Source organism: Dendrobium catenatum, unplaced genomic scaffold, assembly GCF_001605985.2.
Source record: "Dendrobium catenatum unplaced genomic scaffold, ASM160598v2 fragScaff_scaffold_1209, whole genome shotgun sequence".
Taxonomy (NCBI): Eukaryota; Viridiplantae; Streptophyta; class Magnoliopsida; order Asparagales; family Orchidaceae; genus Dendrobium; species Dendrobium catenatum.
Window position 1 is genome coordinate 766,737 of NW_021319671.1, and position 144,179 is coordinate 910,915.

A 144,179-nucleotide genomic window follows, 5' to 3' on the forward strand; every position below is an offset into this window, starting at 1 on the left:
ACCAAGATTTTTAAGTGAAAAACCCTTGAAAAGGGGGAAAAACCACGGGGCCTAGCCCAGTTTGAATGAATCCACTAGTATTGCAGTTGATTACAAATGAGGCTCTTCCTTGGAAGAAGGTCTTAGCTTGATGTACATCTTACATAGTATATTACATGATGTGAATACAAAGAGTCACTATTTGACGTGTTCGTTTGGTCGGAAGGACCGTTCGTCAGTGGACAACGTAAGTCAGAAGGATTGTAGTCGGCGGGCGATAGAGGTCAGAAGGACCATAGTCGACGGGTGCCGAAAGACATTGAAGGTATTAATGATGTCGGAATTCAATGATCTTGGGCTTGTTGGATTTGTCTCATCAAGTCGCTCGATTCAACTATAAGCATGCATGTTTGGAAAAGGTTTGGTAACTCAAATTGTGGTTCAAACTTTCCAACAACGCATCGGGTCTTTGATTTGGACCCATTTGAGCTCGGATCGAGTTGCATTTGGTGTCATTGGGTTTGTATTTCCGAGACGCTTAGTTCGACTATAAGTTTACTGAAATCGGAGTTCAGATGATCTCGAATTTAATTTTTGAAGTTTGCAACTAAATTTGTGCCCCGAGATTCGTGCCCGATCAAGATAATTTTTTTTGATGATATATCAAATTTATTTAAATATATATTGTCCAAGGTTGATCTAAAGAGATGTGCAACAAATTAGAGTTTACATGACTTCGCTATTTTTAATATATATATATATATATATATATTCTTCATTTTTAGGATTCGAATGGAACGATATTTTTACTACTTAAATCATTTTTTACTTTTTAGGACAAAAATTAAATAAAAAAATAATTTTTTTATACTAAAAAGTAAAAATTTACTTTAAGAAACAGCAAAGAAAGTTATCCAAAATTATGCCTTAATATGCTTTGAACAATAAATTAATTGAAAAAAGGGTAGGCTTCAACTTCTTTATCTAACTTTAGCTAAACGAGGAATCGAGGATTAATCCTAACATTAAAAATAAAATCAAAGATTAAAAAATATAACATATCGATATTTTTGAAATATAAAATTTTTAACTAAAAATTTACATTAGAAATTAATAAAAAAATTATCAACATATATATAGGCCGACAGTTTACAAATGAAGCCATATTTTTCAAATATAAAAGCATGAGCATCTCTTATTACCTTGAAAATATAAAAAAGAAAATATCTATTTTCATCAATTATTCGAGTATGTGCAAAAAACAATTTGAAATTAATATCAAATTTTAGGCCGACAGTTAGGCTCTGAAATCGTAATGATAGTTTAAAATTAATAGTGTTAAGCGTTTTCCTTTAAAACGCTTTTTTTTTCACGTTTTTAAAAGAAAATGCTAATTTTTTTGCGTTTCCAGGATTTTATGTAATAATAATAACCTTTTATGTATAATTAAATTTAATAATGTTGAAATTTAAAATTTTGAAAAAAAAGTATCATATTTTTAATTAAGTTTGATATATCTAAAAATTTTAATTAATCATGGAACAATTTAATTTTAATGCATTAGTAAACTTTGGGTCGACCTGAATACATAATTATATTCATTTAAATTAATAATGCAAAAATTAAGTTTAAATTATTATAATTCATCATTATTAAATATAATTAATATAAGAGAATGTTAAATTACTTTAATTTAAATTTAATAGGTAATTATTATTACACAATATTTTTATTACTTAATTATATTTAATCATTTATACAATAAGCATATCATTAAAATTTGAATATACTTTTCTTTAATCAATTATTAATTCAATTTATTAAATATTTAACATAACTAATAATACAATATAAACAAACTTAATTACAAATAAACGTTATTTTATAATAAATTATTAATTTATTTTATTAAATTTTTTTAATGTCCTAATTTAAAATTTTCTATTAAAAAGATGATTTTCAACTTCAAAGTATATTAACATTGTTTGAGTAAAAAAATCATTGGTCTTAGATCATTTGTTCATTCACTTATAGTCTTGAAGTTTTCAAATATATTTCACGCTATTGATTTGGGCGAATTTAGGCTTGGATTGGATCAATTTTGATGTCATTAGGTTCGCCTCATCTAGACGCTCAATTTGACTATAAATTTGATATAGGTGGAGATTAAATGATCCCAATTTTAATTATAAAAAATTGAAATTCAAATATGCCTCAAGATTTGTGCCTTATCAAGCTGATTTTGATGACGATTCAACATTGATGTAAATTGTGAATTGTTGTGGCATACAAATTAAAAAATTGAACTAATTTAAGTAGATGTTTCTAGAAAAATGAAAAGAAATGAATCAAAACATTATGATCAAATTTGATTAGAAAAAATTAAAAATATATAATATAATATTTAAATTATTGCAATTCATTACTTAAATTAGAATTAATTAATATATTTGTAGAAAATTGTGTAATAGAATAATTCAATATTAAAATGTTTATATATAATAAGCAAATTATTATCACAACTAAATTAATAAATTCAAATTTTTAGTAACAGTCTTATAAAATATATTTATATTGTAAAGACATGACACTCATCCTCAATAGGGATGTCAAAAAAGATTGATGAGTCAGATTCAGGTCGAATCCAAAATTGAAACGACATGAATCTAGTTAATTTGAATCAAACTAGTTAGCAACCTGAATGATCCAGATCATACCCGTTAACTCGTTTTGATTTTAAAAAAATTATAATTATTTATTTTTTGTTTTTTTAAATCAAAAGTAAATATTATTAGACAAAGGTCCAATAAAGCACACGGCCAAAGCACCAAAACAGGCCAATGAAAATAAAAGTACAACCATAGGATTACAATTCTCGAAAGGGCCGAAATTTTAAAAACAAGTAAGTAAGACGGACTCAGTCCACCACCTGGTTGCCATGCATGAGCTATATATCCAAGGAGGAAAAAAAAGGAAACATCCAAAATCAAAATTTTGCAAAACTGAAACCTCTGCCAAGGTTGCGCACCAAGCCCAAGCTATCTAAGGCGCGCACAGGAAACTTGATTCATCATTGTCTAGACCCCAATGTTGTGCCGCACTTAATGTAAATCCAAAATAACCAACAAAGTCAAAGCCTGGCAAAGACCCAAAGGAATTTTTTTTTTTTTTGCCTTACGATTTCTAGACTTATCTTTCTTTTTAAGAAAGCCATCATATGCAATTAGAAGAGCACTCATAGCTAACTCATTAGTCTCCTTCCCACCGTCTGAATAAAAACCCTCATTAAGATCTAGCCAATCACATTGCTCCAAAGCATTATCACCTGCAAGAGCCAACATGCCAGTACTAGAAACAAAAACTACAAGAACATCAACCAAATGTCCCCTAACACCATCAGCCTCCACCCCAATGCTCACAGCTTCGAAAAACCCAAGCCATCTGAAGAAGGATCACCCCCTGACCCATGACCTGCAAGAAATTCATCCCAGAATCAACAAGCAGAGGAATAACACCCTCATTAATGTCTCCAATCGAATCAGGAGTGCCACTAGGACAAACTACCATATTAGTTAAGCAATTGTAAGGTTCATCAACCTCACCAACATTAGGACCAGGCGCCACATTCTCGTCACCCTTCAAAGGAGAAATCAAAACCAACACAACATTAAAATCCAACTTAAGCTCTAAATCATTGGCCTCAATAGACACAACAATATCGAACTCCACACCTAATTCATTCACACCAGAGTCCTCACAAACAAGACCAATAGGGGCCACAACCACAAGATCAGACGAAACATCCGCAAGGCCAAGAAGCACACGAATGACTTCCCACCCTCACGCAGCACACTATTAACTTTAATAGTATGCAGAGTCATAGTAGAATAAGAATCAATGTGAGGATCCAAAATCAGACAATCAATATTTGAATGACCCAAAGAATAGCAATGCGTACAATAATCAGAGAAATCTTCCAAAATCATAGACTGTACGTAACCTATATTATCTGGGCCAATCCAAATTTTATTAGAAATTTATTTGGTCACATCCAGTTCGCTAAAACACAAGCAATGGAAGGACGCGAACCAGAAGAAGTCGCGTTATCAATCTTAAAGGGTTTACCAAAAAAGGAGCCAAGCCATGAAGAATACGCGGAGCGAAAAGGTGATGCCGAAAATTAGGAAAAGAGATCCAAATAAGGATGACAGACGATTCAACCTCAATGTTCAAGGAAGGAGTCCATTTAACCAATTTCATATTGCAATTACTCATGAAATAAGACCGATAAGCAAAAATCCTACATTAATCCATGTTGTTAAAGAGTTTAATCAAAACATTCAGTTGGTTCAGAACAGTAACAAAACAATCACCATTAAGTTTGAGGTTGAAGAAGAAATTCCTAATAGTATCAAGAGATGGCCTCCGGCCAAGGAATTTACCAACAAGGGTGAATTCAAAAGGAACAACAAGAGAAAGAATTTCCGCTTCTGAAATCCACCAGTGGAAAGAAACTTTAAGGTCCAGAAAAGAGACAAAAGAAGGAGACGCGCCACATAAGTTATCTTTAAAAAAAGAGAGGAGGATCCATTCAAAAAATCAGGATCTCTAAATCGGGGAGGCGCCATAAATCTGAACAGATAACAAACAACAAAGAATTTAAAAAAAAAAAAAACAAAAAAGCAAAAAAACAAAAAGAGAAGAAGGAACTTCCCTGAAGCATGCGAGGTGCACAGCCAGATGAAAGTGAGGACGCAGCAAAACAACACATCTAGGTTGAGAAAGAGCTGCAAGAGGCGACTAGGGCGAAGCCCTAATACGCCCCAGAGACAACGGAAGAGAAACCATGGGGGACTTTTGCTAAATGTATAACTTTCATATAATTTATTAATTATAAAAGTTGATATATTTTATCTTAGGTTAAAAACGGGTTTACAAATTAATTTAATTCCAACTCTTTTACTAAATAGGTTGAAAATTCAATAAAATCTGACTCATTTTTTATTTACGCCACCTAAATTTACAATCATAGAAACAAAAATCAGACCACATGAAAAAATTATTCTGTGCGGAAACGGAACTCGTCCGGATGCTTAAATCCGCGGCTCGATATCTCTTGATACTGAGTGTCAGTACCACTTGATCGCTGACATGACTCATTTTAATTGATATCCCAATATAGTGGATCCACATAAAATAATCTCTCGACCGCATGGCCGGCTAGCGTGCGAGGTGAGGAGATAGCTTTTTCTTTCCCGAAAATATCTAGGGAGCAGCGGTGGCACCCAAGGAGATATTGTCTGTCCTGCCACGTGTCTTCCGTTCGCACTGTCACGTGTTAAAGTGTTGCCATGCGGGATCCGCTTCGGCCCCAATTTTCCTTCATCACTCTGTCTTCTGTTCTCTTCGTATCGATTTCTCTCATTACACCGGAAATTAAGCTGCTGGAAATTCTGGATTTTGGAGGTTCTGTGCTCGTCTTCGCTTTATTTCCCCTCATTTTTTTACTCTATATAGGTATTTTTGTGGGTTAATCCGCTTAGCTTTGTGTCTTTCAGTATCGATTTTGGGAGCTGAGGTGGAGATTTTGTAGATATTTTGGGATTAATGGAGGGCCGAGACTTGAAGCAGCCGGATCGATCTTCCCTGGGGAAGAGCTGTGATAACAGAAACCCTAGATCGGTAATCGGTGTTTTCTTCTATACTATGCTTTGTTTTTTTTCTGGAATTTCGCAAATGTGAGATCTTACTGTTTGCTAGTGCTTTTATGTGTCTAAAATTTGATTCAGTTGGAAAATATGGTTAAATGTTTGGTTAATTTTTTACGGGATGGTGTTTTTGTGAGAACAAGGGTTTGGTTGTGTGACGATTTGATGGTGAGTCGAACACAGATGGCCTTCATGAAGTTTTATTGTTTTATTCATCTCATTTTTGTAAAAATGTATGCCCTTGGCTTGGAAGTATTGTTCTTCCCACAGTAGTGATGGCAGTAGATTCATTATTAATCTCATTATCATAAGCCGTTTCTTCATTTTGACAACTTTGCTTTAATTCTTCCAATATCCATTAAAAATTGTATAATTGTTCAGCCAGTATATCTAAATTTCATGCTTTGGTGTCACCTGATCCTCTGATGTAATTGGTTGATCATTATTAATTATACTAACACTTAAATTGTATGCCAAATTAGTGAATTTTTTGTTTAGTAGATATTTACAAAGGTAATAGGAAAAGCCAAAGAAGGGCTTTCCTAAAGCTACAAGACCTTCTTAATAACTCGATGGTATTAATGCTTATAGTTTGGCTACTGACATCCATTCTCAATCTGTTAATGGCAGTATGCACACAGACTCAGTTTTCTTACCTAATTTCAAGTGCAAACAATTGGGTTCATTTGCTTGTTGAACATTTTTGCAAGCACTTGCGGAAGTAAAATGGTACTATATCTTTTAAGATGATATAGAACTATAGAAGTTTCAATATTTTCTGGAATTCTGAATTTGTTTATTGAACTGTATTTTTTGGTTTGTTTATAGGAATTCGACTTTGAACTTTGAGATTCATGGTAGAACTTATAGTAATCAGCAATGCAGCTTATGTTGTTAACTAATAAATCTGAAAACCTCCAGTAGTTGAGACAGATATGATTATTAAAAATAAAAGAATGATAATCCTGTATTGACAACTAGAAGCTCAAGTTTATGAACTAATTATGTTGACATTATACTTTGAGAAAAAAAAAATAATCGGATAATAGTGACCGATAATCGGCAGTAATTGAAATATACAATTTGAAAGAAAAGAATAATAAGCATTCTTATACCGTAGGATAGTTCAAGCAATAAGGAAATTGCATGCAGCTTATATTTGAGAAAATTGTCTGCAGTATTAGATTAATACGGTCCCCTCGAAATAAAGTTAAAATGGGTAAGGGCTAGGAAATTATATTAGAGGTAGCTATTGTAAAGAAAGTAATATTTCTTATTGTATCAGCTTTCCTCCAAGAGTTGGGATACTTTTTCCTTGTTATTTGAAGGTTTGTGCGTCTTACACTATTGATATCTTGATAATATATGCTTTGTATGCTAAGGACAAAATGCATTCATTAAAGTAAACTAGCATCATAATCACAAACATTCATACTAGAACAAGTGTTTATATTGATTTTTGATTTGTCGTTCAATATACTTGGCGGTTTGCATAATTTCGCTGAAGTATATGAGATTTGTTTGTGGCTACATAGCAAAAGCTAATTCATCTGAGGTGTGAGAAGAAGGCATGGGGAGACCATACATTAACTTAAATGGGGCGAGGTTACTAAAATCTTATAATGTAGTCATCTGCTTCTCTCATCCAAATGCATTTGAATTGAAGTTTGACCGGCATTGTAAATCTGAACATTAGTTTCTGCTTGTGCTCATGTTTAAATACTTTGTCTCAATGGGTAAATGCAATGCAACCATTTTACAAAAAAAAAAAAATATATGATTTTTTTTTTAACTTCATAAATGTAATTTTAGACCACCAAACAGATGAACTTTTTTTTTTTTTTGGAAACCCACAGAAAGGCCTACGCGTTAATTAAAAAGAGGGATTACATGGTCCTTAAGGGGAACCTTCAGCTCACTAATGCTTAGAAGAGCTACAACAAAAATCAAAATAAAACCTACGAGCCGATGGTCCCACTATTATGATATACAAAATGACCTAGTAACAATCTAGGGTTGCTAGAAGGCAACACCCAAAAAAGGAAGCCAAAAAGGTCGGAGATCAACGCCCTCTTCCTACAAAAAATTGAAATAACATCCATGAAATCCTTGTTCCACTGAACCTTCATCTTAAGATAACTGCAAACGGCAATCCATAATATCAAAAGAAAAAAGAACACATGAATATTGTAATAAGATAACATATGAAACCAGTTCAAGCCCCAATTGAAAATGATCAAGATGGTCTTAGTAAAAAAAGTGAAAAAAAAAACCTTCTTACTCCCTTTCAAAGCAACTATATTAGAGAAAAAGAAGCAATAACAGTTGCAGTAGTTTTGATAGTAATCGGGCAGACTGTGCATGGAGAGAATCACCTTCCAATCATTTAACGTATAGACAACCACGATACAAAGGCAACACCATCTAAGCAACCACTTAAGAATGTAATGTTGCTAGGTTGATAGGCCGGTGCATCCTAAATCGGCCCAAGAACCCCCTTTGATTGCCGCCCACGTGTGAGGCCCGCTTGGAACAATTGAGGAAGGAGAATTGGGTTGCTAGGGAGAGAGGAAATTTTTGAATGGGAGAGATTTGAATTAGGTTTGAATTAGGAAACTAATTGTATTAAGAAGGGGATTTGTCTAGGGTTAGTTTTCATGCTTGTTTTGGTTTTCTATTGGATTTTCTTTGGCGCCTTGGGCTCTAGGTACTTTTTCTAGAGATTGGGAGAGAACGACCCTCCTCTCGAATTGAGGATTAATTGTATCTTGTTTGGTATTTGTTTTGGCTTATTTCTATTCTTGCAATCTACTGTTTTTGGTTGTTTTCGCCCAGATTTTGTAATTATCTTGCTGTTTTCACCAATTAGTGATAGGTTTGCTTGCGAACTCAAGTATTTCCCTTAGGGTTACTTGAGAACTCAAGTATTTCCTATCACAGGTCCAACATACCTGACACATGTAAACCCAACCAAGATAAGACTCCAAGAACAAAAACATAGCTCTGGAAAAAATGAAGTCACTGCAGTTTATCCACCCAGTTAAAAATCGTGTATATTACTGAATGTTCCAACCAGACAAAGTAGCACAAAGCATAATGAGACGGTCCAGATTAATACTCAAAACAATAACCATAATAACAAAAACCATTCCAACAGTAATAATTGGCTGAATGTTAAAAAGATCCTGCTTAGAGTGAACCACAGCAGCAATCATATAAACCCAGTTAGAACTGAAAAACCTAAAATTGACAAAGAAACAACAACAAAAACAAAAGCATCACTTATCTACTTCTGACATACGGAAAACCCAAACGATCAAGCCGAGATATGCCAACAATATTGATAGGGAGATTAGAACCCATAAACTCCCTAAAATCCAGCAGATTGCAATCAAAATTCGCTAAAAAATCAACAGCAGAGTTGGCTTCTCTATAGATGTGAGTGATAGAATAATTAATACCCGCAAGGCATTGTTTAATAGCTCTTATGGTATAAAAATAACATGGTTTAACATTAATTTTACCAATAATGTAATGCATGACCACCATAGCATCCACTTCAATCCAAAGATTAACAATCCCTAAAGAGGAACATAATTGCACACCATAACTTAAAGCATGAAGCTCCGCCAAAATGGCATTACTTGCAATCGACGGGCCAGCAAAAGCAACAAGAACTTGGCCATTATGATCACGAATCAACCCACCATAGCCGGCTTTACCCAATTTTAAAGACCCATCCACATTAAGTTTGAAGAACCCATTATGAGGCTTAATCCATTTAATAATAGTATCTTTACGAAAACTAGCAGTGTACATGAAATTGTTACCAAAAATCTAAGAAAGAGTATGACAATCAGTAAAAGAAGTATTATTAATCTAAGTTTGCCTAATATAATTGTTTAATCTTATCTTTAACCTTGATGATAATGCTATTAACATTCATATGTATGTTCTTATGTTTCGACTCATTCCTACTCTTCCAAAGAAACCAACAAATAATAACAGGTAAAAGTTACGGATATGGTTCTTCCGAAAAGTAAGCCAATCTTTAAAAATATTTTTAATATTGTTATATTCTTTACAAATAAGGGTATTAAAGACACTTTCAAAATAAATCAAAACTTTCAGAGCAATGGACCCATTAGCAAACACGTGATTTAAAGTTTCCAAGTGATAACAATACTAGCATTTAGAAACAATGCAAAAACCCTTCTTGCTAAGAATAGTATCAACAGGTATATAATTATTGAATATTCTCCAAATGAGAATAGAGAAAGAGATGGGAATACCTTTCTGTCAAACAGTAGACAAAATATGGATTTTAGGTTTAACATCCCTAATAGCATGCCAAACCTCCTTGAAAGAGAAACTACCATCAATGGATTTGTTAAAAAGAATACAATCACTCTTATCAAGTTGGAGGGGGATTTTCAAAATAAGAGAGATGATGGAATCGGGTACCTGATCCGCAAGGCAATGAACATTAATAAAATAAAAAACTTTAGAAGTACTAATAGAGTGAGTATTAAGTAAATTATCAATGGAAGCGGAACCTAACCAATTGTCTTGCCAACAGAAAATGTCTCCTAAACTCAAACCCCATTGAATGAAGCTTTCAGCATCCCATTTGATGGAACTCATTCTCTTCCAATTAAAGGAATTGCCCTTTTTGAAGTAGCAGCTAAGAGGATGCTTGCCCATACAATATTTTTAAATTCATAACTGGACCCATAAGCTAATATTGGATCTAAAATTGAACCACATCTTATAAGAGGAAGCACGAGCCATATCACTCAAGTTCTTAAGACCAAGTTTACCTTCCTCTTGGACGCCAGAACAATTATCCCAAGAAGCCCAAATAATAGCAGACTTACCCTCTTTACTGCCCCAAAGGAATTTGTTGAAAATTCTTTCCATCCTACTACAAATAGTCATAGTAGGATATAAAGTATGAAAAAGATAGATAAAAATATAACTCAAAACACTTTTGATAAGCACAAGTCTACCATCAAAAGAAAGAAAATTAAAAGCCCAGGTAGTCAATTTTTTCTGAATATTGAAAAAGATGTCCCAAAATAAATGAGACATCTTCTTACCCTTGACAAGCGGAGTCCCCAAGTATTTAAGGGGCAGATGCTTGTGTACGAGATCATAGACACGTTGGATAGCATTGATTCTTTGATGAGAAATAGACTTTTGCTTAGTTTATACTAAATTTGAGGCAGGATTTAAATGCCTAAGCAATGTTAGAAAATAACCTTGCACAATTTAGTTTAGAGAGCTTTATTAATTAAAATACTTGTAGTGATTTAACGATAAAATAAAACAAGAAAGAGATGATAATAACTTAGGTCAAGCCACACGATTAGAGGTTAGGATCACAAAGTAATCAATGATTTAAAACATAACATACATGAAAGATTTCCAACAAGAAATCCCTATGCTAACAATGAGATTATTCGCTATGAAGAGTCCTTCACTCACTTTCTAGATTACTAGGCTCATCGGAGATGCTTAACACGACATTAATAAATCAATTAAAACTACAAGTTGGGGTCAGAGTTAAATAGGAAAAGATTTAGGGGAACGATTCACCTTGCTTAGGATTTGGAGACAATCTGCCATTGGATGTAAGAAAGTTGCTCGTCAATGTGAAGACGATCCTCTCCATGTAGTCTTCTACAGTTTGATCAATTTCAAGGTTGAGGTTCTTGGGGATAAAATTTCAGATTTGAGTGAGAGAGGATTAGGGTTTGAAATTTGAATTCCAAGTAAGGGAAAAGAGGGAAAATTACTCCTTAATGAGAGACTATTGATGTAGGACTAAGATGCTTTTAATGGATGCAATAAGAATTTGCACGATTCCATGATAAGAGAAAGTATGATTAAAGTTATTAGCAATTTAAAACGATAAAATAAAATGAGAAAGGGGTGCCTATGCTTCGGCTAAGCCACTTGCCACATGCTAGATTTATCAAAATAACGTAGAATATCAATAAAATGCAAATCAAGTAGCTTCAAACAAAATCCTTACGCTAACAATGAGATTAGAAGCATAGAGATCAAACTCAAGTCCTATGATTACTAGGCTTGGCAGAAATAGATGAATAAGACCTTCATGAATCAATCATATCACAAGAACAAGTTAGACAATAAAAATACGAGAGAAAGAAGAGTGGTAAACCCTTATCACGGTTGGGTTGCAAGCCTCCACTAAATGGTGCCAAATTGTTCTTCTATGGCCTCGACAAGGGTGTCCAGAATGCGCTCTACGTACTCTTCGATGATGTTGTCGATGTTCGGATTGACGTCGAAGAAGGTAAAGTGAAGGATGCTAACAAACCCTTTGTTCGTCGTAGGCGAGACTATAAGCAAGATCTGGATCGGCCATGCATGGTCTTTGAAGGTTGAGATGTTGAAGACGATCGTCGATGCTCCCCTTGAAGACTCTTGAGAGGGAGGAGATAATCTTGAGAAGTTAAGAGGGGAAAGGGCTGGGAGCTGACCGGCTAATGATGAGAGCAAGGGTAAGAGATTTGGTTCAGGTTTTGGGAGAGGTGGTGGAGGGAATTATGATTGAAACACATCCTAATTATCCTCTTGATTGAGAATAATTAAAGGAAGAGAGAGGAGAGTTGGGGGGGGGGGCGTGCATGAAGGGTCGGAGGGGATTGATTTATTTCCAATGAAGAACCTCTCCAATTGGAAATAAATTAAGGAGATGGGGCTAGGGAAGGGGTCGACCAAAGGGGATAGAGGGGAAAGAGTTGAATTATTTCCAAAGAGTAAGGATGGGGATTTAGGAAATAAATTTCCCAAATCCTACTATAGGGCCGGCGGCTGTGGGGGAATTAATTGGTTTAATGGAGGGGAATTAATGTTTCTTAATTTAGGTTTAGGAATTAGGAAAGGTTTTAATTAAATCCAATCTTAACTTGAAATTCAAATAGGTTTAATTTAGAAACTTTCCTAAAATAGATTTCCTAAGTTAGGAAAGAAATATTCAAATTCAAATCAAATTGAAATTTGAAATTAAGCTTTTCCAAATTAAGGGGGATCATTTATGGAAGGTGCTCAAGGTAGGGATTTGAATTATGGAGGGAGAGCAAGGGGAATAGGGCCGGCAGGTGGTGGGGGATTTGTGTGGGATTACGGTGGGTGAAAGGGGAAGGAGGGGTCGGTGAGGGTGGAGGGCCAGTGCTTCTAGGTTTTTGATGGAGCTTGGACCGTGGGTGGGGGAGGGGGAGATAGGGCCGGTGGTGGTGGTGGGCGGAAAAAGAGAAAGAGATAGAAATTAAGGCCACGGACCCGACTCTTTTAGGTTGATGGGTGATACACAATTCTCCCTCTCCTAGGGATCTCACTCCGATCTCTCTCAATTTCTTAGAAGAACTCAAAACACGTGGAAAATTTTATCATTCAATCATTAACATGAAAAGAGAACTATGGGTCTATATATAACCTCATATAAAGACTCGAGAAAATAAAAGATGACAACGCCCCCTGGGCTTACATACGACCTCCCTTAAGTAAGGGATAAGAATGGAAAAACTAATAAAGAAAATACAACATTACATAATAATAAAGAAAATAAATAATACAACTCAGAAATACATCGACTCAATCGTGGCCGTAGATCGACGGTCACGTCTCTGATAGACTTTCCACGCTCTGATGTCCCCATCAACTATATTGATGTCCCTAAAAGGAGAGTTAATGTGGGAGAGAGAGAGAGAGGGGAGAAGGAAGGGGCGGCGACATGAGCATGTGGGATCGGGCTTAGGGAAAGGAATTAAAGCTTGCTTTAATTGGGATCTTAAATTAGGAAGAGTTAATTAAAATCAAATCCAATTAAAAATTTAATTAGAACTAATTTAATTAACTTTCCTAAAATAGGAATTCTTAATTATGAAACAAATTCAAATTCAAAGCTATTTGAATTTTGAATTCAAATTTGTTAACAAATTAAGCAGGCTAAAATAGGAAGAACTTTGAATGCAAGATGGAATTAGTGGAGCCAATAGAAGAAGGAGGGTTTTTCCTTTGAGGCCGGCGGCTTGTGTAGTAGGGAAGGGGGTGTAGGGCCGGCGGTTAGGGGTGGAGGGGAGTGGTGGCTATCGGTTTGAAGGAGGAGGGAGAGGGTAGACCGGTCGGCCTTGTGGGGGTGGTGTTGGTTTGGCCGAGGAGGGGGAGTGGGAGGGGATGCCGGCGGTTGGGGAAGGGAAGGAGCGGTAGGCCGGCTGTTTGTAGGGGAGAATAGAAACAAGGGAGGGGAAGGCGAAGATCGACCACGAACCCGAACGCTTCCTGCGGTTAGTGAGTATTACGATGACCTCGCATAGAGACTTCAATTTTCAAGAGCTCACAAACTCTCCCAAAAACACACGAGCAAAAATTTTCATGTAATATTATTCATTAGCCTCCAAGAAGGAGGTGGTCTTTAATCAGTCTCATTACAATGAAAGAAAATAAAAGACCAACTTGCCCTAGGGCTTACATATGACTAGGCCCTCAAATGAGGGTATAAATGGAAAATGAAATAATAACTCATAACACAAAATAAACTAAGACAATGAAAATAAAAAATAAAGCGGTGCAATCGTGGTCGTAGATCGACGACCACGCCTATAGTAGACCCTCCAAGGTCGGATGTCCTCATCAATATATCCTTAAGTTTTGTAGATCATAAAGGACATATTTAATCAACCGTCAAAATAAAAGGCAAATAATATAGAAAATTGGCCATTCATTATTTTTATTATGACCTGTGAATGTGAATTGCAAAAAGTAGAAATCCTCGTTCCACCTATAGAAAGGTTTTGAGAAGTGATGTCGCATTTTTCTTTAGTAAGTAAAACAATCTAGATAAAGGTGTCAGTCAACCCATTTCTCATCGGTTGAGTGAAACTGAAATGTTTTGATATACCTTGGTCAAGTATAATATCTCATTAAATTGACATGCTATAAGATTATAAAATCTGTTTAAGCTGTGAAATTGAAAGGTAAAGGGGTTAGACAGAGAATTTTCAGCCATGGCGTTAGATCAGTCAGGAGTTTAGCCCAAATTGCATTTCATTATTTAACATTTGGGGCTTACAGATGCAAATACACATTTTTTTCTCAGTTAAAGCATTCAAAATCAAAGTATAAAAATACTCATTTTTACCTGTTCGATGGAAGTTGCATTTTTTTATAATCCTCACTCCTCCTCTGTGTAGTCTTAGTGCTAAGACATGTGGAAGAACATCCACATTGCTTTTATGCTGCTAAAAATTCGCACATAATTCGTGATCTAATAACAAGTTTATGTACTTTTCCAAGTTCAGCACTGTTTTTTAGAATAAATAGTCAAGGTAAAAGTGTTACTCACGTGAAACACAAATGTTATAACTATTGCTCTATTCTTTTTTAAAAATCAACCTTTTTTCATAAAAAAAATTCCTTTAGGTGGGAGAAAATTAATGAGGATGGAAATTTTAAGGATATATCTATCTTGCCTGAATCTTCTAATGTTGAGTGGCCTAATATTTGACTAAATATTCTTCGAACATTTCAGAACCCAAATCCAACTTCGTTGGGCTAATCATCAACAGAGGTTTAGTTGCAGGGGAAGAATTGCAACTCCAATATCTTGAGCTACATGTTTATTCTTGATGAAGGAGAAAAAATAATAATAATAAGAGCACCTTATGAACCATTGAGCATGACAAAAGTTGGTTAATGGCAGAAGGTTTTTCTTAAAATTATGGATTGCCTATTAGGAAATGTTTGCCCCAATAGTTAAATAAATAAATACTGTTCGGGTCCTCCCCTCGGTGAAAAAGTTGGATTGACAGTTTGAACAACTTAATTTAAAAAATGCTTTTATACTTGGTAGTTTAGAGGAAGAATTTTATATGGAATTACCATCGGGTTTTGATGAGGCTAGAGTGCATGGAAAAGCTTATGAACTTATGAAATCTTTTTATGGGCTCAAACAAACTCCGCGTGCCAGATTTGGTAAAATTCCCAAAGGCGGCTCATCGTCATTGGTACCAACAAGCTCCAGTCGGTCATATCATATTCTGTAACATATAGGGCGTAACATTACCATCTTTATAGCCTATGCTGATAATGAAATTAAATAGAGAAGGATTAAACAAACACTTGATTTAAAATTTGAGATAAAAAAATCTAAGAGCTTTGAGATATTTTCTTGATGTGAAAGTAGCAAAAAACAAAAGCTGTCTTTCAGGTTCTGAGAGGAATTATGTTCTAAATCTTCTAAAACAGATTAGGATTTTAGGTGTAAACCTGTGCATACTCCCATATATCCCAATTTGAAGTTTGGACAATTGATGAAAAATACACCTATTTGTAAAGGTCAATAATAAAAACCAATTGGAAACTCTTCTATCTTTCCACACTAGACTTGCTATTACATAGTTAGTAGTAATGTAGTATAGGCCAATACATGCATTCTCCTTATAAAGAATACATGGAAGCTAAATCTCAAATTTGAGGTACCTCAAAGGAACTTCATGGCAAAGTCTATTTTTTAAGAAGTGCGAAGAAAGAGTAGTTGAGGCTTGCACAAATGCAAGATAGACCAGTTTGGTAAATGACAGAAGGTCAAGAAACAAATATTGCACCATTGTTTAAGAATCTGGGGTGACTTGGATAACCAAGAACAGAGAGTTTCACAATAAGTATATGTTCTTGAATGAAATTTGTACCGTTTTTGTCTGTTCTCTTCTCCTACCTGCATTGCCTTGCATGTTCTATCTCATTTCTGGTTTTATTTTCATTTTAATTCATGCATTTTATTTTAGTTTCCTGACAGCTACCCTTACCTTTTGCTAGGGTGTTGTTGATTCTCTGTCCAGTGAATGGACAGATGAGAAGCACAAATTGTATCTTAGTTCCATAGAAGCAACATTTGTCGATCAGTTATATGGTAGAGAACACCTTTCAAGTAATTTTATGGGTTGGTTGTCAAGAACACAAAAGAAGACAAATTCATCACAATTAAATCCCAATAAACAGTCTGGTCAGGTATTTTATATTAACTTACAGATTGGTCATGTGTAATTTTGTGAAACCTGTGGAACATCTCAGCCTAAGAAATTATTTGGTTCAGTTTAAGGTTCTGCGTGAAGGCTGCTGGGAAGATTTTAACTTTGATCGGGCAAAGGACAGAGCTGTTGTTGAGATTGAATCTCGCCAGCTTTTGGCAAACCCCTGGGTTCAGCACTTCAAACCACCTTCTGCTGGCAAATACCCACAGACATCAGTTGACATTGACAATAATGAATTTTCAAGTCGATCAATCTACTTAAATTGTCCCATGGACATGAAAAGAACCAGTGCAAAGCAGCTTCCAGTTTGCTATCCTCTAATTATTCATGAAGATTCTGTCAGTAGCAGAGCAGGTATTTCTTAGCTTTTAGCTAGAAATAACTGCTTCCTTTCCTATCGATAATATATACATACCTCCTAAATAATTTATTTCCCCATCTATCAAAGACTTTTGTTGACTACAGCATAGTGGGTGGAGCTTCTTCAATACTAGCAGGTTATAAAATGGGTATGAAATGATATGATTTAGTTATATTTCTCATGAAAAGGTGCATGCAAAGAGGTCTTGAAATTATGATTCAATTTGTTAGAAAATCAGATTTCCTATATTAAATTAATTATTAAGAAACATATAATTCTTATTCGATTTTAGTCCATATTAAATAGCTAATATATAATTTTAGCCAATATTAAATAGCTGGAATCTAGTGAATTAAGCTCATAAATTACTCAAATTGATATGAAATAATTTTGTAGATATCTTTTTAGGAGATTATAGGAACCCATAAAGACCATTTAGGTTATGGTCCCCAATACACCAAGTCACACCCATAAATTCTCTTCCCCATCTCGAAGAGAGATGATGATCCCTTAGAATAACAAACCACCACATTGTGTTCATGTTCACTCTTTCTTGGTTGATTGTCATAGCATTTCCACAATAACCAGCAATCATTCTCAATGGAGCTGGTTACATTACTTGAATCCATAAGCCTTAATTATCTAGCAAGATGTAGACCTTATGATGTTTGGTTTTTGTCATGTGATGTTTGCTCTAGAATTATTTTTAGTTTTTGGCATGACTTAAAATTTATAACATTTCTCTCTTATGATAAAATTTATGATAATGGGTGAGAGAAGCGGTGGCCGATTAGTTTGGGAAAATGATTTGAAGTTAAGAACCTGCACTCAAGTCTTCATGTAACGGTACTGATGTGAAACATACATGCGATGGAGTTACTTTAGGAAATTATAGAGAGCTTCCGGGCTACATAAGCGACTAAATGCCCATAAGGGCAAAAGCGGAAAAACATCAAAATAAAATACGCTACTACATAAAATGACAAAGTACAAGTCATGCTCGTGGTCGTCGATCTCCGGCGTCGAAAATGCTGACGATGTCCTCATCAGGTACTCATGATTTAAGTGCTATATACAATTACTGCAAAGAATCATCTAATTATGTTAGTTGCTCGCTATGCAATATTTATAAAGCTTTATTACTGAATATTAGTGAAAATTTGATAAATTCCATTACAAATTTGATGGGCTGAGCCCTATGGGCCCGACTAATGGGGATGGTGGGCAAGGAGAGAGAGAGGGGGGGGGGGTATTTAAGGAAAGAGGGTTGATTTGATTGAGAGGGAATTAGGATGGTTTATTAGTGAAAAATGGTTGATTTGAATTCAAATTTGGGAGAGAATTATGAGAGCTTATTTAGGCCAATTATGTTGTTTTATTTTCATTATGTGATTTGTGTGTTTGCTGTAATTTTTCTTTGGAGTTGTTCCTAGCAGCACGGCGCCTAGGGTTTGTGGAGAACCGATCTACCTCTCGAATAGTAGATAAACTTGTATCTTAGTTTGTGTGCCTAAATAAAAAAAATTAACCCATAATCTCTTTCTTTCTCGCTGATTTCTGCTGAATTTCTCTTCTTTATTGTTGTTTTTGCTGTGCGGAGATCGGATTCCTGTCAAGTTGGTATTAGAGCACGATTTGGGACCTATATTGTCGAAGAAAGTGGATGCTTTGGAAGAGAAATTAGAAGGAGAAGTTGGCTAAATCAAATATGAAATTGAGGAATAGATGTCATCCATGGAAGGAAGGTTTTCTAACCTAGAGGACATGATGGAGAAAATATTAGAGCTTCTTCATACCCAACCGACATCATTGGAGGCAAGGGCACCATTGACCAGACAAGGAAGTGGGGGAAACCCTAATATACGAACAATGAGGGAGGATCAGGAGGTGGAAATTTTGGGGGAAAAAGAGAAGATGGCCTTTGGAGCCATTTCCAAGGACGGGAGTGGGTGAAGGATATGGTCGGCAAAGAAATTGCTAATGAAACTTGAAGAGCTTTTTTGGGGAGAGGGAAACATGGAAGGATCACAACTGGAGGAGGAAGAAGCTATTGGGGCACTGACGATTCTAGGGTGAGAAAGTTAAAAATGCCAATTTTTGATGGAGAAGATGTTAACGGGTGGATTTATAGGGTGGAGCAATATTTTGCTATAAATGGATTGACATAAGATGAAAATTTCACTACAACCGCTCTGTCTGGAAGAGAAGACTCTGTCCTGGTACCAGTGGAGAGACTTGGGAGATCCAGTCCGATCATAGAGGGAATTCAAAGACTTTCTACTAGTAAGTTTTCAAATTAGTCAGGAAGGAGACTTCTATGAATAGTTCTTTGCTTTGTTATAGGAGGGGACAATGATAGAGTACCGGGAGTTCAAGTACTTCTCGAGCCGGTTGGGAAGGTTTTCAGAGATTGTGCTAGAGGGGAACTTTGAAGGGGCTCAAGCTTGATATTCGAGCAGATGTTCAAGTACTGAGACCACGTGGTTTAAGAGAGGTTATGAAGTTAGCTGAGTTGGTGGAGGATAAGAACTCCTTGGAGATTAACTGTAGCAATAGTTCGGGAGTCTCCTGCTGCACAACCACTATATTTATGGCATCAAAGGTGCAAATGGTGCTTATTTAGAAGGAAGCCTTGAGGGATAGAGGTTAGAGAGTACGACCAGGGGGGGTACTTAAAGATGTTGATTGAGTCAAAATTTAGGAGAAGAGGGCCAAGGGTTTATGCTTTAGGTGTGATGAGAAGTTTGTTATCGGCCACCATTGTAAGAACCAATGGACCATTCATTATAGGTCTTGACAGTTTGCGATGAGGAATAAGATGCTGCAAAGCAGGAAGTAGAGGAGGAAGATGATCACCCTCACTTAGATGTTGTAGAGGCATCCATTAACTCTGCGGTCAGGTTCACCCTAACCACAACATGAAGGTTACAGTTCCTGGACCTCATTATATTTGGTACAACAAAAAAAAAGTAATATATCCTATATGAGTATGGTTAATTTGCATCTTCCATTGTTTGAACTAGATAATTTTTTTGGGTCTTATTTGAGTTAACTTCGTTGATAAATTAAAGCGCTTCAAGTTTTTGCAGAGGTTACCGATCAAAACTTTGTTGACACAGAGTATAATAAACTGGCTGAAGGGCCAAGTAAATCAAGCAGTAAGAAGCGATCGAGGAGATCTGCTCGTTCAAAGATAATTGACCAAGTATTGTGTGCATTTTTCATTTTTATCAAGATTGAGTTCTTATTCAATGAAAAATTAAAAACTTTACCAAGAAATGCTATTCATTTTCAGATAGTCCCTAGTAACTCGGTTGCTTCATCTAGCCTTAGAAGTGGTAATTTCTTGAAAGAGAATGAAGCAGAATGCAGCAGCACCATTAGGGAGCAGAACATTGATGAACCTTCTTATTACAATCATGAGGAGCCTGAAGGTCTAGGCTTTAATAATGGTTGAGCTTTGGAGCAGTTTTTGCACTGTGGAGGGAAAAGTATTCCAGGTGATTGATGTAGTTTCTTTCAGCAGAGAGAGCAGGAAAGATTTAAATCTACTACTGACATGAACTTGGAATAAATTTGTCAATTGTGTTGTATATCAAGTCGATGCAAAGCCTCTCTGCAATGTATTGAACACATTAGCATTATAAATGAGTAGCAATATCTTAGTATGTCAGCATTAAAAACACCAATGAGTTTTTTTTTTTTTACTAAAATTGAAGTGGCATTGTATTGAAGCTTATGTGTTTATAGTTTGTATCATTGATTCATATTAAACTTGCAGCATTAACTAATTGCCGTAGTTTGGTAAGCTACAACTGATGTATATATTTTGTTGATTACATATTGAACTAATTGTGGTTGAGAATTGAAAATTGATGTGATGATATGTTCTTGAGCAGAAAAAAGTTTTGTTAAAAGAATAATTCGGTTCAAGCTTGCAAAAGGGATGTGATGGGTTCTCAAGCTAATGTTTCATTGAATAATCTGTTAATATTCTGATTTGATTATGTAAAGATCAGCCATTGATGTATGAGCCTTTCATGGTTCTGACAAGTTGCATGGTCATATTTGTATATCTACTAATTTTAAAATCTTTCAAGTGCACTTAAGTTTGTTAATAAATGCATGTTTGTCGGTCACAACCCTTTGCCCAAGCAAAATGTAGTTCTTATAGCTCATATAAGGAACATCCTATACATATGCTCATCTTGTTAAGGAGAAATTATACTGTGCGGAGGCTGGACGCAGCTCTATGTTCATAGACGAATCAAATGTAGCATTAGTGATACCGAGCTGCGGTACCGAGCGATATCAAGCTGCGGTACACAACGGAGTGACATAACACATTCTGATTGATTTTTTGGACGTCATTTGCATCCACATAGAATAATTAATCATGGGTAATGATTTATGGAGCTCCATTTTGCTTGGGAAGAGGCTTGTGACTATCAAAATATAGGCTTTTTTAGAGCCATAAAGGGTAAAAATGCATTTTTTTTATAATATGTACGCACACATGTTTACTAGCCGGTGTGCTGCTGGAAAGAAGCATCTGGAAAGCTTGTGCTTGAACTCATTCTACCCTCAAGTTCCTATGTGATGTTTTTAGCATGTAATCAAATATGTGAAAAAAAAAGCCTGGCATCAGATTGTGGCAATTATAAGGTCCTGCAACTGTAATCTACTAGAAATTCTTGCTTCTACAAAAAAATCTTAAGCTTTTGTGCCATACCAAGAAAAATGGAATATTTAATTAAGAAATGATTGCAGCATCCAATGGAAAAAAAAATGCAATCTATGTAATACAATGTTCACCATAAGAATTGTCATTCCAATATCATTCATTCAGCTACAAAGCCGGCCCTTTGGAGCCCATAGCATAAGAATAATTAGTATCCCACCCAAGCACAGCAGCTTACAAACAAAATAATATGTTTATTTTGTTAACAAAGCTATGTTGTTGACTAAACGCTGTACTCTCACAATGAATAAAAAATTGCTTAATCCAGGCCAAAAAAAAAAGGATGTAGAAAACTGAATATTGATTTCATTCTGAGAGAACAATAAAGATTAAAACCTGGTTCTATTACCAAAAATTTCTGACTAAAAGATGAGCCGCTATTAGCTTGAGGTTGCATCAGCAGTTGAAACAGATTTGGCGACGTATATTTGTTTCATCTTGGTGGAAGAGATATTGTCAGAGCCAACACTGATTTTTTCCAGGGATGTATTTATCCGGCGCCATTCACTACTGCCGGAGCTCATCTTCGAGGCAGCGCCTTTCAGTTGATCAGCCTTTCTAATTGGACCAAGGTGTTGAGTAATCACATTCGGAAAACCGGTGGTATTGACCATACCAATTCTACTATCCTCACCATGGATAACAATAGAGTTTGCAGAGCTTTGTATGCCATTTAGGTTCTTTATGCTGTTGCAGGTTTTCTTGAAGGCTGGATAGTCCTTGCATTAGTAGAGCTGGAAGCTGTGGACTCCAACAAACCAAGCTCATCTGGCATATCAGCGGCTGCGGATTGAGGCACATCCGAACTTACATTTGAAACAGACATTCAAAGGAAGGCTTTGAAATTGTTCAGGTGCAGTTGAGAGTCGAATAGAGTGGGGAGATGGATGTGGAATAGGCAGCCAGTGGCCTGAAATTGATGTCTCTGTAGATGACTGAAAATAAGAACTTATGGAGTCAGAGTTATTCAAGAAAATCCACATGTAAGATATAACTTAGGGGCTGATGGAACTGTAGTTATATCTCATTATCATTTAGCAGTTGAGCTACATTAGTTTCTCACAGAAAACATCATGGCTGAGTTGGCAGCATGCAACCTCCCAAGACAATGGTAGGTTACAAAGGCAACAGAAGAACATTAACGGTGCGGTGGTGCAGCATAATACCAATATTGGCCAGACATTAGCTGTCTAAAATCTGTGCAATTAAGGCTTCGTTTGGGACGGCTTTTTTATTGTTTCTTGAAGCAGCATTTTAATACAAAAGTTTAAAGTTTTGTACTCGAAAGCTGCTTTAAGAAGCAATAAAAAAAGCTGTCCCAAACAAAGCCTAAGTGTACTGTGAATATCTATATTTTAGGAATATATTTGTAGATTCATTGGTAGGATCGGATTGCTAAAATCACACAAATCTTACTTGTATCATGCATTTTTCTCAATATTATAATGAGGAAATCCTAGGGGAGAGAGCAATAATGATTATAAACTTTATGCTGACCTTAAATGAAAATTTAGAACTTTTGAGGTTGGTGACTCAGTGATGGTGCGGATTCGTCCGGAACGGTTCCCGCAAGGAACGGTTAAGAAGTTACACGCTAAGAGTGCGGGACCATTCAAAATAATTAAAAAAATCAATGATAATGCTTATGTAGTGGATAGGCCTGCAGAATTCAATATCAATCTCCCTTTTAACATAGAAGATCTAGTAGCATATGAAGGCCCCGATTTTAACCCACCAAATCCACTTCAAAAGCAGTCTTGTGTGACCCCACCTAGTGAGAACTCAAACCTACCTCCACTTCCAAACATTCCAAACATACCTATAGCATAGAAGGTTGACACGATTCTGAGTGATGATATCATTTCCACAAGAGAAGGTGGATGAAGAAGGTATTTGATCAGGTGGAGAGGTAAGCCCGAGCCAGAAGATACTTGGTTGGATTGCAATGAGCTACAACAGATTAACCCTGACGCATTGGAGATTTATGAGAGCACCTGGGATGCTTACTCGACGTAGTCGAGCTTCTTCCCACCCCGGGAGAATGATGGGGACATCAGATCTGGAAAGTATATCAGAGACGTGGCTGACGATCTACGTCCAAGATCGTGCCGATCTATTTTTGATTCATCATATGTATTTATTTTATTTGTTTGCATTATGCATTTGTTTTATTATCATTTCCCGTTTTACCCTTACTTAAGGGTCTTCTCATATGTAAATCATAGGGGTAATGTTGTCTTTTAATTCCCTTTCATTGTATGAGGCTATTTATAAGCCTCTTATGTTTCTTTTCAAATTAATGAATGATAATAAAAATTCCCGCAATCTTGTGTTTGTGTGAGAGCTTGAGAGTTTTGGAGAGAAATCTCTAGGAGAGAGAAACAGATCACCCACCAACCTTGGAAGCATCCGGGTTCATGACTCTTTTCTTCCCTATCTTTTCTTTTCTCCTTCTCATCCCTTCCTATCCATCGGCCCAGGGATTTCCAACCCCTTAACCGCCAGCCACTTCAGTCCACACTCTTCATTCTACCCGTCGGCCACCCTAATCCCCCTCCTCCCCTTTCGGCCGTCCCCACCACCTCTACACCCAACCAACCACCCCTCTCCCAACACCAAATCGGCGGCCCACATCCAAATCCTAGGAGCAGGAGCATGAGTTGGAATAGGCTCAATCTTCTTCTCCTTGGGTGACAATTTTTCTGTCCCCAGTAGTAAAAGGAGTTGCTACCAATTTCCTTTTCCTATCATTCCTTTGTCGAACTTGTCTAGCAATGCCTGTTTGACAGGATGAAGCAAATCCCTCATCCTCAGTTAGCCTAACAACATTCTCTTCTAATCCATCAGCTTCCTGGGCATCCAATTTGTTTGCCTGTGAACATTCCACTTCATGTGATGCAGCAGATGGGGCTGATGGTGTAATAACCTGGTCCTGCCATTCCAATACTCTTTCCTTTGTAATATCCATAGGTATTGGGGCAACAGATGGGGTGACTTGTTTTGTCAGATATAGTTCTTGAAGTAGATTTTCCCGAACTTTTACTCCGATAAGATTTAAAAGAAACAGGAAAGTGATCATCCAAGAACTTCTCTATAACAACATATTTCAATTTACTATCATCTTTAAGGCCAAACACTGCTTGTTCCAAGGCCGCAACACGTCTTTCTAGTAAACTATTCGACACTTCGACCGAGGATAGCTTCTTGACCAGTAAATTGTTCTGGGTAAAAAGTTTGTATATGGCTTGATTGAGGATCTTCAAGTTTGATTCTTCTGTAACAGGAGGACTTGGATCATGACCACTGGTTGATTCTTTCTGTGAGCGGGTCCTACTGCTTGGTGGTTGGCTTGAAATTTCAGTTGGGCTTTGCATCCTTATTGGACTGGCTGGACTAGGTGGAGATGGAGTGGGGGGCCTAGAAGAGATGTTTGGGGTTGTCTGTGGGGTTAGTGCAATTTGGAGATGTTCTTCTGTTGGATAATTCGAAGAACTATCAAATAAAGTCTTTTCATCGTTTGTAATTCCTTGTAAATGTCTGAAAATCTGAACAAAATTTTTATATAGTCATATGAAATATATAATTTAATCATACATTTAAATAAAATCACCTAGTTGTGCTACCTCAGCATCCTCAAGTTCTGCAAACATATTGTTAACATCTTTCTCACTATACATTAAATTTCCGTCCCACCTAGTAAAACGGGGTCAAGATAGGTCATCCTCTACGGCGTGGATCATTGTATGCTCAAGAAACATATATGCAAAATATAAGACCATATAAATCTGTTTAATCATGTTAAAATTAACCTTTACCATTAGTTAAACTGAATAAAAAATACAAATATGTACTCACAATTACAATCATGACAAATCCATTAACGTATCCCAGTGAATAACTTTTGGATTGTTTATTTGCAATTGCATTGAATTCATTCACCAGGAATTCCCTAATGGATTCTGGCCAGTTGTATGTACCAAAAGTTATCAACATTCTCTGCAACGTCCAGGATTGCAGTAGGTATACGGAAGTTGGCCATGGGAAAGAACAGGTTGGATAATAAGTAAATTATTAATTCTTTCACTAATTCTTCTATTGGAGTTGACACATCCATTTTCTTAATGTCATGCCGGATGTCATTTATTGTTTTTCCACTTATTCTAGCACTGCATACCTCAAATTTAATACATCTATTGGGCAAGCCTATGATCAGGGAAACCTCATCAGATGTAAAATGTAACTTTTGTCCATTAATAAAAAAACACTGTCCTTTAATTCCACTTCGATAACAGGATATACACAAGTGGAATATTTTGAGGGATTTGGAGGCAGAATCAGGAGCTGATTTAATTGTAACAAACTGATCTCCGAATTTACTAACTAATTGATTACAAATTTCTCTAAAAGTCGAAGTTCAGCATCTAAAATGAATCTTTGGAAAAAATAAAAAATAACAAATATTTAAAGTTTCTAACGAGTATTAACAACATTAGGTACCGAGCAGTACCGAGTAATAATACAGAGCATTCATACCGATTAATACCGAAACTTGAAAAAAATTTCATACAATATCAATTACATAATATATTATATAATAACGATAAACATTATTTGGAGGATATATATAAGCATATACCGAGTATTAACTTTGAGTACTGAGCAGTACCGAGCAATATTATAGAGCTTTCAATCCGACTCATATTCAACCTTTTCAAAAAAAATCACTCAGAAGTAAATATATATTATAATATATAACAAGGATAAACATTAATTAGAAGAAATATCTAAGCTTATACCGATTATAAACTTTGAGTACCGAGCAGTACTGAGCTATATTATAGAGCTTTGAATCCGATTCATATTGAACCTTCTCAAAAAAATTCACTCAGTTACTAAATATATAATATATTATATAACAACGGTAAACATTATTTGGAAGATATATCTAAGTTTATACCAAGAATAATTTTTAATACCGAGCAGTACCGAGCAATATTACAGAGCTTTCAATTCGATTCATATCCAACCTTTTCAAAAAATTTCACTCAATACTAAATATATAATATATTATATAACAACAATAAACAATATTTGAAAGATATATCTAAGCTTATACCGAGTAATAATTTTCAATACCGAACAGTACCGAGCAATATTACAGAGTTTTCTATCCGATTTATATCCAACATTTTCAAAATATTTCACTCAGTACAAAATATATAATTCATTATATAACAAAGATAAACATTATTTGGAAGATTTATCTAAGCTTATACCGAGTAATAACTTTCAATACTGAGCAATACCAAGCATGTAAACCGAATAATGACTACTGTAGAAAACATATTTTTTTTAAATGCAAAACAATTTATGTATATTTTTCCAACAATATAGACTATTTTAAAAATCTCTTCATGTTCAAACCGAGCTATACCGATAAATAAAAATCAATACCAATCGGTAACAAGAAATACCAATCTGTATCGAGTAGTACCGAGTTGTACCGACTACGAAGCTCTGATTGATTAGAAATGTTTTCACACGAGACATTCAAAGTTTTACAGCAGCCATTACAGTTTGTAAGTAAACCCTAACCCTAAACATTTTATTTCTAATTTTTTTACCATGAATAGTATATGAGAAAAATATTTGTTTCAGAAAAAAATTCTAACCTGAGCATTGTTTCTCTGAAGTTAATCTACCAAAAACTTGCTTCAGAATGACGGAAGATGCTTGTGAATGCGAAGAAAATGAACAGTTGCAGAAAAAACGCTTCGTCTTTGAATATTGTAAAGTGAAGTGAATAGTTGCTATTCTTTATTTGAAAAATTATCATTATTTTCGGGTCGGGTCGTCGGGCCGTCATCATTCAAAATAAGCACGTGCTATAACCACACTCTTAGCTGGGATGGGTCCGCGGTAATGGGGCTGCTACGTGGCGACAGATAACTGGTGTCCGGATGTAGAGCTACATCAGGACACCGGACCCAATAAAAATTTCCTAACCAGTGGGTGAGGAGGGAAGAGAATCCCAACTCAAAGGAAGATCGAAGGACCAGAGTTTTTAACTTGCGTGCTCCAATAAAAAAACAAAACAGTTAAGATCTGGACCGTTCAATTATTGCATTATAACCTTCGGATGAGGCGAACTAAAGCCGCTTGGTTCGCTGATCTCGCTTACCTAATTTATCATGCTATGCATATCTACTGGTGTCAAAATCAAAATTGTTTTTTTAGTCGAGTTTTCTGGAATCAAACTCAAAATTAACTCATTTATAATCCAAATCAAATATGATCAGATTAGATAAACAGAAAAAAAAAATTATACCTAGACCCGAACCACCCCTAACTCTGGTAGACCCAACCTGATCCACTAACCTAGTTGAGCACAACTACAAGGACGAGTAAGAAACTACGTGTGGGCGAGCGAAAGGGCAATCATGACTGTGCGAGCGAGCAAGGGGCTTGCGGTGCGGGCCAGCGGGTAAGGGAGTGTGCAGCAGTGCAGTGGGGGCATAATTTCATTAACTTCATTAAGATTTTTAATATGCTATAGAAATGTAACGTACTTGAAGAGAGTCTATTTAGATGGTTTGATTAAAAGTGGATATTTTTTATAAAATGATCAAAATATCCCTATAAAATTTTATAAATAAATCCAAATTCTATGCATATATGGAGATATTTAATGAATAGAATCCTATTCGAAATTTTTCGAATTAAACGGGTTGGCGGGTTGACCCGGCAACCCACCGGATCAACCCGAACCCGACCCGTTTTTTAAACGGGTCGATTTCTGGAACCCGAACCCGACCCGTTTTGAAATCGGGTCGGGTTCAACCCGGATTTTCCGTGTCGGGTTTTCGTGTCATGTCAAATATTGACACCCCTAGTTAAATCTAATGCATCTACTCTCCTAACCAGGTCATCAGAAGGCTGATGTTTTATATAATCAAACAATCTAAGGCGACTCTCTAATCTTACCAGCCACAGGAGCTACTCCAACCTTTTTACGAATATGCTCATTTGTATCATGTCTCTAAGAGTAAAGCCGCTCATCCACCTGAGCATCCTCGTCTATGCAACATTTAACTTAATATTATGCTTCTCATTTAATGGTCAACAATATGCGTCGCAAAGCATTGCAAATCTAGCTCCATCTTATAGAATTTTCCCTTAAATTTGAGTGGTACTTTTCTATCACACAACAAGCCTGATGCATTCCTCCACTTCATCCATCCAACTTGGATTCTACTAATAATATCCCAATCTATTTCACCATCACTCTGAACAATAGACCCAATATATCTAAAATTTATAGTCTTATTAATGACTTGATCGCTCAAAATCAAAAACCCCCTATTAGATCTATTACTGCTAAAATTCCACTCAATGTATTCGATTTTAAATCTACTCAAACGAAAACCTTAAGACTCTAAGGTTGACCTCCATAATTCAAGTTTACATTCAACTCCCTCTTTAGTCTTATCAATAAGAAGAATGTCGCCAGTAAAAAACATAAACCAGGAAATATCCTCTTGCAAATCTCTACTAAGAACATCCATGACTAAAGTAAAAAAGATATGGGCTTAAGGCTAATCCTTGGTGTAATCCAATTGAAATTGAAAAATACTTGGTCAAACCACCTTGTGTTTGAACACAAGTAATAGCTCCAACATACATATCCCTATTAACTGGAATATAAGCATTATTAATCCCTTTCTTTTTTAGAACTCTCAATAGCACTTTTCTTTGAACTTTATCATATGCTTTCACTAAATCAATAAATATCATATGAAAATATTCTTTTTTCTCTATATACTTCTCCATCAAACGTCTCAATAAATGTATGACTTCCATAGTTGACCTACCCGGCATGAATCCAAATTAATTTTGAGAAACATTAGTATCACGTCGTAACCTATGCTCCATAACTCATTTCATAGTTTTAAAGTGTGACAAATCAACTTAATTACTCTATAATTTAAACAATTGTGCGCATCACCTTTATTCTTAAAGATAGAAATCAAAACACTCATTCTCCACACATCTGAAATCTTTTTATGGTCTTCAAAATAATATTAAAAATTTTAGTAAGCCAAGAAATTCCTTGATCTTCTAAACATTTTCACACCTCTATTGGAATATCATTAGGTCCAACAGTTTTCCTACACTTCATTTTTTTTTAAAGCCTCTCTAACTTAAGTTTTAGTAATACGCCGATAAAAACATAAATCTTTATTTTCATTTAGAGTGTTAAGGTCATTAAAGTCAATCATATTTTCACAATCTTGATTAAAAAGCTTAGCAAAATATCTCATCCACCTATGTTGAATATCTTCTTCTAGAGCCCTAATTTTCATTTGAAATCACAATCTTCTGCCTTCAAGATTTTGCACAACTAAACATTTCCTCCATCTTTCATGGCCGCCCAGTCTTCCTAATGACTACGACAATCACGACGACCATCTCGGTGTCAAACCATCCTTCATCATCGTTGACCAATATCAATTATTATTTTCACCCAACCCTTCAACTGTCACAAGCAACTATCATTTTAAGCTCTATGACACTCTACATCGATTGACACTAACAACATTCATCGCAAACTATCAACTAACGCCAACAACCATTACTGTCCATCTTTTAATGTTCATTGTCGACGAACACTAACATCAATCATCACCCATCAACCAACATCGATGTCCACCTCACTTGTTTTCCAAAATCAGTGTGTTGCCGCGATTGTTTGATGCTAGCATGTGTCATTATTGATCATCTACTCATTGTTAACACCACCACCTTATAGAATTCTGCACCACATTGTAGAAGCTAGAATCAATAACTCCACCTGCTTCAATTGCATAGAAGGACAAATATTTGCAATATGCAACTAGTATGTAGAACCATTTCAACGTATAAGACTAGGTTTGTTTGTCATGTAAATTCATCCGAGATTGCGGTACACTGTTGCCATACACATATGAGATTATTAAGACTTCGTACGGGACAACTTTCTTATTAATTTGTAAAGCTACTTTTCAGTACAAATAAAAAAATAGGAAAAAAAAAAACAACAGTCTAAAGTAGTCCCAAACAAAACCTAAATTCCATATTAAGCTATGGATGAGTAATACATTCTCACAACAACAGTTTCTCTACAACAGCTCCAGCAACTAGTTAGTGACATATATTTTATTATCAAATTTAAATCTGATATATTTGATGATTGTATATTGGTTAAAAGCCCGAGTGTCACTAACACACCCCAAGCAAACTGAAGAGCAGCACAAGAGTAAAGAGAAAAACATCCAACAACCCAAGGCAATCAGGAACCAACAACATAACAAAAAAGCAAGCAAAACGAAGATAATTTCTTTTTCGATTTCCTCCATCTTCATTTACCAACTTTTTTTTCCTTAGCAATTTGAATAACATTAAGTCATAAATTTCCTGAGAATCCACCCCATGCTCATCAACTTCCTCCCCAACCTCCTAGTTAGCTAATGAATCACAATCAGCTAACCAATTCCCTTGAGACGCTTCATTATCCATCGGATTGGAAGCTAATTGAGCTAACAATGGATCATTAGTTACAAGAGAAATGGGCACATCAATGAGAGGCACTTTGGCATTCATATCCATAGGATCAACACAATCTGAAACAACAGCAGTATTATGAACCAGAACAACCCCACCATTAGCAACAACCCCCAACTCAACCAGCACGACCACCCCCAATGTACCAACTACAAGACACTCCACAGGTTCCATGACGACATGAACATGGTTAACTTCAACACCATCACCAGAATCAACAATAGAGGAATCAACATCAACACCATCGTCAACATTAGAACAAGGAAACACGATGGGACTAGCTATAAGGTTAACCACACAAGCATTAACACCCTCTCTATTTTCACAAGCAATAGCCACCGTCAAAGTAGTATTCGACGGAGCACCTTCTTATCATGAGCGACAACATGTTCATTGTCAACAACACCATGACCATTATCTATCAACACAATAAAAGGAATCAAAGTAGGGGTAGCTATATTATTCACAGTTTCCAAAACACCAGTAGTATTCCCATCAGAGCTAACATGATTAAGAGCAGAAGAAACTGGTTTTGACATGCCTAATTGGGGATTTAAAATAAAGCATTCCTTTTTATCATGACCCAAAGCTTTACAGTGATAGCAGAAAGAAGCCAAACCTTCCATCACAATAGATTAAACATACCCCAAGCTATCCAGATTGATCCAACACAATCAGGATAACATTTAGTGATATCCAGCCCAACTAAAACCTGCGTAAACGAAGGGCAAGAGCCCACAATAGTTGCATTGCAATGTGCAGAGGCTAGGGGTACCAACGAGTTGAGTCGAGTTCGAGTCAAGGGGGGAGGGGGGTGTTCGAGTCAAGCTCAAGTGTCAAATACCGAGCTCGAGCTTGACTTGTTCCAACGTAAATGAGTTTGAGCCCCTAGTCAAGCCTTTGGCGCGGTCCGATTCGCGACATTCCAAGTTCCAACAGGCGGTCCTCAAAATTTTTTTTCTTGGTATTTTACGACTGCAGTGAGAGGAAGTGAGTGAGTGTGTGTGTGTGTGTGAGAGAGAGAGATAGGGTATTGATTATTGAGTGTTAGCCTTTATTATCTGTAGACTGTAGCATGTCACATAGAGAGCGAGAGAGCAGCATTGAGTGTTAGCCTTTATTATTCATCCAGCGACTATTAGAGATTTGAGAATCACGCAAGAATTTTTGAAATACGCGTGGGGCGGGCGGGCAGGAATTTCAAATACACGCCAAAATTTTTTAAATACGCTAGAATTTTTTAAAAATATTTAAATTTTAATAATTTCGAACTGGCTCGCGAGCTCGAACTCGTGGCTCGATAAGCTCAGCTCACGAGCTCATAAACGAATCGAGCTCGAGCTGGCTCGCGAGCCGGTTCGGCTCACTTACACTCCTAGCAGAGGTCGACCAAATAACGAACCCAAACCATTTAAAATGCGAGGAGAAAAGAGATGAGGACTCAAATTAGGGAAAGAGACCCAAAGAGGTATAATGGGAGATTCAACCGTTAAATCCAAGTAAGGATATCTCTTAACCAACTTCATGAAGCAATTATTGACAAAATAAGAATGATGTGTAAAAACTCTATAGTAATCCAAATCATTCACAAGCTTAATCGGAACATGTTTTGCATTCAAGAGAGTCACAGAAAATTCACCAACAAGCTTAAGATTAAAGAAAAACTTCCTAATTAATTCCAATGCCGGTCTCTTATTGGGAAATTTTCCAACCAACAAAATTTCAAAAGGAGCTACGAGAGCCAAAATTTCCTCCTCATAAATCCACATTAATGGGCTAATGGCATACGCTGGTAGGTCTAAGTTTTAATAGGCGAGAAGGCCATCGGAGAGACACCGGCCAAGGCATCAATAAATGACCTAGAATTATTTTTACCACAAAGAAAATCAGGATAGCTTAAACGAACCCAAGTAACCATCCGACAAAACTGGAGGAAAATCAAGCAAGAAAAGAGCTCAGCCACGAGAGAATAGGAAAAACAAAAGGAAAAGAGGAAGAAACTTTCCTAACACGAGCTCCGACAAGGAAGAAGGGCGGCTAGGGAAAATCCCTAGTAGAGAGGGCGAGGAGACGTGAGGGAATATGGTCAATTATTTGATTGTTATTGTAAGGATTATAAAAGTTGAATATTTACAAGTTGATAGTTGAAGTTCAATAATGAGGTTAGATGTTAATTTTCAGAATACAATATTTGGATAGCGGAAGTCAAGCGATGGTAGCAGTAATTATTGATGATAATCGTTAATTGTGACCGCAAGAAAATGAGATAAAGTTCTTTAGCCTTCTCAATAGAAAATGATATCATATTTTTAACCCTTTTTTAGAGAACTTTTTAAATAAATTTAACTAGATATCAAAACACATTTATCAAACATTTGAGCACCTTATAATGTCAAATCGAATGATCTTAGGCCCGTTGGATTCTTCTCATCTAGCCATTTGATTTGACTTTAATCACACAAAATATAGGATAGTTTGGTCTTTCAATGACTTTTATGAAATTTTCAATTATATTTAAATGTTTAATTTATGCTCATTTGAAATTGGATAAGAACATTTGAGATACCAATGAATTTATCTCATTAAGACATTCAGTTCAATCATTCCCAGACCTATTCAAAACCTTAGACAATAAAAAAATAATTGGTATTAGGTCAATGCCGTACTAGGTGCAAATCGGGCAGCCAAGGCACTTAATGGGTCTTTGAATACCATGATAATTTCTTGGGACTTCATATTTTTAATGCTATTTAAATAATATCTTGAAACTTCATGTTTTTAATGCTTTTTGAATAATTTTAATACAAGTATAGCTTTTTATAATTCAATATAAATCAATTACATCAAATTTTACTGAGAATATTGAATGCTAAAGACAAAGATGAACTTGGTTCTTACAACTACAAAGCAACAGAATCCATGACTTAATGCTTAAGCTTTCTGAGCTTAGTTAAAGGAAAATCCTTATGCTTGTGCTCAACATTGTGCTTACTGTTGGTCAATATTGACACCAAAACGACATTAATATGATAAACAAAATATTGAACAAAAGAGCAAGGAATTTTCTTGATCAAAGCTCCTAAAAAAATCTCTCTAAATGATAAAAGGTTAAGACCAGGCAGCACCTAATAGCAGCTCCAGAATTTATTGATGAGAAGCCATTTCAAGGAGTATGGATTTAACCCAAATCTGATAACAACTTCTGAAGTGCTTCAGAGGAAAGTGGAATATAGAGGCAATCCTGACCATCAGAGTGTTTCCTGGCCTTCAGCAATCCATGATCTCTAAACTCTGTAAGATGTGAATTGAGTGTAACCTGGCTGCTAACCAGAAAACGTTCGCGACACTTGGTATAAAGAGTGTTACCAGGCATTCCTGAGGAGAGGCAGAATTTGCATAAATCAAGTAATGATAGAACTCTGCATGATCGGAACAATGGATAAAAAGCACTTACCTTCTGCTTTCTCATTAGCCAGCTGATACTCTGCAAGAACTTTAAAGACGCTCTGAGCATTTGGGTTCAAACTTTGCAAGACTATTGTGGCTGTTCGTGCGCATTGGGCTGCGGTGCCAGAAGCAAGTATTAGAGGAAAGAATACACCTTCAGCCTTATAAGGAGCAAAGGTTGGAACATGGTACCAGCACCAGTTGAACTGTGTGTGAACCATCTTCTTGTCCCATACTGTCATGAAACCGCAAATTATTATGGCAAAATGAATAAGTTAAAGAAGCCGGTGGTTTAGGGATGTCAATATTTGACACGACCCAAAAACCCGACTCGAATTCGACCCGAAAATTTCGAGTTAGGGTCATACCGAACCCGAAATGGGTCAGGTTCGGGTTCAACAATTCGACCTGTTTCAAAAATCAGGTCGGGTTCAGGTTGACCCTTTGACCCAAAATTGACCCATTTTGACCCGAAAAATGGAGATTGACCCATTTTTGGACCAAAAAACTAGCAGTTTTTTGTTAGCATCGGGTCATTCAGGCCATGTCGGGTTAACCCGGATCCAAAGCAAGCACAAGTTTACAATCAAATCGCATGTGCAAGCACAAGTTTGAAAAACTATGTCGTGTGTTTTTCATGAATAGAATTCCTTCCATTCCTCAAAATATCAAGTGTTCCCTACAACAACCTAAACATGATTCATTTCAAAAGAAATTAATTAATAACTGAAAGTTTAGTATAGACAGTGTAAATTACTAAATTATACTACAGCAAAGTAGCATCGACAGAACTGCCTTCTAACAATCACAACCCCAATGGAGTTTCCTTGAAAAAGTTTTAATTGGTCAAAAGCAAAAGAACATTGAAAATATATTATGAAGGGATCACATTGCTTTCAGATTAAAATTGCATAATTTTTTGTAGATGTTCTAAGTACCAAATCATGAACCTGCAGGTACTAATGACTTATTGTATTCCTTGATAATAAAGCAATCATTAATACGCTATTATAAATAATGCTACGGTATTAATTAGACTATTCATAATCCCTAGGAGTTGGTTTTAGATGTCATAAACTAAACGGGTTAACTTTACTAAAACTATGTAAAAAAGACAACTTACACAAAGGTGCATTGACATGGTCAATAGAAGCAATGACACGAACATTAGAACAGCATGCCATGCGCGCAAGGTATTGTTGTGATTCTGAATCCCTCAAAGCAGGTCCATCTATATTGTGAATAACAAGGCATACAAATGAATCTTTCACATCCTCAACTTCTTCATTAAGATATGTTAACAGATCATCTATGGAAAGCGTATTAAATTGTTGTTGGGTTCTTTGCTTGTTTCCTGTTGAAACCTTTCGCCTGCATTGTTGCTTATCCTGGAGTAGTTCAGCAATAGTGACCACAACCTGCAAGGGGGAATTCATTTAGGATAAGTAAAAAATAATGACGCATATAAATGAAAACTAAAGAAAATTTCAGCTGCTGCAGGTAGAGGAACTTCTATGAATCATTGTAAGTGAATTAATACATTTAAGGAACAGACTCAGCAAAACTAAATACTCTTTCAAATTAGTAATTGAACAGATTCAAAAACTTCTTTAAAACTCCAGGAATAAACTAAGCCTTTTTTACATCACAAATATTTTATTTCTTTTTTTACAAGTAACTTGCTAAAATTTGTTATCAAGGATAACTCATATGCTATTTAATTAATTTTTTTAATATAACCTGTTTAACTACTTGTTAATACTAATATATTATATATCAACTCATTATAATTCTTAATTATTCAAGTAAATAATTATGATTATTTTTTTAGTTTTTTTCAAATTAATTAATCCGCTATATTAATTTTGTAATCTTTTATTTTTTGAGAAGCGTGAGTTATGACTTAAGAATTCAATGCTTACAAATTTTGTTTATGAACATAAGGCTTGTTTGTTTGGAATGTTTATGTTTGTTTCAAGATTGTTTGCTCAATAATCTCTACTTATTTCTCTACTTTAATGAGCAAGTATGTTGATATTTAACTCTTGTATATGATTGCAAGAAAGTTTGCGTAAAGACCTAAATTTTCATTAAATTAGCAATTAAAAAAAATTATAAGTGGGGAAGATCGTAAAATCATATGATATGATGTATTGGTGTTAATAATAACTTATTAAGAATATCATTTGTTTTATTACAAAAATAAATTAACCAGTGATTAACAACAAACTAAGGTTAGGATGAGAACAAGAGTTATATTGATATGATGTATCCACTAAGTTATGTTAATAGCTCACCCTCATATTTGGTTAAAATTTTGAAGGAAATATTTTGAAAACTTAGGAAGAATTTTATGACATAGTGGCTCTTTCAATGTATTTAATGTTGCACTATAAAAAATATGAACAAGCATTTTTATATTAATCCATGCTAGTAGATGAAATTTAAAATTTATCCAATTGATTGTTCTCATCTAGAAACTTTGAGCCCTCAAGTTGGATCGTAATAATTCAATCATGAATTATTTATTATCTCATTAAAGGGTTGTTTGGTTGCCTGCAAAAAGGGTATAAAGTATTCCAAATATAAGGATTTTGAGAATATTATTGTTTAGTTTGAAGCAAAACAAATGCAGTGTAAAATTTTGATGCATTTGGAATTCACCCTCTAGTTCATTTTGTATATTTAAAATTCCTCATATTTGAGTTAGTTCCAAATCAACGGGAAATTCATTGCATTTCCACCGCCGACCGCTCATTTTCGGCCACCACTACCGCCGTCCACCACCCACTTCCACCCGGCCGCCTGCCGACAACTGTTGCCCGCCGCTGCCACAGTGCTGCCTGCCACCTACCTCTAGCCACACCGCCGCCAATGTCGGCCACCGACCACTACCCATTTTGTACTTTACATTGCATTTATTTGCTTTAAACCAAACAGTAATCTCATGTATTCATTTTACACTCATCCAAAAAACTCTAAAGTATTCTTTTTATAATGCATTCCTTTTTCAGGCAACCAAATGATCCCTAAATTGGTGTTTGTTTAGCTAGTGTAAAATTGTTAGATACTTTCAATTTTATTAAACTATTTGCATATTCAAACCTATAAAATTATTTGTTAATATGACAACCACATGGTAGTTGGTTTAATATTTGCTTTTTCAGAAGCTTGTTCATTGGCTCATTCCATTACTTACTGAATTCATTTAGGCTGGCTCAACCATAAGCAAGCAAGTCAAATACAAACAAAACATACAAAAGCTCAACTAAAGCTCAAGTCAGGTTAGAACTTGTAATAAGACCTAGCCAAATCTAATTCTTGGCGTGCTCGACTTGGATCAACTCAATTACAACACTACTTCTATGATTCGACTCTTAAGCCCAAACATTTCAATTGTAACGAAGAAATTTTCCCCTCTAAAACTTGCTTGAACTTCTTTTCCAATGTGTAATGAGGGAACGGGGGTTCAGCAAAGAAATGTACGACTAAGCAATAATGAAACATTAAAACTAATTATGAAGTGACCAAAGATATTCTAATAACATATTTGCTGCATCAAGGATAAACAATGAGTGTGGTAATTTTTATATTAGTTATGATGATGGTAACAATAAAATTCAAACTGAGGAACCATGATATGTGTGCAAATGATGGTTTAGATTGACCAACCTTCTTCAAAAATATGTGATAAGCAAGAAAATTTGAGAAAATCTTTTAATAAAGATGAGAACTTTTTGCAGCTTAAGTAGATGTAAGATTAATAATTATTAGTTAACCATCATCATCATCATCATCATCATTTGCCTCATCCACAGTATTTGGGGTTAATTATTTATTTTTGGTAAATCAAGTGATGCTATGATATTACTATATAAAAGATCAAGGATAAAGATTTAGAGAAAATTGGTGTGACTAAGGCTTCGTTTGGGACGGCTTTCTTTTTGCTTTCTAAAATAGTTTTCTAATACAAAATTTTTTTTAATTTGAAATTTTTAACTAAAAATCAGTTTTAAAAAGCAGTACGAAAGCTGTTCCATACCAAATCTAAAATGGAGGGGCTACTCAAGAGCATTTGTAATAAGAGAATATAATAGAGATTAAAAGAAAAATTCTATAAAGCAATAATTAAACAGGGTATGAAATCAAGTGTTGGACAATGAAAGAATCATTTATAACCAAGTTGAATATGGCAAAGATGAGTCTATTAAGATCAATGTGGCATAAAATGATAAATTGCCATATAAGAGATATTAAGAAAGCGACAATTATTACAGATAATAAAGTGAAAAATGATAAATGTTTTGGATATAAAATGGAGGCTAGAAGTCTCATCAATAAGGCAATGACATAAACTAAATGAGAAGGAATTAAAAAGAAAAATGGATAAACCAAAAATAACATATTTTAACAGCTCTACAAAGGGAGGAGTAAATTAGATTAACACCTCATGTAGAACTCAATATAAAAGAATGGAGAAGAAAATAATATAAAACAAACTAAACATATTAAAGGTAAGCCTAATAATGATGGTGAATCGGCAGTAGCAACTAATCTAGTATTCCGTAACTAGTATGCTAGATCACGAGTACAACTGATAGAAACATATTCTTTACAAGAACATCTAGTCCTTTTGAATTCAAATAACAGCGTACGAATGAGCAAGAACCATGATACATATGATTGCTACTAACAAAAGTATGAAACAGGATCTATTTATAAATTACTCGTATCTAAAATGCAAGCAAATATTACTGCTGAAATTTGTTTCCTAAAGCAGATCCAAAAGAAATTGCAACCCATATGCATGGATTGCTTTCTAGCAAAATGGAACATTGTTTTTCCTAATTTGCAAACCAATAAAAAATCTTCCTAGTTTGTTATGATCACGGTGTTGGAGTTCAACATGCTGGGAGAGTTGAGGTATACAAAACTAACGAAGCACTAATACAAACATAAACAACGCTCATGAGCATCAGAAGGGTAAGCAAGACAGACGGCCTGAGGCTAAAGTTATTAAATAAATTATATTGGAAGTTATCAATAAAAGATAATGGAATCTGATATTATTTCCATTTAATGGGAAGAATACCGGTTTTATGTTAATTGAGGGTAGATAACCGTTAATGACAATGACATCATAATCAGTCAATGCTGTAGAAGCAAAATCTTCAAGTAAAACTTTCTTCGAACCAAATCCATACATCAGGAGACCAAACCCACACCTGAAACAAGTAAAAGTAAAACAAGGAATACTTAGTTAATTAGCATTTTGAATAATGATAACTAAAATACACCACAGGATTAACCATAAATAGCTTGGTATCACAAGCTTAAACACATCTTGACTAATGTTCATCCTACAAAGCGCTTCAATTGTGAGATTATTTGATGACTAACTAGAGCTTAGGACTAAAATTTAGCTTGAAGATCGCTAAATGAATATTTTTTTTGCTCGTATAGAGCTCAAATCAAAGCAAATGATCCAAAATTAAGTAGTTATTTGATTTGTTGAAAAAAGAATGCAAAGTAAAAGGAATGCAATGTAAAAGAAATATAGTGTAATATGAAATATTTGAAGTTGCATGCATGAGTGTAAAAGAATGACAGGAAAATATTTTTTTTATTTGACTTAAAGTAAAATAAATGAACGCAAATTAAAATAATAGTGGCCAACGGTGATTGGTAGCCAGCGATGACGTCAGTAACGAAGTCAAGCAGCAACGTGATGGACAGCCGATATGATTGGAAGGGAATTAGGAAGTTTCCTAATCAAGGAGTTGTTTAAGAAGGTTCTTAAGCAAAGGAGATTTTGTTTAGGAATGTTTAAATTACAATAGTGAGGGAATTATTTATGGCAAGAGATATAATTTGAATTCAAAATCTAAGAGGGAATTATTTAGGGAAACAACAACAACAACAACATCGAGCCTTTGTCCCACTGTGGGATCGGCTACATGAAGCCTTTTTTGACATTGTGTCCGGTTAAAAGTCAAATTCTCATTTAAATCTAATAAAGAAAGATCATTTCTAATATTTTCTAACCAAGTCCTTTTAGGTCTACCTATACCTTTCTTAAAATAAGTCAAATCTAATACCTCAACTTTCCTAACTGGGTCATTAGAAGGCCTCTGTTTAATGTGACCAAAACATCTAAGGCGACTCTCTCTAATCTTATCTTCCACTGGAGCTACTCCAACCTTTTCACGTATATGCTCATTTTGTATCCTATCTCTAAGGGTCAAGCCACTCATCCACCTAAGCATCCTCATCTCTGCAACACTTAGTATTATGCATCTCTTTTAATGGACAACATTCGGCACCATAAAGCATTGCAGATCTCACCACCATCTTATATAATTTTCTCTTAAGTTTGAGCGGGACTTTTTTATCGCACAATAAGCCCAATGCATTCCTCCAATTCAACCATCCAACTTGAATTCTTCTGATAATATCCCCATCAATTTCACCATCACTCTGAATAATAGATCCAAGATATCTAAAATGTGTACTCTTATTAATAACTTGATCGTCCAAAGTCACAAACCCCTCACTAAGTCTATTGCTACTAAAAATTACACTTCATATATTCAGTTTTAGATCTACTCGAGCGAAAACCTTTAGACTCTAAAGTTGACCTCCATAATTCAAGTTTTCCTTCAACTCCCTCTCTAGTCTTATCAACAAGAAGAATATCATCAGCAAAAAGCATACACCAAGGTACATCCTCTTGCAAATATCTAGTGAGAATATCCAATGACTAAAGCAAAAAGATATGGACTTAAGGCTGATCCATGATGTAATCCAACTGAAATAGGAAAATACTTGGTCAAACCACCATGTGTTTGAACACAAGTAATAGCTCCTGCATACATATCTTTAATGATTTGAATATAACCATTATTAACTCCTTTCTTTTCAAGAACTCTCCATAGCACTTCTCTTTAAACTTTATCATATGCTTTCTCTAAATCAATAAATATCATATGTAAATCCTCCTTATTCTCTCTATATTTCTCCAGCAAACCTCTCAAGAAAAAGGAGGGGGAATTAAGAGGAGATTGTTTAAGAAAATTTCAATTACAATTGGGAACAAATTAGTTAGAGAAATGAATCTAATTTGAATCAAAATTTGGGAGGGAATTATTTAGGGAGAGAGGGCTGATTTGGGAGAAAATTATGAGAGCCTATTTAAGGTTAACAATAGGGTGATTTAAGGATTATGTTTTGGAGTTTGCTGAATTTAGTTTATTCTTAGGTTATTAGGGCTCTAGCCGACAGCTAGGAATTTGAGAGAGTCGGATCTTGCTCTCCAATTCAAGATCTAATTGTATCTTGCATTTCTCTTTATAGTTCTTTCAACAAAAAATTATTTCAGGGCATTCTTCTTCCCAATTTTTTGTGTTTCATCCATAGATTTTTGTGAAAAGTGCATCCACTTCATATCAATTGGTATCAGAGCACTATTTGAGACATAAGGCGGCAAGGAAAGTTGATGCCTTGGATGAACGTCTAAAAGGAAATGTTGGCCAACTCAAATTTGCATTTGAGGACAACGGTGGTTGGTAGCCAGCGATGACGTCAAGTACGAAGTCGAGTAGCAACATGATAGACCTGCCGATATGATTGGGGGGGAATTAGGAAATTTCCTGATCAAGAGGGAGTTGTTTAAGAAGGATCTTAATCAAATGAGAATTATTTAGGAATGTTTAAATTACAATTGTGAGGGAATAATTTAGGGCAAGAGATATAATTTGAATTCAAAATCTGAGAGGAAATTATTTAGGGAAAAGGAGGAATGAAGATGAGATTGTTTAGGAAAGTGTCAATTACAATTGGGAAGGAATTAATTATATAAATAAATCTAATTTGAATTCAAATCTAAGAGAAAATTATTTAAGGAAACGGGGCTGATTTGGGAGAGAATTATGAGAGCATGTTTAAGGCTAATAATAGGATGATTTCAGGATTATGTTTGGAAGTTTGCTGAATTTAATTCATTCTTCGAATATTTGGGCTCTAGCCGACGGCTAGGGATTTGGGAGAGCTGAATCTTCCTCTCCAATTGAAGATCCAATTGTATCTTGCATTTCTCTTTATAGTTTTTTCAATAAAAATTATTTTGGGCGTTCTTCTTCCCAATTCTTCATGCTTCATCCGCTTATTTTTGTGAAAAATGCATCCATTTCATATTACAAAGATGGCCAACGGTTGGCCACAACTAGTGGCAACAACAGTGGTGGTGGTGGTAAGTGGTGGTGATTGGCTAGAGGTGGAGGATGAAAACAATGATGCCAAGTGGCATGTAGCATGCAACATGGGTCAATGGTGCTAAGCAGCAGGCAGCGGCAACGCAACTTGCTTACAGTGAAAAAAGAATTAAGTCAAAATTAGGCGAGTTTATAATACATCAAAAATGAACTAGGGAATGAAAAAGAAATTCGTCGGAATTTCACACTGCATTATTTTTTCATCAAACCAAACACCTAAATTTCATTTTTTAAGACTTGAGGAACCAAAATGGTCTTTTAATATAATTGGAGACCATTTTGGCTTAAGCTCAAGTGCTTAATCATTAAAAGTTTAAAATATTACAAAGTTACATGCTTTTTAGAATCAAGGTGACTAATCAGTAATCACCTTGAGAATCATCAACTATCATTGGTAAAAATAGCCTCGTCCCAATCACTATCATCATCACTATCTTTTCATCACCCTCGTCATCTTCATGTTCGTTTACAAGAGTTTTAAGCCTAAATGAAGGGCTTGCATGCTATATCCAGCCTAGGTACTCAAAGCCAAAAGCATGGCTTACATGCGTGTATCGTCAAAATTTGAAATGCTCTACTAAACACTAATTACAATAAAATTAAATTAATAAATAAAATTAGTATTAATTTTAAACCCTAAATCATATAAATTAAAATAATGCATGATATGGGTGCTATGCACTATGGCCTGTGCATGACCTAAATAGTGCACGCCATTTTGACCCCCATGCCTCAATATGAAAATACATTGGTAGTATGCCACGCCATGCTATGTTATGCGGTATAGCATGTGCTATTTTTCTCTGTTGACATATATGCGAACAAGAAAATTCTCTCTTATTCTCTTCTTCTTCTTTTGACTCCTTAAATTCTAACACTACAAATATCCCTCTACACTTCACAATAAACACAAAACTTCGCAAAAATTTTCAAATAGTTGAGCAAAGATAAAACCCGTTATTCATATATTCCCTCTTTATAATTATACTTTGGCCTGAAATTGACTTTGTCATGATCATAACTTAAAGAAGAATGTTTAAAGGGTGAGGGTGTTCTCAAAGGAATTAAGTGATAAATTTTTATTAAAATATTTGGGCTTAGTTATGCAATAAAGACATTTTTTATGACAAAAAAGATTTCTTACACAAAAAATGTAAGCAACAACAAAATATCAAGTTACATTTTCTTGATGATAAAATGATGAAAGCTTTGATATTTAAGGGATCAAGAAGCGAAACCTTTTTCACCCCATCCCTCGTTGGTCACTACAATAATAGATCACGATATATACTGCTCAGTAGTCACTGCCCCAATTCCTTTGAATCGAAGGAAAAGGGCTTTATTGAGTCTAGCACAACCTAGGGGCTATGCTAGCGAACCAGGCTGGGACTAGCCTCTAACCAAAGTACCTTGGATTGCTCCAAGGGGCACTAGGCCAAGGTTACCCCAATCCTATTCTTCCCTTCCCTTCAGTTTCCGCTCGCAAAAACCACGTCCTAATTGCACAATATCAAATTATCCTATAGAGAACTGTAACAAAAACTAAGAAATGGAACAAACAATTCCAGTAATTTTCACTCCAAAGTCCAAACGGTCAAGGTTGGCAGAGGTCAAAATAACTTCATACATCAAAGAATTCATCATAGCAAGCTTTAAAAACAAACGAAAGAGGTTTTCCATAACAAGAACGCAGACCTCAGCACAAACAGCCACTTGGAATACTGGTCCTTGTAACTCCTCAACAGAGCCTCAATCCCTGCCTCATTTTTTGGTCTTATTTCAGATACTGCTGCTCGCAAAACCTAACAAAGATCACGATGAAAAATCCATGAATCAACATATGAAATCTCAAATAAAAGAATTCCACAAGTCAAAAAGCTGCTAAGTATTAGAATTTTCGATCTTCCGCGCCCCAAGTGAATAAGAGCATCATATGGTGAATAATAACTGAAAAGAATAAAGTATGGTATATATATGGGCTAGGGTTCCAAAACCTGCTCGTCAACGAGATCAATTTCGGAGAGCTTGCGGCCTGATTTTTTACGGCTGGAGCTACCTAGTTCTCTTGCAAGGAAATAGTTCCTGGAAAACCCAAACTCTTCCTCCTCATCGCCTTCCTCATCCATCGCCAGCGACTCAAAGGCATTGAGGTCCATTAAGGGGCTGTTTGGTATGCGGATTTAGGCCGGATTTAAGGCCGGATTTGAACGAAATCCAGCCAAACGACCTAAAATGCCAAATCAAATCTCACGGTAAATGAATGCCGCGGTTGACGGAAAATTCCCTCTTTTCGTGGTAAATCCCGGATTTACGAAATCCTTTGGTTCGGCTATAAAATATTATAAATAATAATTATATAATTAATTAGTATTAATAAAGTTTTGTTATATTTTATTTAAATTTTTCTTGTCGTGCTTTAATTATCCTAATGATGTATGTCAACTCTTTTAACCGGCTTAAATCCTAAATTGAACAGTCAAACAGTCACACAGGATATAATTGGATTTATCATGAATGTTACCAAATAGTTTTCAGGATTTAACCCCCTAGGATTTCGTAAATCCGGATTTGGAGGATTTACGAAATCCTACTTAAATGAAATCATGGATTCTACCAAACAGCCCATTCTACTTCTTCTCCGATCGTGAGGGCATGAAGGAAAAGTTAAAGGGATTGTTTGGATGCAGGATTTAGACTGGATTTGGGGCGTATTTGAGGTTAACGAAACAGACAAAAATCTAAATTTCTAACACCGAATCATATATCCCGTCTCCTCTAATGATCTAGCGAGTATTTAGTACTGCTAATGACTTGTGTAATTAAGATTGAGCCCATACGTAACAAACGCATTAATGCTCCACAATTCTTAAAGGCACATTAGTTATGCACTTTTGCTAATGTGTGCTACAGTTCTGCAATTGAGCATTGGTTGGATCGGCCAGGCAAGGTTTTATGACCAGATAGCGACTTTAAGATTAGCAACAATTTCCCATAGACAGTTTCATCTGAAATTTATTACACCAGATCTAAGGCCCTGACTCATTTCCTTCCTTCAACGGCAGGTCTAGTAAAGCTTTTTTTTTTTTTTAATTTTGGGCTTATCCCTTATATTGAAAGAAAATAAAAAGAAGATTACAAGTAATATAAAAAATAGCCCCATAAAAAAGGAGCAAGCTCAGCTGAGCACAAAAACCTGCTAAAAAATAGGACGAACAACAAAAATCCTCAAAATAAAGAGTCAAATGCACACAAAAAAATGAGCTCCCACAGTCAGAAAAGCCTGGACTCAAGAGATAATACTAGCAAAACATGGAGAAATATAAACCCCACAGTTGCCCAAAGACCTTCCAACGTGAGCCTACGATAGAAGCAGCATCATTGTCCAAGGCTAAGGCATAAACACCAGCAGACAATTTCGTAAATGCACCAAACCAAAATTCATTCTTGAGACAATCCAGATTTAGGCACATCCAAAATTTGAAGCATCTAGAGGGGAACGAGGATCAAAATACACCTTAAGGAACAAGAAGCAGGAACCACATATATAGAATCAAGCCCATTTAGAACAAGTCCAAAATACTAGTGGATAACTTTCACTTGATAACTTTCTCAAAAATAGCTCTTTTGATGCTTATGGAAGTAGTGATGCAGCTATTCATAATATTCTTGAATCTCCTACTACTCCTTTCTTTCCAAATAAAGTAGATAGAACAACACGTAAATAGCAGATATAGATTTTTAATCGGCTATTGAGCACAAAATTCGTCGTCAATCCACTCAAAGAGATGAAGGATCTTAGGTCTAAAAAGAACTCTCTTAGTGCAAGGCATGCGTTCAGCTATAATAGCAAAGGAATAAGAGCATTCAAAACATAGGCCAGTTACGCTTTCAGGGTGCTCATGACACAAGCTGCAAGTTCACAAAACAGTAATGTTTTTTTAAGCAAAGCATATGCAGTTTTCAAACCCCCAACAATAAAAAGCCATGTATAACACGAGTATCTCAATGCATGCTTGGAATGTCAAACCAGATTATACCAAATGCACCTTGACAAATAAGAGTAATACTCATTAACATAATTTTTAAATTAGATGTTGTTCTAGTTCCCCTAAATTAAACAAGAGTTTATGCTTTCTAGAATTGGGATCTCATTAATATCATTGCAAAAAGAAGGGGACATATGATCAGGAAGAGCCCATAACCTTCCCGAAATGAAATTCCTAAGATGAGCACCATAATTTGTGGCATTGAGCAATAAGTGCCCTTCAGATGATTCCTCTAACTTGCAATTATGATACCAGTGGTCCCATTGCACAGAGATGGTGCATGGGGAGTAATCTAAAGAGAATATTAGCCTTAGCAGCAATAGCTATGTTACACACAGCTTCCCAAACATTTGAAGCATAGCATGGGGCGGGACGCCATGGAGAGGTATATATATTAGTAAGCCAAGAAGATAGTGGAGAGTCTGTGTTGTACATCATGAGTATAAATAAACAGTTGAAAGAAAATTGGATAGCATGCAATGAAGGCGGGCCCAAACCCCCATTTGCTTAGGCTTGCACACCGTATCCCATGAAACCATATGAGTTTTTTTACTAGCAATCGAATCCCCAAAAAATAGGAACTTAGAGCAAGCTTTCTTGAAGAATTTAATTATAGTTTTTGGTAAAATAACTTCATATATCCAATAAACAATAGAGTTCAAAATGGTGTATTTCAGAAATTGCAAACGGCCAGCAAAAGATAGAAGACTGGTCTTTGCTTCTACTCTTTTTTTTCAAGTCTTTCTCTTTTTTTTTTCTTTTCGGCGGCTTTGCGGGATTTGGCCGGACTCCTTTTGCACTGAGAACTTGTACACGAGCCATCGTTGCTCGGATTGGAGGCATACAATCTACTACTTTTAATCTATTAAAGGACAATGGAATCCCCAAGTAAGAAATCTTTGGACTGATAATGTGAATTGAAAGCGCTTGACAAATAGCTTCCTAATTAGTCAAGTTCCTAGGCAGCATGACAGAGCTTTTGTCTAAGTTAACATGAAGGTCAGTGGCATTTACAAAAGAATTTAGGATGCTTGTCAATTTGTTACAATTCTCTATAGTAGCTTCACCAAAAACAAGCACATCGGTTGCATATAGAAGGTGTGAGAGAGTGTACCAATCCAAAGAGATCCCTTTGAAGCCTCATTCATCTAATAGAGTAGAGAAGCATCCATGACCAAACAAAAAAGATAAGGTATGAGGGGGCATCCTTTCCTTAAGCTGGTAGAAGAAGAGAAATAGCCCTCGAGAGCACCATTAATCACAATAAAGAAGTTCACATCAGTTATACAAACTTTAATACAACTCACAAAAATATTAGGGAATCCTTTCTAAATTTGTCTAGCAATCAAAAATTCCCTAGGTACAATGTAAAAAGCTTTACGTGTATCCCTTTTGTGAGCTAGGGTAAGAACTTCATTAGTAAGTAAGATGTTGTTTGTAGACATCCTAGACTTAATAAATCCCGGTTAATTATCCTAGGCATGATAGGCTTAATTCTATTGGAAATAACATTGGCTATAATTTTGTAAAGAGTGTTACACATAGCTATAAGCCTAAAATCAGAGAAAGACACGTCATTTTTGTTTTTAGGGATAAGGGCAAGTGTCGTCGCTTTAACACCACTAGGAAGATACCCTTTAGAGAAAAATGATCTCACCGTTTTACAAATCATAGGACTAATAATATTTCATCCATATTTATAATAGTGAAAGTTAAATCCGTCCCAACCCAGAGTTGAGGAGGATGACCCCAAAAAGATCACCTTTCTAATCTCCTCTTACGAGACAAATTGAGTGATGTGAGTGGTGTAGTTAGCAGGAAAAGCAACACCAATGGGAAACAAGCCAACATCCAAGTTGGAAGGAGGAATAGGATTGTATATTGCTTGAAAGTGTTGAATGATAGAATTAATCACATCATTTATGTCAGAGTTGGGAGAGGTGGCAAGCAAGTTCACAGCCGCCTTGATGATACCCTTTTTGCTTCTTATTTTTGCATATTAAAACTTAAGATCTTCCTCACCATGTTTAAGCCATTTAACTTTTGCTCTTTGAATAATCTAGGAAGCAAGAATCCTAGAGAATTCAGATAGTTTGTGATTAATATATTTCATAGATGCATTAAGGATAGGATCATTCAGATCAGCATGAATCTTCCCCATACAATCCATTTGTTGATTGTGTAACTCATCAAAGTGAGACTTGATCATAGAAGAGTGAGGACAGACCACCAACTTAATATCACTATTTAACTGTTTAACTTTATCACTCAAAGGTTCGCTTAAGTTTTTATCTCTCAACGATGGTTTTTTCTGTTTAGGTTTTCCTGCTTCAAAGATTTGGACATGGCATGGTCTAGAGGTGTTTGGTCCCTCCTTGGAAAGTCTTTTGTACTTCAAAAATGATATCCTAAGTTTAAGCCTAAGAGAGAAAACTTCACATCAGTTCCTATTTGGATAAAAATCCACGATCTTCCACTGGCTTGTTGGAATTCAGAGGGGATCTCAATAATTGAGAGTAAGGTAGGGGTGCCCCTTGCCGTCGACACTCTTACAACTTAAAAGACTCGACTTACTTTTGCAAAAGTGGGTGTGCTTGTGGATAGTAAGGCGACTTATTCGGAGGAAATATTGGTCTCTCTTGACAAAGATGTTATCGGATTGAAGGTTCAATACGAATGGAGACCTACTCCATGTGAGCATTGTAAGTCTCTTGTTTATTATACTTATTTATGTCCCTCCAAACCTCAAACATAAGAGTACGGTCACCCACCCACCTCTGCTCCAATGGCTAGTCCACCTAGAGGCAGAAGTTTTAGTCGTAATCCTAGAAGTCGACATCCCTCTATTGTGCATGTTTGAAAAACCAATTCAACCAGTAGCCACACACATGCATCACCCATTAGGAATCTCGCCACATCAGTCACAAACCCTCGCCACCCATCTACCAACCCGCAATAAGCAATTATCACCAATTCCATTGGTCAGCCTTTTCACTATCAACCCCACTCCCCTTCACCTCAGCAACCTCTCATAAATCCATCCTCTGATTTAGTAATTAATTTTCCCCTTGTCAACTTTGGTGCTCATGATACTAAGCACAATATTGTCCCTAACCTCAATTCTCCCACGGTTGGGGATACTTCTTCTTCAACAAGTGCTTCTCAAAGTTAAATTGTGACTTCGCCCCCTGGTGTCTTATCACCAAACAAGTTTGAAGTTCTCCAAACACAGTCAGAGCTAAGTAAACCTCCTGACTCTTCTGTTTGTGATGAATTGGTTACAAAATCCCATAAGGCCCAGGAAATTGTTCAACAAAATTTTAACCTTGTCATGACCAAAAAATCTGTTAGGGGAAAGCATGCCAAAAAGCCCCCACCTCCCTCTGTTTCTTGATGTTATTATCGTCCATTATGACAAGGAATATCAGGGGGTATAATCGGCCTGGTAAAGTCTTGTGTTGCAAATTACTGTCCGAGTTATTTAAAATGTATATGCTTTGTATATTGGAGAATATGATTCATTTTGCCTCTCACCATAATCCCTTTTCAAAATATCTCACTCTCTATTTTTTCAATGAAAATAGCTGTAACAATTTTGGTCAATCTACTTCAGGGCATAATGGGTTAAATGGAATCTCAGTAAGATAAATTCTCTCCCTGTTCACATTACTCAGCTTATTTCAGGCTCTATCAAGGTTGCCTCCTTCCCACCATTCCAACTCACTATTATTTATGCCTCTAATAACTGTGTTGAAAGAAAAGATCTTTAGTCTCATATTACACAGATTGCTCCACCTCAAGATGTTCATTGAATACTTATGGGGGATTTTAACTGCTATCATGTCAAATCTGAAAAATTCGAGGGCACGGCTCTCTCTCAAAGTTCTTTAGTAGATTTTAATACCATGATTTTTTATAATTGTTTAATGGATCTTCAATATGTGGGTTGCACTTATATATGGTTTAATTAGCATCCTGACAATCCGACACACATTAAACTTGATAACCAATTATGGGAGGGTGGAGGATTTTAGCTCAAGGCATGATGAAATAAAAAGAGATTGACACACATATCTTAACATTTATATATGTTTATATATCAATGCATAAGTATTTATGTTTGCTTGTCTTTTTTTTTTTTTGATTTGTCCTACGTTTTCTTTATGACCAGGGCAATGATGTGGCCACTTTTTGCTCACCACCTGGTCGACCGCGGCTTGTTGACAACCTTTGGTGGTACTTCTTTTTGTTATGATTTGTGGTTTTTTGGGTTATGAGATTTAATTTGTCTATTTCATCGGTGTGGATTATTATTTAATTCCTCCTATGGATGGTATTTGCCTAGCTACTAGGTGGTTGCATAAAGCGTCTTTGCCAATGACTGAGCTCGAATTGCTTTTTCCTTCATTATTGATTCATGTATCTCTTTTGCTTTAGCTATGTATTTTTGACTTTGCCCTTTGTAGGACTTATTTGTATCCTTCCCTTTATGAATGATTTTTTTTCCTTTCAAAAGCACAAAAAAAATACATGTATGTAAAGTCAGTGGTTGACAAACATTGTATGTTGATAAAAAACATAAGCTGGCCGACGACATGTAGTCGATGTGGAATATCAAAAGTTAGTGTTTATGTGTGCTAACTTAATGATTCTTTAGATATGAAGGGAGATCATACAATCAAGAAAATAGATGAATTGTTAATGGATTACAATCATTGGCAAGCATCTAGTGACAATGAGCATATGAAATGAGATAATAGTGAGAAACCATCTTGATTTTTATATTAATATGAGAGAAGATTATACAACTTTAAAGTTAATTATTAAATATCAATAGCATACAAATGTTGTATGTTTGTTATTAGCAAGCATTAGATGAATGACTGAAGATAAACTTTAGCAATCAAGTAAAAATAGACACTCACATTGGTCATTCTATTCATATGAGAGTGGTCGTGCATGCGAGAAGTTGGATGTTAAACATTGATGGATCACAAATGTCAAACTTCTTTCGTTGGCAGACATCCAACAATGTTTTATAAAGAATATTAGAAGTTGAGTGATTACAAGCAGTTCGCTTTGTGGTTGTAGTCATCAAATATCAATTTTGGACAAATGTTGATTAACTATCAATGACAAGTATTAACCAATAGGCAACGATGGGAATCAACATCTTTAGACAAATTACAACGAGCGACATGCATATACGATTGACAAGCTGCATCAAGAGAAACAACAATCATTGATGTTAGTCAAAAGTTGACATCATGCATAACAAGATGAATATTGAAAGCGAAGAGAAGAACAAAGATTTGGAATTCTCTATGAATTTCATTTTTTTTTTCTTTCATTGATGAAATTTCACTTTAAATAGGTAGAAACTATTCCTATTTATGAATTTCATGAGAGAATATTTTGGTCAGAGAATTTGATTTAAGTTATTAATAATTAATTAAAGAGTTGATAAAATGAATAAAAGCATAATTAAATTTGAGAGAGTAGTAATAAAAATGCAAATCGATTTGTACTGGCCCCACCCTCATATTCTACAATAAGGCCTACATTTGTTATATTTAAATATATATAATTTGTATTTTTTAATGGAGGAATATTTATGTCGCTGAGGACATAAATTTCTTTAATTACACAATGACTAAGCGTGAATGGCTTTTTCCTTCATTATTGATTCATGTATCTCTTTTGCTTTAGCTATGTATTTTTGACTTTGCCCTTTGTAGGACTTATTTGTATCCTTCCCTTTATGAATGATTTTTTTTCCTTTCAAAAGCACAAAAAAAATACATGTATGTAAAGTCAGTGGTTGACAAACATTGTATGTTGATAAAAAACATAAGCTGGCCGACGACATGTAGTCGATGTGGAATATCAAAAGTTAGTGTTTATGTGTGCTAACTTAATGATTCTTTAGATATGAAGGGAGATCATACAATCAAGAAAATAGATGAATTGTTAATGGATTACAATCATTGGCAAGCATCTAGTGACAATGAGCATATGAAATGAGAGAATAGTGAGAAACCATCTTGATTTTTATATTAATATGAGAGAAGATTATACAACTTTAAAGTTAAGTATTAAATATCAATAGCATACAAATGTTGTATGTTTATTATTAGCAAGCATCAGATGTGACTAAAGATAAACTTTAGCAATCAAGTAAAAATAGACACTCAAATTGGTCATTATATTCATATGAGAGTGGTCGTGCATGCGAGAAGTTGGATGTTAAACATTGATGGATCACAAATGTCAAACTTCGTTCATTGGAAGACATCCAACAATGTTTAATAAAGAATAGTAGAAGTTGAGCGATTACAAGCAATTCGCTTTGTGGTTCTTCTTGCCAGAGAAGAGAACAAGCGATCGAGAAGGTGAGTGTTATATATTAGTTGTTTTTAGTCATCAAATATCAGTTTTGGACAAATGTTGATTAACTATCAAAGCATTAACCAATAAGCAACGATGGGAATCAACATCTTTAGACAAATAACAACGGGCGACATATACGATTGACAAGCTGCATCAAGAGAAACAACAATCATTGATGTTAGTCAAAAGTTGACATCATGCATAACAAGATGAATATTCTTGAAAGCGAAGAACAAAGATTTGGAATTCTCTATGAATTTCATTTTTTTTTCTTTCATTGATGAAATTTCACTTTAGAAACTATTCCTATTTATGGATTTCATGAGAGAATATTTTGGCCAGAGACTTTGATTTATGTTATTAATAATTAATTAAAGAGTTTAAAATGAATAAAAACATAATTAAATTTGAGAGAGTAGTAATAAAAATGCAAATCGATTTGTACTGGCCCCACACTCATATTCTACAATAAGGCCTACATTTGTTATATTTAAATATATATATTTTGTATTTTTTTAATGGAGGAATATTTATGTCGCTGAGGACATAAATTTCTTTAATTACATATTTGAACTTTGAAGTTTCATCAATACGGAAGCTCCATCGGTCTTAACACAACTCTTAGCTGGCAATTTTATCAGAAACATACAAATCTTTTTGGTTACTTATGAGTAGGGGTGTAAGTGGGTCGACTAAGTTTGAAATTGGCTCTCTAACGAGCTCGTGAGCCTAGTTTATCGAGTTTGAGCTCGAGCTTGTAATTGAGCTCATTTACTAAATGAGTTAGAGTTCGAACTTATTCTAACTTTGCTCATTAGCAAGCTGAGCTACTCGATTTTAAAATATAGTTTTAAAACTTTTAATATACAATTTTCTTAAGAATTTTTTAAATAATAAAAAATTGAGCTTCATAAACGAGTCCAGTTCGAGCTTTTCAATCGAGCCGAGCTTGAAATGCGTGAACTTGAGTAATAGAGCTATTACCCAAGCTTGTTTTTACAGATCGAGTCAAGTTCGTGTTCATTAAACGAGCTCGAGCTCCATTTGAGATCAAGTTGAGTTTCATATGAGCTAAACGAGCTCAGCTCGATAATGCTACTACTCGATCGACTAGACAAATCATTTACACCCCTACTTAGACATCCATATTTTCTTTAATTCAATTTGAAAGATGAATAAAGCTTGGCTAAGGTTATTTAATCCTTTATATAAACATGTGAATTAGCCCAATAAAATATATGAGCCAATAAATAATAAATTAAAATAATAATGATAATTATTTAATATGAATTGAACCAACAGTGATGCTTATCAAGCTTAAGGTTTTGTTTGGGACGGCTTTATTCCTGCTTCTTAAAGCAGCTTTTTAGTACAATTTTTTTTTTTATTTTGTAATAAAAAGCTGCTTTGAAAAGCAGAAAGAAAGTCGTCTCAAATAAAGCCTAAGTTAAGGCGAGAAAGCAACTACATTGTTAATTAGTTGTCATTCTTTAAACGTGCAAGACCAAGAATGGCTCCTCTCCTTGTTTTAATTAAGATCCTCGATTGATGGCTGACTAAATATTTTATTTTTTAAATTATAACTAATATTTTATATACATGTTTTCAACTATCCTTATCTATAAGAAAAATTATTCTGTGCGAAAATCGGATGCCGTTCAAACGTCAATCAGAATGTATCACATCAATTTTTTTTGTGTACCGATGTTGTGTACTAGGTGACGTGCTGCATTCTGATTGGCCTCTGAACCATCCGATGTCCGCACAAAATAATTTCTCTATCTATAAAGGGAGGATCTTAGAGTAAAAAGTAGGGGATTTTAAAATTTAGGCTTTTTATGAAAAAGGGATACATGGTAAAATTTTAATGAATTCGTTTTTCACTTCATAGTTTATTTTTGATGTATTGCAAATTCATTCAGTTTTGGATGAATTCCTTTTTCACTCCAAGTTGTCGTCGCTGGCCATCACCATCATTTTCTTTACATTATATTCATTTCATTACAAGGCCAAATGAATAATAATAATCTCATGTGGTCTACATTCATCCAAAATTCATAATAAAATTTTAATCCTTATGTGCCTAATTTTTATGAAATTCTTAATAATTTGATCGTGCTACCTACAAATATATGATTTTTTTAATGGGTATTAATTTTGTAATTAAGAGAAAATTTGATCCCGTCTGTGCTGATCATTTTTTAAAAAAGTTATCCTTAATTGAATCTCAACGACATATATTTATATTCTATGTTGTTAAGCTTTAAAAAAATAAATAAATAAAAAATAAAGAAAGAAAGAAAGAAAAAAAGATAATGGACGAAGTCCACATAGTTTCCAGAAAGACTGTGTTCTCAAACAAACGACTTGGCCAAGTTCAAAGCACAGTTAAGCAAATTTTCTACAAAATAATTAGCACTAATTAAACTGTTAGCATGCGATTAATTCAAATTTCAATCACACGTGTTTGGCTAAGACATCTAAGACACGCTTTCTTAGTGATTTACCCGGTACAAATCCTTTGGTAGACAAGTCTATAAAAACACAAATCATCTTTGCCACAATAAGAACAAGTTAAAGCCAGAGATTTATAACTATCTGCTAATCTCTTCAATTAGCTTCATTATAGCCCTTCTTAGCTTTACTGAATAAGATTTCCAAAGCTTAAGCTGATCAATAGCGTTGAAACAATGGCGAGCAACTTCGAAATCTCCTCTCCTCGCTCTCAAGGTAGTCTTGTTACAGTTCTAAGCATAGACGGAGGAGGGGTGAGAGGAATTATTCCAGGAATCATTCTTGCCTTTCTTGAATCCAAGCTTCAAGTATGAATTTTTTTTTCTCTAATGATCTGCTTAATTATGAGTTAATCTGTTTTCTTTTCTTAAACTTTTTGGAAGTATAATTAATTAAGAGACGGGGTTGGGCTATAATTACAGGAGCTTGATGGAGAGGAAGCAAGGCTTGCAGACTATTTTGATGTGATTGCTGGAACAAGCACTGGTGGTTTAGTGACCACAATGCTAACTGCTCCTAATAAGAGTAATCGGCCAATGTATTCAGCCAAAGATATCAAAGATTTCTATTTAAAGCAATCGCCTAAGATCTTTCCTCAAAATGGGTTAGTTGAATCATAACTACTTTATTGGGCTTCATTTATGACGATTTTCTTACTGTTTTTTAAAGCAACTTTTTAATATAAAAACTAAAAACTGCTTTAAGAAGCAGTACGAAAACTGTCCCAAACTAAACCTTAATTTCTTCATTTGGGACTTTATTATAAGAGATTGTTCATAAAAACTGTATCTAAGCTTTGCACTCTCATATATTTTATCAATCTGCTGAAACTCTTTTCAACAAAAAACTAGCTTATTTTTATGCCTATTAGCAGCAGGTTAAAAGACTCAAGTTGCAGGAAATACAGTCACATATTTCAGAAAAGAAACACAATAAGAAAGATAAATTAATTTTATGTTAATTTTTATCTGAAGACTCAAATGGCAATACTCGAAGCTTCAATCTCATTGATGGTGGACTTGCAGCAAATAATCCAGTATGTTCATTTCTCATCAGTTCAAAGAAAAATATATAAAACTATATAAATTTATATTTATATATATATATATATATATATATTTATGAATTTATACAGACTTTGCTTGCCATGAATATTGTGAGCAAGAACATTTTCCTGGAAAGACAAGACTACTTTCCTATAAATCCAGTGGAATACAGCAAGTTTCTTGTACTTTCTGTTGGTACTGGATCAGCCAAGGCAGAAGAGAACTACAATGCAAAAGATGCAGCTAAGTGGGGAGTGCTTCGATGGCTATATAACAATGGTGGCACGCCTATCATCGACATATATTCACAAGCAAGTGCAGACATGGTTGATATCATGACTTGCATTCTCTTCAAAACTCTACATTCAGAGAACAATTATCTTCGCATTCAGGTAAAAATAAGAAGAAGAAGAAGCTCTAATATTTGGTGTGAAGTAGTTTTAAGAAAGAGATTAATTTGTTTAAAATTGTGATTAAACAGGATGACACATTGATGGGGAGCACATCATCAGTGGACATCTCAACGACAGAGAACTTAGAAGAGTTGGTGAAGATTGGAGAGAATTTGATTGAGAAGAATGTGTCGAGGGTGAATATAGAGACTGGGATATATGAGCCTGTCAAAGGTGGAGGAACTAATGAAGAAGCCTTGATTCACTTTGCACACTTACTTTCAAAGGAAAGGAAGAGAAGAATTAATGGTACAAAAATGGCAGCCGCTGCTTAACATGTTATCATTCATTAGTTTGCTTGTTGTACAATTCTATTGGATTTTGACTTAGGACGATCTTTCTCTAACTGCTCCTTAATTAGTTAAAAAAAATTTCATTTTTGTATTAACTAATTGTTTCAAAAAGCAGTAAGAAAACTGTACCAAATAAAAGACATGATTCCTTGAACTTAGTATATCAATTCATAAAATTGTTTCATAATCAAGTGATATAATATATAAATGAGTTTTCTACTACATGCAAGCAACAAAATTAAGCTAATTATGAGCATCAATAAATGACACAATATGAACTCTACATAAAAAATTCAAATTCGAGTTCACACAATTAGTTTTTTGAGTCGTGTTCGATTCCAAAATATTGAACTGTTCAATTATTTATGGGGTTTGGAGAGTCGAAAAGCTGATTTTAACTAAGCAGATCACCCTAAAGCACAGGAGGGTGAGTCCATGAGAATTAATGGTGTAAAAATGACATATAGAAATCATATATATTTTTATAATACATGCTATTTAAATGGGTTAGGACATCCTACCTAATTTTTATCTATTTTTTAATTGCATTTGTTCATATAAAAATATTTATACATAATTTATTTTTCCAGCGGATTTCATTAATATTGTTTTCTAAAAGTGATAATATAGAAAAATATACAGCGGTGAATTAACCAAAAAAAGGTTCATACTTACTAGAATTATTTAACAATGTATTAAAATATTGTAAATAGTCAAGAAAAAAATAAGAGCATAAAAGCCAGCGGCCATTATTCTGTGTCGCACTCAGAAATACAGAATGCTGATTGCCAGCATATTAATCCACATTACTCCAAACGGATATATATATATAATATATAACTCGTACAACACTCGGACGCGAATTTACAAACTCTACCGCCGCGTATATTCTAACACGCAACAAGTATATATATATATGATCAATGAACACCAATGTTTTTTACGTGGAAAACCCGGAAGAGGGAAAAAACCACAGGGCCTCGTCCAGTTGTAAATTTCAACTAGTATTTGTTTGAAGTACAAAGGTTGATCCGTTTTACAAATCAAGACGATCAGTTTACATTCAACTTCTCACAAAATTACAAAGTTCTGCAAATTCCCGGCGTTTCCCGAAAATTCAGCAGAGTTCCGGCGTCTTCAGGCGGTGAGAAAAGCTCCGGCGGTGGTCGAGGAGGAGCTTCTTCTTTATATTCCTTCTTCTCTTCTTCTCTTCTTCTTCTCTCTTCACTTGATTATAGCCATCAAAAATAATTTTTGAAGCCTCTTACAAGCCAAAACCAAGTCATCCTCGCTAGTCTTGAACTCTTGATCTGCTTCCTCTTAAAATCCTTAGAATCTTTGAAATCTCCCTATCAAATTCATATAAAACATTTATATCATAAACTCATTCCCCAAAGTATAGAAGCAAATAAGGTCAGACCAAATTCCCTTGGCCTAGTTTTGGTAGGGGTGTCAATTTCGGGTTACAGGTCTGGTTCGGGTCTAACCCGAAATTGATTCGCACTATTCGGATCAACCCAAACCCAACATGTTTTTTCAAACGGGTCAATTTTCCATAACCGAACCCGACCCGCTTTAGGTCCGAGTCAACCCGACATGACCCAAATAACACAGAGCCGACAAAAAATTGCTATTTTTTTGTCAAAAAAAGGGTCAATCTCTAATTTTTGAGTAAAAAATGGGTCAATATCGGATTTCCGGGTCAAAACGGATAAATTTTGGGTTTATGAGTCAAATCGAACCCGACCAGTTTCGGGTCCGGGTTGACCCTAACAAAAAATTTTCTGTTCAGATTTTCAGCTCGTGTCAAATACTGACAACCCTAAGTTTTGGTACGCCCACCTCCATAGCCCAACTGAAAACATTCCATTTCACATCATATCTAGATCAAATCTTCACATTAAGCTACTTCTTCATATCCATTTGTAACCATTTTTGTAGACACTAGTTTAAATGCATGTTCACATGGTGCACACGAATAAAAAATTAAAAATAAAAAATATATAATAAATTAAAAAAATGGCATGTTGTATAAGAGATATTAAATTCTATATCAATATTAAATATAATAATTGCATACATATGGATGATTTATATTTAATCAATAGGCATATATAAACTTCTATTATCATTGCAATATGCTAATTAAAATTAAATGAAAAATAAAAAATAGGCTTATGTATGACCAAAGGTTTTCTAATTGATTGATTGATTGAAATCAATATAGCATGCATGAGATGATTAAATTAGTTACTCAAAAAAAAAAAAAAAAAAAAAGCTTATCATAGAAAAAAGTAAGCTTATCATAGAGCATTAGGTACCTACAAAAGCAGAAATTTATCATGCAAACAATAATGAATGACCATAATTAGAAATACTAATAGTTAGTAGCAATTAAACAAAATTCTTGTAAATTGAATTAAGATAGACTAGAATAATTTATTAGATAAATCTTCCACATCTGAATGAGCCTATAACAAAACATAAGAAGATATAATAACATTATTAAAAAAGATAAAGTACGCTTAAGAAAAACTCATTGGATTTCAACCATATGAGTTTTATATTGTGTAATATAGATCATAAACTTGAGTAATGAATGCATCATCTTTCTTAATGTAATCAAAAGAAAACACAATTCAGACTTATTTCATATTCCATGAAAGAAGCTTTTACTGTTAGAAGAAATCCAAGAAACATATAGACTCTAATGACAATGACATAAAATTAACCTTATTTGCAATCTACCAACTTGATTTGATTAACTTCCACAAAAATACAATAAAGAACACTCAGTATGTAAAAAACACTGTTTTGTGGCTAGTGTTGTGGCACGATGGTTGAGGGCAGTCATGCCTTCCCACGAGAAGCCATGTTCGAGTTGTTCAACGTGCCCACAAAAAGAAGTTGTTTGACCATTCAAATTTTAATAAAAGTGAATGAATGATATTGGCATCCCCTTCTACTTAGAAAAAAAACTTCAAGTATGAGAACAATGAGGTCTCGATGAGACGAATAAAAACTTTTAACAGTAACATGGATGTAAAGTCATGCAATTGTCCAAATATGCTCCCCACAAGAATTCATGCAGTCCAAATTAATAAAAGAATAACATTACATAATTTCAAATTTTAAAATCAAATATATTATTTAAATTGAAAATAACTCACTTCAATAAACCCTAATTTAAACATTCAGTAAATAATACTTCATTAGCAATGATTCCAATTACCAACTTTTCACAATAACCACCAAATAATAATAATGTGACGCATAAAATGCAAATAATGAATAATATTAGATTGGGTAACTATTTCATTGATAGAATTATGAAAATATTTACAATTCATGTCATACTACCATAGAAAAAAAATTACAAAGTTATGATTATATATCTCAGCTTCAAAAGATACAAAGCTTAAGAAAGAGGAAATCTTATATACTTGACACCACAATTGTCCAAAAAGAGTAAAAGTGCTATTAATTATTTTAACCATGTCATCCTATGTCTAATAAGTGTCATGAAGCTAATAGTACCAACACAAATACAATCAAAACCAAGCCATTCAATTGTAATCCTTCATTGCAAAACTTTAAGATTCAATGGCTATTAGCTACCTGACCATATTGATGCATACATATGCAAGCAAATATGAATGTTTAAATAAAAAATAGAAAAACTATGGCATACAAGGCCATAGACAGGCAACCAATGATCCAAAATCTGTTTTATCCAAAGAATATTGCTCGAAATCCCAACCTGCAAGATGATGTATATTGAACACTCCGATGTGTTTATCATATCCAGCAAATAGTTTACATATTTTTTTTTAGAAAAGTGTATGTAAGAAAATATGTTTTACTATAATTCAATAATTTGCAAGCATACACTAAATAATTCATACTTTAACAAAGGAATATTTCATTTATAATGCATAAAATTATAGAAATATTCACAATTAATAGATTTTCACCCTAGCTAAAATTATAGAATCATGACCATATATCTCAACTTAAAAAAAATTAGAAGCTTAAGAAAGAAAAATATTTCATAATTAATTTCACAAGTGTAAAAATAGAGCAATAGCATTGCAAGTTATTTCAATCATGGCATCATATTCCCTATAAATGCTACAAGCAAATATAACCAACCCAAATACGACTAGAACTAAATCATAAAAAAATATTGATGTACTTTGTGTAATATATATTTTAAATGTTAATAAAAATATAAAAGTAAATTAATCAAATTATTTATCATAATGTTCATTATGAATTTTAATCACATTTTTATCTCTATTACTATATATAAAGATGCTTTATTTATCATATAAGCTTTTAAACACGCATTAATTGAGTATTTTTATAAAGAATTATAGAGGTTAAGAGTTCGTTTCATATTTTCAAGTTTTTCAAAATCATGTAATTAAATTTATTAAAAACAATCTGAAGATGCTCAATCCTGAGTGCTTGAATTTGTATTATCATAATAACAATGATAATACAATTAATTTATCTATACTTCTTTTTCATAAAAAAAAATCTAAACGCACATTAATTAAGTATTTTTAATAAGAAGAGATAATTAACCTGTAAAACTTACAGCATGATAGATGCTTAGAAGTTCTAAAATGGATGTGTTTCTTCCAACCTTAGGGGGTGTTTGGTATAGAATTTACCCATCATTTTTAGTAGGATTTACGGTAAATCCAGCCAAACGCAAATAGGGGCACCGTAAATCCGGCAAATCCATAAATCTAGGATTTGCGGATTTACGCCATAAATCCGGTAAATCATTCTAAATTGTAATCCCTTTTCTATTTGAATTTAACGCAACTTACACTTGCCGAAGTTCTTCCTGCGGCGCCCGTGTCGCGATGTGCTGCCCGAGCTCTTTATGTACATGGAGGAAGACGCAACTTCTTCTTCATTCTGCGCCCTAGCCGCTCCAGAAGCAGTATCGCTGGATCTCACTCAACCCCGTGCAGGTGCCCAGCTGAATTTTTTTTCTTCCCGAGCGCGACAGAGCATAAAGGTCTCCCGAGCGCGACAGAGCATAAATGTCCCTTTTTATTTTTAAGCATATGTGATGATTCAAAATTATTCTTCTTCCCGAGCGTGACTAGCTTTCAATTTTTTTTATTGGCATTTTATTTGAAGTTCAAGAAAATACCACTTATTTAGGGAGCAATGATATAATTTGGCTTAGGATATCCAACTCTTGATCTTTAGTTGAACTCATAACAACATAAGTTTCAACTTTGTCCTAATTGAATTGTAGTATATTTTTAGAATTGTCGAAAGTATTGTAATAATTTGATTGACAAATATAATACAATGCGAAGTTAATTAAGAGTTTTGTTGATCCCATGTCATGTCAACGTGCGAATAAATATATGCTCTTATAATATAAATCTAAGTTTCGTCCATATAAATGTAGCATGTGTGAGCGACAACGAGTCATCAAATGCTATCTACATATGTAAGACCAGCAAAAATTCTTAAAGGAAACTTAAAAAAAATGTACTTGTTTGCACAACTTTTAAAGTTCATATAATTAATATCCTCGTTAATGTCTGACATAAATGCTGAAATTTCTAAAAAGGCAAAGGAGTTGGACGTGCAAGCTTTAGTAACCCACATTGTGCTGGTGATGACATCTCTATTTGCTATGGCCAACCCAAAAGTACAACTTGAAATCCTAAGTGGCCAGAAGATTATAATGTCATACTTGGTGAGCTGCTATTGGAATAATATGTTAATGGAAATTTTTGTAATGGGAATATGCGAAAGGAACAATGAATTATCTTAGTAGCTGTATTAAACATGCGTCTTGGATCAAACTACACCGACTCTTCCATAACAAACACTGATAAGTGTGGAAATGGACCCAAGTCCAAGGCTACGTACAAAAAAATCTTACGAGGGTTGCACATGCTTATAGTTATCGACAGTTGTGTGAATTGTTTCAGCATTCACTAGAGATAGTTAGCAGAAACTTCAATATTGTTCTACATGCTATTGTATCATTCGCGGATGAATTCATTAATTTACCCTAGGGAGATCCAGAATGTCATCATTTTGTACCTTCAAATACAATGTTTCACCCTTACTTCAAGAATGCATTGGGTGCAATTGACAGCACACATATACCTGCAATAGTCAACATCAACATACAAAACCATTATCGTAACTATAAGGGATTCACTTCACATAAAGTTATGGCTGTAGTGTCATTTAATAGACAGTTTGTATATGTAGCATTTGGGTGAGAAGGGTCACCTGCAGATATGCGTGTGCTAAGATGGGCTGTAGAGCAAGGTCAATTTGGAGTGCCCCGCAATCATTATTACTTGGTTGATTCAGGCTACACAAACAGTGGTAAGTTGATTGCTCCTTTTCGAAGATATCAATATCATCTAACTGATTATTAAGGAAGTACAAACAGAAGATATACAAATCAATAAGAATTATTTAATTACTAACATGCCCAATTGTGAAATATGGTAGAGAGAACATTCGGGATTTGGAATGAACGTTTCAAGTGTTGACTCACATGAGGAAGTTTCCTGTTACGTTCAAGTTGATCTAATTATTGCATGTGTAGTTTTGTACAACTTTATAAGTCGATATGATGGACATGATATGTATTTCAATATGTCATAGACATAAATGGAGCACGATAGTGAATGTGGAAATGGTGAAATGTCGAATGAAGATCATAACTTGCACACAACAATAGGAAAACGGATTCAATGAGAAGCGATAAGACATGTCATCCTAGCTGATATGTGGAATGTCCGAGTAAGGATTTATGTATGCATTAATAATAATTTACCTTTCATTACATTATTTATGTAAATTTTCATTTTTTTTTATTTCAGATAAATTGTCAAAGATACTCTCCAATATAACAAATATCAACATCACCATTATGTTGTAGTGAACTATCATGTAGTTGTTAAGTACAACAACAACAACAACAACATCAAGCCTTTATCCCACTACGTGGGGTCGGCTACATGAATCCTTTTTCTCCATTGTGTCCTATTAAAAGTCAAATTCTGCTGTTGTTAAGGCTTGTTAACAACTATCATGTAGTTGTTAAGTAGTGTAAAAAAAAATCATGTTGTCATGTACACTTTTATGCATTTAGATGTTTTCGTTGAATGATGTTATGTTTGGTTTATTATTTGACATAGATTTATCTCTAATTTATAACAGCTATACTTAAGTGGTTTCATATTACTCCTTCAATTTTAAATCTCCAACTATTTTAAATCCTGTAATCTGTTGCCAAACAACTTCTCTGATTTTAACAGGATTTAAAAGTTGTCATACCAAACACTTTTCAAGATTTATGAGCCTAGAATTTACTAAATCTAGATTTACAGGATTTAGTAAATCCTACTAAAATCGAATCCAATCTGATACCAAACACACCCTTAGGAGGATAGAAATTGAAGAGGAGCAACATCGATTTGGTAGCCAAGGGCCCAAAACTCTTCCTTACGTGAAGCAGGGGAACGATTGTGGCGCCCCAAGATCTAACTTGGAAAGAATTATTCCGTGAATCCATTAAATCAGTCTTCTACCAGAGCTATCTATAATCTATTGTGACGCCCTAAGATCTAACTTAAAAAGAATTATTCCGTGAATCCATTAAATCAGTCTTCTACCAGAGATATCTATAATCATTAATCAGTGATAAACAGTCTAACAAAATCTATAATTTCAAACATCAAGTAAACATTTATATTCATTCTCCAAAGTTCATTTACAATACTCAGGATCTCAACAATGATCACATCTCCAACTAGTCCTGAGTATAAAAGAATAACTATAACAAAAAAGAACTAAACCTGAAGATCTCAGATCAACCTCACATTCCTGCTCCCTTGCCCAGACCTGAAAATATTAACCACATATAATGAGCTTCAAAAAGCCCAACAAGTCACCCAAGCCTACAACTGAAATCAAAGCACGGTACTGAAACAATATACATGTCAATTAGTCAAATCCATACCAGTCACTTACGTATGATCATTGAATCTATGCAGATACGAAAATCAGTAATCAATGCAATAATCGATAAAATCCACAGTCATCGGTAGGAGAATCGATAAACAGTGGAAAATCCATAATGCTCAATAAATCAATACATACGTCAATTCCATCATATCTGAAAACATCAGTCAAATCTATAACATATCAATAGAATCAATCAAATCATTGACTAAAGAAATTATCTCTGATCAATACAGTAAAAATATATTCTATATCACATGGTCAATGTATCACATGAAGCAGATCAATATTTGGTGTATCAATGAATCAATGATATCAGTAAATCTATAATATCAATGAATCAATAGTATCAGTGTCCGTAGTATCAATGAATCAATGCAATATTAATATCTATATCAGTGACATGTACAGTATGTAGTATCAATGAAATCGTACAGTAACTGTAAACCCGTAAATCCGTATGTAAAACCATTCAATATCAATAAATCTTCAATAAATCCGTCGATATAAATAAATGCGTACGATAATCAATAAATCAATCAGTAACAATAGATCAATTCAATATCAGTAAATCCATAAGGTAAATACTTAAAACATGCAATTCAACACAATAGTCTTACTCGATAAGTACAATCACTGGCTATTAAGGCGTTTTTCAAGGTTAATATCGATGTATTATTGTATCCGTTGGTTCAATAGAGTCGTCACTATTGCCCGTCGGCCGCCCGTCGGCATACTCCTTATGACTCCCAATCGTTATATCGATGATCAATAGAGGATAACACCAAACCCTTTTTAAAGGAAAGCCCATCAGCCCACCATCCTGTACAGATCAAATTAATCTCCAACTAATGGTTCAACCAGTCTTTACTTGCCTTTCAGTAATATAACAGTAATTTCAATCATATATCCACATTTATATACATCTCATGAATACATTGCAACCAATAAACACAATTTAACTCAACTGAAGAAAATCCCTTAACATATCGTATAGTAGACAGAAGTCGGTGTAAAAGGCTCAGTTCTAGAAAATTACCAAATTACTAGAAATTGTGTAAAACAACGTTTCAAAACTTTACTTGTATTGAATAAATATTTTTCAACAGCATGATAATTTCCTATTCGATAAAAACACATCAGAATTCAAAATACCCGGTGAAAACTTTCCAGAAAATATTTAAATCGTACAAAAACATCAGTTCAATAACATACCAAAAGTTACGAGGTAAAAGTTTCGTCAATACAAAGATATGCACGTTTTTCGGTAACGGAAACACAAAACGGAGCAAAGAAATACCAAAACTTGAAATCTTTGAAATTAGAAATAGGATTCAGAGTCCTTACTGCGAGGCGAACAAATCTTTCAACAACGGCGTCGGACGAAAAGCGCACTGCGAGCTCCAAAACCAAGCTTTTTCCTCTCTTTTTCCTTCTCTTTCTCTCTCCTGATTTTTATCTTTCTTCAAAATATCTCAAACTATCTCAAATACGATACTTATCAAACAGGATCGTCCCGGACGATTCCTACTCTTCCCGGGACAATTTGCCCTCTGGACAAATCTCGTCCAGACGAAGTGTCTTCGTTCTTGGACGATTTGCTCTCTGGACAAATTTCGCCCCGACGAACCAAATTTCGTTCTGGGACGAACCTCTCAGTCCACAGATTATGTACTGATCGTCCCGGACGATCCTGCTTCGTCCTGGACGATCCTAGAAGGAAATCGGGCTTTCACAACGAAGAGGTAACCCTCATCTTCGCCGGACGCCCTACGTTCTGCCAGAACTTCACCTGAAGTTCTCATCTTTGCCAGGCCATTGTCAAAGACTCTCATCTTTACCAGATCATCATCTAAGGCCCGGAGTTCTTCCTGATCATCATATAAGGCCTGAAGTTCTACCAGACCATTACTCGACATCCAGACTTCTATTGTAAAATTGCTATTTGTAATTTGATCGTCCTTAAAGACGAGCCAGCTAATTGTAATTAACTCAAGTTCTAGTGAAATCTTTTCAACTGGGCTAGGCCCCGTGGTTTTTTCCCTTTTAAGGGTTTTCCACGTAAAAAATTTTGTGTTCTCTGTGTGTGAGCTGGATATCCGTATAACGCTAAGAAAAACGATTAAAACTCTATTACCGCGTATATTCTAGTCCACAATATACCTGCAGTAGTTAGCATCAACATACAGAACCGTTATCATAACTGTAAGGGATTCACTTCACATAATGTTATGGCTGTAGTGTCATTTGATAGACAGTTCATATATGTAGCATTTGAGTGAGAAGGGTCAGCTGCATATATGCGTGTGCTAAGATGGGCTGTAGAGCAAGGTCAATTTGGAGTGCCCCGCAATCATTATTACTTAGTTGATTCATGCTACAAAAACACTAGTAAGTTGATTGCTACTTTTCGAGGATATCGATATCATCTAGCTGATTATCGAGGAAGTAAAAACAAAAGATATACAAATCAACAAGAATTATTTAATCACTGACATGCCCAATTGTGAAATATGGTAGAGAGAACATTCGAGATTTGGAAGGAACGTTTCAAGTGTTGACTCACATGAGGAAGTTTCATGTTATTGTTCAAGCTGATTTGGTTATTGCATATGCAGTTTTGTACAACTTTATAGGTTGATATCATTGACATGATATGTATTTCAATAAGTCATAGATATAAATAGAATAGATAGTTCCATTTTATCCTTGTAATTATAATTATAATAATTAAAATAAAAGGTTGAGATTTGATTTGAATAATTAAAATTAATTAAAATGAATGATAGATTTGATGCGGAACAAAATTCAGACTCATTTATAATAGTAGTATACATTTGCAATGAAATAACTCCAAATTAGTTTTCTCAAAATTTACATATAAAACACAATAGAATAGATAGTTCCATTAAACCCTAGCGCCAGCTTGGGTGGCAAGGCACATCGAACGGACATCAATTGCCCACTTTCACGATCAACGGCTGTTGCAGCCATTTTCCTGCAACGCCTTTTCATTCTTAAACCCTACGCTTCTCAAAACCCTTCTTTTTCCCCAAATTACGGGGGCTGCTTTACTCCGCCAATTACCTCCAGCTCTGGTCTAAAATTCTTCGGCGAGGGCATGGCTAGAGCTCCCCTTGCACTTCTATCCTCCGCCGTAGCCTCGGCGGCGGTGGCGGTGGATTGGGCCTACGCCGATAGCACATTCCACTTTCCTGCTTTCTCTTCTCCTTCTACACCACCTCTGCAAGATTCTTCCGCCGGCGCTGCCGCTACTGGGGCTGGCCCTCCGCAGCAGCCCCCCTCGCCGGAGGAGACTAGGGTGCGCAACGACAATCCCCGGACCACTGCGTCAGGATTCGATCCAGAAGCGTTGGAGAGGGGAGCTAAAGCCTTGAGAGAGATCAACAATTCATCGCACGCCAAGAAGGTAGCCACATGATATTGCTTTATTTTATTGTGTTTGATAACATAGTCTTAGAATATAAACTTAAGTTGTAAATTGCCTTTTGTTTTTGTAGGTTTTTGAATTGTTGAGAAAGCAAGAAGAGACGAGGCAAACAGAGTTGGCTGCAGAGAAAGCAAAGTTCCAGGCTCTACAATCTCAGCATGAAACTGTAAGTTTGAAATTGGAATTATACTATCTTTGAAAGGAGGCTTTGGTCTTCCTATAGCTCTGATGGCAGAAATATAAAAAAGGCCGTCTACAGCTGGATTAAAATCTCAATCTTTATTGTCTTGCTGTATGTAAATAATGATATTAAATCACAGGATAGTTTCCCGGAGAACAAACGGAAGATGTAAGCATCTTACTGGAGAGTTGGTACCCCGTAGCCGTAGGAGAAGCTTCAGACACTTAAGTTATACGATGTACACAAAGGAACTGCCTAAATGTCTGCATTATTATCATGCTTTTGTTAAGGCCGAAGGATCCAGGGGCGGAGCTAGGATTTTTTCATATGGGGGCACAAATGATTGAATTTTTAAAAACCCCTCAACTTTTTTTCATCCGGGCTTGGGACCGGCATAAGTAAACAAAGTTATAACATTGCAAGACATAAAGTGTAAAAAATAACATAAAGTCATAACTTGTATAGGGAAATTTTTTTGCTCCAATACCAGTCTTAACTTGCTTGTTTCAAAACTTCTCAATTTAAACCCTAAAATTATGCAAAAATTATATTAACAAGCATTGATAGAAAAACCAAAGATGAACATTAGTAAATCTTTATACGAATTAATATATCTCTCAGAGAAAACTTTTTAAATGATTTAGGCTCTTAAATAGATATATCTTAATTTCACATAGAAAGCTTTTTAAATGATGCAGGTAGCAGGATCTTGTTAAGAACATTCATCTTCACTAGAAATTTTCTCTTCTTAATATCAGGAGTGTCAAAAAATAGTAAGAAGCAATATTAATACGAATCCATATTATATCTCAGAGATAGAGATACCTGATTGGGTGACTAAAAGAAGTGAGGGAGTAGGGACTCCGGACAGACTCACAAACCAGACTCGTTACGAGGACCACGAGTTCATTGTTCATTACTCGCAATGGATTAGCCAAAGTAAGCGCAAAAGCCGGAAGGAAGTGCAAATTTGAGAAGAAGCGCGGAACCGAAACGGCGGAAGGAGAAGTGTGGAACCAAAACTGTTCGAAGAAGCATGAAAAATTGGAACGGTGGAAGGGAGCGTGGAATACTTAAAGGAAATAATGGCCTATTTTTTCCCCCTAATTATGGATTATTATACATAGCTTGTTTTTAAACTGTAATTAATCCTAATTAAGCATTAGCTAAGCGGTTAGTGGGGGCTCGTGCCCCTAGGGTCCCCATGCTAAATCCGCCCCTGGAAGGATTTCTAACTCCAAGTTTGACCACCTAAGATCTATAAAGTGGAATGGAGTATAATTAATAAATTCGGCTTCATGCGGTTGATGGGTAGTGCTTTGCCCTCACCAATGGACTTCAAACACAAGAACTCTCATAACTCTCCAAGAAACAAAGTGAAGAAATTTTTTTATCATAATAATCATCATCCTCTCCAAAGAGGGAGAGGGGTATATAAATAAACAAAATACAATAACATGTCCAATGATAAAAGTGCCCCTGGGTCACATAAGCCTACTCCCTCAAGTGAGGGTAAAAACGAAAAATATACATAATAAAATAAAATACAAGTAGATGCTCAAAAATAAATTGGCCTAATCGTAGCCGTCGATCTCCTGCTCCTTCTCTGATAGACTTTTCACGATCGGATGTTCTCATCACTAAGATGATTACTTGAGCTTACCAACCAAATGATAACTCTTCTCTTCTTTGAATTCTCCCTTGATCTAATTTACTCTTTTCCTTCCTTGGAAGCCCTTAGGTAGAGAAGAAAGATGCTTGTGCCCCATTCTTTGGAGAATAAGAGAGAAAAAGAGCTAGAGAGGCTGAGCATTAAAGAGTGATTGAGGGAAAGGAAATATAATTGCTTTTCATTCATATCTTCCTTAATGAATTCCTATTAAAAAAAAGGAAAAACACTTTATTCAAATTCAAAACGAATGCTTTTCATCCTCAAAATGGGATAAGTGGAGTTATTCTCTTCTCATTCCTAGTTAATAGGCCCTTGTATTCTTGTTGAGGATAAGAGTTTGAGTAGGTAAGATTCTTCAGTCCATGTAGCCTTCTATGTAGCTTCATGTATGGCTTATGTACACTCAATTGTCTTGCATTTTAACCAACTTTTAATGGCGTTTAGAGCCTTTTAGTTTTTTTTTTTTTCATTATCATATATCATCATCATCAATATGCTTATTTATTATTTAGTTCTGAATTTATGAATCCTCATTATTATTCTTTCTTGGCCGGCGCTCCTAATTTATTAAACTTATTCTTCGAAAATATTTTGAACAATTTTTAACAATGTTATCTTAGGCTTTACTCTTATCATCCTTAGTCCTCAAAAAACTAATTTTATTTATTCATCAATTGAGTGCATTTTCTATTATTCAGTTCACCACCCCTTTTCCTTCATTTTATTTCTTCAATTAGTTAGAATGGGAAATCTTCTTGCTTCCCTTTGTTGTAGCTCACATTTCCTTGTTTCATTTAGCTTGCTTGATTGTGTTACCATATTTGCAATCTTATAACCTTCTTTGCTCTTTTTGCATAATGGTGGTGGTTTTCTTCTCCATAATGTTGTCTTCTTGTGGTACCCCTCTTTGTTTTACATTTAGATCCTATACAATAGACAGAACTACTCTTTGGTCTTCATTATCATGAAGGAAAGAAGATTCAAATATGGCTTTCAACATTCATTATAGAGTCTATATGCATGTAAGTAGGGTTGAGAGTTTAGCCTGAAGATTGCTTAAAGATTTAATCAATTTTTTCTCAGAGCTATAAGCCAATATTTTGATACCATTTTTGAACTAGCCTAGATTGAATTTAGTTGCTTGCAATCAACTATATATATATGAATTGATGCATATTGGACTAATAGCGTCTTTTCGTATGGAGCTAAACACATAACCTCACTAAACCTAATAATATTATTCCTTTCGTAATCTCAGATAGGAGTTTTAGGAAGTCAATGAAGATGCTTTCGTAAGGCTGACCAAGTATTGGAACTGGCTTCTTTTTTATCATCAATTTTCGACATGTTTTAGAGGAGACATCATTTGAGATTAATTTCACCTCCAATTGCATATTGGGCTAATTTGTTGAAGGGTGTATAATTAATGGTCATAATTGAGTAGCCCATCTTTCATGAATCATGCAAAAAGCTGATGACTAATCTTCCTTGAGTTTTTTGATTCCATGAACTCATGATCAATTGTTTATAATTCACTAAAATTTTCATGATGCAAGGGCAAGATCAGCATTATCACAAATAAAGTCTAAATATATTTATAATTTGGTCACTTTGACACCAATATAGGTATGCCATCCACCTCATGTGACCTGTTTACTATAATTTTGATTGAATTTTAGACGTTGTAGTGGTTGGCAATCTACATATAGGATTGTCTCCTTCCCTAAAAGGTTTCTCTAATACTCTGTAGCTGACTGCAATGCAAATAACTCATTGTTGACTAATTTTTATGAGCTCAATACTACATTTTAGAATGATAGGCTGAAGTATCTTATAGTGAATGTTTATGACTCCAATGGCATAACTAGTTTCATCATTCTTTAACTTGAAAGGATCTACGGGAAATAGGAAAAGAAGGGCTCAAATTGATGCTTTAGTGATCTCTTTTAGCAATTGGATGACATTCTCCTTGAGCTTTTATTAGTTGATTTTTGGCTAACTCGCGAGAGGGCATGTTGAGGGGTGGCCAACATTTGGGAGCTGGTGAATGAACCTCCTTTTGCATTGACAAACACTTGTGAAGTTCCTCACTTTTGACAAGGTGCTTGATTTTGGCCATTCTTGGATGCCCTTTATTTTTCCATGATCTTTTTTCTATTTTCTCTGTTCCTCCTTTTATCAAAAGTCTTAGATAAACAAGTTGATGAGGACATCGTTCAGAGATTCATACACGTGTATCGATGACGGAATCGTAGATCGACAGTTACGATTCAGCGCCTTTACTTTTGATGCATTTCTTTATGTTATGATTTATGTAGTTTTGTTGTTTTCCAAATTTACCCCTATGGGTAAGTGTCTTGTTATTGTAGCCCGGAGGGCAATTGCGTACTTTTCTTTTTTTCATGTTTGAGACCTATATATTGTGGTCTTATGTGTTGTAAGAGGATGATGATTTGATAATGAAAATTTTATGTATTTTCTTATTCTTCTTGTGTGAGCACTAGAGAGAAGGGAGAGAGAGCTCGAGGTGAGCAAGCGCAATACCCGCCAGTCGCCGGAAGGGTCCGCGGCTCGTGGTTCCATTTATTTCATTTTGCTTTTCTTTTTTTCTCCCCATCCCACCCGTCGGCTTACCCTAGTCCCTTCGCTGTCAACCATTTTTGCCCACCCAATTTCCCCTCACAACTCTACCCCTCAAGCCCCACCGCCGGCCTAACCCCACTTTTTCCCCCAACCGAATTCCCAAGCCTCCCACCACCATGTCGCCGGCTCCCCATTGGCCATCCCACCGTTAATGATGATTAATGTCATCATTACCACTTACCAAAATAGCCCCATTGATTTAGGAAGATAACTCCTCAATTTGAAATTCAAATTTTGAATTTCAAAATCTTTCCTAATTTGACAAAGCCATTTTTGAAAAGTTTTAAACATCATTCAATTTATTTTTAAATTGGATTTGATTTAAGTTTCCTCTTCCTTATTGAGAAAACTTAATTTGGAAGCTTTTAAATCCCCATCAATCCTTCCCCTTCTCCCCCTATGTCGCCGGCCCATTATTGTGCTTCTTCCCTAGTTTTTCCTATTGAAGCCCAAACTCTATTTGAATTTGAATTTAATTTCAAAACGTTTCCCTCCAATATCACTTAAACTTGAAATTAAATTCAGATTATCAAAATTCCCACCTCTCCTTCATCCAAACCCTAGCCGCCCCTCTCTTCACCAAGCCGCCTCCACCCCTTCTCCTCTCTACTAGCTTGCTCCCACTAATCAAGGCAAATATGGATGGCCGATCCTGAGGTCGACCACGGATTTGTCTTCGACAAGCAAGGAAGGACGGATATTCTTGGATCTCCATTCTTTGATGTGTACTTTGGTAACGACAAAACGGTTGATGGATACATCGACCGCATCTTATATCAACTAACGTTATCGATTGAAGTGCACATTCAACCGGGTCGTTGGATAATCGTCAGTCATCCACCGCCTCCTCCACCGTCGGTTACTCTCCATCAATGAAGGTTTTTGGCGCCACCTTCCTCGTGGTAGTATCCTTCTTCGTATGGTTCATTTTTCTCCGCTTAAGCTTAAGAGTGATTTAGTGAGAAGGTATTCAAGGTGAACCTCTCGTTATTAAATGGTGGATTATGTTATGTGGGTGTAACATCTACTATTGTATTTGAATTTTGATTGGATTGTTTGGTTTAATCTCAAAAGCATTTCTTTGCCTAAGCAAGTTGAATACTTGGAATTCCTAACTTCTCTTTATTTGCAAGCAATAATTTTATTAGCAAGTTTTAATCAATTGCCTTTTTTAATTTCTCAAGTAACTCCTAGTAGTTCCACATCACAAGTATAACACTATTCATATTTTTGCATCAAGAATAATTTGGCAATCCTTATGTTTAAACAAAATTGATTCTACATGTTGTAATTGCTCATCTTGTTTGAATAATAATAATGATAATAATAATAATAATAATAATAATAATAATAATACTCTCTCAAGAAGAAAAGAACACATTGTGGAAAACAAATTTTTTTATATTAATCAACCATCCCATTACAATAGATTAAGGCCTTATATATAGGCCATAACATGAGAAAATCAAAATTACAAAAATGCCCCTTGGGCCAAGACACTCACATAAACTATCCTAGGGATAAAATAGGAAAATACATAAAACAAGAGCTAAAATTCAGAAAATAATACATAAATGAAAATTTAAATAATGCCCGTCGATTTATGACGCCGCCTGTGATAGATGCGCCAAATCTTCGTACCGATGTCCGCATCAGGTACATTGCTTACTCCAAATTTGTAGTATGGAAAATGAAAAATGTAACTAATTTTATATCATTTTTTATTTATATACTATTTTGAGAATAGAAATTTTAATTAAGCTTTAAATCAAATGAAAGCAATTGTGTTTATATTGGAAGTTGCTTGAAGGCTTTTGTGTTCATCTTATTTTTATAGATATTAAAATTTATGAATACGCCACCATTTAAGTAGAAAATGAAACTAAAATAGCAGCAGTCAGCACAATATCCAATAAGCTTTAACGGTCAGTCTTGCCAGGAATATATTGTAATGTTTCTTTTTCTTCCCCTCCCATTTGAAGGCAGACTTAAAGGGCACAAGTGCAAAACTAAGCTTGCTTGTTTAGTTTGGAGAAAGGGCTGTTACATTTGTCACGTTTGAAGATCTTATTCGAGTGTAGCCCCATTTAGAGAAGTCTTTTAGAATTTCTTTGCTTTACTAAAATGTCAGAGTTACCTTTTTGTATTATATTATGCATTTAAAGTATCACCTTTTGAAATGTTTGATATGAATCTTCATGATAATTTGGAAAATGTTGAATTTTTCCTATCTTGCAGGATAGGCAACGTGTGATATATGAAGAACAGAAAAAACTGGTTCAGCAACAGGCACAAACAAAGGCTCAAATGGCTCGCTATGAGGATGAATTGGCTAGAAAGAGGATGCAGGCATGCCATTTCCTTATTCTCGAAATAGTTTTTGTTGCTTATAACTGATGATCTTAAGATTTTCTTTTGTTAATGCCAGGCAGAACATGAAAGTCAAAGAGCAAGAAATCAAGAACTTGTCAAAATGCAAGAAGAATCTTCCATTAGACAGGAGCAAATTCGACGGGCTACTGAAGAGCAAATTCAAGCTCAGAAACGACAGACTGAGAAAGAAAGGGCAGAGATTGAGCGTGAGACAATCCGAGTCAGAGCTCTGGCAGAAGCTGAAGGGAGAGCACATGAAGCAAAACTTGCTGAAGAGGTAAATAGACGGATGCTTGTAGAAAAAGCCAATGCTGAAAGAGAGAAATGGGTTTCAGCTATAAATACAACATTTGAGCATATAGGAGGTGATAACTCTGATGTATTCATGCATGGTCCTATTCACTTGTTTTCCATTTAATACCCTTTTCATGTTTCCAGTTTTTTGCTGCTGATTTTTTGAGTTTCAGGTGATGTTTCCTTCCTCATTTAAGTTGTTTAGCTATTTTTTATGAGTTTGGTTGGGATAGCAATTTTTTTTTAGCAATTTAGTCCCTGTGTTAGAAGTCACAGCATTTTAGGGAAGGACTTAAAATGTTTGAAAGTAGGTTTCTGGTTTAAGTTGCCCGGGCTTTCTTTTAAATTTGTTGTCTAGATGATATGGCTATTCAGATAATATTATCTATCAAATGTGCTATCAGTGATGTTGACACCCTTCTTTTTTTGTAGTCAATTTTTAGCCTTTAGATGACCTGACGCCTGGATGTTGACTAAGATCTTGGATCCAACAAGATAGGATTTAAGTGCCTCAAATGAAATTTTTATTTAAGATCCGAGAGTAAAAAAGATAATAACTACTAATAACATGATATTATTTAGCTGATGCCAATGAAACAAACAGCCCCTTGGTTTTATCTTTGTGCTGGTGTGCCAAATATGTGCAAAATGAGTTTTTTTATCCCAAATTTGAGTGAATTACTGCACTGATTACTGTTTCATATCCAGTGCTTCGTTCAAAACGTTGGCGGATGAGCAATATTGTAATCCTCATTCCGTTTGCATCTAATAACTAGACTAAAGCAGTGCTGTAATTGACTTGCATGCCTTCCTTTTTTTGTTTTAGCAAAGATTTCTGTAGTTGAACAATTTATTATCTTTGTTTAGAAATTTCATGATTTGTACAGTACTGGCTTCCCCTTCAGAAAGAATTTGTGGCATTATACTATTTTGTGTCGCAATCTCCTGAAACATTGAACAAATGTTGCTAAATTCTGCATTCTTCAATGCAGCCTATATTGATGATTACTTATTCGTGTAGTGATGATTTCTTGGAAGCTTGGGATATTAACTCTCTAGTTGGCTGCAAACATTTAAGTTAATGTTCTGCTGAGTTAATTCAACTTTTGCTTGTTATTCCTCAGGTGGGCTGCGAGCAATACTTACAGATCAGGATAAGTTGGTTGTTGCGGTGGGTGGGGTGACAGCCCTTGCTGCAGGGATCTACACTACAAGGTAATAAAGCAGCAGATTTCCAAAGTTACGATGATGGGTTTGGCAATTTTTTTGTTTGGCCATTTTGCTTTATTTTCTCTCCTTGTCTCTCTTCTCTCTCATACACATACGTACACACAGGTAGTTCAATTGTTAATATAATAACAGTACACTTTTGCCTGCCATCTAGTTACTATGTTCTTACTTTTGCAGTTACTTTATTCTCAGCCATATACACAGAATAAGCGTTAGGATGCATCTTGTCTTATCAATCTGAGTAGCAGTAATATTTTGATAGAAGAAATACCTAAATTAATTGTTTTGATATGAGAACAGTTTCGCATTTTCAGGATGGTTTTGAGTTTTAGCTACATTTCAGTGAAAGCCTTCAAAACATTCATGTTTAATCTATGCTTATCCAACTCAATATTTACTTGAACAAAGTCTGGTCAATTAAAACTTTATTTGGCTGGAGAGGCCTTAACCTTCTGGGTTGGCCCTCTCATTGAACCTAGAGTCCTTTGATTGGGGCTTCTTTGTTTTTTTGTAAAGTTTACATTTGTTTAATTTTGGAATGCAACTAAATTCAAAGATTATCATGCAATTTTGCTTCTTGGTATTGCAAGTGATGCTATTGTTACTAAGCCCATTTTCGGGGGTATCTATGTAGACATTCCTCTATGGATAACCTTCTTTTTTGATATACGCAACAAGTATTAATCTCTAGAATTCAAAATTCCGAGAGATCTCATGACTTTTTATTTCATCATTACTTCTTTTTATCTTTCATTTTCTCAAGGAAGTATGAGTTTTTATCAACAAAACTCTTAGTCATCATTATTATCATTATTAGCCTCATCCTAAATATTTTGTGATGGCTTTATGAACTTTTATTTTTCATTATTTCTTCTTGAATATTGCTTGAGATAGTAAGCCTATTCTTAATAAATCATTTTAAACAACTTCTATTCATGTAATCCTTAGATTTATCCTTTTTTTTATTCATAAATCTTCTGAAACTAATTTTATCTAATTATCTTATGGGTGTAGTTTCTACTCTTTGTTGTATGTGCCCAAACACGTAACTGTATTTTCAATTATCAAATGTTCAATAAATATTTCTCCAACCATTTTACTAATATAATCATTCCTTAAGTTGTCCTTCACAGTTTCATCTCATTCTTATCTTAATATTCTCATTTTTTTCGCAATCAACTTAGATTTCTGACTTTTTACTGGTCAGCATTTAGATTCACATAAAATCACGAGCCTAATAACATTTCTATAAAATTTTCCTTTGTTAATGAAACCCATGCTTCATGTTTTCCTTCTTTATTCTACATCTGCCTTTATTGAGAACAAAGCTGGTTGGTCGTCTGGCAAAACTTGCTCTATTGCTCTTTAACTTTGAAGAATGAAGAACTGTTGCATGCTTATACTCATCTACCTGTTTTTTAATACTCACAATGGTGCTTAACTAATCGATGACTTGGGCGTGCTGAGAAGCTGTTTTGAACATAAAATTGATATTCGCTAAGATCAATTCTTGGAAGTTTAGGTTCAATTTATTGATCTTGTATGTGTTCCTACATTTATATGCTGAACCATCAAATCTTCATATAAACTGCCCACTCTTGCGTTGATATCTTATAGATTTCTTTTGGATCAACAGAGAAGGTGCTCGGGTGGTCTGGGGCTACGTCGATCGGATACTTGGCCAGCCATCTCTTATTCGAGAGTCCTCGCGGGGGAAGTATCCTTGGTCTGGTTTATTTTCCCGTGCCATGAGCTCATTGCGGAGCAAAGGAAACAATGCCACAACAAATGGTAATGGTTTTGGCGATGTGGTTCTGCATCCTTCTCTTCAAAAGAGAGTTGAACAGCTTGCAAAGGCAACTTCCAATACAAAAGAGCATCAGGCACCTTTTCGTAATATGCTATTTTATGGTCCTCCTGGAACAGGAAAAACCATGGCTGCCCGAGAGTTGGCTCGTAAATCTGTATGACAAAAATAATTTGAATTTATAAGCATGATTGAAAGCTTTCTATGTATATTTCCAAGTCTAATCAAGCGTTCGAATTATCTCCAGGGACTAGATTATGCATTGATGACTGGTGGAGATGTTGCACCTTTGGGATCACAGGCAGTAACCAAGATACATCAATTGTTTGATTGGGCGAAGAAATCCAACCGGGGATTGCTGCTCTTCATCGATGAAGCCGATGCATTCTTATGCGAGTAAGTGATTCTTTTCATCTCTAGATGTTGCCTAGTGATACCATTCCATTGAACCATCTTCATAATTTCAATTTCAGACGCAACAAGACCTACATGAGTGAAGCCCAGCGAAGCGCTCTCAATGCACTTCTTTTCCGCACGGGTGATCAATCCAAGGACATTGTTCTTGCCCTTGCGACTAATCGACCGGGCGATCTTGATTCCGCTGTTGCCGATCGCATTGACGAGGTCCTTGAATTCCCCCTTCCCGGTGAAGACGAACGGTTCAAGCTGCTTAAGCTTTATCTCGAGAAGTACATCGTAAAGGCAGGGGAGAGAAAGGGTGGCATGCTTAGCCTTTTCAAGCCTCAGCCGCAGAAAATAGAAATCAAAGGCATCACTGATGATATTTTAAGGGAAGCAGCAGCCAAGACTGATGGTTTCTCAGGTAGGGAAATAGCCAAGTTAATGGCGAGTGTACAAGCTGCAGTTTATGGAAGCAAAGACTGTGAATTGAACTCTAGCCTCTTTAGAGAGGTTGTCGATTACAAAGTTGCCGAGCATCGGCAGCGAAGAATGCTGGCAGGTGGTGCTTCAGGAGAAGCCTGAGGTTTTTGTAGTGATATAGATGAGGTACAGTGGACAACATCACAAGAGAGGCAGCAGGTGAGGAACTGATCTCATTTTTTTCCAAGTTTAGTTTTCAATAGTTGCTTCCCATTCTCTGGGGATTTTGGCCAAATATTGACAGTATATGGATGCCTGCCTTTATTATTTATTCATATTGCCATTTGGTTACAAGTAGGAGTTAGTAAATTTTGTAAATTCAGATTTACTACATCTTAGAGGCAAGAAGTTTTGAAAATTATTTGATATGATAGATGTTACATATGAGTAAGTTCTAATAAATTGTTTTACTGATATTTCATGATTTAGAGGGCTGTTTGGTATTCTATTTAGGTTGGCATCCTAATGGTTTTCAAGCTTTAATTCTCTCAAGATTTATTATATCTGAACTTATAGGATTTACTAAACCCTGTTAGGTGAAATGAAGAAGAAAAGGCACAATGAGAAGTGTAAATCTCTTTTAAATTCTATCTTGTACCAGATTTATTAATGAGTTGTTTGATTGTAAGTATTTAGAATTCAGATTGTTTTAGATAGTTTAAATTAAATGTATTGTATTTGAAATATTTAGTGGTTTGATTGAGTGTAAAATTAATGTAGAAGATTTTTTTTTTGGGTGTGAGGTATGATGTAAAATGAATTCAGTGTAAGATCTGATGGTAGTGGGCATTGACGACAATGATGATTGGTTGTTTTGGCAACGAGGATGGTGGTAGTGTTGAGAGACTGTTGTGGGCGATCGGGCGTGGTTTATAGTGATGGCTAGGGGTGATAGATTGTGACGGTGATGGGTGGCAAACGGTGGGCGGCGAATTAAACATCATTCTTGCAGTGTATTACAATTAGCTTAGATCAGATGAATTCTAAATATATTGAAAATGAATTAATTGAAGGATTTCGAATTCCTTCAAATATTATTTTGCATCACCTTTACCTCCAACCTAATATCTAAATTCTCAAAATCTTTGTATTTGTTTTGTAGTACACTCTTAGTACTTATAGTCAAATAGCCTCTAAATCTAAGATTTAGTTAAAAAAAGACAGGAAAATGAGATAAGGAAAGTTAGTAGATTTTATGTGGCTAAAAAAAATTATTTGGCAATATTTTTCTTAAATCCTAATTATAAATTGTTAGACTATTGTTAAAGATAAGATTTTGACTTTGTTTTAATACAAGATTTTGTAAAGGGAGAATTTTTTTTTAATTTATCGAATCTTGTGAATGGTGGGTTTTAAGAAATTTTAAATTTAATAATAATGAGGCTGAAAAGAGATTTATTAGAATAATAGGATTTAAAATCTCAAAAAAATTCTATTTGGCAGTATTTATTTAAACAAAATGTAACCTAAATTTACCTAAAACAGGATACTAACAGCTGGTAAGAGTGCTGCAGCATTTTCATGGTTTGAAGGATATTCTGTGTTTTCCAAATTCAATTTTGTGCAGACATTTGATTTCTGCTTTTGCTGCTAAATATCTGTCTCAATTTGGGTTGACTTTTGTTCAAAACTCAGGTTTAGCTTTGGACAGTTTTTTTATTGTTTTTAAAATATTTTTTTAATTAATAAAATTTTAAAGTATTTTAAAAAATAATAAAAAAGTTGTCTCAAATGAACCCTTAATCTCATATTTTACTAAATAACGATATTAAGGCTTCATTTGATTATTTTGTATATTTTTTAAAAGATAGTTTTAAAACTGTCGTTTGAAAGAACGTAATTTTCTAACGGAGAAGTTCATATTAGAAAGCTTTTGAAAATAATACAAAAATAACGTTATTCAGAATGTGATTAAGGAACAACTAAATTTTTTCTGCTTTATCATTGCCAGATGGAAAAAGTCTAAACCTGTGTAATTGATTTTATTTCAATGTAATATTTTGATACAAATTTTTGTATTAAATAAAAAATACACAACATGGATTAAAAAATTATGAGACATATATTTAGATTTATGCATTATAAAACTTGTTATCTACAACATTAAAATATATCTAATTATTTTCAAAAATAATTTGTATCAAAAAATTCAAACAAATTTTTTTTCTTAACTATGATAGTTATGTTAGAGATTAGAAGCAACTAATTGGATTTCTTCATGCGTAATCTTCTAATATTTATTACTATATATATATATACACTTATACTAATCATATATATATATATATCTATATTATATATATTATATTATATATTATTTATATATTGTAATATTAATAATATCATATCACTAATAGTTAACGTTCAAATTATGCAAAGTGATGTTAACACAATAATAGATGAAACTATTGGCTCCAATAATCCCATTAGAACATGTTCACAACTAAAAATAGGAGGTTAGAAAGAGAATGTTATATGGACCAACTTTGAAAGATATATATTGATTATTATCTAATCCCAAGGCAATATTAGAAATATGATTTATTGAAAATAAAAAGTAAAATCAAAAACTTAAGTTTATTAAGTCACATATAGTATCAAACATCATTAACACAGTATATTAAAAGATTCATGTCATGATTATTCGATAAATTTTACTGGTGTTGACTACCAAAATCCAATACCCTCATTTTTTTCATACAGGATTTGAGACTTAACAATGACAATATTGTAGTCATGTATAGTATAATGAAGGATAAAAACAAGTTGGATAAAAATTTCGAAAACCGATCCACACAAAATGCATTTTAATATCTCATGTAGTATTCTAAGGATTGTTTGGTTGAATGAAAAATGAATGAAGAGTAAAATGAAATAAATGTAAGAGAATATGAGAAACAATCTGTGCCCTTCAATTGTAATTTGATTCCTACCATTATCATGTACCCTTCAATTGGCAAAGAATGTCATAAGAAAACTTATGGATTAAAACAAAAGAAAAGCATTTATGATGCTTAGGAACTTAGCCTATGCAGTCATACTTTTTTGTAAGACCTATCGTTGTCCCATTGATCTGGATTAATTATTCTATGCGAACGTCGAACGTCGTCCGGAGACAAACCTAAATGCCATGTCACCCCTTTGCTCGGTATCGTAGCTCAGTTCCCTGATGTTGGTGCATTCTGATTGCTCTCCTAACGATATTCTGCGTATGATCTCCGCAAAGAATAATTTCTCAGTTGATATGTAGAACTTGAGCTTGGCATAGTTGTGGAGATGGTTGATGCAGAGGAAGCATAAATCTATCTAAGATTAGAGGAATTGCCACAACCTGTTGCTATTGTTGCAATTGATCTCTCATTGATTTGTAGAATTGGAATGAGGTGTATAGCTATAGAGTCTTTTCAGTGCTTGCAGACTTCCCCAAAGGATAATCTCTTCCATGTCTGTATTTTCTGCTCACAGACCAGAAGGAAGATGATAGAGGAGGCTTCATTAAATGAATTTAATGGTATCTCTTCTATATACTTAAAATGCACACATAAATTTGATAAAAGACATGAATGTCCTCTTTCAAGCAGAGATTGGTGTCATATTAATTGATTTTTTTGGAGTGTTATGCCACATAAAATGAGAAAAAATGGAGGCTTTATTTGGACATCTTTTTTTATGCTTCTAAAAAGAGCTTTTTAGTACAAAAATTAAGGCTTCGTTTGAACGGCTTTTTTATTGCTTTCTAAAATGGAGTTTTAGAACAATTTTTTTTTTATTTTTGTACTAAAACTCCGTTTTAGAAGCAATAAAAAAGCCGTCCCAAACGAAGCCTAAATTTTTACTAGAAAGCTGTTTTAAGAAGCAGGAAAAAGCCGTCCCAAACGAAGCCTTAAACACTCCATCATCCAACTTATGTTCATTCAGTATTTAAGCGCCTTAATGTTGTTAGGATTGGACTCGTTGGGTTCATCTCGCTCAATTTCAACTATAAGCATATAAGATTTGAAAATTATTTGATCATCCAATAAAAATGAAGTGTTTGAAATGAACTCATTCGGGCTCAAATTTGATCAGCTTTTTTTATTGTTGTGTTCATATCATTCAAAAATTTAGTCCGGCTATAAGTTTGATGAAATCAAAATTCATAAAAAATTTTAATTCAAATATCCATTGAGATTCATGCTTAATCAAACTAATTTTTATAACATGTCAATATTTAACACAAAAATATAGATATTACTAATTTTCTTATTAATGCTATTACATTAATTTTATGTTATAATTTTTTAAAATATATAATGTAAAATAAATCTAACGACATCAATAGAACAAGCCATAACAATTGTAGTTTTATGTTTAAACGAACCCTATATTTTAGCTTATTATTTTCTTATACATGCAAAAAGCAAATTATAAAAAGAGTAGTGCTATGCAGCTTATATTGGTTTGTTGGTTGAGAAATTTGATTACCAACTAGAACTAGGGATGTCAATATTTGACACGACCCGAACCCGACCCGAAAATTTCGAGTCCGGGTTAGGGATTTCGACCCATTTGTAGGGTTCGGGTTGACTAGGAAACCCAAACTCAACCCTATTTGACCTTTTTTTAATTAATTTAGGAGGGTTTTGAAATATTGTTATGAAATAAGTAAATACTATTTCCAAAAAATAATAAACCATGTTGTCCAAACTAAATTAAGTTTCATTTATTTTAAATTAATTGAACTAAATCTTACCTTAATTTGATTTAGGTTTAAATAAATCAAAATAAATAGGGTTGACCTGGACCAAAAGCGGGTCGGGTTCGTGTTCGAAAAACCTATCCGTTTGCAAAAACAGGTCTGGTTGAATAGTGCTGGGCTAATTCCGAATTGAACCCAGACCTGGCTCGGACCCGTGACCCAATTTTGACAGCTCTAATACTATGATATGTGCTTAAATATATTAATTGGCCAAATGTTAACAGTAGTACTTATATGATCTATTTATTGATAGGCTATTTATTAAACAGTTACTTTCACTAGTTTACTAAGATATTTATTGATGTGAGGCTGTGTAAGGTAAAGGGGCTGAAGGCTGTGCTTTTAATGCATATATGTACAATATAGAATGTGAGCATAAGGGTGCAAGCAAGGCTGTATATTTGGAATAGTGTAAATTTTCATTTTGTATTATGTAAGGAGAGTGGTCCTCTACTTGCAAGTCTTCTTTTCTTCTTTTGTTTGATTTGCTTTTTATTAGGGTTGTGGGCACAAAGATTGTAATAGTTTTAGTTATTAGTTGTTAGTATGTTTGAGCTCGAATTGAGGGCGAGGAGCTATAGCTTCCAACCACTCAATTGTCGTCTCATTTATTGTACGTTGTAAAATTTGAAGTCAACTTGATCTTCAAAATAATTTGTCAAATTTGTTGGTTTAAGACATTTTTGTATTAGAAAAGAGATTTAGGAAATAATAAGAAAGTTATTCCGAACGAAGACTAAGGTTTCATTTGGAACGACTTTCTTACTGCTTCTTAAAGCAGCTTTATAATATAAAATTCTTAATTTTTAAACTAGAAAGTTGTTTTAAGAAGTAATAAGAAAATTGTTGCAAACGAACCCTAAGGTTTCGTTTGGGACGACTTTCTTAGTGCTTCTTAAAACAATCTTCAGTAAGAAAGCCGTCCCAATCAAAGCCTACTTCTTGAGCACTTTGAGGTATGAAAATTGTACCAAAATTCATATATGTATACTTTAATATCATATATATAACATTAGTTATAGCATTACATAAAAAAGAAAAGTTAATGCCAACAAAATAAAAAATAAACATAATAAAATTATTAAATAAAACAATTAATTATTCAACTTTCTAATGTATAAGAATTTCGAAAAATTCATGAGAATTAATATGATGATATAAGAAATGAATGTAGAAAACTTAATTATTTAATTTCTAGGATATAAATACAAATAAAATTAGCCTTGATGTAAAAAAAAAAAAAATTATATAATTTTTCTATTTAATTGTCCGACCATCAGACGTGGCAGCTTCTTGCGCCTCAAGTTTGGCATTATGTGGTGGGGTCCATCCCATCTATTTTTTTGTGACGGCTTAATTATTACTTATTACTGATCGAAATCGGTAGATCTCGTTTCGATGCAACTGCTCGTTTGATTTGCATGCACAAACTTCCAAAACTTTGATCATTCAATTGCATCACTGCTTTTTGGCCTAATAGAAATAAATCCAAAGTTTTATTTTCTTACTTATCATGTAAAATTCTTCTTTTGTGTCTGAAACAATTATAAATTTCTCTCTTGTTATTCAATAATAAAGAGCTCCTCGGAGATATCAGCTAAGATGTAGATCATTATAATGTGTTGGTTTGAAAGTTTGGATGTCAATTAAGAGGTCTTTTATTTGAAGCTTGTATATGTGTGTGTTAGTTTGTCAGCGAGCGATGGTTGTCGGAGTGGGCTGTAGTTGGCGGGTTATGGAGGTCAGAGGGGACCATAGTCGGAGGGAGATGGAGGTCGGAGTGGACTTTTAGTCGGCTAACGATGGAGGCCAGAGTTGATTGTAGTCAGCATGAAACTGTGGTCAGAGTGGATCGTAGTCGGTGAGAAATGGAGGCAAGAGGAACCGTAGTCGGTGTGCGAAAGAGGATAGAAGGACCGTAGTCGGGCGATGGTCAAAGGGACCGTAGTTGGCGAGCAATGGAGTTTGAAGGATCTTTGTCGGATGACTTCAACTCGTCCCTAAACTTAAGATCAGGGAAAATACAATACACTGTAGAGATTTCCAAACCTTCAAAGATTGGTCCACTTAATGCAGATTGAATAATAGATAGTGTTCCATCAATGTCTTGTGATGGCTAGAGATTCAATATTAATTAACCGTTGGGCAGATGTATGAAAATATTGATCATATGGAAAATATCCAACAACAACCAATGAATAGGCGAAAGTCCGATGATGGTCGGTGGTTGGAGTCCGGAAGAGATCCGGCTGGTGGTGCAAGCTTGAGAAAATAAGAAGAATGGAAGAAAATTGAAGGATTTCTCTTGCCCGCCTACTACAATATTTTCAACCTCTCTCGCCCGCTAACTACGGTCCCTCCAACCATTATCGCATGCCGACTATGGTCCACTTTGATCTTTGTCACCAGCCGAATCTGATCCCTTCGACCTCCGTCGCTTGATCGCCAACTATGGTACACTCTAAAATACAGTTGCCCACTGACTATAACCGTTTCGACATCTATCTTCCGCCAACTATAGTCCCTTAGACCATCTCAACTAGCTATGATCCCTTTAACCATCGTTGCCCAACTATGGTTCTTTTGATCTATGTCACTTGCCTACTACAGTCCCTACAACCTTCGTTTCATGACTATGACCCTACCAATCAAACGGATGGACCACCATTCTCTTGAGAATAGTCATCCAACTATGTAACGTGATCTCTACAATATATATTTGGGGGCATTATTTGTAATCAACCACCAACACTAGTTGATTAATTTTGACTGGCCTATGATTTTTCACATTCTTAGAAATTTTCACGTAATAACATGGTTACATTGGTGTCTTAAATGAACGCTGCATCGCTCTATTTTTATCTGTTTGTTTGTTGGATCTTTGTATGAAACTGAGATGCTAAACTTTATATTTCTCTGCCGTCACGAATATTTCAAGACGCAACAAGACTAATCAAAAGTTCATTTCATATATGAACTAGTGATTGTTTTACTTTTTTTTTTTTAATATCACATCCTTAACTCATATTTACAAGTTCGTTTTCTTTCCCTACCACAATTATAACAAATTCTACAAAATGACTGCATTTATTTTGCATGTACTTCAGAATATTACATTTTAAATACATTAGACAAAAAGGATATTGCAAATAACCCCAATAGTATTAAAAAACAGGAACTGCAAGGGACAAAAAGGTTCGCATTTTAAAGAGCACTTAAATAATAGCTCTGTCAACCCTACATGAAAGTTGTAGCAATATCAATAAATATATATATTTTTGGGTGCATGCAAACTGCTCAGCTAATATAAAATATATTCATTATTGCGCAAACTGTCAAAATAGTTGGGTTTATTGATTAGTCAAGATTTGTTTTTGGCAATTTTGAGTGTTGTAATATAACTTAATTTAAAGACTTTGATAATAGTTTTAAAGATCTTTCTCAATTAAGTTAGATGGACTCATGATTGAACTAAATTTAAAAACTTGAATGGAATATTCCAATCACAATCAATGGCTAGATTTTAGAGATAGAGTTTTCTGTTTTAGAGACGAGTTTGAATTAGGGTTTGTAATTTTCAGTCTGAAAATAGATCTTTATGTTTGGTTGACCAACTAGCATTTGATATGAGGTTAAATAAAAACTCTATTAGTATTGTCTAGCTGGCTCATCTCAACTAGTATCTGTTCGAGTCACATTTGTCCTTAGATGACACCTGATATTATTAATAGGCGAACTCCATGAGGGGTGGCCTTGAACTTGCGTGAGAATAGAAAGAAAACAACCTACGAAAAATATATATAGAGAAGTGCTCAAGGGGCTCAAAGTCTCACTTTGTTTTTTTTTTTTTTTAAAGATGAAACGTGTTTGTTTTTACCATTTATTCATGGAGATCTAACGGCTCTAGAAAATGCTAAGTAAAAAATAGTAAAAAAAATATTGGCTTAAATGACTTTTAGTATAGACCGTCCTAGACATGTATCGCCTCCTGATTGGTTGGAGGGGAGACACTAAACAACTCTCTACGATCTATCTCTTGGGAAATTCAGTAGTGTCGAGTTGGTTCATATGAGTATGCTTGGGTGAGTCCATCAATGAGTGTTGAGAAGTAGAGGTGCAAATGAGTTGAGTCAAGCATCTGCCTAATTGAGCTAAGCTTGTCTAGTTCTTAATGTGTTTGAGCTCGACTCGAGCTCATTTACCAAGCTCGAGCTCAGCTTATTAAAAAAAAAATTATGGGTTTGAGCTCAAGAGGCTATTGCAGACTCATATGTTTCTTATTTTTTTGAACCCATATTTTTTGGACTAAAAAATAATATGAGCTCACCATTTTATTCCATGCGATTAGTCAATTGACTTACTATTATTTATATCGTATAGTGCCCAAGCCTTAACGACTTGAGTCAAGTATCTATCATTTAGTTGGGCACTATTTTATCTTTTAAAGAGCCTTAAATCTTTAAGATAAATTTTCCTTAAGATCGTACAGTTGATTTCTCAGCTGGCTGAACGAAGGAATTTTGAATTTTGCAAATCGAAACCTCTCATCTCTTTTCTCCCTCCATCTTTTTTCTTCCCTTTCTTCTCGGGCTATCTAACTGGGAAAATGAATTATTAAATAGATTTTAGATATTTTTAAAACCCGCTAACTTACCCTAGCACCTCGACACTCACTTGGTATATCAAAATTGAAGCAATCAATAAAAACAACTATCTTTTGCATATACAAATCCATTGATTGATTGTTTTGATACCAAATTTAAATCACAATGAGAAAAAAGAGCGGAGTATCAACATATTTAAATAATAAAAATTATTTAAATATTATAATTCCTTTTATATATGAAGTTAACTCAAAGGCAAATTCATCCAATCCTTAAATATTATAATTCCTTTATATATGAAGTTAAATCAAAGGCAATTTATCCAATCAAATATTTATTTTACACGCATTTCTCAACATGAGAGAAATGAGAAAAAATATATTAAAATACAGATTTCTAAAAGAAAATCCCTCAATATTAAATTAGAAAAAAAAAAAATCTAAAAAAATTGAAATCCTTCCCAGCGTCTCAATCAACCGTCCTTTTTATGGCAATTGGACTCCAACCGTCCAATCCCTATATGCATCCATCAGCTAAAACAAAAGAATAATATTTTCCAGTATAAAGCGGATTCCCTCTCCATTCCTTGTTATGATTGCTTCAGCTCCTTCTCTCTGAATTATTCCACCCCTTCATTCCCGCCCGTTAATATTACCTTCTTACCCCTCATGCGCAGCTCATTTTACTTATTAGTTGGGAGTTTTAACTTTCAATATGAGATTTTAAGATTTCTATTTTGTTTGGGACGTCTTTCTCTCTGTCTTTTAAAATAATTTTTTAGTATAAAAAATTGCTTTAAGAAATTAAAAGAAACTTAAAAAGCTGTCCAAAAAATGAAATCTTTGTCTTCATTTAGGAACTACAAAGTTATTTTAAGAATATGTAAGAAAGCAATCTCAAACGAAGTCTTTATCTTCATTCGAGACACTTTTTTCTGCTTCTTAAAACAGCTGCTTTAAAAAGTCTTTGGGTTCGTTTGGAACAGCTATTTTCCTGATTCTTGAAGCAGCTTTTTAGTATAAAAATTAAATTTTTTTGTGCTAGAAAGCAGCTTTAAGTAGCAATAAAAAAGCCGTCCCAAACGAAGCCTTTATCTCAAATAAATTATTTCTCTTCATTTGAGACACTTTTTTTCTGCTTCTTAAAAAATAGTAAGAAATTTGTCTCAAATGAAGTTTTTATTTGAGATAACTATTTTGTTTCTTTCTAATGAAAAAATTTTCATTAAAGATTTTTTTGTATTAAAAAAATATTTTAAAAAATAAAAAAATTTGTTTCCAAAAGAATTTGATTTAATGCATCTAAATATCTCAAAAAAAAAAAGCATACACGTGGACGGTAAAGATGACAGTCGCGCAGAAGTTCACAAGTACCTATTTCATCATGACCGCATGATCCCAGGTATCTCTCATATCGGTTCTAACCGTTAAGTTCGTACGCAACCATTCATAATGGCGGCTGGCGTATGAGCGCATCATGACCGTCCGTCCAATGGCCACGGTGGTCCCCATGCGGAACTACCGGGATCGCCGATGGCAGAGTTAATTAGGGTAGTAGAGTAATTTCCCATGCTGCACAATTATTACGCTCGTTGCCAAACGGGTTCAACACGCAACTAGCTACCAGGCAGAGACCGGAAGGAATGGGTTTGGGCCTTTTTGAGGTGAACAGCCACCGGCGGTAACCGGTGCAACGGCCGGCTGGCAATCGCCCACTTGTTGCTCTATGGTTTGCGCGCCATTACTCTTAATCCGCAACGGCCAGATCTGGGAAACGGCGCCGTTATGTAATTCCGTCGCCGTTAACGGGAAAGTGTGAAGCGTTAAAGTTTAACTGTTAACCCTCCTTTAAATGAATCACCGGCGTGTGGCTTGATCTAATCTGACGCCTCTCTACTCTGCAAGGCGGGGGAGAGAGAGAGAGATGGGGAGGTACATGAGGAAGTGTAGAAGGATAGAGGAGGTTACGGTGATGGAGGTGACACAGGTGGTGGGGGTGAGGACCAGGGCGAGGACGTTGGCGCTGGCTGCGGCGGCGACAGTGCCGGAAGAGGCGGCGATCGGGGGAGTGAGTCCGAAGAGGAGGAAGGCGACGGAGGAGACGGCGGAGGCTAGATCGGGGGCAGGGGAGCTGGAGATGGCGTACTTGCAGCTGAGGAATAGGAGTCTTGTGATGACGAAGCGGCTTTCTAAATCTGCGCGGAATTCCGATGCGAAGAGACGGGGAAGCGTGGAGAGGGGCCGGATCTCGCGGTGTTCGAGCATCGCGTCATGTGAGGGGGTGGAGGAGGATGACGCCCTCCGGTATACGTCTTCTGGTGGTCAGAAGGTGGACTTAGACAGTAATTTAGTCGTTTTTAATGTAATGATGTTTCGTGTCTGTGGTCTCACTCGAATTTCGAAATTCTCTTGCAGCCTCGAGGGGATCTAGGTAGCTCCGTTTGTTACTTCGAGTGTAACCGAGACAGGTTTCTGAATTTTACTCTCCTTCCTGTTTCAAATGTTTTCTCTTTGCGGTATATCAATTCCGCGTTTAATTATCATCTCTTTAATTAATTGGATATTTAGTTTATTTTTTTTTTCTTTTCTGGTAAATTCTTCTCCAGGTGTGAGATCTCTCCGTCGAGTAATCAAGTAATATATTCTGGCGAGGTGGAGTCAACAGCGGAAAGAGAATCAAGGATGCAATCTACACCACAATTAAGGATGCCATCCGCCGCAGAGCTCGAAGAATTCTTTGCCGCCGCGGAAAAATCAGAAAAGCAGCAATTCGCTGCCAGGTAATCTCCCTCAACGCCAGCACCCCCGATTCCCACTCCTTATTGTTCGCTGTGTAATATAGCTAGCTGGTGATTCGCAGGTACAATTTCGACATCGACAATGAACTTCCATTGGAGGGACGATACGAGTGGGTTCGAATAAATCAATGAACACAAGTTAATCTAGTGAGGAGCGGGAGATCAAAATCAGACTTGAATTAGAAGACAAATTAACTCAATTATATAATTCGCCCCCCCCTTTTTTTTTCTTTCCCGACTTTGTTTCTATTTTAATGGGAATTTAATGTACAGCAGCGAAGTAGCCAACGCCTTATAACTCTTTTTTTTTTCTTTTCTGTTTTCTTCTTTTTCCTCAAGAATCCAACTCACTCTCGATGTCTCTTTCTTCTCTTCTTAACTGATCTGTGTACGATATTATATCCGCAGAAGCTTCTGAACTCAGAACCTCCATTCTTCTGCTACTGTTGTCCGTCAGTGCGATTGAAGGAGGGAAGAGACAGTGTGCTGGAACATTTTAACAAAAAAATGTCTCGCCCTAATCCACCCACTCCCATTTTCGCTGCTTCACACCTTCTTCGCGCATAAATCTGTCTCCTGCTTCATCTCCGCAGGATATTCATCGGACGGTGGTAATTCCGCTTGTATTATCATTATTCTTCAACGATTTTTCATTTTTACCATGATATCGTAGGTCGCTCCGGTGAGCTCACCGCGAAGCGGAACCGGCCTGGAAGGTGAGGAGGCGGGCTCGCACGTGGAAGGTGAGGGTGGCCCCCTCATTTTTTTTCAATTCAAATTTATATTATTTTTTGTACATCTTTATAAAAAGGAAAAAAGGTGGGGGCGGAGAAGAAAGAGGATATACTTTTGTGCTCCCTCACTTTCTGCCAAGTGCCAGTTTTTACGCGAGTCTCTCTCTCTCTCTCTAAACTGAACAGAGTGACTAGCGCTCACTCCCACGCGGTGGAAGGTGTGAGCGTTTTATGATTGGGTACTCTGTTTTCCCTTTTGCATTCTGCTTCTCCAACAAATTTTAATTACACAATTGCTTAGGGCCTTACAAATTTTCATTAAGCTGTGCTGTAATAGCAAATTAGTTTTTGTTGGGTAGAAGTGTTATTGTTAGGGAACGATAAACTTACAATCAAAATTTGTTGCGGGGGCAGCAACCCCCCTAGGGGCGAAACCCGCCAGAGGGCGCCGCCCCTTTCGATCCCCGACATATTTGTGAAATCTCTACATTTTTACTGATAAGTTTACCAAAATTACGGCTGATTCCGTCGCTACTGTTCTGTGTTGCTGCAATCAAATTAAACCCTAACTGCATTATTTGCATTGATGATGTTGTCTTTCTATTATGCTCCGGACCCATTCCTTAAGTCCCTATTTTTTGTATGTATCTTTGTTTATACTGTTTTAATAACTTTAAAAAAAATACTGTTTTCATAACAAGCAACTCCTATTGGTTTAGCTTTGAATTTCAGGTTTTGTTTGCTCTTTGATTTGATTTGAATTTTTTTTTTTTTAAGTTGGTTGATGAAGATCTTTATATCTGCTATTTCTAAATTTTAGTTGTTGGAGTTATTTAGTAGGCCCACCATGCAATTTTTAGCAATGAGTTTATAAAAACTGTGGTGTGCTTATTTTTGGTCTCATGTAGTTCTTTAATTATTATATATATTATGAATTTAAATATGCAATCAAATTCAAATCTTCAGAATAACTTGAAAATTTATTATTTGATTAAACTAATTTACATTCTACTAGTTAGAATGATTTGATGTGTTGATTTTGACAATTGCCTTTAAAATTTTGAGGGTACATATAATTTGGATGAAAATTTTATTGAGAGAAGTATTTTAAGTTTCGTTTGAGATAACTTTCTAAAATAGTCTTTAAGTAAAAAATTTTTTATTTAAGAACTTTTTTACTAGAAAATTGTTTTAAAAAGAAATAAAAAATAATTTCAAATGAAGCCTAAATAACATAATTTTTTTGTACTATAATATCAGATGAATTTCTTTTTTCAACATATTATGTTATTAAAAATATCAAATCTCGAGTTTTGTTTTGTTTGATGTGTCAAAATCAAATTTATCATTAGCATTATTTCTAATTTATTCGGGGGTTGCGAAATATTCGAGTTAGAGCCTCTTTGATCTTGCCACACGATCGGTGCAATAGTCCTTTGATTTGCTCTCAAGTGGGCCATCATTAGCAATGGGTTAGTTAGATCTCATCTCATTTGAGTTGTATATTTGACTCATTTATTTTAATTTAGGGTTTAGGAATCATTTTGATTTCAATAATAATTGCATACCAACTTAGATTTGATTTGATTCTTTTCATGCCTAGTTCAATTCAAATTCAATTTGAATTAAACATAAGTTTTTAAATCCATTCTTTATTTCTAAAGGAGCTTGAGCTAAAGATTGATCTAATTTTAAAATCTTCTCAATATTTGAGTTAAAGTCAGTCATAGATAGTGCTAGTGTGCTACCAATTCCTCATTAGAGTTGTAATTGTTCATTACTTTTGCAATTTTTTTTTTTTAATATCTATATTTTTAAGAACATGTGAGAGCAGTACTCATAGGCTTCATTTGGAAAAGCTTCGTTACTATTTTTCTAAAGCTGTTTTTTAGTACAAAAATTTTAAGTTAAAAAAAAATTACTAAAAAATTGTTACTAGAACAATTACAATTTTTTAAGCCAAACTCAATGAAATTTTTTTCTCACTCATAAGTTTAAATTTTTTAGTTAAAAATCAAATTGAATACTATTTGATATAAATGAGATTCACCTAGAGATATATCATAGAACACCATCATGTCCCGAGATTTAGAGAAAGATTGATCCTAATTTAAGTTTTGATTTGGACAACTTTACAATTATGTAAAACTATTATAGAGAAAATAGCTTTTTAAAGCTGTTATAGAAAGTTGCTTCATAGTATAGTTTTTTTAAAAGCAACAAAAAGCAGTGACCAAACATAAATTGTGATTACAGTCTGAAAAAGCCTTAACTAGTTTGACTTCAATCTTCACTTCTATAACATTAAAGAAAAATCACATATTACAGTCAGAATTTTCCAATGGAAATTGATCATTTTCCGACAGAATTGGAATTTACCGCCAGTAAAATCCGTGTAGGAAAATTTTTCCATTGAGAAATTCGCCGCCGGAAAACTCTTCCGGCAGAAAATGCCGCTGGAAAACATTTCTGGTGGCTATCCTACAGAAAAATCCATCGATAATGATCGATTTTCCTTCAAAACATTGATCTACAATAATACAAAAGAAATCCAATACATCAAAATACATTAAATAAATTGAACTACAAAATAATACATATCTATTACTCGGCTCGATCTGACTAAACTCAACCTAGTCAACTATCTCTATCTACTCAACCGGACTCCTTTCTTTTCTTGAAAATATTAACCCTAAACTTGAAATAAATTAAATGAACAGTATAAAAAAACAAACATTAAAACAAAGTATTTCACTTATGAGTTAAATTATTGAGTTATAAAATATCATTACTCATACAATATAACAAATATGATTTCCATTAAATGTTTAAAGCATTTAACTGTCTGTAGTAATAAATGAACTAAATCCCAAAAAAAAAAAAAAAAAAAAAAAAAAAATTTCAGTCAACTTAAAATTTTGAATTTATTCTCTAATTTAGGGGTGTTAAAATGGGTCTGCGGGTCGGATTCGGGTCAAATCTAAATTGACCCGATTTTAAACAGATTGCAATGAGGATCTGACCCACGTGGATTAGCAAGTTGACCTGACACAACTCTAAATCCTAATGGAAGGCTAGCAGGCTCAGACTTTGGTCAACTTTGGCTTGATTTTGAATTTCCGAGTCAACCCGACCACGGCTTGATTTTCAAAATGGGTCACATTTTTTAACTCAAACCCGACCCGTTTGAAAAAAAGATTGATCTAAACTTGAAATTTTTCTAGTCAAATTTCGGGTCGTGTCAAATATTGACACCCCTACTCTAATTGTCAACAACACTAAAAAAAATTAGGAAAGTATAATAAATCAAAATATCTATAAATATGCAGCTCATCTTGGTCTATTGAATAAGAGCTCTGGCTACCAACCAAAATATTTTGGGTTCGAGTTTTATGCATGTGTGAATTTGTCTTCATTATATATATATATATAAGAATTCATTATACAAAAAGTATAATGCATTCTCTCTATTATATGTAGATAGAAATAATTTCAATAACTCACAAACTCATGATCGATGTAGCTATAAAAGGCATAGAATTTGTCAATCAAAAAGTGCAAATGCAGGAATGGATGAGATTCTTTTCTCTAACAAAGTAATTTCTTTGTCATCGCTAATAATGTTGGCGTCTCCATCGCCAATAATATTGTTGCTTGCAATCACCACCATGGATTAGATGATAACACTGATGAAGAGATGCTTGGCTATGAGTTTTCTAAGCATGCTCGCTCCCATAACGGTAGTATTTGTGTAATGAGTAAGCTAATGCTTTTCGACTACATTTTGGCTCTTACTTTTTTATTATCATTAGGATCTACTAAATTTACCTATGTCTACAAAGGGTTTGCATTTTTGCATTTTCATTCAGTAATGTTGTTATTACGGCATAGATACCATTGCCTTGACATCAAAACTAGGGCTACAAACGAACCAAGCCAAGAAACAGAGTCCCGGGCTAGGTGGACTGAGTCTTTCCTTCATTCGAGCCTTGACAATCGTTGTTGGAGTTGGGTGATTTCCCATTTAAGATCTTTGATCACTATTTCTCGAATTAGTTGATGATGATTCCGGCGAGATATGTTGTCTTAACAAAAAAAATGATGTTAGAAATTCCTCAGGGTTATGTATATAGCTTTTAATAAAAAAATATTCCATAAAATAAATCATGTCGCACGAAAACTTATCAAAGAAAGCATCACTTTGCGTATATACAAATTAGATGTGAAAAAGTAAATCATAGGAATTGGATGTTATTTTCTGCAAAAGATTCCCTTAGAAATATCAATATCTTATTATAAAGAAGAATAATTGAATGTCCTCTACTTGCGATTGATTTTGTGGCAAATACAAGAGGCTTCAACCTTCTAATTACTATATTATATTATATAACCAAATTCCATATGCAAAAAACAAAGTGGGAGACATGCATACAACCCTAAAGAAAGATGGAAGAATGCAATTTACTGAGAGAGGCATGTCACTGAGAAGAGTCAAAAGATCAAAGCTTTTATGCGGAGGTTTCAAAAGATTGGATTGCTGACATTGCCGATGAGTTGAATGCATGTCCAAGTCAACTCAGAATTTTGACACTCTCTCAATGGTAGACAACATTCCTTACATCATCGCTATGCATAATTTGGTTGACTCCAATGCGCTCATATATCTCTGCCCTCTACACTCTCTGAAATTAAAGAAGTATATCAAAATGTCGGAGAAAAATGCATAAGCAAAAGCACGAGAGGAGATGAAACAACAGGAAGGCATGCAATTCTAAAGCGTGAGTAGGTAGGTAGAGAGGACAGATCCATAAAACCATCATCAAGACTCACAAGTCACCAGAGAAGACGATCCCCAGTTCCCTAGAAAAAGTTCATGCTGGATTTCAAATCATGGATCTAAAATGTGAGCATAGTGAGCATATATAAGAGTCTTTGTAATTGGCATTTTAGTTGGGAAGGCATTTTAACTCCAAGGGACTGTTCACTTGTGTTTCAACTCACTTGGGAATCTTCTTCCTTTATGGTGATTAGAGTTCCCATCTGCTTCTCCAGCTTCAAGAAAATTGATTCTAATTCGAACAAAGATGCAACATAGGTAGAGGGATAATACAAACATTTGTGGATAAGAATGGGCAACACGTCTGACCACAGAACAAACATTTTTGTTTATGGATTTGGGGTGACATGATAGGTGGAGGGATACAAAGAGTTGCAGATGAGAAGGATAACATCTGTGAGAGAAAGCTTTGCATATTAAAAGAAATTAATAAGTAAGATTAAGACAATTATTTAGGATTTGTCATTTATATGTCATTTCTATGTTTTAATTTTGCTAAGGAAAATTGTATGTTTAAATTTGAGCTTGTGATGATATGTAAAATTTTGAAAATATAAAATTTAAAGTTCATATTTTGATATTTTATAATGCAAGATTTAGGATTTTGAAATTTTTAAGTTTGAATTTTCAATTATGGAAAAAAATATAAACTAAATTAGGTAAAAATATTTAAATGCCACAATTAAAAGAAAAAAAAAACATTTTTCAATGTTGCTTGGCCGATCAATCCATTTGAAGGAAGTATTTTCATGTTGGTTACAACTTCTATTAAAATTCGAAGCATGGGGCAAGCCCCTCTTCCCTTTCCCCCTCTTCATGTTTGTGTGGTGATTTTGTGTAAAGACTACAAATATTTATTTGCTGGAATGAGATGGGGATGTTGCTTTGAAGAATTTTGAGTGTTTTACTTAACTAAAAAAGCTTGGTGGTCGATGCCCATACAAGAAAGTCTTGTTTGGTGGTAGTCTTTCTCTTGCTACTTTGGTGAGTAGCCTACTTTCTATGCTTAAACCCTACTTATTTCTTATTGTAGCAATCTTCTACTATACCTTATCCACACTTCCATAACCATTCCACACTAAAACCCCATCAAAATCTTCATAGGAGCTCTTCGCAAACATGGAGGAATCAGGATCTAGTCTTGGTTCGATCCTATTTGCACGAACTCACACCCCATAAAAACTTACCAAATACCTCAGAACATTAATAGAAACATTCCCCTATCACATTCTTGGAGTTTAAAGCCTTTGATTCCTACATTAAACCCATCTCCCAAAACCCTAAAGCCTAACTATGGTTGTCAGCCAAGCAAGGTTTCCACACTAACTATTCATGTTCAAACTCACATTAAACTCTCTTAAAATTTTTGAAAAATCAAAAAAATATTCCATATCATAACTAAATATATTTATCTACATATTCCCACCATTATCCAATCAGCTTTTTTGAAAATATTCAAAGAATTAAACCCAAATTACAAATTATTCAAACAAGGTAAAATCTGACTTAGCTCGAGAATTACACTTCAGCCCTCAAAACTCTTTGAGATAATACCAACAACTCCAAAACTACAATTTGAGCTTCCTTCTACCATTTTCAAGATATTTCTATGGAAAATTCAGATGATACATTAATTTGGAATAATAGCGTAGAAGGAAAAATGTGTTTGAGTCGTCATCACGAAAAGGATTTGATGATTACAAAATATTTGAAATTAGTGAATTTAAAATGAGTTTGAAATCTATAAAAAGGTTCTTCTCTATTTTTTGGAACTAGTTAACACCTTTTATGGTATTTAATATTTTATTGCAAAATAAGTGATATATGACATATTCAAGTCAATCCTACAAATCTGATAGGAAGTACTTGAAGATTTCAAGTAAAACCTAACACTATTGGTAAAAACAGCAAAACAGTCCACAACTCTAATGGAAAACAGGAAAAATAGTAATTTTTTTGAAAAATTTGAGGGAAAACACTTGAAATTTACCAGTAGAAGAAGAAAAACAACAATATACAATTGATCCTCTATTAGAGATGATGATCGATCTCTCCCAAATCTCTAGACGCCGCTAGAGTCCAAAAGAAAACCTAAATCTAGGAGATCTCAAATTTCAGTCAAATTCAAGATGCCCTAACCCTAGGAAAACAAACTATTTAATACATACAATTCAAAAGGAAATCTCTAAACAGTTCCTACATTCAAAATTCCCTTTCAAATCCCTAAAAAATCTTTCCCAAAATGCTCCATCAGATCTGGGCGGTCAGCTCCTGCATACCGGAGGCCGAAAGGCCGACTGTTTTGCGTAAGCCGGCCTTGTTGGACCGGCTGAACCGGTCCAATGGACTAATCTAACAGAATCATTCTTAATTGTCTGGGCTAGTTGCCTACACTAGAAAAAGAATTTTTGAAAAAGCCTAAGAATGATCATCTTCTTAGGAGAGATCATTATAGAAACTATAATAGAAATGAACATCATAGTAATCATGACCAAACTAATGAACCAATAAAAAAAGGTTAAGATAGAAACCCCAATCTATGATGATATTTATGATCCCAATAGATTTCAAAATTGGCTGCCCTTAAACATGTTCAAACCAAAATTAAACCCCCTTAAACCTTTGAAAAAACATAAAATGCTCTAGATCATAACTGAATATATTTATTTACCTGTTCTCACTATCATCCAACCACCTCTATGGAAAAATTCAAAGAAATAAGCCCACATTTCATATCAGCCAAACCAAATCAAATATGACCAAGTTTGGGAATTACCACAGCTTCAACCCTCAAAACTCCATTGAATATAATCACCAACTCCATAACCATAATTTAAACTTCCCACTACCATTTCCAAGAGATTTCTACAGAAAATTAAAAGATAAACTATTTAGTTTATTTATCTAAAAAGATGATAAACAAGAAGAGAATGTTTCAGATTACCAAATGTATATGTAAAACCAAATACCTTTGATTATGTGTAAATAAAGTTCTATGAAAATTTTAAGCCTAAAGCAAAGAATCTTCTTAAAAAGAAAATCAAGAAAGATATTTGATCACTGAAACTAATACCTCGCACAAGAGGAGGTAGCATTAAAATGAGTTGCTATAATATGCAATTATTATGCAAACTCTATAAATAATATAAGATTATATGTTCACATTAAAATGACCGGATATAATAAATTTACTCTTTATATATCTACAAACACATTCCTAATTATCCCTTTAAAAATCGAAAAGCAATGGGCTTATAAAAAAGCATTACACGTCAACAACAATTAAATAATGTATGTGTGTGTGTGTTACCAGAAAACGATGATTATTCCATCTCAACCCAACTGTACCCAGAAGGCTTGATCACACATCTCCTTTCCATCTTCCTCCTCACCATCTTTGCCTCCTCCCACCTCCCTGCCCTCACATACATGCCGGCCATTGTCACATAGTTCCCTGCATTCTCTGGCTCAATCTTCAACAGCTCGTCAAATGCCAATTTCCCAAACTCCACATTCTGGTGTGCTCTGCTTGCCGCCATTACTGCTCCCCAAATACTTGCTTCCGCCCCATAAGGCATCCTCCGTATAAATCCCACTGCCTCCTCAAACCTCCCGGCCCGACCTAACATGTCCACCACACAGGAATACTGCGCCATTTCCGGAGCTAAGCCCATATCAATACTAAACCTGTCAAACCACTCCAACCCTTGGTCGACCAAGCCAGCATGGCTACACGCAGCTAAAACACCCGTGAATGTGATGATATTCGGTCGAGGCCCCGCCCGTATCATTTCCCAGGCCAATTCGACGGCCAGCTCTCCAAGCCCGTGGGATCCATAGGCCGTGATCATCGCATTCCAGGTCACCACATCGCCGGCGGGACTAGCGGCGGAGAACACGGATCGTGCGGCTGCAATGCAACCGCTCCTGGCGTAAGCGCTGATAAGTGCGTTGTAGACTTCGGTGGCAAGTTCGCAATAATTCCTAATAGCATGAGCTTGGATTTGCTTCCCTTGGATGATCGAGCAGGCCGGCAGCACGCTCGCTAGCGTGGTTGGGTCGGTTCCAATGCCCCGCGACTGCATCTCCCTAAAATGATGCAGCGCCTCCCGAGTCATACCAGCATGCGTAAGCCCCGCGATCAGCGCGTTCAGTTTCATCAGGTCTGTTGGAACAATCAAGTCAAATACACGTTTAGCCGTTGTGATTAACTTGCTTCCCGCGTACAGAGCAACCAACGCCGCGCCTGCGGAGAAGTAGAACGCAGCAGGATCCAGCGTCTTCAGCCCGGATGCGTGGACCTCTCGGCCAGCCCGGACGGCCGCCACGTGGCGGCAGCAGGCCACGACGCACGATAACGTATCCTGGTCCGGTGGAACAGCGCCGCCGCTCGCCATTCGGCGGAAGATCTCCAAGGCAGCCTCATGATTCCCGCTACGGGCGTGACCGACGATTATGATCGTGTAGGACACTACGTTGGGTTCTGTCATCTGGTTAAAAATCTCAACGGCCTCCGCGCAGCGTCCGACGCGGCAGTAGCCGTCCAATATCGTGTTCCACGTCACGATGTCGGGCTCATAGCCAACGGATGGCATGGACCGGAGCAGGTCTAACGCGGGTTCGGTGGACCCGGTCGACACGAAGGCGGAGATCATGGAGTTCCATGAGAGGAGATCGCGGCCGTCCATTGTGACGAACACGCGACCGGCGGAGCTGACGTCACCGGAGTCGGCGTAGGCGGTAATCAGGGCGTTGCTTACGTGGAGATTGGCAGCTGCGGCGAACTTGACGGCGTTAGAGTGGAGGGCGGCGGCGGCGAAGAGTGAGGAGCCGGATGAGCGGAGAGCGACGGGGAGGACGTAACCGTCGGGGGCAATGCCGGCGGCGCGCATGCGGGAGTAAGTCGATAGGCATCGTTGGTGATCGCCGGAGCGGGAGAGGAAAGCGATTATTGGAGTCCAAGCAAAAATGTTTGGGTGAGGCAAAACGTCGAACAGGTGGAGGGCGGAATGGAGGTCGCCGCCGTCTGCGTAGAGTTGGAGGAGTTTGGTGTTGAAGTAGCCGGAAGTGGAGGACGGGGGAAGGAGGCCGTTGGTGAGGAGCTGTGAGTGGACGTGAACGGCGGCGCTGGCGGCGGTTGACGGCGAGCTTAAGAGGGAGCTTAGGAGAGATTCGAAGGCGTACGGGGCTAAGGCTTGCGGAGCCTTCCATCGTGATAACATCTTGTAATTGTGGCGATCATTGGTGGTAAATAGTTGGGCGAGGCTTCTGGTGGCAGTTGGGAGTTAGGGTTCCGATGACCTGACTGGTATTTTGGACACTAATAAATATAGTGAATTTTGTTGGCTAGGCCTGGCCGGGCCTGTGTTCTTAATAATTACTATGAACTTCTGGTTTCGATATTAATCTTTAGTACCGTAAGCCGATCTTAATTATTTTTAGGGGGAGATTTACATACATATAATATTATTCTATTTACATATTTAACACCTAAAACTTTAATATTACATACATACCACTCATAATTTATTTTCATATCAAATATGAGCGGTAGAAATGAAATACATGCGTGGTAGGAAAGAAATATAAGTGGTATATTTGTTATTAAAAAAATATAGTGTGATATGCATGCAATATTAAAATTTTGGATATTATATATGTAAATAAGATGTTTAAAGTTGTATGCATGTAAATTTCTCTTGTTTTTATTCATATTCCACATTCAGACTTATTTGTGTGCTCGATGTCCGTATAACACTGACGGTCATTGTCTCCAAATTCTTCTCGAGAATGCTCCTATATCTTTCATTTTCTTAATTCAATCCTTTTTTTGAGGTTGGCATGAGAATTCACAATCATTAAGTTCTATCTCCTTGATCTCAAGCGTACAAAATTAGTTTGAAATTAAGTAAGTAAAGTAGTTGAAAGTGTGCAAAAGTACCAAATATATAAGATACCACATATATAAATGTTTCAACTATTTTAGGGGTTGTTTATTTTGCTGCAAAAGGGGTATAGAATATTTCAAATGAAGAGATTTTAAAAATATTGATGTTTCATTTGAATTAAAAGAAATGCAGCGTAAAATTTTAAAATAAAATGAATTCATTGTCTAGTCCAAATTCAATGCATTTGAAATTCCTCATATTTGAATGTTTTCAAATACATCATATCGTCGGCCACCACCCCCGCTGTGGACTCCGCCACAGTCGGCCACCAGACCACCGCTAGTCACTCGCAGGCTGCTCTGGCCAAAACCTTTTTCGCAATTTACATTGCATTCATTTTTATTTCAAACCAAACAAAAAAAATCTCATGCATTTCTTTTACAATCATCTAAACAACTCAAAATTATATTTTTTTACTCCACATTCCTTTTACACTGCATTCTTTTTTCAAACAACCAAATAAGCCCTTTGTATATAAAGGTCCATTTGGGGCTATCTTTTTACATATGCTTGTTTTCCAAATCATTGCTAAGATTCTTTAACTATACCTTTTTTTCATCATTTTTATCGATTTTTTTTATATTAAAATTTTTTTTACAACTATATTTACCAAAATATAATAGCTATAAACAAATTCTTATACACGCACTCACTCAAATACACTAGGCTTCGAATACATGACATCTTTGATGTAAACTAAAGTTTCCAACTATTACGTTAAATTGGGCTTTCAATATTATATTTTTTTAGGATGTTGAGCGATAAATAGCAAGTATGTGTTTCAAACTCATGAATTTAGAAAAAATATTCTCCTCCAACTATTATAATACAAATCATTTTACATCTACTTCTATATATATATATATATATATATATATATATGTATTTAATCATAAACTTAATGTACTATACATTAAACCCATCATCATTCTAATATTACTTTTAAAAATAACTACATTTGTTTGATCAACTATTCATGAGCCAAGTGGCTTTTTGAAGTTATTTCCTAAAGTGATGAACTTTTTGAGCTTGGCATGACCAAGTAGAACAATAAGACTCAAATCACAATTTGAACATCTTATTAGATGGAAGAAGCACTTTGGAGGCCATTTTCACAATGCTAAATGGAGTTAGGGGTAGCTATCTCATCCAACTGGATAGCTAATTGTTAATATAAGATCAAATCAATTGAAATTCTTCCCAAAGGAAGGATGCTTATTTGTGTAGCGCCAAGAGCATCAAAAGTACCAGATGACAAGAAGGGTCCAAGTATCAAAGCTTAATCCATAAAAAAATACAACTAAGAAAATTATAGGGGTGTCAATTTCAGGTCATGGGTCGAGTTCGGGTCGAACCCGAAACTGACCCGGCACTATTCGGGTCAACCTGAACCCGACCCGTTTTTGAAAACGGGTCAATTTTTCTGACCCGAATCCGACCTGCTTTTGGTCCGGGTTAACCCGACACAACCCGAATGACTCGTTTTCAACAAAAAAGCTTGCTAGTTTTCGGGTCAAAACGGGTATATCTCATCTTTTTCGGGTAAAAAATGGGTCTATCTCCTCATTTTCAGGTCAAAATTGGGTCAATCTCAGGTTGCAGGGTCAAAATCGGGTTTTCGGGTCAAAATCAGGTTAATTCGGGTCAAAGGGTTAACTCAAACCTGACCCAATTTTTGAAACGGGTCAAAATGTTGAACCCGAATTCGACCCGTTTTGGGTTCGGGTTGACCCTAACCCAAAATTTTTGGGTTAGATTCGAGTTGGATTTTCAGGTCGTATCAAATATTGACACCCCTAGAAAAGTATACCTATCACCAGGAGCAAGTTGAAGTCTATAAACTAGAAAGTTTTATTTATATCTCTACTTAATTATGTAAAAATTTTATGTTGTATTGTAATTGTATGTGTGTAAGACTTAGTATTTGTATAGTGCTTACTAGTATGGGCCAACTCATTCCCCCTTCCCTCTTCTTTTCAAATATAATTTTCACTAGTTACATTTTGTATTTAAACATCATTTGTTATGGAATTAAGTGTTTACGCATTTTTTATGACTTAATTTGGAGTGATCTCCAACTGGTGGATTTGCTTGGTAGTCTGCCATAGGAGGGGGTTTGGTGATCTCTCTCACCTAGTCATTTTTGTTGAGTTGATTGAATTTTTTTTTTTTTGTACTTTGTTCTGATACTTTTTGGAGTTTGTGTGTGGAATTCTCCAATTTTTATTCTAAAAATGTTTCCTCCAAAAATCCCCACTTAGGTCCACTTGCAATGTTCGCCCAAACTTGGGCTAGAATTTGACCTGATGTTGATCAAGTTTAGATAACTAAAATTTATTTTAAAAAAATGTTGATCAAGTTTGAATTTTGTGGCATTAATCTCTTCCAAAAAATAAAAGAAACTTTTGAAAACATCTCAAGACATCCTTTTATTATTCCCCAACTATTTCACTTATTTTCCATGAGTCTAACCTTGCCACTAAATGCCTAAATTTTAGATAGTCAAATCAATCATATTAGATTTTTTTTTCTTGATCCAACCACTTATAAAATCTCCACAAAATATCTAGACTCCTCCCAAATTTCTAAAAGCTTTTAGATAACAACTAGAAATTTTTTTATCTAACTTTTGAAATTGATTTGATGGTTTTTAGGTCTGTATTTTGGGAGATATAGTCAATTGAAGTTAGCTTAGTGCCCAAACCTTAGGCTAGCCCTTATTGTACTCCTAACTTGTAATACACCACCAAATTAATGCCACCAATATATTTTTGACATGCATAAGAGTCTTGTTAAGGGTTGCAAGCCAATTTTAGTTAATATCAATTAATAATAATCACTATGCCTACTCCAGTTTCAGTTAATATCAATTAATAAGCTAAACCAATATGATCTATAAAACTAGATTATAAAATAATAAAAAAAAGTCTATCAATCTATGAAAATTTTGGTGAAAAGAAAATCAATCAATAATAGATGATGTACCTTTAAATAAGCCTTAATTGTATATCAGTTATATTTACAGGCATATATTAATCATTATGCCATATATAACTGTCTATAAATATGCTAAGTCAGTATGCTACATAAATATGTCTATCAATATCAATCAATGTCACTGTCACATGCTATTTCATGTTGTATTAGTATCAATGCAATTTCTATTAGTCCTGCTTCAATTCTATATATCACTCAATTCATATAGTATCATATAAATACAATCATGAATAGTAAGATAAGGCATATAGCTTGAATATTGTTTTTTCAACATCTTCAATCCCAATTATCGACAAGTTGGTCATCAGTATTTAATTTAATCCCAATAATTGATTAGTTGGTCATCAATATCCATCTTATCATTATGTTTATTAATCTTAAATCAGTTCACATGTGACTTTCAATAAATCATTGAGAGTTATCACCGTCTGTCAGTCATCATAATTCTATCAATTAGTTATAGGCTATAACCAAGATTACACCATAATTTTTTATTTAAAGTAAAATCGTTAGAGAAGACAAAGATCAAATATATTTTTATCAATTTATGAAAGAAAAAAATTCTTAGAAATAGAAATCATCAAAATGAGAGTAAGTGGATAGTCACTTTAAATGAAACAAAATCCATAACATGAGTGTTAGTTGAAAAAGCCCCGGAGAGCTTTCCCTCTGTTCTTTCTCTCCTATCCTCTTCTCCATTATCTTCTTCTTCTCCCATGATTCCTTCCCGCCAAGCAACACGAATAATAGTGAGGGGAGGGTGGTGGCAAAGATATTTTACATTGAATTTTTGCATTAAGCACCCAGAAAAAAGGCACACTTAAAATAAAGTTGAAATTCATTCAATGAAAATTTGAGGGGACTCTTTTTTTTAAAAAAAATCTAATGAGAATTAAACACCTTTTGACTAAATCAAAAGACTTCATAAGATTATTTTTGACACACAAATTTTTTTTTTAAGTATTTCTGAAATTATTTGTGTTATTATTTGTCCATGCAAATGCAAGAAGGTTATCAAATCATTTTCTTTATGCATGTCATTAATATCAATTACTGCTTTATTGTGCTTGTATAAATGCTGCTCGGATTGATTTTTTTTTTTTTTCGCGGGTTTTTTTTTTTTTTTTTTTTTTTGAGAATTCTGACGGGTCACATTCACCCCTTAAAAAAAAAAAAAAAATTCCGGCTTACCTTTTGAAGTTTTTTTCTTTTTCAGGGGAAATATTTAAGGATTATTTCTTTCCGGCGGACCGTATTTGCACAATCGCAGTGGTGGTGAACAATACTGGTGGAGGAGAGGTGACGCGCCAACTGGGGTAGGAGCTTCTGCTTCTGATATCCCGTCACCAGGACGCAGTTAACGTAAGTGCGAATTTGAGGTTTTTTGTCCGAGATGACATGTGGTCACTGGAGGCGTTGGCGGCGGCTGGAGTGAAAGGAAAAGTCGTCGGCTGCGGCGATGTGGACGATGGCAAAGAGCGTCTTGGAGTGGACGAGGGGAGGAAGAGTTTTCTCGTATAAAAGGGTGACCATCTCGATTTGTTTATTCAATCTTTTGGCGGCTATCTATGTTATCCGCTCGATCTCTGTCTTCTCTTCGTATCCCAGCGGTCAGGATCTGTTCTCACTTCCCTGTCATACCAGAAAATCTTTTTCGTTTTAGGCTTGTAGGTCTATACATAGATTTCAAATTTGTCTGGCCTTTTGTTCCCCCGTGATTATTGGTATTTTACCGAGAGCTTAGCTAATTTGACCTTTTCTTGCTGACTTTACTGTTTCGCTGCTTCAGATATTTGGCATACGACAGATCAAGCTAAGAGGATTGAAGAGTCGGCTGTCGTCCGGAGAGCATTAGGGCCTGTGGAGCTTTTTAGATTGGTAGGGAATAACGCCTTGACTGATTATGCTTGTTTTTCAGGATAATTTAATTGTTTTTATCTGATGGGAAGAAGGCCGAGAAATTGAGGGCAAATACACTCGGTAAAAGGCGTGAGTTGGAGTTAGTACAGTCAGTGAAGCGGAAGCTTGCTGATGAGATTCTGCAGAGGCTGAGAGTCTTAGGAGATGGTGCTAATTTGACCGAGCAACGAGGTTGGCAAGCTTTGCTATTTTGATGTTAAGGAGTTTTTCTTTGTTGTATCTATACTTTTAATTGCCTTACTGTCCATTCTTAATCAAGTAAATGAATTCGAGTATTTGAGGATTTTCTTTCCTTAAGGTGGAGCACATTTAATTTTATCTGATAATGTGTCTTTGTCATCCTCATCACTACCAATCTAGATTTTGCAATGCTATATATCATCAGCAGTTGCCAATCCTTTTTACTTTCATTGTATACCTTTTTTAACTTAAGTGTGGCAAAACATACATGTGGCAACCATCAAAAATTAGGTTTTCCCATACATGTGGCAAAGCCATCAACATACTATTGAACAAAAAGCAATCTCCTTTGTCCTTAACCAAATACCTTTTTCGTTAGAAAAATAAAACTCTACATTTTTGTATTTGCCGTGATTATTCTGAGAAGAATCTTTAGGCCATCTACCAGTGACAAAATTATTGCCTTCACCAAAATAATTGAAATGTATTAAACTTACACGCCTTCATGTCTTTCTTGAGAATAGTTGGGATAAAAAAAAAATCTCTATTTTATCAAGCAAATTTTTTTTTATGCAAAATACAAATCTCATATCAATTTAGAAGGATTTAAATTGTGTTCAATTTATTCGAAAAAATCAAATCGAGAACTTAAAAACTTAGAATGATGCGAAAACTTGGTCACTAGATTTTGCACTTCTTGCCAAGTATGTGAACACCAAAATTGCAAAAAATAGGTCATGGATGGCCTGTTAACACCTGAAGGCCAAATAATGCTCTTCCCCATCGAAAACCAACCCGCCATTATCATAGCCGAGTGGGATGGTCTTGATAGCATTAATGTTTGCCAAATGAAGATATGATTACACCTAGAACTTATGCCGCAACCATCTCCTGCATCATAACCTCACTTGCACCATAACTATCTCTCTCCAAATATGTGTCGCAACCACACGTGCACCATTTCCCTGCTTGCACCAAGTGCTATGTCATGAGCATCTCCATCAAGACCTACACTATAACCTTGCTTGCTCCACTATAGTTTCTTTACAGACTCACACCACAATTTTCACTTTTCATAGTTGTATCTCACAAAATTTGTGCTGCGCCATTTATTTACGACACAATCATTCCCCTTAAAATCCATTAACTGATGATATTCCAATAGAGGTGTGGAAATACTTAGGAGATGAAGTAAACCGGATTGTATTTCTCTATATATATAGAGATAACCTCTGTAATAAGTAAGCTTTTCTATTCTATCCTGTGCATTCTCTCTGTATGAACCGTAACATGGTATCAGAGCAGCTTCGGTCCCTATTCTAAAATTTTCTTCGTTTCCCTCGTTTCTTCAACTTCTTCGTTCTTTCATGGCTCAATCGTCGTCTACGGCGTCCACAGATCAAAACACGCCGGAGATCTCGACTTCGACTCTGGAGTCTCCACAGATTCCTGCGTCTCTCAAGTTCTTGATGGGAAACATCAAGAACATCGTTGCTCAACCCCTGTCCGCTGATAATCATCCTCTTTGGAGATCTCAGGTCCTCAAACTCTTCTCTGCAAATGGCTATGAAGGGTTCTTGAATGGAACTATACCGGCTCCGCCAAATCTCATTTCCGACAATACTGGCCTGCAAATTCCCAATCCTAAATACGCAATATGGCGCCTCTTAGATCAAAATCTTGCTGCCGCACTCTACTCGGTAATTTCGTCTTCCATTCTTCCCTATGTTCTCTCCGAAACACATTGTGCCGACATCTGGTCGGTTCTTGATCGGAGACTGCAATCAAGCACGCGCTCTCGCATTATCCAGCTGAAACATGAGTTGCATTACCTATCCATGAAAGACAAGTCAATGTCCCAATACCTTCTTGAGGTCAAAACTAAGGTTGATGCCCTCACTGCCGCTGGAGCCCCACTCGCCGTTGAAGACATTATTCACTATACACTGGATGGTCTCTCACCGGCTTATCAAGCCTTTAAAACCTCCATCCGCACCAATCTTCAACCGCTTACTCTTGATGACCTATACACCTTATTATGTAGCGAAGAGCTAAATCTTGCTCATGAAGCCACCCGCGAAATGCAATCGCTGCAACTTTCGGGATCCACAGTGGCGTTAGCGGCAACCAGAAGTCGTGGTCGTGGTCGCTCAAATCAAAACCGTGGCCGCCAATTGTCTCAAGCTCGTCCGCCAACCAATAACACCAACAATAATAATACCAACAGCAATCGGAATGCTCGATCCTCCAAGAATTCTGTCACTTGCCAAATTTGTGGCAAATTTGGGCATTCGGCTATCAAATGTTGGTACAGACATGATGATCAGTATACGACCGATCCACCGAACACTGCCTTGTACACCGCTACGTCCAGCTCTCCTCAACAGGACTGGTTTCTTGACAGTGGCGCATCGTCTCACCTAACGTCGGATTCCTCTCATTTCCAATCAACTCAGCCATACAATGGCACAAATCAGGTGGTCATCGGGAACGGTCAATCTCTTCCAATTCATTCTACAGGTAAAGGTATACTACCGACCCCTCAAGGTACTATTCGCCTATCTCAGCTAAATCTAGTTCCAAATTTATCTTTCAATTTATTATCTGTTCATCGCCTTACTACTGATAACAACTGTGCTATAACCTTCTCTTCTAATGGTTATGCTATTAAGGATCTGAAGACCCATCGAACTCTGCTCACGGGTCCATGTATTAATGGTCTCTACCCGGTTCAAGTTCGTTCGTCACGACACTCGAATACCAGCAATCTGGCGCTTCTTTCGGTCCAGCCGGTTCCTGATCTCTGGCATCGTCGACTTGGACACCCGTCCGCTCGCATCTTACATAGTTTAGCTAACACTGTTCAGCACATTTCCATTTCTTCTAAACATTCTACTTGTAATGCTTGTTGCATGGCCAAAAGCCATCGGTTGCCCACTATTAGTTCTAATTCTGTTACTTCTAAACCGTTTTCTCTCGTGCATTCTGATGTTTGGGGTCCGTCCCCCGTTACTTCGTGTTTTGGATACCGGTATTATGTTTCTTTCATTGATGATTTTACTAGATATACTTGGGTTTATCCGCTATTTCATAAATCTGATGTGTTTACGAAGTTTCTTGAATTTAACAAGATGGTAAATTGTCAATTCAAAATGCACATTAAAACTTTTCGAACCGATGGTGGTGGTGAATTTTGCAATAAACGCTTTGATACTTTTCTTACGAACCTTGGCATTATACATCAATACACTTGCCCTCATTCACCATTTCAAAATGGTGTTGCCGAGCGTAAGCATCGGCACTTGATTGAAACCAGTCGCACTTTAATGATTGAAGCCTCTCTTCCTCAAATTTTTTGGGTGGATGCTCTTATGACATCTGCTTACCTTATAAATCAACTTCCGTCTTCTACTACCTCAAATAAATCCCCCCATGAACTGCTCTTTAACAAACAGCCCGTTTATACTCATCTCAAAGTTTTTGGTAGCCTTTGTTATCCCTGGCTCAAACCATATTCTAATAATAAACTCTCGCCCCTCTCCTATCCGTGCGTCTTCATTGGTTATGCCCCTCTCCAAAAAGGCTATCGTTGTCTTGACCCAACCACAAATCGCATCTACACTTCGTGTAATGTTGTTTTCAATGAAGCTGTTTTTCCTTATCAAAATCTAACCTCACATTCTACAGCTGCTTCTAATCCAACGTCTCACCTTCCCCCTTTACTTCTTGTACCCACCAGCCCTTTGTCATCAAATCTTCCTTGTTCTACTACTCAACTTCAGCCTCCTAATCCTGCCAACACGCATAGACCTGAATTTATTTCTTCCGCTGATTTCTCTGACAGCACCTCTGGTTCGGTTTCTTCCCACGTTATGCCTTCTGCCATTCCCGATTGTAACACTAACGTGCAGGCTGTTCATCCTATGCTAACCCGTTCCAAAACTGTGAATTCAAGGCCAAAACAAATATTTGATCTGGCTCATATGATTCAACCGACCGATCCTACTACTTTTGCTCAGGCTATTAAAGATGAACATTGGCGAAGTGCTATGTCCCAAGAGTTTCAAGCTCTTCAGATTCAAGGTACGTGGGATTTAGTTCCTCCAATGCCACAGCAGAATGTATTGGGCTGTAAATGGATGTTCCGCACAAAGTTTCGCTCAGACGGTTCAATTTCCAGATATAAAGCTCGCCTTGTTGCAAAGGGGTTCAATCAAGAATACGGTATTGATTATCAAGAAACGTTTAGCCCTGTTGCTAAAATTGCTACCATTCGTGTTTTTATTTTAATTGCCCTGCAATATGCTCGGCAAGTCCATCATCTCATGGCAAGTCAAAAAGCAGCAGACGGTCGCTCGTTCATCGACAGAGGCAGAATATCGGGCTCTTGCAGCGGAAGCATCCGAAGTTCTCTGGCTTCGGAGATTACTTGTGGATTTTCATTTACCGTCCACTGCTCCTACCACTATCTTCTGCGATAATACCTCTGCCATTGCATTAGCCAACAACCCAGTTTACCATGCACGTACGAAGCACATTGATGTGGATTGTCATTTCATCCGTGATAGCATACGTGCACAACATATCATTATTCACCATATATGTACTAAGGATCAACTTGCTGATTTGTTTACAAAACATTTATCTATATCCCAATTTTCAAAACTTTCCGACAAACTAATTGATACTTCGCATCATTAGTTTGAGGGGAGATGTTAAGTATTGGGTTAAGCACACACGTGGCATTTTACAGCTTTAATTATTCTTGTAAACCGGATTGTATTTCTCTATATATATAGAGATAACCTCTGTAATAAGTAAGCTTTTCTATTCTATCCTGTGCATTCTCTCTGTATGAACCGTAACAATTACTGGTGTTCAAACACAAGGTGGTTTGACCAAGTATTTCCCTATTTCGGTTGGGTTACATCAAGGATCAGCCTTAAGCCCATATCTTTTTGCTTTAGTCATGGATGTTCTCACTAGACATTTGCAAGAGGATGTACCTTGGTGTATGCTTTTTGCTGATGATATTCTTCTTGTTGATAAGAGTAGAGAGGGAGTTGAAAGTAAACTTGAATTATGGAGGTCAACATTAGAGACTATAGGTTTTCACTTGAGTAGATCTAAAACGGAATATATGGAGTGTAATTTTAGTAGTAATAGACCTAGTGAGGGGATTGTGACTTTAGGCGATCAAGTCATTAATAAGAGTACACGTTTTAGATATCTTGGACCTATTGTTCAGAGTGATGGTGAAATAGATGGGGATATTATCAGCAGAATTCAAGTTGGATGGTTGAAGTGGAGGAATGCATCGGGCTTGTTGTGTGATAGAAAAGTACCCCTCAAACTTAAGAGAAAATTCTATATGATGGTAGTGAGGCCGGCAATGCTTTATGGTGCTGAATGTTGGCCATGAAAAGAGAAGTATAATACTAAGTTAAGTGTGATAGATATGAGGATGCTCAGGTGGATGAGTGGCTTTACCCTTAGAGATAGGATACGAAATGGGCATATACGTGAAAAGGTTGGAGTAGCTCCAGTAGAAGATAAGATTAGAGAGAGTCGTCTTAGATGGTTTGGTCACATAAAACGGCGGCCTTCCAATGACCCGGTTAGGAGAGTAGAGGTATTAGATTTGATTTATGTTAAGAAAGATATAGGCAGACCTAAAAAGACTTGGTTAGAAAATATTAGGAATGACCTTTCTTTATTAGATTTAAACGAGAATTTGACCTTTAATTGGACACAATGGAGAAAAAGGATTCATGTAGCCGAACCCACGTAGTGGGATAAAGGCTTGATGTTGTTGTTGTTGTTGTTGTTGTGGAAGGAAGCTAAAGAAGACAACATTACAAACGTCTCCTCCAGAAGTTGCTCCACAACCTAGCTTGCATTGTAGTAGTCTTTCTTATGATCTGCCCCCCAACCTTGTTTGCAGTGCTATCACCACACTAAAATCTGCATTGTAATCTTCTCTCTGAAGACATGCGGCCCTTGTTTATCACAGCGAATATAGCATCAAAACCATCTCACTCAATTCTTGCGCCACAACTTCTCTTGTGTTGCAGTCATCTTCAACAATATTTGTGCCACTAGTTCGCTTGCATTGTAGCCATTCCCTTTTGGACTTAAGCTATCACAATCATCAATCATATTTTTGCTGCATCTATCTCTTGCGAGACCGCAAAACATCCATTTTTTTAAGCCCAACATCTCAGTCTTCAAGACATGTTATCGCTCTGCTTATGACACAACTTATACTATTACATTTTTCTGCAATTTTCATGACCAACACATTTAAGGTCCTATTTTTGTGCTTTTGTGTCACTTTTCTCTAATGGCATATGAGTCGCTTTGTACTAAAATTTCTCTGATTGCTTAGAGTGGGACAACTTTGCACTGATTTTTTAATTAATGGTCAAACTTTCTGCTTGACTTATTTGTGTGCGTGAGATTGAAAAATGTTTATTCAATTGAGATAGAGTCTCATTCTACCGGCTCAATTTGCCACACAGGACAAGTATTGGCTCAGGAAATAAAAAGCTTTTGAAAATTCCCCTCTTGCTGGCTTTCTCTGCTAACTTTTAAGCGTATCAATTATCAAACTAATTAGGCAAGGCTTTTTTGAATTGTGACAGAAGCTCTTGGATTATGGCATGCTGAGAAGTTGAAAGCCTTGAAACAGATATTACCAATTTCAGAAGAAGGTTCTAGCATGGCTGCAAAAGAAGCAAGTATGTAACATTATATTACCCTTTTTTGTACAGAACTTTTAAATTGTAATGGAATTTAGGCCTCATTTTTCAGTTCCCTGCATTTCTAAGCTTGTTGTTCTTTGCTCTTAAAGTCATTTTTTGCTTACAGAGATGCTTGCAAGTGCTTTGGAATCTGATTGGGTGAAGCTCCTCGAAGATATTGGGCTTTGGATTCCATCCATTGTTAAGAATTATGAGATAAATGACAGACCCGAAAATGCAACTGAGTATGGTAATGTAATTTTCTAAAATACCTGCATTTTCTTCCCATTTTACAATCTGAAGACCGAGTTTACATAAGTCTGGCTGGATCAAAATCAATCTTTCTATATATGTTTGGTAGAGGAATTACGAAGTTTTGCACTGCTGACTTGGTTTAACTGGAAAAATATAGGTTTTTTTTTTCTTCTAAAGTTTCCTATGATATTCATTCTTCTTTTGCATTTGATCACAGAGGAGGATACTGTTCCTGGTCCTCCTCTGCCACCAGAGTGCCATGCAGAACCTCATACCGATTATGATGGTGCTGCTGTCAGATGGGGTCTTACCCATCATAAAGCAACTGCGGCTGATTGCTGTCGGGCTTGCATTGATCAGGCAAATGATGCAAAGTTAGGCCAAACAAAGTGCAATATTTGGGTATATTGCCCATCAGAGTTTGGATGCTACTCACCTGATGTTTATGAACATCGATTCCAGGAGTGCTGGCTAAAGCAGGTAATGGTTCGATTTTCAGGTCATGAATGATTGTGGTTTAAGACTAAATATTTGACATTTCATCAAATGATTACCATTTGCTTTCTTGGAATTTCGTTGTCTTTATTTTTTCATTATATATCATCATCCATTCTTCCATATGTTTCTTGTGGAAATAACAGACTAAATGATAATATAATATATATATATATATTTTTTTTTTTTTTTTTTGAAATTCGGTAGCGCAGAAGAAGAGGTGGACATCGTGGATGGAGAAAGAGAGAAAATCTCTGATTTGGAGCCTTTCCGAGGGAGGCATAGAGGAGGTAGATCATGGGAAAGCACCATGGGTATGGAGGATGAAGCCAAACGGGGTGCTGATGAGAACGCGGGAGGGACATTATGGTCGCCGAGGTGCTGGTTTGAAGCGAAAAGAGGATTAAACTCAGGGGCTTGAGCTATGGGATAGGGCAGGGAAGACCTGGAGACGTGGGGTGGGCAGGTCACGTTGGGGAGGGAAACTATGGAGGATAAGGGGGAATAGGGGAGATGCATGAGAAGGTGAGGAAGTTGAAAGATGCCTATCTTTTGACAGGGAGAAAGGGTGCATGATGATGGATGGATCTATAAGGTGGGAGATGGTCTTTGCCGTTACATATGGCCTAACAGAGGAGGAGTAATCTGACAACAGTGATACGCCTTACATTTCCCCAAATTTAGGGGACTTCTGCCCTAATTTATCCTTCAAAAAGATGAATTTCTCCACCAAATCAAAGTAAACCAAAACAGAGTATGAAAGAAGAAACAGAGAACCCTTGCATTGAATCTTCCAAGAAGAAACATAAGAAAAAAGCTAGTCCACTTCGAGAAGGACCAAATCTCCAAAGAACCCTAAAAACAAGAAGGAATGAAAAGAGCTTTAGCCTTCACATGAGCCCGATCCAAATAAACCCTAATGGCTCTTTTCATACAATCTCACAACTTCCCCTTCATCCCTAAATTGCCCCCCATCATCCACCCTCCATTTTCCCCCCAAAATCTGGCCGCCCCCCTTGATGCCCAAGGATTCAAGTGGGTGGGCCCACGGGGCCCATCGTGAACCCCTCCCCTTGCTCACCCGGTTCGGCCGCCCCTCCCCCTTGCTCACCCGGACCGGCCGCCCCCACCCCTTTGCCTCCTGTAGACCCGCAAGGGTCTAGGTCAGCCGGTCCATCAAACAGCTAGCCTATATTTGGAGGGAAAGGCACTGTCATGGTACCAGTGGAGAGACCAGATGAGACCTATCAGGGACTGGAGGGAATTCAAGGACTGCATAATAGAACGTTTTCAAACTGACCGGGGAGGAGATTTCTATTAGCAGTTCTTTGCTCTGGCACAGGAGGGATGAATAGCAGACTACTGGGAGCAATTTGAGCACCTAGTCAGTAGGATGAAGCGATTATCAAATACGGTATTGGAGGGGAACTTCATGAAGGGGTTGAAGGTAGAGATTTGAGCAGCAGTAAAGGTTTTGATGCCTCGTGAATTAAGGGAGGCCATGAAGTTGATCCAGCTGGTGGAAAATCAGAAGAATCTAGAGAAGGAAGCTAAGAGCAATAGCTCATGAGGCTCTTACAGGACGAGGACCACGCTTCTAGCACCCAAGGGGCATGTACTAAGCAACATTAATGAGACTATCAGAGAGAAGCCAGTAGGAGGAGGGAGTGGGAAAAATTTCAAGAGGTTGACAGAGAAGGAGATACAAGAGAGGAGGGCAAAGGGTTTGTGTTTCAGGTATGAGGAGAAGTATATGCTAGGACATCGATGCAAGGACCGAACTCTTCAGGTTCTCACCGTCTATGATGACGAGGAAACTGAGGAGGGAGGTGAGGGGGAGTTAAAGGAAGAGAGGGAGGAGAAGTTGCATTTGGATCTGGCCAAGGTTTCCCTGAATTCAGTAGTAGGATTCACCTTGAATCATATGATAAAGGTGAAGGGGGAGATAGCAGGCATGGAGGTGGTTGTTTTGATTGACAGTGGGGTTACCCATAATTTCATTTTCACTCAGGTTGTCAATCAACTGGTAGTGAAATTGGTGGACACCGATTGTTATGGGGTGATGATGGGTACAGGGAAGGTGGAGGAAGGCCAAGGAATCTGTAAATTAGTGGTGTTGACCATCAGGAGATTCAAGTAAGGGAGGACTTTCTCCCACTAGAGTTAGGAAGCACTGATGTCATCCTGGGGATGAAATGGTTGCAAACCTTAGGGGAAATCAAGGATAATTGGGGAGCACTCATGATAGAATTAATGGTGGATGGGATAAAGGTGGTTATAATGGGAGATGCAGGGCTATCCAAAGTCATGACATCACTTAATACCATAGTTAGGGACATACAAGAGGTGGGGGAAGATTATCTGGTGGGACTACACAGGTTGGATGCGATCAGATTGGAGGAGGGAGGGGATGTTTCTCTTTCCATGCAGCCCTTGGTTCAGCAATACAGTAAGGCTTTTGAGTCACCTCAAGGATGGCCACCTCCGCGGGAATACGAGCATATTTCCACCTTGAGGACAAGGTGGATCTTTGGGAGGGGAGTATTGTTAGACCGGTCCAGCCGGTCCGCACGGGACTGACAGTTTGCAATTGACGCTGGATCTCCGCCTCCTGTGGAGATCGGGCGGCCCGACTGCCCAAGCAGAGCATTGTAGGAAGGTGTTTTGGGGGGATTAAGAGAGATTTGAATGTAGGTACCGTTTAGGGATTTTCTTTTGATTTTATTCATTATATACTTTGTTTTCCTAGGGTTAGGGCATCTTGAATTTGGTTGAAATTTGAGATATCTTATATTTAGGTTTTCTTTGGGCTCTAGTGGCGTCTAGAGATTTGGGAGAGATCGATCCTCCTCTTGAATAGAGGATCAATTGTATCTTGCTATTTTCTATTTTCCTTTCATCACATAATACAACTTATCTACTGTTTTCGTGGTTTTGTGCGGATCTTTGTGAAGGATTCTCGCTGTTTTGAGAAGATTGATAGGAAATACTCGCGATCTACAAGTGTTTCCTATCCGAAGGATAAGTTAATGTATGATTATACTAATGGGATGGTTGGAATAGTAGCTATTGAATGGAATAGTAGCTATTGAAGATAAGACAATTGAATTACATATAGGAGGTTAGGATATGTACAATAAATGATATAAAATACACTTATTATACGGTTATATAAAATCAATGTTGAATATTTGGAAAAAAAAGGTAGTGCTAAGGTAACTTCATTAAAGTTATTTAAAAAGATTTATAAATATAGGTTTAACATCTCATTTAGCACTCAAGAGGAGCAAATGAAAAATGAGGATTCATAAAGTCAACCTCAAATAGTTAAGATGAGGTTAATGATGATGATCATTATTATTTCTTCAAAAAATTTTAGTCATTTTAAAGCCTTATAACTACCTGGTATACGAGAACTCCCTATATATTTATTTCATATCTTTGAATTTGATAGCTCACCAATAGTAACTCATTGCTGCATTTCTTTTCCTAAGAAAAGAACAATAAATCCATGTAAGAGACTATAATATTATTTTTTGATTTTCTAGACCTAATTAGATATAGCAGGCATGTAAACTATACTGCTTATTTTCTTCTTTTAAAAACAAGGTTCCCTTCAATGCTTTCATCTTTACTATCTTCCTTGCCAATTATCTGCAACGCTATGATTTTCTCCTTTGTAAAATAGCCTTTAAACTTTTAAGAGCATGGCAATCGTTTCTCGTTCAATTCTTCGGGGAGCTGTTATCATAATGTGGAAAGTATAGTACATATCTACTTAAATGAATTTATGTGTAACATTAGTTCTGTTTGTTAGTGGGATAAAGAGTTGATGTTGATGTTGTTGTTGTTATTGTATCAGTTTCTGTTTGTTATAATCAGGAAATCATCAATGCTAGTGTGATTATATACATTTATCATTGCTTTGATACTGATTCGAACCTTAGGTTTGGCCATTTTCCATTCGAGAAAACGTCTATGTATTTTGTTAACGATATTTAACTCCAGGAGCATATGCTCATCTTTTCCACATGTATTAGTACCATTGTCTTGTTCTACTAGTACTCCTATTCAAAGTTCTTTGGCAGTGATTTGATTTTCTTTTTGTTGAGATATGAAACTTAAAATTTCTTTATTACTCCCTAGATGAATCCATAGATATCCCTGAGACCCTGAAAGTATAGTTTTTGCTAAAATATGCTTTGATCAAAGATTTTTACCTATGATTAAAGATTTATTTTCTGTAATCTAGCTTAATCCTTGGTGCATTTGTTTCCTAGAAACTTGCTTATACCCACCGTCCCTGTCTTCACAAATCTATATAAATCATACGTGCACCAAAAATACATTAGCATCTCACTTCTCTCCTCTATTTAGCCACGTTTGAGGTAGGGGTAGAAGCAGCCAAGCAGGTGGGCAGGGGCTAGCTGGAATTCTGACAAGATGTTTGGTTGTTTAAGAGGTGATATCCAATGGTGATTGTAGGGCTGTTGGTGGCGAGCAAATGTGCAATGACTTGGGAAAGTTTTTACTTATTTAAGCTCTTTTTTGGTAACCATAGTTTAGATGCCAGACTCTTTCTCACTAGCTCAAGAGATCCCATGGGCCCATGCATCAGGAATTGCTATAGGCCGACAATGGACTTGTAACAACCCACGATTCTCCTACCAGCAATGCAGAGTGTACAGAGAAAACATAAAATTTATAATTCTCAACATCTAATACTTTTAATCATTTGAGCACTTATGTATATTCCATCCACTGAACAATATATTTTATAAATAAACGAAAGTAACTAAATAGTCCCAATTGCATCACAAAAGTAATTACAGAGCCACTAAAAAATTAAAATACAGGTTATATACTTCACATGAAGACTAATAAACATTGCTAAACAATAAATCTAAATATTCATTAACCTAAGTCTAATATGCTTTCACTTTTTCATTGTCTTCTCCTATAATAACATCCAATATAAAAACTAGTGAGCTATGAAGCTCATAAAGTTATATAATTTAAATAAAGAATTAAATGCAAGATTATAGGAATAACATATTTGAAATAATAATTAATTCAAACTCATAAGTTCTTGCAAAACAATATATTATATAATCAGAGTCATCTTTTGTTTTATTTGAAGCCTGTACAAAATATCATAATTAGCCTTTTAAGATTATGGCTATCATTTTTTATATTGTTAACTTTCATAAGAATGTTAATAGAGCCCAGGTAAATCCGATATTATCATTATTTAACTACATAGAGATCCCTTTTTTAGATATGTATGCAGGAGCTATTACTTGTGTTCAAACACAAAGTGGATTGACCAAATATTTCCCTATTTCGGTTGGGTTACATCAAGGATCAGCCTTAAGCTCATATCTTTTTGCTTTAGTCATGGATGTTCTCACTAGACATTTGCAAGAGGAGGTACCTTGGTGTATGCTTTTTGGTGATGATATTCTTCTTGTTGATAAGACTAGAGAGGGAGTTGAAGGTAAACTTGAATTATGGAGGTCAACCTTAGAGTCTAAAGGTTTTCGCTTGAGTAGATCTAAAACGGAATATATGGAGTGTAATTTTAGTAGTAATAGACCTAGTGAGGGGATTGTGACTTTGAGCGATCAAGTCATTAATAAGAGTACACATTTTAGATATCTTGGATCTATTGTTCAGAGTGATGGTGAAATAGATGGGGATAGTATCAGCAGAATTCAAGTTGGATGGTTGAAGTGGAGGAATGCATCGGGCTTGTTATGTGATAGAAATGTACCCCTCAAACTTAAGGGAAAATTCTATAAGATGGTAGTGAGGCCTGCAATGCTTTATGGTGCCGAATGTTGGCCTTTAAAAGAGAAGCATAATACTAAGTTAAGTGTGGCAGAGATGAGGATGCTCAGGTGGATGAGTGGCTTTACCCTTAGAGATAGGATGCGAAATGAGCATATACGTGAAAAGGTTGGAGTAGCTCCAGTAGAAGATAAGATTAGAGAAAGTCACCTTAGATGGTTTGGTCACATAAAACGGCGGCCTTGTGATGACCCGGTTAGGAGAGTAGAGGTATTAGATTTGACTTGTGTTAAGAAAGGTAGGGGTAGACCTAAAAAGACTTGGTTAGAAAATATTAGGAATGACCTTTCTTTATTAGATTTAAACGAGAATTTGACTTTTAATAGGACACAATGGAGAAAAATGATTCATGTAGCCGACCCCACGTAGTGGGATAAAGGCTTGATGTTGTTGTTGTTGCAGAGATCCCTTTTTGCCTCTTTCGAGGTCCCTTTTACCCAACCTGTAACACAGATATAATATCATTTCATATTCAGTCTTTCCTAATTTTGAAATCCATTTGATTTCAAAAATCAGTAATTCAACTTGCTTTATCATGTAAAAATCTATCTGTTATACTATTTACATAAAAGAAATATGCTTGCAACATATAATGTAATGAGCTTCTTTCCAAAATATTACCCTCTAGGGAAATTTTTAAACAATCATATTTCATCTTATTTTAAATTATAATTTTGTAAATGTACATGTGATTGCTTATACATGACTACTTGGATGCATGCTTATATTCAATAATTTGAATCATCTTAATTAATGCATTTATCTCTTCAATTGAGTCAAATAAAGTTGTATGTATCTAGAATTAATAATGATTGCTTTTTCAATTTAATATTGTATTTCTTACCTCTTTGATGAGTTGTCTCCTCAAATCCGACACCTCATTCCATTTTCCTTTGATAACTTATCTCAGAGCATCTCCTCTGCATATACTAGTTGAATTCCTACACAAAATATTTAATTTTCTTTTAATAACTTTTACTAATATTAGGAAATCTAAAAAACAACAATAACATTGTAATATAACCAATTTACTTACCTTAAATCCTTCCTTCCTCAATTTCTCTATTTTCATCTTCTTCTTCCTTTACATAAGTCACCCTTCACTCACAGCAGAAGTTGTTTTGCTTCTAACTCCTCCGAGAACTCAATGCTACAAATCTCTCACAGATGAAATTCTCTCACAGCAATTACTCTCCCACGACTGTTATTCTCTCACCTGACCACTGCTCTCACACGCCAATTCCAATCCAAAGTCTCTGCTTCACTATGCTGATCTCCTCCCTGTTTCGTAAACAGTAACCGAATTCCCCCCAAACCTGTTGTTCCACTACTTGCGTGAAAATACAAATCGGAATAAAGAAATGAGGGAGGGCCCACCGGATAACTGATCTCTCACTCTCACATCTTTTGAAAGCAACTATTCAGGGAAATGAATAATTATCTAATTTTATTTAAATCTTTTACTTATATAAATATTAATATTTACTTGACCAGTTTATTAATTTTGGGTCTTAGAGGACTACTTTAATTGTAGCTTGCATTGCTCAAATGCTTTTCTACTGTAAGGATTAATGATGCGAGATAGGCAACCAACATCAAACCTTCGTGCCTACATCTAAGGTTGGAATTATACTGTAGATTTCATTTTACCACACCAATACTATGAATGACCATGCATGTTTTTATTGTATGCTTGAATGTATAACCCAATGGCGTTGTATGATTATATAAAAAATATGCGAGCTTAAAAAAGATGTGAAAATCTGTTTTGTTGTGAGGTTATACATTTGAGTGGAAATATGTTTATGGAATAGAAATTGTTAACCCTACAAGGACGCTAGCTCTCTAGAAGTATTTTTCGTTGTGACTTTATGATCGCCTTTGAAATTGCCATGTTTTCATTATTTTGTAGTTGTCTTATCAATTTGCCCTGCTTCTTTATTTTATTTCTATGTTTTCATTGTTTTTTCTGTTATATTGTCATGCTTCACATCAACCCATTTCCATGATTTCTAGAGTTACTATTTCATATTATTTTCATCAAGTATTTCTCATAGCTGCTATCTCTAAGCGTGTTGCATTGACACTAGATGGAACGAAGAAGAGCCAAGGAGGATAAAGTTGTCAACCATGGAAAGGCACATGTAGGTTTGATCATTGGTTGTAGGATGCTAACAAATAGGTTTGTTCTTTGACATGGGAGTCAACAAGTTGGCTAGCGGGATATGTTTGTTCTTGGACATGGGAGTTGACAAGTGGGCTAGCATTAGATAAGTAAAAGAAAATTAATTCTTAAACATCGAGGCGTCTTTTGGTGTAATGGCTAGAATTTTCATAAGAAACTACACAGTTAAACGTGCTCATCCTAGAGCAATTCTGGGATAGGTGACCTACTGGGAAGTTACACCAACATGACAAAACCGTGAGGCTCTCTGGCCAAAGTGGACAATATCTCGATAGTTAAGAGTTTGAGCTGTTACAAGATAAGCTCTAACAAGTTTCCGAGGTCCTTAGGTACTTCCTTTTAGTTTTCTTTTGTAATTTTGGCCCTACCTAGAAAATTTCAACTCTTACATTGCAAGTTTATCAATGAAATGATGTTTTGAAGTCTTCAATGTTATGAATTACATTTCTTTTAATTCATTGTATTCGATGTTTCTATATGACATCTGGTTGAGAATAAGGAAATGGGCTGAGGTGCAAACTCATGGCATTGGCTTCGGTACCATCTATCGAGTCAATGGATCATTTAGTGCTAGGTTGGGAGCGATGAGTCCAACACCCTCGTGAATGATGAATGAAATCATTATTTCTCTTACTCCTAGCAGGTGGCTCTATATTTGACGAGACTTTTTGACCTTGGTGGCTTGAATCGATTGATTATTGGGGCACATGATAGAAAAATTGTATCAGAGTACAAGGTATTTGATCTTAGATATTTTCTAGCTAGGAGAGTGTCAATAGAGCCTTAGGACACCAAACATATCGGAAAGAAAGGTGACCGTGGTTGACAAGACAATGACAAGAAACATCAACCATCGATGGTTCGAAAATATTAGAAATAGTCTTTTTATTTTAGATTTAAATGAGAATTTGACTTTTAATAGAACATAATGGAGAAAAATAATTCATGTAGCCGACCCCACATAGTGGGATAAAATATTGATGTTTTTGTTGTTGATGATACCAAACTCATAGCTTGTTTCTTAAAACAGTTGCAGCGGTTATAGCCGAATGTTGAGACTTATGCCGCTTTCCAATTCCTTGCATCTGATTTGAGAAAGATACAATCAATATGTTTTGAGTTTTAGATACTTATGAGCTTTTTTATATCCAAATTAACATAAATTCTCAACAACTACCTCTAGATTGAAGGGATCTAGTTATTCATGCGAGATGCATACACTAAAATCTTCCTTTGATGTTGTCTTTTTCTGAAACTTATTTTATGAATCCAGGCTAAGAAACCCCGGCTAAATTTCAAAAACAAGTACTCTGAAACTTATAGAGATTCCCACCCAACAGCACCCGTAGCTGTTCCTTGGATCTCTGGTGTTATCAGTTCATGATCTGCAGGACTTTTTCATCCCAGAATATGAATGTGGTGGCCACTTATTTTATTCCGTAAAAGTGGTCTCTCTGCTGCATATCATTATTCATTACAATACCCTGTAAGTTTTTTTTTTTGTAACTTAAAATGTAAATTTTATTAGAATTGTAATAAATCGCAACTTGATCGTGGCTATTAGTCTTAGCAACAGAAAATTTTGTATTTCATTTTGGTTCCAACTGTTTGTGATTATGAAGCTTGAACTTGTTTCAATTTGCATCTTTTTTTCCTGGGAAACAACATTTCTTTCCCATTACCACAGAAGTAAACTTTGTTGAATTTTATCTACTTAACCTTATAGCTTGTCGCTGCCGTTGTCAGATCCTAATTCCTGAATGAAAAAAATGTAGAGTTGCTTTATGTAGTCGATAGCCAACGTGACATGAACCCTTTAATACAACCTTATAACTTTTCGCTGCATTGGTTCCCAAATATTAATCTCTCGTGATTTTTTTTTTGTTTGTGTATCTTTGGCTTTGTTTGAGACAGTCTTCTCACTACTTTCTAAAGTAAATTTTGAGTAAAAAAATTTCTTGAAATAGCAAATAAATTGTGGTTAAAAACTGTTCCAAACGAAGTTTTTATCTTATCACGCACATGATACAATATAGATTATAAAAAAATTCTATCATATAATAATTTGGTTTTTAACCACTTAAATCCTATAAAATTATACAATATAATCATTATTAGAGCTTCCATGAACCCTCACTCAATGCATGTAGTGATGTAGCAGGTCGATCTCATTGATCCAGCATTGGAATTGTTGTTTAATAAGTAAGAAAAAGAGAGTTCTATTTCCTTTGCATTGGATGAATGAATTATCAATGCAACTATATTTATTAAATTATCATGATTTCATCAAGAAGAAAAAAAAAAAACTTTATGTATTAAATGGGTTAATTTATTTAATTTTCTTCATTTTCATGCTTAAAATTTGTTGTAAGATTAAAAACAAAAATGCATCTCATTTGGATATGTTGGTTGGGAGTTTTGGCTATCAATCAAGAGGTCTTGGGTTTGAATCTTGCATATATGATGTGTTTGTGAGTTTGCCTTACTTGACCTAAATATTAAAAAAAGGATAAAAAACAAAAACTCTTGTATTAGATATTTGGATACAAATTTGGTCAAATTACACTTCATTACAGCGTCTTCGGTGACCTATAACCGACCACCACTGCCCCTATTAGCCATCACCGACAATAATCCTTTTTGGACTTAACACTGTATTCATTTTACATTTACACTCATCCAAACAACTTCAAAATACTTTTTATATTTCATACATTATACATTGCATTCTTTATCCCCAAACTACACCATTAAAAAAAAAAAAACGAGATATTTGGATAAAAACTTGGTCAAAATTATCTTTAAATTTATGTTGATATTAGTATAATATAATAAAATTTAAAATCAATGAGGGATATCAAATTATTTATTTTACTGTACATTATTGTATATTTTTATATAAACTGAAGAAGACTTTGCCATTTTGGGTACAAATCTTTAAATAGAATATACTAAATAATTTAATTATTAAAGAATTATATTAAATAAATTTTAAAGTTGTCCTAGTCACTTAAAAATTAAGCATTGTTGGATGATGTGACAATTAAGTAACCCATTAAATAAGCCACTTATAATATTTTAATTTTTGTGTAGTTTATTAAGTTTAACATTTTAGTTTTGTATGAAGATTGAGCATGCAATCAGATAAGAGGGATGGTGTATCATTCATAAGGGACACCAAGATTTTTACGTAGAAAATTCTAAAATGGGGAAAAATCATGAGGCATAGCCCAATTTGAATGAATCCACTAGTATTTGCAGTTGATTACAAATGAGACCTTCATTGGAGAGAAGGTCTTGGCTTGATGTAACAAATATACATCATTTAGAGTGTGTTCAATGATGGAAATATGAAGCATCATTGTTGACGTGTTTGTTTGGTCGGAAGGATCATAGCTAGCTAGCGACGGAGGTCGGAAAGAACATTATCTGGTGACAGAGTTCGGATAGACCGTAGTCGGCGGGCGACGGAGGTAATAAAGACTTTTATTTGGCGATGGAGGTCGGAAGGACCGTAGTCGGGCTGAAGTTCGACGTCATATAGAAATCTGGCAACGGGCGAAAGTCCAGTATCGAGTAGAAGTCTAACGAAGTCCGATGACGAGTGGAAGTTTGGCGTATGGTAGAAGTCTGACGAAAGTCAAGCGACAGGTAGAATTCCGGCAATGGGCGGAAGTTCGGCGTCGGGTAGAAGTCCGACGACGGGCAGAAGTTCGACGACTGGAAGAAGTCTGGTGACGGGCGGAAGTTCGTTGTTGGGTAGAAGTCCAACGAAAGTCCAACGATGGACAAAAGTTCAGCGTATGGTAGAAGTCCAACGAAAATCCGACGACGGTGAGAAGTTCAGCATCGGATAGAATTCCGACCAAAGTTCGGTGAACGGCATAAATTTGGCGTCGGGTAGAAATCTGATAAAAGTTCGACAATGAGGAGAAGGTCGACTAACCACCCTCCTATATAGGGTTCAACATTTTAAGAACCAAACTTATATTAATTATAATGTTGGCTGTTAGCTTTTCTTGCTCACATGCAAAATGATACAGTCTTTCTACATCAATTGAATCATTTGATCTATACAATATCATAAGTATTTTATTCATATGCATGCATTATGCTCTCAAGCATATGTTATGCCAAATGAATGATAATCATATCCATGCCTTGTAACTCATATCCAGATTTAGTATAGTAACACCTAATCATTTTATAGTCAATATTATCCTAACTTGTTTCATATAAAATATCATATCAACCAAATCACCCAATCAAAACTAAATATAAACTAGTTAAAATGCTCATAATAACGATATTTATAACATATCAAAAGTTACTCATGGAAAGTTTAGTAAAATAAGAGATATTATACTTTCACCAAATTCAAGAGAGAGAAATATACTAAACTCAGAATAAATAAAAACAGAAGTAGAGTAAAGATCATTTATAATGACCAAAACAAACTTTGTAACAGGAATGACGAATGAGCAATACTCGAGAGTTTTTTTCTCTCATGTGCTTTCTCCCTTTTCTTCCCCGCCAAGTCATGAAAAGGAAGAATTATTCTGTGCGGAGTACTGAGGGCGTTCAAAGACTAATAAAAATGCTCCACATCACCAAGTTGGTGGGTACCCAGCTCGGTACCCGCACTCGGTATTGCTGGGTACCTAGTACTTAACCGGACGGTTCTCCTGTCCGGTCTCTGTACATAATAAAAGCTCCATGAAAGAGGGAGGGGTATGGGGTGGTGATGAGGGATATTTATATTAAATATATAAAAAATCTGATTCAGTGCCCAACACCACAACATTGAATGTTCAATCTAGAGTTACTGTAGAACAGAGAGCTCAACATTGACGCATCGAATTCTAGCGCCCCAGCACCGCTGTCCCCGACAGCACATCGCCAGAGCACTTCAGTTTAGTCATTCTAGTATTTTCAAATAAATCCATTTTATGGACTTTGGTTTATCCCACAAAATAATCCCCACCCTCTCCAAAAACTCTTATTTTATGGAACTTCAAGATCATGGAAAAAAAAAAAAACAATTCTTCACTTTTTCTAGCTAAAGGAGAACCTCCTCTTTCTATTTCTCCCTACTTTAATTTACTCTAATAAAACGGATTGAATATATATATACCAAGTAGCAAAATATTTAAATCTCTCTCGCTCAAAAAATAAATAGCAATTGCAATATTGAAATGCTTCAATCATAATCAAATCCGTGAGTAATAGTTAAAGATAACAAGTAATTTAGATGAAACTTGATATAATAGCACAGATAATCTGACATCAATAAATTTTCGTCTAATCAGATATCAAGAAGCATGATGGTTTTATAATTTATTCTTTCCTAGAAATACTATTTTTTACTTGGTTATGTCAATGATGTAATAAATATCATTAATATATATAATGTGAAAAAAAAATTCATATTATATGTACTATATAGATTTTCTTTTAGAACGGGATATCCACCCGCTGCCAACCGCGAAAGGGCGCTTGGCTGCGTGACTAATCCTTGGCTGACCTTAGGGATGTCAATATTTGACATGACCCAAAACACGACTCGAACCCGACCCAAAAATTCTGGGTTAGGGTCAACCCGGGCCCGAAACGAGTTGGATACGAGTTCAACAATTTGACCTGTTTCAAAATCGGGAAGGGTTCGAGTTGACCCTTTGACCCAAAATTGACCCGTTTTGAACCGAAAAATCATTTTGACCAAAAAACCCAAGATTGACCCATTTTCGACAAGTTTTTGACCGAAAAGTGGAGATTGACCCGTTTTATGACCCGAAAACTAGCAAATTGTTTATGTTCCCGGGTCGTTTAGGGCATGCCGGGTTGACCCGAACCTAAAGCATGTCAGGTTCGTGTCCGAAAAATCGACCCGTTTACAAAAATGGTTGGGGTTCGGGTTGACCAGAATAGTGTCGGGTCAGTTTCAGGTTCGACCTGAACCCGAACCTGACCCGGGACCCAAAATTGACACCCTTGGCTGACCTAGAAGAGACACTCACCCCAAAAACCTCCTGACCCGCACTTGAATGGGCTCCACTTAAGAGACGTTGCCCCTCGAGGGGAATCGAGCACGGGTTAAAAGGTTCCTAACCATTCTCGCCCACCAACCAAGCTAAGCAACGGTGGGTTACTAAGTAAATTCTGATCAAATTTAGTATGGGAGAAAGCCACTTCTATTCCTTCTCTGTCAACAACAACAACAACAACAACATCAAGCCTTTATCCCACTACGTGGGGTCGGCTACACGAATCCTTTTTCTCCTTCTCTTTCACTATCAGTAAATATTCATGTCAACTAAGCGTGCACAAACTGAATGTGCATTAATTCATATATAAATGACTGAACAGTACCACTCTAATTAAGAATGGATTTAATTACTCACAAACTAACACAGCACTTTGCAAAAGCACAGAGATTGCTAATAGCATATTTGTTGTACAAATTACAAAGAAATCAACAAAAGCTTCCACTTCCCTAAACTATGGAATATATAAATAAGTACTTAAAACTAAATTTGTTGCTTGCTCTCATTACTTCTCTCTCTTTCTATGAAGTTGCATATGGAATCTTATATAATAGCTAGCAAGCTCTCATTGTAACCGTCCAAATAAAACAGTTTATAAATATATGTGAGGCCTAACTGTTAGTGGGGAAGGACAGGGAATCCCTATCTTTAAGGGGCTGCCCATCAGACCAAAAAGCTTTAATTAATTAAGTTGCTCACAGCTAAAGATTATGAAATGTTTAGGTCCCTTGAGCCAACTTTTAGCTGTATTTATGATTTTTTTTGAGTTTAGAGTTGTGAGTGATGATGACTAACCATTTGATAGTTTAATATTAATATGTTTTTAAGCCGTTCAATATGAGCTTTTGACAGTTTTTTTTAGGGTTTATGAAAGATGTGCATGTGCGAGGCTAAATTTATTTTCTATATTTCATGGTCTCTATTGCCATTGCCATATCCCGAGTCCTGAATAAGAAAAATGGAGGGTTGCATTAGGTAGTTGATAGCCAACGTAAAACTTATCGAATAATCATATGTATGATTCCTATTGATAAGATTTATTTTCTATAACGCAATTAAATTCGTCCCAATTAAAAGAATATCATGTGTACTTTTATCTCTTCTTCTTTACCAAAGGAAATAATGAAATTGCCTATGCCATTGTGCTAATTTAAATGCTTCCCATATGATGATTATTTGATGCAATTTGAGGATACTCACCCATATGAGAGAGAAGTAGAACAACTGAAGAAAAAATCATGATAATTAGATCATTAATCATGAATTCAATACAATTTTAGATTCCTTGTGGTATTTTTATGTTAGGATTTCATCCTTAAGCTAAGGCTCTCTTATTGGCTTACACATGATCGGGAAAGGGTTAGTCTATATTGCGAAATTATTTTGATTTGGAAGAGCATTCTGATCCACAAGCCAGTGATAAAGTTTGAAGGCAATAAATAATTGAATTCAACTTCATAGAATCTACCTAAGAAGGGAAACATTCTACTTGCATTTCCCTATCAGGGAGTACTTAAGAGCCCTAGCTAGAATCCAAGATGTAGGGCTTCTTGGTATCTTTGATGGACAAACCTTAGAGTAGGGGTGTCAATATTTGACATGACCTGAAAATTTCGAGTCCAAATCAACCCGTTTGGAAAATAATTAAGCCAGGTTCGGATTTCATATTCTGAGCGATTGTAGTTTCGGTTCGGTTTCATTTCAACCGGAAAATCTAAAAGCAACCCGAAACTAACCAATTTGCTTAGGGTCAGCCAAAATCTCGCTCGCGCTCGGCTATCATGCTCATCCATCGGGGTCGTCGCACTCGCTGCTCGCATAATCCCGCTCGCTCATGGCATTCAATTGGGTTAGCGGATCAGGTTGGGTTGGCGCCGAGTTGGGTTCGGATCCATACTTACAACTCGTTTACCTAATCGGGTCCGGTGAATTGAAATCGGGTTAACTCCGAGTTGATCCCGAACCCACCTGAAAGTCTATTTTGACACCCCTACCATAGAGAGGTAATTAGACAATCTCCTTGATTTATGATTTATTCTTTTGTTGGGGGCATTTTGGGCTTCCAATTGATTTGAAGATTGAATTAATTTGACTCACTACATCTTTTAGATCCATCCATGAGGGATTATTGTATCCCTTATGATGATGGAGTTGATATGAATTTTAGCATTCATGATGCTCAAACACTAATGCATTTGGTACTTAAACTCATCAGCTAAATAGTTAGAAGAAAAAAGGTTTAGCAACAAATTATAAATTCTTCATTTTGAAAATAAAAAAATGGTTTAATTTTCTAGACTAAAGTAATTATAAATATGTTTGTTAGGCGAGTTGATAAAATTATATCAAAGAATGAAGTAGAAAATGAGCCATTATAAAACATCATTAAAAAATTTGCTCAAAATAATTTAGGGAGAATATACTTGACATTTAAAATAACAATCACTAGAAACGAATAAAAATATGTATTTATAATGCCGGCTTAAAAAAAATTGGATGAAAGTAATAAGGTAATTATAACGATTTTGTATATCTAATTAATTTTAAATGTGATATATATATGATATGTTTCAAAATAAGTGTTAATATTAATTATCATGTGCATAATATATATTCTTCTTATATGCATAACATGATAATCGTTATAAAGTTGAAATAATATTTAACTTTTGAGGTGAGAGAAATATTGCTCAAAATAATGAAAGATTATTATGTGCGGAGTCTGGACTGAAGCTGTGTCCGATTTTTATGAGTGTGCATAGTAAAAGCACAGTGATGAACAATAACTGTACCTTAACTATGCACACTCACAAAAACGTGACAGTTCTCCGATCCAAACTCTTCACGTAATAATCTCTCAAAAAAAACAAACAAGTTCTCGACCCTTGGAGTAAAAAAAGTTAGAGAAGAGAAGGGACTTGGAAAGGTCCAAAACTCTGGCAAATATTAAACGCACATGCATTCCACAACCTTCTTCATTCTTTTTGGGTAGTGGGATCTTGCGGTCAAAATAAGATTTCCAATTGGTGCCAACTGTCAAACACATCTATAAATACCATGTCAAAGAGCTCGGAAGAATCAAGAATCTCATCGAGAGGATCTTCCATTGCCTCTTCGATCTGCATTGTCCTTGCTCTAAAACTCTTCTTCTTTTCTATCCTTAATCATTCTTCTCATGGCTAAGAACAACTTCAAGTCCATCTACATTTGTGCTTTCCTTGCCATTATCATCCTTGGTCATGAGTGTGTCACTTACACTGAAGGACGGCATCTGAAAGAAAAAGTTGCATTCTACAAGAGATGTTTAGAAGAAGAAGCCGGTGAGAAAAACAATGGAGAAGAAATGGTAGAGGGCTCAGTTGAAGGAGATAGCGCCGGTAATGCCGACGGCGGCGTGGTTACTAATGATGCCCGGCCATCAGTACCAGGACATAGCCCAGGTGTTGGCCACTGATCTCTTCATGACAGTGGCATTGAAAAAAACTTATAAGATGATTAATAATGACTACATGTTCTTCTCATATATCTATATCATATATTTATGGTGTAGCCTTTGTTTCATCAGTTGTTCATCTCTGTTGTACATCTGTTAAAGTGGCAGTGTGTAACTTGTCTCTATTAAGACTTCGTTTGGGATAGATTTCTCACTTCTTAAAATAACTTTTTAATACACAAATTTTAATTTTCGTATTAAAAAATCGCTTTAAGAAGTAGTGAGAAAGCTGTTCCAAACGAAACCTAAGTAGTATTTTTTCTTTCCATTCAAAATAGTTTGTTATTAGTTGTTTGCATATATATATATATATATCATGCTTGTACTTATTTATATAGTTGAATTGATGTATGGTTGTTTAGGTGATGATCTTTCAACATACATTTTTATCAATTGAGAAATGATCATCACTGAAACCGCCATACATAAATTCAAATATATAAATAGGCATAAGGATGACATATATGACATATATGTATATGTAATGCTTCTAGTTATTTATATATTTGAATTGATTTATGAGGGTTATGATGATGAATATGACGATGATAAGGATTTCTATATTATTCTTTTAAATGCTGATGATGTCTTCAATATTCAGTTTTTTACTCTTCATAATCATGTGGACATCTTTACTATCATTTTTTTTCACTTTTGTATGCGCATCTAAAGAGTGGTTTAAGAAAGGGAAGAAGAATGATTTTTGAAATCTTGAAAACTTAGATTAGATCCCTTGTTATTATTATTGGTATTATTTTTTTGCACTATTTTATGATTTATGTTGCTCGTAAGATGGGCAAATTATTACATCCGGATGCGGAGATAGGTCCGGATATTAATAAAATATTATTTTAAATTAAGCGCGTCAAAAGCACAGGTAAAGCGCAATCAAAAGCGCATGTGACATGGCATGTTTTTATTAGATGTTCGAACCTATTCTGTGCGTCCGATGACCGGATGTAATAATTTGCCCTTAAGATGTGACTAATTCCGTTGTCATATGATCTCGTAAGGAGTAAAAGCTCAAAATAATTTACAGATTATTAGTAAATATTCAAATTAATCGCAAACCGTTATAATAACGCAATCTAATTTCCGGGAATATTAGAAAATATTTAAATTTGATCAAAATGATGAAAACAACAGTTAAAGCTAATCCTGATAGCTAATTGTGAGGGCATTTTAAATAGGGGTGTCAATATTTGACACGACCCGAAAACCCGACCCGAAAATTTTGGGTTAGGGTCAACCCGAACCCGAAACGGGTCGGGTTCGGGTTCAGCATTTCGACCCGTTTCAAAAATCGGGTCGGGTTCGGGTTAACCCTTTGACCCGAAAATGACCCGAAAGTGACCCGATTTTGACCCGAAAACCTGATTTTGACCCGTCAACCCGAGATTGACCCGATTTTGACCCGTTTTTTACCCGAAAAGAGGAGTTTGACCCGTTTTTGACCCGAAAATTAGCCATTTTCTTGTTGGAAACGGGTCATTCGGGTCGGGTCGGGTTGACCCGGACCCGAAGCGGGTCGGGTTCGGGTCAGGAAAACTGACCCGTTTTTAAAAACGGGTCGGGTTCGGGTTGACCCGAATAGTGCTGGGTCAGTTTCGGGTTCGACCCGAACCCGACCCGTGACCCGAAATTGACACCCCTAATTTTAAATATTAGAGTGTGTGAGCTCATATTATTTATTTATATATTTTGTTATTTATTATATTAAAATAGATATAAAAATTATAACTAAAGTTAATCATATTATTCATGATTTATTTGATTAATTTTCATTATGATTTTTATATTTACTTTAATATGTTAAATAACAAAATATAAAATAAATAAAATGATGTTATATACAACTTAATATTCAAAATGTCCTCACATTAGATGTTGAGGTTGGTTTTAGCTTTTACTTTTATCATTATGATCAAATTGAGATATTTTTTAATAGTCAATGGACTATATTATATAACTATGAAAGTCTTAGACTAAGGCTTCGTTTGGGACGGCTTTTTTATTGGTTTCCAAAGTAGATTTTTAGTACAAAAATTTCTTATTCAATAAATTTTTGTACTAAAAAGTTACTTTATGAAGTAATAATAAATTTGTCTCAAATGAAGCCTAAATTGAATATTTACTAATAGTCAGTAAATTATTTTGAGCTTTTACTCATCTGGTAAGTTTCAGGTATTATAGGCTAGAACCTAATTAGTTTTTTAATCGCCGGCTACCTGAACGCCATATTTATCCAAGTCGGTAATAGTCTATGCAAGATAAATAAATATTAAGTATAGCCCTTAGTCAAATTTCTTCTAAATAAAAAATTTTGGTCACATCATTTCATGGAGATAAGGAATTGGACCCATTTGTGATTCCTTGCTTAGTTTGTAGAATTTGATGGACTTTGTTCAGCCTAATTAAGTTTATGGGACACAATGGGCCTCTGTTAGTTGATTAAAGTTTTGTTTGGGATAAATTTTTTATTATTTTTTAAAAAGAATTTTAGTTAAAAAAATTAATTTTTGCACTAAAATTATGTTTTAAAAAATAATAAAAAAATCGTTCCAAGCGAAGCTTAAGACTTTGTTTGGGAAAGCTTTCTTGTTGTTTCCTAAATCAACTTTTAGTATAAATTTTTTTATTTTTGTACTAAAAGGTTACTTTAAGGAGCAGTAAGAAAGCTATCTCAAATGAAACCTAAGGTTTCTTTTGGGATGGCTTTTTTAAAATAGCTTTTTTAAAAAAATTAATTTTTGTATTAAACAATTGCTTTAAAAAAAATTAAGAAGTTCGTACCAAAAGAAGCCCAAGTTTTATAATGATTGTAGCTTCCTAATTACGTGAAAAGCATCCTTTAGCTATTTTTTATTTGGTCCGGTGAACATACATAGAGCTACGTTCGGCCCGCACTAAGATCGCAGGCACAAAATGAGAAATACCGAGCAATACCAACAATAACGAGAAATACTATTATGTGAAGATAAAATACCGAGTAATACCGAGCAATACCGACCAAATACCGAGCAAAAACCGAGTAACAATCTTCTGACCGAACGTAGAGCTACGTCAAGTCAGATGACGTAATAAAAGTTCTTTGGTTTGAGGGCATTCAAAGCGATGCAAAAAAAAATTACAGAAAATGGAAAAAAGATTGAATTGACATTAGTTTTCATGCATTTGCAGATTTGCTTGCTTATTTATTATACATACATAAATATATAAATATTATTATAATTTCCTAATTACATAAAGAAATATATTTGTGAAAAGAAAATTATAATATGGTCATTAATGGATGTTTCTTTGTTAACCAATTCAATTAAGTATTAAATCAGAAATCAGAACCCTAAGTTATTAATGCACAAATCGGAAGTATAATTTTGTTTACCAATTACTTTTAATTTTAAGCTCAAATATTTAAACTTTATAATATTAAATTATTATTACTCGTTCAATAAGATTATTTATATGACATAAGAATAATTACATCTACAAAAAAGAAAATAATGAATATTTAAATTGTATTATGATGTTATATATTATTCATACATAATAATTTCATAGGACCAATTTATTGAATTGATTCATGATCTGTGTGAAACAGTATAAACAATCAATTTATGTGATATATATATTAACCTTAAAAAATGAACATAATTCAAATTAAAATTTGATCAAAATATTTTAATTAAAATTTTATCTTAACGCTTCTATAAGTTAATTAAAAAAACATTTTCAAGCATGTTTCAGATTTGAATATAAACTACCTTAAATATTAATTAATTTGAGTTCGAATTAAATCAATTCAAAATCAAACCTAACTATAATTAAATTTATTTTTAGCTTTGAGAAGATCAAAAGTCTGGCCTACTGAAAAGGCTATGGTGAATAATTAAATAATTATTTCCTTCTTCCCTATGCATTTTTCTAAGGAAAAAAATGACAAATAAATAAATTATAGGTCTTTTCTTGCAAAAATATTTTTTTTTTCAATATTTTTTTTAATTTCAAACAACTTTCTTAGTGGTTGAATATTATGTGGTGATACAATTATTTAAAAAATGTGGAAAAATTAGTAAATTTCACCTTGTTATTTAGAGGTAAATATGTGAGTTAAAGTTTTAGCTATAAAGAAATTAATCACGAATATTTATTTTCAGTAAATTATTTCAAAATGCTTAAATATAATTTTTTTTTCACAAATAAATAAATAAAAATAAATATTTTCTCCTTAACTAGCCCTAAATCCTATTGCAAAAGCTTCTCTGTTAATTCTAAATTAAGATGGACTTTATATTATAGAGGTTTTTATTGATATACTATAAAAAAAATTTATTTATAAATTTATAACTCAAAATTTAATTATTATTTATAAATTATTCTAAATATTTTTTCTTGTTAATAAAACATGTTTAATACATTTTAATTGTATATATATATATATATATATATATATATATATTTTAATTGTATATACATTTTAATTGTATATGAGTTAATAGTTGTGCAGAAATTAATAGTGGACTCAAAGTTAATTATAATTTTATTATTTTTTGGAATAAGCTTCGCATGAAATAATCAGATTTTATTTTATAAATAAAAAAATTTAATATTTAAATAATTTTATTTTTGCTCACTTAATTAAAAATATAAGCACAAAATATAACTTTAAATTTAAATCACTTACATAATAAGAAAATTAAATAATTTTTTAATAAATAAATACAAATTTATTCATAAAGATAAGCTTAGGCCATCTCTAACCAAATGCTAAATCAGTGTTTGTCGTCAGCGAGTTGCTTCACCCTAACGCAATAACCGGTGTCATTCTCGCAGCATGAGCAATGTGACGCCAATATTCACATTGCACTGTTACAAACGCCTTTTTTTTTTGGTTGGAGAAAAATATATTCAGAATAATTTTTTGGTGTTATGAAAGATAGTTTGATTGAAAATGAGTTACTGTATTTTAGAGCGTTATTATATTTTGAAGTGGATAATAAATTTTTCGGTTGGAGATGTCCTTATTTTGGAGAGATAATTACGTGTAGAGTCTAGACATAAAGAACAATTTGGTTTTGTGATTGCAAACAATAAAATCACAGTTAATGTTCATCACTGCATTTTTATTATTCACTGTTGTGCTTTTAATGTTCACAGCCACAAAATCAAAATGTTCTCCTTTATTCGGACTCTGCACATAATAATCTCTCCTTATTTGGGGTTACTAGATTTCTCATATTAATATATCAAATGCAGCTCGGGATGGTTAGGGTTCTCTGGTGTCTCCGCCTCCTTTTTTCCTTTCGCCTGCATTTGCTCGATAATCTCCTTCGTCTTTCTCTAATACCTGGATTTCTCTTTCGATTTTCGGTTGGATGGATGTAAATCGTGTGAGTGACCCTGGTTTTCTGGATGGGAAGTTTAAATCGCGCTCTTTCCAGGTTGTTTTATCCGGGGATTCACTTCCTTCAGTTTTTCCCAATCTTAAAACAACTTCTTGCCATGGTTTACCTTCCTTATGGATTTCTGATGAAGAAATGAGGGCTTTAGCGGTTCCTTTTGAGTTTTCATTGGTTGGGAAATTTCCTGGACGGCAGCCATCACTTGATGCCATCCGAAAGTATTTCTTTCAACTTAAGTTTTGTGGTGATTTTTGGTCACTTTGCTGAACTCCAAGAAGGTTTTGATAAATTTTTTGAATGATCTTGATTATTGTCGTATTTTCTCGCACCGTTCCTACTTCGTCTATAACTGTTATATGAAATTGGTTAAATGGACACCTCTCTTAGATATTGACATTGATTCTCTTATTATACCCATCTGGGTGTCCTTTCCCAATCTTCGACCACACATTTTTACTCCTCGTATTTTACATTGCCTTGGCTTCTTGTTTGGTCAGCCGTTGCGAATAGATAATGCTACATCGAATGGCTAGAGACCCTTGGTTGCTCGTGTGCTTGTTGAATTAGATGTCACTACGAGGTATTCTGACCAAATTTGGATTGGTTCATAATTTATGGGATTCATCCAGTGTGTGGAATTGGAGGAATTTCCTACCTATTGTGCTCACTGTAAGGCTCTGGGACACTCTAAAGTTGAATGTCATATTTTAAACCCTCAATTAGCTAATTGTCTGTGCCTAACGTGGTTGGTTTAGATTTGGATGGGGGTGATAAAAACGTTGCTAATTCGGTCCCTATTGAATCGGGTGAGAACCCCATAGTTGATGTTGTTTTCCTTGAGAAGGATTCTCCCAAGCAGTTTGAAGAGTTTGCTTTCTTCTGTAGCTCATGTTGATAGTAGCATTGAATCTCCTTTAGTTGGAAATGATTCGTTAATCCCCGACTTGGTCGAAGCTATGGTTGTTGAGTCTCATGCGTATGAATTTAATGTGTCTCATGGTGATGTGGATGTTGGCCCTTCTTTGAATGACTTCAATGTGGCTCAAGGTGCTTTGTTGGTGAATAATGTGGTTAATGGTGTTCATGTTGATGATGGTGTTGTTTTTCCTTCGCTAAATTTGAATAAGGATCATGGTGAGGTTGTTTTTAATAGTGGTGGTGGTTTCATTACACATGTTGCTTATCCTTTGGTTGCTGGGGGTAAGCAATTGAGTGACCTTGAAAAGGTGGGGTTTGTGCTTTGGCTTTGGCTCATACTGAGGTGGAGGAGGTTGGGGAAGAGGAAGCTATTGTGTCGGGTGCCTTGGTTGGTGGCGCTTCTGAGTCACTGGTTGAGGTGCCTATAACTATCATGTCCCCAAGGGGCTTACATGCTTAATTTGTATCAAATTTGGGGGTCACTTGTTCTGATCAGTCGGTTTGGCTTGATGGATATCCATCATCGTCGGGTGAGGGGGGTGAGGATTTGAATGTTGAGCAGGTTTATTCCTTTTAGGAATTGTATGGTTTAGATGTTTGTAAGGTTATTGAGAAAACACTTTCTCGTGACAGTTAGCATTGTAGAAAGAAATCTATAAGGTAGTTGTTTGATTATTTGTTTTGTTTTGCGGGTGGCTTTATTGTTGACCCTTTTGGATTGATGGTGGGAGTTTGTTGTTGGTTGTGAGGTTCGGTTGACCTCCTTCTTCCCTTTGGTTTTGCTTGTCCTTACAAGTATTTTTTCCCTTTTGGGTTTGATCTCGGGCAATCTGGTTGCTCTTGATGGAGATCGTTCGTTCAGCTTTTGCTATTGCTTTTGAGTTCGTTTGTACGTGGTTATGGGAGTTGTCTGGGTGCTATTGTGTTGCAGATGTAGCCTTTTGGATGGCTTCTTCCTTTCTATTTGGATTGACTCCATGTCGTCTGATTGCTCCTGCTACCCGTTTTTTTTTGGGTGATGATATGAATGCTTGTTGACTTTGGTGTTTTTCTTTCGTGGTTTTGTGTTGTTTTTCTTATTTACTTTGTCTTTATTTACCTATAATATATAGGATCATAAGCTCTCAGGTTTTATTTCAATTGCTATTTTTTAGGGAGCATTCGATCCTCTAAAGACTTGTAATTTTTATCATCATTAACGTGTACGCCCCGTTGTGAATTTTCTTAAAAAAAAAAAAAAACTCTCCTCATTTTCACATGATATGAGCTCAACCTAAAATTTTGAGAGAAAAATGAATTCCCATCTGCCAAATAACAATTGAATTCTAAAGCAAACCAATTGTAGTAATTTAGAATTCTCACATCGAAAGCTACAAATATCAAATATTAAAAATATTAAAAAAAATCAAAAGAATTTTTTATTTAAAAAAAAAAAATCAAAGCCATCAAAGAAAGATGTGACATGAACAAAAGACAAATGGTTAATTCACAATTAATCACGTCACCAAATAAAAGCTATCCGAGTTTCCAAACAAAGCCAAAGAAAAAAACAGAACGAGAGCCACCTGAGATTATATTCATTTTGCAGCGATATTATGCTTGTATATATACAAATAATTCAACTTTTTCATGTATCATTAGCGTGTTAAAATGGTAATTAATCGGATCGGATCCGATTTGAAATTGGTTCGGTATATACAGGTCAAAAGTTGGATCTGAACTTGATTTGTTAGCAACTGAAATGACTCGAATCGGACTTAATAATCTATTTTGATTAAAATAAATTTTATAACTTATTCAATATATAATTTAGATTAATTGTTCAAAAATAAGAAAAACATACTAACTTGCAAAAGAATTCAAAAGGAAATTTTAAATGAATTACTTTCAGATTAAAAATAAGTTTGCCGTTTAATAAAGGGGACAGAATCCTGAACTCTAATTTTACCTATTTGTTAAATAGATTAACACGATCCCGTTAACAAAAACAAAAATAAAAATAAAAATTAACATGATCCCGTTTTATAAAGGGGTCAAATATTGTTATGTATTTTTGTTGTATACGTTATGTATTGTTGTTGTGTATCGTTGTGTACTATTGCTAGTGGTGCAATCGACTCAAGCCGGCTCGAGTTTGACTCGGTAACAGGCTTGATGAGTCTAGCTCGAACACGATTTTGAATTCGATAGCTTGAGCTCTAACAACCCTAAGCTCGACTCGCGATCTCGTCGAGCAAGTCGTGGAACGTGAACTGACGAAAGTTGGCGACGACGTATGCTGGTGATGGATGCCGGCAAAGACAAAGACTTAAGTTGGCAATAGACACTGGTGAAGATGACGCGAATGCTGGTGACAACGTAGACGCCGACGACTACGCAGACACTGGCGATAGATACTGGTACTGGCGACAAATGCTGGCATGATGGATTGACTGAGCTCGAATTGCCGCTCGAGCAGCTCGATGAGCTCTTTTTCCCCTTATCGAGTCGAGCTCGAGCTCGACTTTTAGGCTCTACTCAAGTTTGAGCTTGAGCTCAAGCTCAATATTTGACAGTCGAGTTCGATTTGAACACCCCCTTATTGTTGCTATATACTAATGTATATTGTTATGTATTATTATTGCGTACTGCATGAATGTTATATATAATGATTTATTTTTCAAATGAATTTAACATATGATTCCTAAAACAATTGCTATAAGCACCCATTCTCCGCATTCAATGCTTCATCCAGCAACTTCCACACATAAGTGCCGGGGAGAGCCTTTCCACAGTGACATTAAGTCTTAAAGATTTTATTTGCATGTACAGAATGGATTGGGCAACCGAATCTATTCATTTAAAGAATAATAATGATGCAAATCGATGTTATATATAGTTCATATTTATAAAATAAATATATCTATAATAAATAATATGATATGAAATATATTTTCAAGTGGCATAAAAATAAATTATAAGTACAATTAAATATCTAAAAGTAATCATTTATTTCAATATTTTTATGATAATTATTTTATTGATTATATTTAAACTCTTCATTCACTGATTAAAAATAAATTTAAAATTATATTGGGTCAAGTTTGAGGACTCAACTCTACTCGTCATCCACTGATTATAAATTTAAAAAGTGTAATTAAGAAAATATATATTTAATCAATATTTAGATTTCTATTACTTTGTAATAATTATACAATAATAATATTGAATAATATCAAAAATCTATAATCATTAAGATTATAAGACTAAACAAATGTTGCAGTAACTAAACTGAAAATCCTTAAATACATATATAACTCTTATTAGATCGTTGATAAATCTGGCAACGAGTCGAATACATATAGAAGTTAATAATTTGAAAGAGACTTGAGCAAACTTAATTATCGATATGTTACAACCAAATTCTCCATGGCTCTCAATGCAGCACATTAATAAGCAAAACTAAAATGATGGATTGATCAGATTTGAGGTGAGAAGCCCAAATATGAAGTCGTCACTCTTTCTCGAATTACTCCAATGCGGAATTTATGTTAGCAAGATTAGAGATTGATTGATGAAATAGAAATTTATA

The 144,179-nt window shown here is 35.3% G+C and overlaps 7 protein-coding genes across 11 annotated transcripts; 5 read left to right on the forward strand and 2 right to left on the reverse strand.

Moving 5' to 3' along the window:
• Positions 1-5,203: 5,203 nt before the first annotated feature.
• Positions 5,204-20,882, forward strand: LOC110101597. 3 transcript variants are annotated; one of them, XM_028699043.1, is made up of 6 exons: positions 5,204-5,496; positions 5,573-5,661; positions 16,533-16,724; positions 16,810-17,101; positions 20,189-20,313; positions 20,404-20,882. In XM_028699043.1, the coding sequence occupies exons 1-6, from the start codon at positions 5,331-5,333 to the stop codon at positions 20,563-20,565; spliced, it is 1,026 nt and encodes a 341-aa protein (XP_028554876.1). In that variant the 5' UTR covers positions 5,204-5,330; the 3' UTR covers positions 20,566-20,882. The 3 variants fall into 3 exon arrangements, with proteins under 3 accessions (XP_028554876.1, XP_028554877.1, XP_020685222.1); XM_028699044.1 differs by having other exon boundaries at positions 5,206-5,496; positions 20,198-20,313; XM_020829563.2 differs by having other exon boundaries at positions 5,304-5,445; positions 5,538-5,661.
• A 1,007-nt stretch (positions 20,883-21,889) lies between these two features.
• On the reverse strand, positions 21,890-45,490 carry LOC110101575 (origin of replication complex subunit 2). 2 transcript variants are annotated; one of them, XR_002303710.2, is made up of 7 exons: positions 45,161-45,490; positions 44,862-44,968; positions 39,989-40,121; positions 36,020-36,314; positions 34,904-35,131; positions 34,575-34,824; positions 21,890-22,784 (listed from the first exon to the last, which is right to left on the reverse strand). XR_002303710.2 is itself a non-coding variant. In XM_020829534.2 (6 exons), exons 1-6 carry the CDS (start codon positions 45,320-45,322, stop codon positions 34,628-34,630), a joined length of 1,122 nt encoding a protein of 373 aa, XP_020685193.1. In that variant the 5' UTR covers positions 45,323-45,490; the 3' UTR covers positions 34,280-34,627. The 2 variants fall into 2 exon arrangements, 1 of the variants encoding a protein (XP_020685193.1); XM_020829534.2 differs by lacking the exon at positions 21,890-22,784 and having other exon boundaries at positions 34,280-34,824.
• Positions 45,491-56,292: 10,802 nt separating this feature from the next.
• Positions 56,293-57,889, forward strand: LOC110101601 (patatin-like protein 3). Its single transcript, XM_020829568.1, has 5 exons — positions 56,293-56,424; positions 56,539-56,720; positions 57,080-57,152; positions 57,252-57,554; positions 57,644-57,889. Exons 1-5 carry the CDS (start codon positions 56,293-56,295, stop codon positions 57,887-57,889), a joined length of 936 nt encoding a protein of 311 aa, XP_020685227.1.
• An 11,081-nt stretch (positions 57,890-68,970) lies between these two features.
• On the forward strand, positions 68,971-80,896 carry LOC110101587 (ATPase family AAA domain-containing protein 3-like). The gene is made up of 8 exons (XM_020829551.2): positions 68,971-69,365; positions 69,457-69,552; positions 76,121-76,231; positions 76,311-76,620; positions 77,674-77,764; positions 79,416-79,743; positions 79,834-79,982; positions 80,060-80,896. Exons 1-8 carry the CDS (start codon positions 69,057-69,059, stop codon positions 80,568-80,570), a joined length of 1,905 nt encoding a protein of 634 aa, XP_020685210.1. The 5' UTR covers positions 68,971-69,056; the 3' UTR covers positions 80,571-80,896.
• A 10,783-nt stretch (positions 80,897-91,679) lies between these two features.
• On the forward strand, positions 91,680-93,947 carry LOC110101595 (cyclin-dependent kinase inhibitor 1). The gene is made up of 4 exons (XM_020829561.2): positions 91,680-92,138; positions 92,225-92,277; positions 92,416-92,589; positions 92,670-93,947. The coding sequence occupies exons 1-4, from the start codon at positions 91,734-91,736 to the stop codon at positions 92,737-92,739; spliced, it is 702 nt and encodes a 233-aa protein (XP_020685220.1). The 5' UTR covers positions 91,680-91,733; the 3' UTR covers positions 92,740-93,947.
• A 7,315-nt stretch (positions 93,948-101,262) lies between these two features.
• LOC110101596 (putative pentatricopeptide repeat-containing protein At1g03510) lies at positions 101,263-103,553 on the reverse strand. Its single transcript, XM_028699045.1, has one exon. The coding sequence runs from the start codon at positions 103,398-103,400 to the stop codon at positions 101,502-101,504; it is 1,899 nt and encodes a 632-aa protein (XP_028554878.1). The 5' UTR covers positions 103,401-103,553; the 3' UTR covers positions 101,263-101,501.
• A 4,936-nt stretch (positions 103,554-108,489) lies between these two features.
• LOC110101555 lies at positions 108,490-126,190 on the forward strand. 2 transcript variants are annotated; one of them, XM_020829491.2, is made up of 7 exons: positions 108,490-108,733; positions 108,913-109,001; positions 109,076-109,214; positions 115,868-115,963; positions 116,094-116,216; positions 116,439-116,701; positions 126,025-126,190. In XM_020829491.2, the coding sequence occupies exons 1-7, from the start codon at positions 108,583-108,585 to the stop codon at positions 126,133-126,135; spliced, it is 972 nt and encodes a 323-aa protein (XP_020685150.1). In that variant the 5' UTR covers positions 108,490-108,582; the 3' UTR covers positions 126,136-126,190. The 2 variants fall into 2 exon arrangements, with proteins under 2 accessions (XP_020685150.1, XP_020685151.1); XM_020829492.2 differs by having other exon boundaries at positions 115,871-115,963.
• Positions 126,191-144,179: the final 17,989 nt, after the last annotated feature.

Coding starts and splice junctions, on each gene's coding strand:
- LOC110101596 (XM_028699045.1), bottom strand. CDS start 103,400: ATGTTATCACGATGGAAGGCTCCGCAAGCCTTAGCCCCGTACGCCTTC.
- LOC110101575 (XM_020829534.2), bottom strand. CDS start 45,322: ATGGACCTCAATGCCTTTGAGTCGCTGGCGATGGATGAGGAAGGCGAT. Junction 36,315..39,988: donor CCTCAATTAACATAAAACCG/GTATTCTTCCCA, acceptor TCCCCCTTGCAG/GTTGTGGTCACTATTGCTGA. Junction 34,825..34,903: donor GGCTAATGAGAAAGCAGAAG/GTAAGTGCTTTT, acceptor GCCTCTCCTCAG/GAATGCCTGGTAACACTCTT.
- LOC110101555 (XM_020829491.2), top strand. CDS start 108,583: ATGTGGACGATGGCAAAGAGCGTCTTGGAGTGGACGAGGGGAGGAAGA. Junction 109,215..115,867: donor TAATTTGACCGAGCAACGAG/GTTGGCAAGCTT, acceptor GAATTGTGACAG/AAGCTCTTGGATTATGGCAT. Junction 115,964..116,093: donor CATGGCTGCAAAAGAAGCAA/GTATGTAACATT, acceptor TTTTGCTTACAG/AGATGCTTGCAAGTGCTTTG.
- LOC110101601 (XM_020829568.1), top strand. CDS start 56,293: ATGGCGAGCAACTTCGAAATCTCCTCTCCTCGCTCTCAAGGTAGTCTT. Junction 56,425..56,538: donor TTCTTGAATCCAAGCTTCAA/GTATGAATTTTT, acceptor CTATAATTACAG/GAGCTTGATGGAGAGGAAGC. Junction 57,555..57,643: donor ACAATTATCTTCGCATTCAG/GTAAAAATAAGA, acceptor GTGATTAAACAG/GATGACACATTGATGGGGAG.
- LOC110101595 (XM_020829561.2), top strand. CDS start 91,734: ATGGGGAGGTACATGAGGAAGTGTAGAAGGATAGAGGAGGTTACGGTG. Junction 92,278..92,415: donor TTCGAGTGTAACCGAGACAG/GTTTCTGAATTT, acceptor ATTCTTCTCCAG/GTGTGAGATCTCTCCGTCGA. Junction 92,590..92,669: donor AAGCAGCAATTCGCTGCCAG/GTAATCTCCCTC, acceptor GGTGATTCGCAG/GTACAATTTCGACATCGACA.
- LOC110101597 (XM_028699043.1), top strand. CDS start 5,331: ATGCGGGATCCGCTTCGGCCCCAATTTTCCTTCATCACTCTGTCTTCT. Junction 17,102..20,188: donor TTCTGTCAGTAGCAGAGCAG/GTATTTCTTAGC, acceptor AAGCGCTTCAAG/TTTTTGCAGAGGTTACCGAT. Junction 20,314..20,403: donor GTTCAAAGATAATTGACCAA/GTATTGTGTGCA, acceptor ATTCATTTTCAG/ATAGTCCCTAGTAACTCGGT.
- LOC110101587 (XM_020829551.2), top strand. CDS start 69,057: ATGGCTAGAGCTCCCCTTGCACTTCTATCCTCCGCCGTAGCCTCGGCG. Junction 76,232..76,310: donor TGGCTAGAAAGAGGATGCAG/GCATGCCATTTC, acceptor TGTTAATGCCAG/GCAGAACATGAAAGTCAAAG. Junction 77,765..79,415: donor GCAGGGATCTACACTACAAG/GTAATAAAGCAG, acceptor TTGGATCAACAG/AGAAGGTGCTCGGGTGGTCT.